At 38.1% G+C, this 134,985-nt stretch overlaps 4 protein-coding genes across 5 annotated transcripts; 1 reads left to right on the plus strand and 3 right to left on the minus strand.

The window, feature by feature from the left end:
* Nucleotides 1-16,825: 16,825 nt before the first annotated feature.
* myorg (myogenesis regulating glycosidase (putative)) lies at nt 16,826-29,410 on the minus strand. Its single transcript, XM_057846133.1, has 3 exons — nt 29,181-29,410; nt 22,729-23,089; nt 16,826-19,499 (listed from the first exon to the last, which is right to left on the minus strand). The coding sequence occupies exons 2-3, from the start codon at nt 22,989-22,991 to the stop codon at nt 17,708-17,710; spliced, it is 2,055 nt and encodes a 684-aa protein (XP_057702116.1). The 5' UTR covers nt 22,992-23,089; nt 29,181-29,410; the 3' UTR covers nt 16,826-17,707.
* A 1,817-nt stretch (nt 29,411-31,227) lies between these two features.
* Nucleotides 31,228-42,847, minus strand: zgc:109965 (Nicalin-1-like). Its single transcript, XM_057844919.1, has 16 exons — nt 42,721-42,847; nt 42,359-42,535; nt 41,961-42,151; nt 40,184-40,328; nt 39,997-40,094; nt 39,794-39,871; nt 37,505-37,608; nt 37,343-37,431; nt 37,094-37,233; nt 36,700-36,878; nt 34,384-34,471; nt 33,797-33,835; nt 33,476-33,648; nt 33,343-33,396; nt 33,171-33,249; nt 31,228-32,840 (listed from the first exon to the last, which is right to left on the minus strand). Exons 1-16 carry the CDS (start codon nt 42,821-42,823, stop codon nt 32,784-32,786), a joined length of 1,794 nt encoding a protein of 597 aa, XP_057700902.1. The 5' UTR covers nt 42,824-42,847; the 3' UTR covers nt 31,228-32,783.
* Nucleotides 42,848-47,570: 4,723 nt separating this feature from the next.
* fam219aa (family with sequence similarity 219 member Aa) lies at nt 47,571-65,618 on the minus strand. Of its 2 annotated transcripts, none has more exons than XM_057846965.1 (6): nt 65,379-65,618; nt 56,544-56,640; nt 54,501-54,594; nt 53,425-53,505; nt 50,298-50,373; nt 47,571-49,917 (listed from the first exon to the last, which is right to left on the minus strand). In XM_057846965.1, exons 1-6 carry the CDS (start codon nt 65,436-65,438, stop codon nt 49,759-49,761), a joined length of 567 nt encoding a protein of 188 aa, XP_057702948.1. In that variant the 5' UTR covers nt 65,439-65,618; the 3' UTR covers nt 47,571-49,758. The 2 variants fall into 2 exon arrangements, with proteins under 2 accessions (XP_057702948.1, XP_057702949.1); XM_057846966.1 differs by having other exon boundaries at nt 50,319-50,373; nt 65,379-65,615.
* A 7,808-nt stretch (nt 65,619-73,426) lies between these two features.
* On the plus strand, nt 73,427-110,953 carry LOC130922079 (dynein axonemal intermediate chain 1-like). The gene is made up of 20 exons (XM_057846593.1): nt 73,427-73,532; nt 73,739-73,783; nt 73,885-73,977; nt 74,107-74,187; nt 76,687-76,813; nt 78,972-79,021; nt 79,166-79,318; nt 79,438-79,497; nt 79,572-79,697; nt 81,840-81,924; nt 82,016-82,133; nt 82,228-82,271; nt 82,369-82,616; nt 85,251-85,340; nt 88,800-88,887; nt 91,517-91,596; nt 93,280-93,428; nt 94,824-94,923; nt 105,504-105,689; nt 110,849-110,953. Exons 1-20 carry the CDS (start codon nt 73,497-73,499, stop codon nt 110,951-110,953), a joined length of 2,064 nt encoding a protein of 687 aa, XP_057702576.1. The 5' UTR covers nt 73,427-73,496.
* The last annotated feature ends 24,032 nt before the right edge of the window (nt 110,954-134,985 follow it).

Consider the following 134,985-nt stretch of genomic DNA (forward strand, 5'->3'; position numbering starts at 1 on the left):
ACAACAATGGCGACCTACCAGTTAATTTTACAGATTGTATAAAAACAAAAACATGAAGAGAAATTTCATTATCAAATTGTTTTAACTCATGGTATCGTTTATCCTTTAAGAACTACAAGTCTTTCTATCCGTGGTTCCCTTTGAAGGCAACCTGCTGCTTTTATGCGCAGTACTATGGAATCAGAGTTGTGTCAAAAAAAGATTCAAACAAAACTTCTGGCATCAAATAAAACTTTCTATTGTAACCAGAAAACATTTTTGGCAAAATAATGGAACTCAAGCAAAGTCATCCGAAAAGTCAAATATGCTCCAAGCTTTTGTGATTGTTAATTTTGACACAAACATAACTGGTGGGGGATGTCGCAACCCAATGTGAGTACCGACAGGATGCGAGTCTATTAAATTGTGCTTGCTTGTATCAGATTATGAACACATTTTCAGATAATATAAACCATTGAGTTACATTTCCACATTTCTTACATCTCCTCAGGTATTTAATTATATCTTTTCATGGGACCACACCGAAGATATGACTCTTACACAAGTAAAATTAGTCAGCGTGCAGTTAATATAGCAGCGTATATTTATTGTTCCCTCAAAATAACTCAAAATACAGTCATTATCAGTGGTACTAGAACTATTATCTAGTATAAATAAACATTGTTATATAAAAGAAATATCGCTGAAAAGTTGTAAAAAGGTCGCAAATCAACGTATGCACAGTAAGTTTACGCATGTACTATGCATGCGCCACTCACAGCCTGTCGGTACTCACATTGGGTTGCGACAGGATGCTTTATAGGAAGTGTATCTTCATTGATGTGACCCCAGAAGTTATTACGGTTGTATGGCTTTGTGTGGTGGGAATCGTCCGCCATTACTGTTCAGTACTGTAGCAAACACTGTTAAATGGCTGCACATTATGCTTCACACTACTAGCATTCTATTATAAAATAAAAATCTCAGAGTAATACACTGACAACATTTATCAAATGAAATTAGTCCACTATTGTCCTATGTATATTTCCGCCACAAAGTAGTAGGTTAGTTATAATTTCCAGGCGAATATGAAATCTAATTGACCAATAAAGACACACTTCACATAAAGCCTGCCCACCAGTTATTTTTATGTTAAAATTCGCAATCACAAAAGCTGGGAGCACAAGAGAAAAACAGGCAGTGCTCGATAGGAATCCATTTTGCATGCAAAACGGGGGCGCAAGCAGGAAAATTTGGCATCGAGAGGAAAAATTCTGGGCAGCCAGAACGTAGAAGAGTGAATTATAGATATTGTAAGTGTGTTTTCAGATGACTTTGTTTGCTTGAATTCCATTATTTTTGCGTGGAGTTTTACTTTACTTTTTTTTTTTTTTTTTTTTGTCATAAATTTTTGTTTCCCGAATGCCAGTTCTTTTTTGGGCACAAATCTGTTTCCAAACTGTACTAGATTAAATAAATAATTTAGATATGTGTTCTGCTCTTCATTGCAACACCAAGATCAGTTTTGGATAAAAAATAACTTTCGACAATTTAACACTGTATTGGCCCAAATATAAGACGGCCCTGATTATAAGACGACTCCCTCTTTTTCATGACTCAAGTTTGAAAAAAAGACTTTTTGAACACCAAATTAATTTTTATACAGAAAATAATTACAGTACATCCGAAACAAATGATTATAACAATATATTTGAGAGAAAAAGCATGTTATTTTGCCTCATTCAAATCATAATATCTGAACATTTAAATATGTAAACTAAAGTGCAATCACATTCATAAATGAATGGCTTCTGGTTTTTGAAATGTAAGTAAACCAATCTATTGTAATAAAACAACAAAATTGCAATAACTGCGTTAACCATCAAAGTGAAGTCTAACTGTAACTGTAGTCTTGCAAAAAATACGAATAAGGAAAAACATTGCAATAATGCAAACTGGTTAAACTTGAGAGTAGCTGAGATCTATCATGGCAGAACATCGCTTCAATGATATCTGGCGCCATCTAGCGTCGTGAATGGGGAGAGTAGCTGAGATCGCTCATGACAGAACATCGCTTCAATGATATCTGGCGCCATCTAGCGTCGTGAATGGGTATAATGTCTAGACCGCGAATATAAGACGACCCCCTCTTTTTCAGTCTTATTTCAATGCAACAACAAAAACGTCTTATATTTGGGCCAATACGGTATTTGCCATAATTCGACCAAATAATTTTGACAATTGATGGTAAATGTTACAACCTCCAGCAATGACCTTTGACAAAAACTACAGGAATTCAGATGAGAGCTCTTCCATGATTTTGGCTCTGAAAATGATCGATCACCTCGAGAGTTACAAGCGACTTGAGGTTGTTCTCTTAACTGCCTCACAAATTCCACTCTCACCGAGCAGCTAACATCCATTTTCTTGCACTTTCTTGCATCAATCAATATGTAGTGAGTCCTTCCTTTTTATAGAAAGCATGTAAAAAAATAGTGTCAAATAGCATTTCAGTACCTATTGGCTTGGGACTTTTAAAAATCCATCGCTGATCCTGTAATGAATGTGACCTGCCTAAAGGCTGATTGAACCAAAGCCCAACTATGTAGTCTCACTGCAGCATTTTAGCTTAACTAACTATGGTTTTGTCTCATATTACAAATTGTTGCGCAATATTTGGTATTGTATGTTTGAAACATGTTTACATAAAGCATGGTTATGAGCAGATGTTTGATCATTTCACAAGCCTATAAAAGGGTGATTGGTCTGCCACTGGCTGCTGTAATACTGATTGATGTCAGGCAGGTGGGGGCCACTGTGCTGCCCTCAGACAGACTCTGTTTATTTATACAGTCTGCCGTCTGCCCACCTTACCACCACAGGGCTACATTTACTGAATTTACAGTCGGCAAGCGAGGGGGAAAAAAATATGCTAATAATGTGGCACATCTCAGAGGAGAGGCAAAAGCATCTTTCTATCCAAACTTTCCATGGTCATACCAGTTTTTATCAGGCTGAATCTTTTTCGCATTCAGTACCAATATTGCTCTCTATAGTAACCGTCTATTATTTGCTGCTTTGTCTCCTGGGGGATACACAAATGGAATGCGATAATGAGATGCAGTAATGATTGCCTTTGCATATTTGGTCCTGATTTTCAATTATATATATCTGATATTATTGTTCTGGATACTGTTCCATTAAATTGCACTCCTCTGCACTAACAGAGTGAACATGGAAGAATTACATTGTTGTCAAGCAGGAGCTTTCCAGTGTGGTAATATAGTATTTAAATCCAGTGTTGGCCAACTGCTGATCAGGGTCACAGGTTGCGGAAGGTGCAGAACATATTCAGTAAATGTGCATAAATACAATAAATAACGGGAATGAACTGAAAAGCGTTTTTGTTGTTTTCATTGCTGTTTGCATAATGGAAAACGAACGACTAAAAACAAATCTCACTGTTCATAGTGAAGGAATCTGACATTTTAGCCAGATTGCCAGAATCACACTAGCCGAACCGGCGGAACACCAACAACCCGGCCAAAAGGCCAAACTCCATGCCTTAGTCTTCACCCTTTGTACTGACTCAATTGTAAAAGCTGGAAAAAGGGTTCGAAAGTAGGGCTGTCAAACGATTAAAATTTTTAATCCAGTTAATCACAGTTAAAAAATTAATTTATCATAATTAATCGCAATTCAAACCATCTCTAAAGTATGCCATATTTTTCTGTAAATTATTGTTGGAATGGAAAGATAAGACAAGACGGATATATACATACAACATACTGTACATAAGTACTGTATATGTTTATTATAACAATAAATCCACAAAATGGCATTAACATTATTAACATTCTTTCTGTGGAAGGGATCAACGCATAGAAAGACTTGTAATTCTTAAAAGATTAATGTGAATACAAGTTATAGTAATTTAATATTAAAACCCCTCTGTATGTTTTCGTTTTAATAAAATTTGTAACATTTTCAATCAAAAAATAACTAATAGCTCGCCATCGTAGAAGGTAGTGATTGAAATACACCACAAGGTGTCAAGGGCGAGTTTTAAATTAATTAGAGCTGTAGCCAAGGTTTTCTAGTGCGTTTTGCCCCTCAACTGACGCTGTAGTTTCCGGGTTCATTGTACCTTACGTTCATTTGAGTGTTCACTTCACAACGTACGAGACCCCTGATAGTTTGTATATTGTGACTAGATATTGCCATCTAGTGTATTTTTTTAGCTCAACGAAATGTTTGAATAGAGTTTGACCAAAATCTGAGTATTATTTTGCGTAGCTATTTTGATTGGGAATGCCAGTTCTCTTTGCATTGAGCGCTTTTCTTTTTGTGAACATTTTTTTTTTTTTTGAGAGATATGAATATTATTTTTGTTGTGCTTTCAGTAAATTATACTGTAGCGACTTAACTGTATGCATGATATAATGCATGATGGGAAGTTGGGCAACCATGACTGTCAGTGGTGGCTGCAAATGGTATATCTTCTCTGCGTTGTGTTCAATACAGGGTGTTAAGAAAAATATTATCTCCTGTCATTCTACCCCACATCGCTCGCCACAATAGTCATAATTGTTGTGGAAGAGATGCCAAAGCTTATGCCAATGAATAGCGCGTTCCCAATGATTGCCTGAGTCCACTCCTCTCGCTTGTCTCTGCCTCTTAGCTCTCAATATACATAAAACTGCGCCATTGTAGTCATTGTTAATTACCGCCCGTTAACACGATAAATTTGACAGCCCTATTCGAAACACAAGTTGACAATTTATTGCAAGTAGGCAGCAATCATACAGAACAGAGAGAGAGAGACCCAGGCGAGGAGGATCCAGGGTAACCATATCACAAATCAACAAAAGATTCCTGAGACAAATGACACCACTTAGTTAAACATTCAGTCTTTTAAAGGCTCTGAAGAGGCGGGAGGTGGTCCGAAAGAAGGGTGTGTTTGAGCACTGTTAAGGATTATTGTCTGTTGTGATTGGACAGGAGGATTCGGGCATTGCTGTTGTCAGGGTAACGAGAGTTAAGGGTTTTGCCATCATCAGCGCCACGTGAGTGCTGGGTGTTCACTTCTCGGTCGCGGGTTCCTCCATATCAGATGTTCCTTGTGGCAAGACAAGATGTCCCGCCATTTGTTCTGGACTGCCCAGAAGACCTGATTGCTTGATTTGGTGGTGCAGACGTGGGCTTGTAGAAGTCTTGCCTATCACCTGCTTGTCAGTGGATACCTTGCTCAGTCAGTTGCATGACGAGCACATTGGGCTTTCGTGGTCAAAAGGCGACTTGTATCTGTTCTGCCCTTATCTGCCCGTTGTCTCGGCGCTGCTTCTAATCACTTCAAGTCCAACTGTTCATAGTATCGAATATATCCTGTTTGTTTTTCACAAACTATGACATAAATCCTATTTATTTTATATTACTATTCCGATTGATTATATTAAGTGTGTTAGAGTAATACAAACAGTCAAACAGTAAATACGAGAAAAGATACTATTCCCTTCAAAAGATAAGCACGCACCTTGGCACAACGTCACTTACAGTTACAAATCAAGTCAGAAATCTTGGCGTAATAATTGACTCAGACCTAAAATTTGATAGGCATCTAAAGTCCATCACTAAATCTGCTTATTACCACCTAAAAAAATATAGCCAGAATTAAGCGGCTTCTGACTAAACAACACATAGAAAAACTTTATTTTCAGTAGATTGGACTATTGCAACAGTATATTTACAGGTCTTAATAAAAAAAAAAAAAAACAGTCAGGAAGCTGCAGCTAGTACAGAATGCTGCTGTCAGAGTTGTTTTGAATACAAGGAAAATGGACTTTTGAAATCGTTACATTGGCTTCCACTGAGTAAAACGATAGACTATAAAATACTACTGCTCGTCTACGTAACACTTCATGGCCAAAATACATGCTTGATTTGTTGGATCCCATTTAAGCATCTAGACCCTTCAGGTCATCTGGAACCTGTCTCCTGTATGTTCCAAGAAAAAGAACCAAGTAGGGTGAGGCAGCATTTAGTTACCATGCTCCTGACCTCTGGAACAAGTTACCTGAAGCTCTGAAGTGTGCTCAAACTGTTAGCTCCTTTAAATCAGGACTAAAAACGCTTTTGTTTATCACAGCATATTCATAACTGTGTATATATTTCAGGTTTCAAGCTATTTGGTTTTTATTCATTTTCTGCTATATTTCTATTTCCAATTTCAATTATTATTATTACTGTAATTTTCGGACTGTGAGGTGCACCTGACTATAAGCCACCATTCACCAAATTTGACACGAAAACGGAATTTGTTCATAGATAAGCCGCACTGGACTATAAGCTGAAGCTGTCCTCATAGTATTATGTAATATTTACACCAAAAGATATTGACCGGTAACACTTTATTTGACAGCGGCATCGTACGACTGTCATAAGACCAAATGAACCACCGTGAAGCTTTGAACCAATTGGGTTTATTGCTTAAAGAGCTTCATTTAGTCATCACTGCTCCCTTAGGGGAGACAGTCAGCCTCTGCTGCCACCTGCTGTCAACACTGTCAACATGCCTCCAATCATGCATTGCAACGCTACAGATGTAAATAATAATCAAAATTCATGTTCTGCGCTAATTATTTATTCAGTTACTGTTCCAGTTGTTTGAGTAATTGCTAGTTATGGTATTTGGTAACATTTTATGTGGACAGTGGTGCCATAAGACTGACATGACATTGTCATGAGCATAAATGAATGCTTGTGACAGATGTCAATTAGTGTAATTCGTCAAATTATCTACTCTTGAATGGATGTAAAAGATCAGAGCTGGACATAAATGGAGTTAGTGACATAATTTGCCAGATGACACTTCATGACATCTGTCATAAGCATTTAGTAATGCCAATGATAGTGTCTTATGACGCCGCTGTCAATAAAAAAAAAAAAAAAGTATTACCTATTAACACAAATAAATTAAAAAGTAAGCGGCACTGGAATATAAAGCCACAGGATTCAAAATGAAGGAAAAAAGTAGCGGCTTATAGTCCGAAAATGACGATATATTTTTTTTTTATTCTACAGTATTTGTGATTTAATGTTATTTTTATGTATATTTAATGTGATTTCTACAAATCATTTTATCTCTGCTCGTGGATGTAAAGCACTTTGAATTGCCTTGGGTTGAATTATGCTATAAAAATAAATTTGCCTAGCCTTGCCTCTTCTTCAAATGTGATATCACTGCTGATGTATCGCTGGATTTTTTTTTTTTTTCTACATTTTTTCTTTTTTATTCTCAGACTGAGACATTAAATAAATAAATAAATAAAGACAATAAATATCATCTAATCATAAAAGTACAAAGAATATAAAAGCCTAAAATGTACAATATATTGTGTACTTGTACTTGTGATAATAAAAAAATATATATATTACGCTTCACCCAATAGCATTTGAAACATGTCCCAGAGGCCTTATTTAGGATTCAGTTATTTCAGTAATTATGTTTTAACCCCTTCAGACCTGAGCATGCTGCTGTAGGACATGACACGTTCGCGTCTTTAAATCAATAAATACCCAGAATTTAGTTTCTATTGCCACTTCTGGGAGATGATTGGATGAAAGTTTACCCATCGAAATCAAATAATGAGATTTAGTACGTCCTCTTTGCTATTTTTGGCTCTTTGAAAATAGCTGAGACCAAATGCAAATTCAAAAAGGCAAACGTAAGTGCTCATTTCTCATCAAAAACAATGTAACACAAAAAATAACCAATAAAAAGATTAAGTATCCCTGACCCAAAAATTGCACTTTGTTCTGGTATTTGAGTAGAGTAAAAATCGAAGATTGAAGATTTTTTTTTTTTTTTTGCCCAGCAGAAAAAATGCGGGTCTGAAGGGGTTAAGGAAATTATTTTTTCAGTCATCGACAAACGTGACATTTTAAAAACTGCCTTCAATTATATTTGATGTAAGTGGAAAGAAACTACACAAGCAAAGGGTGAATATTTCTACTCCACACCAAAAATTCCAATGTAGTTGAGAGTCAAACAATACCTTCATTCTCTGCTATTGTGTCATCCTGTCTGCTTAATACAATCGCAAATTTAAATTCTAAGTAGAGCAGTTTTACATTTACTATATGTAGTGGAAAAAAAAAAAAACACCATTAAACATTCTGAATAGTTAAGTCCATTAAGTTCTGTTCCAATTTCTAAAGCTTTGAAGCGGTCAGTTGTTGGATAGGGGCTGCCTTACAGAGCATGCAGTCTGTTCCACTGAGCACACACAGTAGCTTGGGGATCAGCCCGTGTCCCTGACAGGAATGTGTCACTGTGTGTTGGCATGTCCACTGAACAGAGCCGCGGGCCTCAGATCACTGGCATTGGCCCGCCTACGGGTTATTCTTTATGGCCGTGTCGGTGAGTGGCTGGCTCTCTGCTGTGCAGCCCTCCAGATGGATGCTGGGACAGCCTAGACCACAGGGCTGAAAATCCCATCAAGCACCAGTTCCAGGCTCTTGCACTGAGAAGATGAAGCACACCGGCATGCCAGGGGACACAGGCCAAACCTTTCTGCACCTCCATCACCAACCTCAACCTCAATCCTCTTCTCTCAGTACCCTTTTTTCCCCGTCTCTCTCTTGACTCTTTCCCCTTTTCTTACTTCTACTAGAAAAGACAGCAAGCTCAACCAGCCAGAATATGGAGTGTGGCCTTTGGGGTCTGTGGTCCTCGCTTGTTAAATAAAGGAGCAGACTGCCTGATTGATTGACCCTCACTAGTCCATCCACCTCACATGTTCCCCCTTTGCTTTATGCCTTTTTATTTCGCCTTTGTTGACCAGACCTGCGTTAGCTTCTCTTAAATGCAGTGTTTGATGGATGACACCAATTTTCCTTCGAAACCCAGATGAGCAACCCAGGCACCCTTGCCCTGCCTTGTTTTCTCCTCAGGTAACCCCTGCAACTATGAAGGAACAAGAGTTAGCGAAAATGGTATCAATCAAACGTGCCACGGCGTAATGTTTCCCCTATGTCTTGACTTTTTGGTCAACCTTTTGACTCTACAAAAACAATGTGAAAGTGTCTTGCTCATTCCTTATTTTAGTCTTTTTCACCATTTCCATTTTCAAGTCGAATTAACTGGTTCCACCCATTTGAACCTAATTTTTTACTTCAATTTCGCAATAGTTTATAAGGGCTGGTGTCAGGTTCACACCATTACTATCAATCAGATTTCTCTTACTTTACTGGACTGATCATCTAACAGTCATATAGAGCACCAATTGAAAAGCTCTATGTCAAGATTTAAACACAAACTAGTTTTGTGCTCACTATCTGACATCAACATTTGCCTGAGACTAGATCTCACCAAGACTAAAATAAGACTAGGACTTCTGGGCATAGAGACTAAGACTACACACACATCTAAACATTGGCGGAGTTTGACTTTTTGGCCAGGGGGGGCACAACAAGTTGATGACCCCAAAACGCAGTGTCAGCAATAAAATTAACTTACAAGAATATTTATAATAATAAGTTGAAAATGAGCGTTTTTTTTTTTGTCGTTTCCCATCATTCTTGAGGGGAATTCTAAATCAGGCTGCTTAGGCAATACATTTCGCCAAGATCGTCGTCCAATGAATATGGTACGCCCGCCGGTGTCGTGACAATGTAGTTACCCTATAGTCAAAAATTGTATCCCCAGGGCTGAGCCATATGGAGGTATATTTGTGTCTTCATTATTCCATCAAAAAAATGTGCTTGAATGCAAAATTTTATTTTTGCATTCAAGCACGAACTCAAAAAAATGCATTTGAAAGTCAATTTTTTTTTATTGAAGCAACTTTTTAGATTGCAGCAATGTTTTGCGTTTGGGCCACATTTTGGCTAGGACATTTGTGTCTTTATTATTCAATCCAAAAATGAGTTGCTTCAAAAAAAAAAAAAAATTCAATCATAGAAAAAAGTTTTTGAATGCGAAAAAAATATTTGAGTCTCAAATATTTGAATATATATTTTCAAAGAAAGGTAAAAATTTGAAAAATAAAATTGCCCTCCCGAATTTTTTTTTTTTAAATATAGAAAGCGAATGACCGTCTAAGGTGCTAGTCACATGATCTGTTAGAAAAATTATTTTGACCCATTATGAAAATATCTTCTTTGTTCTTTTCATTCATTTTTGTTGTTTCCTTTAATGCTTTACAACTTATATATATATATATGTGTGTGTGTGTGTGTGTGTGTGTGTGTGTGTGTGTGTGTGTGTGTGTGTGTGTGTGTGTGTGTGTGTGTGTGTGTGTGTGTGTATAGGAAAGTCAATTATATGCAATGACACTTTTCGGCCATTAGGGGGGGCCTGGCCCCCCTGCCCTCCCCTAAAACTCCGCTTGTGCATCTAAATCAAAAACTAGGACAAGGTTCACCAGATATGGAGCATTTTCTCTTTAATTCCTTAATACATTTGACATTTCAAAGCAAAGCACAACAAGCAAAAATCTAAAGTCATTTTTTTTCAATGAAAGAAAACTTCTTGTTTGAATTTAAAATATTTCATTGTTATACTGAAAGTAGGGTGACCATATTTTGATTTCTAAACAAAAAGGGGACACTCGGCCCAGCCTCGAGATACTTGAATTTTACTCGAAGTTCACTCAAAGGTGCCGATATCACTTTAATACATTTAAAGTGTTCCTCCTCCGTCTGGATAGAAAAATTCATTTTCATAAAAAAAAAAAAAAAAAATTCCATTTCCACTTAGGTTGTGGACAGGTGTCTTTTATACCGATAATGAGTTAAAACAGGTGCCATTAATACAGGTAACGAGTGGAAGAAGTTAGACCTTCAATCACTTAGCTTATAGTCTTATAGACACCCCCACCCCCATTCTCCTCTTTCACTGGCCAATTGGCCCCCACATGGTGTAAACCGGAAATACATCTCGCTGACGATAGCACCAGCATATTAGTAACTAGTTTAGATGTTCAATGTATTTCTTGTTGTTGTTTGTGTATGTGTTTCTTTTCTTTCTTCTCTTGTATTTCTTTTCTTCTGCCCCCCATAATCCCTTCCTGTTCGCTGCTTTGTCATAATAAAAAGGTATTTTGAAGGATCACAATGGGAGTATGTCAGACTCTCCATGTGAAACATTAAAACTGTTCAGATTCCGGGCACTTAGACTTCCATTCTCTGTGTCAAACAGCTGAACAAGACAGGTTAAAAAAAAAAAAAAAAAAAAAAAAAAAAAAAAAAAAAGAAGTTAGACCTCTTTGACAGCAAGAAATCTTTCTTGTTTGTAGGTGACCAAATACTTATTTTCCACTCTAAGTTGGAAATAAATTCTTTAAAAATCAAACAATGTGATTTTCTGTTTTTTCTTTCCACATTCTGTCTCTCATGGTTGAAGTTTACCCATGTTTACAATTACAGGCCTCTCTAATCTTTCAAGTAGGAGAACTTGCACATTGGTGGTTGACTAATTACTTATTTGGCCCACTGTATACATATTGATCGTTTAAAAAAAAAAAAAAAAAAAAAAAACATGTCACAGGCAGTACAGTACCTTAGCATTCCGTGCAAAGTGTCAGTCAATTTCAACACACGCTAATTGGTCCTGTGAAAATGAATGAAAACCTGACATTTTCATGGATTTATAAAACCCGTCCAGACGCCACAGACAGGATGTGAAAAGTGGACGTGTCCGGGCAAAAGAGGACGTTTGGTCACCCTAATTTAAAGCATATGCATAATCGTGTGTACAAAATTTGCTGTATTGCCTTTCCTTGGAAATCAAAATATGAAGTAAAAAAGACCGTGGCATTTTGTGACCTATCAATAGGGATGGGGTCTCATAATAATGCTGAACTAAAAATCATAGCACGGCGCTAGGTGCAAATATTACTGGGGTGTTGTTGCATAACAAGGTGTTTGTTGTTCCCTAACAAATGTTTACTAATTTTATCCAAATAATAAAGTTGAAGGAAAGCAGATTATTGCTGGTCTTGACCGGTCTCGGCAGAAAATCCGGCTCGCCGACAAGTCCAAGGCTGACATGAGACCAAGTAAAACAACAAGACCGCTCTTGATTTTTACAAAACGGGCTTTGAGATTCAAACAAAGACCAGTCTTCCTGTGACAAAACATTTTAGACAACAAGTTTAAATTGCTTGTCATCACCCAAGCATTGCCATTCAGTGATAATGAAAAGGAAGAGACTATTTGAATGCACTTCAGAGACAGTGGCTCAAGTGTTGCTCTTTCTTTCGCAGATGGACGCACAGGTGGGATCACAGGTGGGGAAAGAAGGGGGTAGAGCACTGCCAGTTTTGTTTGCTCGTACATTACTAGTGTGATGTTAGTGCAGCGTGTCCTCAAAACATCTGGACCATCCTCCACAGGCACGTCTATGAGAGAGCTCATGAATGAAGCTACACTGCACCCTCCTGGATGTTTATAGCACAGCAGAACAAAACAACTTAAACAGTAAATACACTTAAATTTACAGTCACTCTTTGTAAAAGTATAGACCCAACTTAAAACTTATTTTATTGTCCAACTCAGAAATACTGTACATCTATGGTGATTCCCAGACTTCAAAATTGTTTTTAGAAATTTCCTAATAGCCACAAATTGTGTCTCCACACTCAGCTACAATGATTGCAGAAAGCAAACCAAACAAAATATTATTGATTCTTGCTAGGCACAGACAGCTAATCAATGGATGCATATCCTCCCAACACAGGCTTCACAATGAGATCAATTTAAAAAAAGATTTTAAAAAAAGAAAGTCACCTGAAATGATTCTGAAGCATATCTCCATGTTGTGTAATGGTGGGGGCAAACGCTGTGAGAAATGTAATGTTTGTTATTAGCGTTTGAAACCAAGAGTCATTTCTGTAATTTTCTTAAATCTCAGTATCCAGCCATACTCTTTTACTCTTTGGCCTCACACCATGAACCGCCAGATGATTTATTGATCTGAACCGTCTCCAAAGAACCTGCATAATTGTTTCATCGCATCACCATTATCACCACATGATGAGTCGGGTGTCAGAAAGTTTGAAAAGTCCCTCAAGGGCAAATCTTCCAATACTATATTGAAAGGCACATGATTTTTCATACATTGCAGATCTATAAATGCTGCAGTTTTTTTATTGGTTCATTTTTCACATTGCCTTATGACTGACCTCAATTTGGTTCTTTCACCTTTATTTTTCTTCAACTTGTATCTCAGATTTAAAATGCCAACCATATTGCATTTGAAGAAACTTTTAAAATAAACTTTGCGAGACAAACTACAGTTAAAACTTTATTTGCATTCACACAGAATATGAACAAATACCATCAACTCAGCATCAGTTGCTCAAAGACCTTATTCTTGACGTGATAAAATTGCAATGAGCAAAGAAACTTTCAGTCTGAAATAGTTCTTGTCATAAGGCAAGAGTGCCTGTGACAGAAATAGCAAATGAGTGAGAACTTCTATATATAGGCAGCACTGTTAGGATGAAACTATGTCAGAGGTACACACAGAGGTTAATGTGTAAGCTACATGTCAAAGTCCACCGTTTGCATTAGTAGAAGGCAGACAGTTTCAAAAAAAAAAAAAAAAAAAAAAAAAAAAAGACATAGGGGAAAACATATCCATTTATGGAGGTAGCCTGGTCCAACTTCACTTTAGGAAAAATAATTCCTATTAAGAAAGTAAAACATAAAAATGAAACATGATTTCATGCAGTACACATCATAATAAATATATAAATTATATAAAATAAAAGTTAAAAAGGGATGACGTGCCAGGCTTTGTGTAGCCTTGGAAAATATTAGCTCTCAAGAGTTTCTGTAGCAGTTAAGGCCAAGCTGTCTGTGCTAGCAAATAAGCCAAGACAGTAAAATTAGAGCAATACATCAATCCATTCATTATCTGTACCACTTCTCCCCCCAAGGGTCGTGAGGTTGCCAGAGCCTATCCCATCTGATTCTGGGCAAGTGGCAGGGTACACACTGAACCGGTTACCAGTCAATCGCACTGCAAATATACACAAACAGCCCCGATTGAACCCTTGATCCCTACACTGTGAGGCAGATGCGCTACTAATGTCTGTCACTGTGTCGACTAGAGATATACAACTTGAGAAAAACAGATTATATTGAAGGATCCCCAGTGCATAATTCACAAAGACAAATAGAACCACTCCTAATTAGGTCATGATAGTTCTGTTTTAAAAGCAAACACAAAAAAAGTTCCATTTTCAGTCACAAAATGCACATTTAAAATGTTATGAGTCACTGCAAACTGAGCCTGAGAGAGGATTTACCTGAGAAAGAGTACCAAATGTTGCGCACAATTGTAACTAAAAAAAAAAAATGTGAGCCTTCAAAAGTTACCGTATGTCTATGTTCAACAACGCAAAATCGAAGCACACTGCATTACAACAAACTTCTTAAAACAAAAGGTGCAATTACATTTGCAGTTAAAATTGTTCAATTTTTAAATTATATGTTAAAATGTATAAAGCTTACAGAGGGTGCATCCTTTTTGACCGTTGACGTTTAAATTATAAAAACATTTAACCCCCATGGTTGCTAACCGTCTTATGCTATTGTTTAGCCACAACTGGATTCTTTTCCTTATTACTATTCGTCCTTCACACGAAACAAATGTTGTTTAATCCATCTGTAGGTGACTGGGAGATTAATTTTTGATTCATTGATGATTTTACGACACTGTTCGGGTGTGCGTTGGTCCTCATGGGAAACGCTGTCTTCCTTAAGACAAACCACTACCGCTTTTGGCCACCGGCGTCGCTAAAACCAACCAAAACTGAGAAGCTTGTTGCTTTAATTAATCAGTACTAAATATTAAAGGTGTGAAAAATTTCCGATTCTTAATTCGTGATTCGGCCGTGGAAAATTCGAGAACGATTCACAAACATCCAAATTCTGATTATTGAAATATGCCAAGTAAAGCGGAACTAAAACACAGTCAGCGCGGTCTTCTGGACATAATGAAGAACGGACCGAGCATAAACATTATGCTCAACTCACGGTTCTGGCTCAATTCATGCCGCCAGATAAAAAAACAATAATACCTGACTGTGGCCGACAGCCGCAGCAAACTACGCCCACATAATGCTATGGTAGATATCACATGTAGAAAGAACTCGATAGGCAGTCAATAATCGATTTATAATCGAATCGAATCGGAGCCTCGGAATCGTAATCGAATCGTTAGGTGCCCAAAGAGTCCCAGCTCTACTCGGCGTTGTTAGCACATGTATAGAAAACTAGATGCGAAATGACAGACTCACCGGCTTTAGTAAACAGCCGCCATTTTAAAGCAGTAGACTTCTCTGGAAGGCTGTTGTAGCGAACATTCCAAGCAAACCTAATTAAATTTTTATCTAAAATACTTCTAAAGTGGCAAAATCTTGACTTGAATCTACAGTGGGGCAAATAAATATTTAGTCAACCACTAATAGTGCAAGTTCTCCCACTTGAAAATATTAGAAAGGCCTGTAATTGTCAACATGGGTAAACCTCAACCATGAGAGACAGAATGTGGAAAAACACCCAGAAAATCACATTGTTTGATTTTTAAAGAATTTAATTGCAAATCATGGTGGAAAATAAGTATTTGGTCAATACCAAAAGTTCATCCCAATACTTTGTTATGTGCCCTTTGTTGGCAATAACAGAGGCCAAACGTTTTCTGTAACTCTTCTCAAGCTTTTCACACACTGTTGCTGGTATTTTGGCCCATTCCTCCATGCAGATCTCCTCTAGAGCAGGGATGTTTTGGGACTGTCGTTGGGCAACACGGACTTTCAACTCCCTCCACAGATTTTCTATGGGGTTGAGATCTGGAGATCTGGAGACTGGCTAGGCCACTCCAGGACCTTGAAATGCTTCTGACGAAGCCACTCCTTTGTTGCCCTCGATGTGTGTTTGGGATCATTGTCATGCTGAAAGGCCCAGCCACGTCGCATCTTCAATGCCCTTGCTGACGGAAGGAGATTTTCACTCAAAATCTCTCGATACATGGCCCCATTCATTCTTTCCTTTACACAGATCAGTCGTCCTGGTACCTTTGCAGAAAAACAGCCCCAAAGCATGATGTTTCCACCTTCATGCTTCACAGTGGGTATGGTGCAATTCAATATTCTTTTTCCTCCAAACACGAGAACCTGTGTTTCTACCAAAAAGTTCTATTTTGGTTTCATCTAACCATAACACATTCTCCCAGTCCTCTTCTGGATCATCCAAATGCTCTCTAGCCAACCACAGACGGGCCTGGACGTGTAATGGCTTCAGCAGGGGGACACGTCTGGCACTGCGGGATTTGAGTCCCTGGCGGCGCATTGTGTTACTGATAGTAGCCTTTGTTACTGTGGTCCCAGCTCTCTGTAGGTCATTCACTAGGTCCCCCCGTGTGGTTCTGGGATTTTTGCTCACCGTTCTTGTTATCATTTTGACGCCACGGGGTGAGGAGGGAGTTCAAAGTATGTGTTGCCCAACGACAGCCCCAAAACATCACTGCTCTAGAGGAGATCTGCATGGAGGAATGGGCCAAAATACCAGCAACAGTGTGTGAAAAGCTTGTGAAGAGTTACAGAAAACGTTTGGCCTCCGTTATTGCCAACAAAGGGTACATGACAAAGTATTGAGATGAACTTTTGGTATTGACAAAATACTTATTTTACGCCATGATTTGCAAATAAATTCTTTAAAAAAAATCAAACAATGTGATTTTCTGTTTTTTTTTGTTGTTTTTTTTTTCCACGTTCTGTATCTCATGGTTGAGGTTTATCCATGTTGACAATTACAGGCCTCTCTAATATTTTCAAGTGGGAAAACTTGCACAATTGGTAGTTGACTAAATATTTTTTTGCCCCACTGTATCTTTAAATGATGAAACAGTTTAAAACTTTCATATGTCGAAAGTAGACGGAAGGGAAATTATGGAATAACGGGAACAATTATAACAACTTTAACAGTTGATTCACAACATTAATTGAATGTAGTTCAAAGCTGCTGATACAGAATGGGGACTTGAGTATTTTATTTACCGTTTTGAACGGTTAACTTGATACTGAAATAGTCGTTTATTTAAGCCTGAGAGGATTTTTGTACATTTTTTTTTTTTTTACTAATGTACAAAACATTAAAAGCAGCTAATAGCTGGGGGGGGGGGCGCAACAATAATCGATTTATAATCAAATCGTAGCCACTGAATCGTAATCGAATCGTTAGGTGCCCCAAGATTCCCACCTCTACTAAGTATATAAATGGAGTTTGTTCTTGTTACATGTTACATAGCACACTACTGCAAGTTTACAAACTACAAGGATCGGGGGTTTAAATTTTTCAAATGCAAGTGGATATCCGGTAGTCGACTATGAAAAGCAAAATATGTTCCAGAAACCTTATCTAATCCATGCACATAATGGCACTCTATCTTATTTTCAAGTTCATCACTGCAGTTTTGCCTCTCATTCACATTCAGTATGCTTTCTTTTGAAAATATACTGTATTGGCATGCACTACGATGAATAGTTATCTTCCTATCTTTCACTCAAAGTGGCTGAAAAAGGCTCTTGGGTGTAAATTTAATGAAATTTTAATTCAGATTTGTTACACCACAAGTCTGAAGACTTGAAACTTTGACGATCCCAAAAAATGTCAGAATTTCTTTCATTAAGTTGTTAACTTGCCAAGCGTTGACTTCTTTTTACACCCAAACAAAGTAAGCAATTTCATCCAGATCTACAGGATAATCTGTGAGGTGCAGTGGCTCTTTGATATCAAACCTCTCCCCTTTATAGCTTTTCCAGCGACCAGCTGGGAGGTAAATATCCCGCTCTTGCTTTCCGGGCTCTAAAACAGGAGCTACCATGAGATCGTCTCCTATCAGGAACTGAGAGTCTATTTTATAGGCAGTCTCGTCACCTGTGGCAATCCACCATAAGGGTCGTATAATTGGGTCTCCGGTGTCCAGCACCTCACCAGCAAGCTCCAAGACACGTGGCGCCACGATACTCTGATGTAGAGCCGTGTATTTGCGAGCAATCTCCACAACTTCGTTGTCATAGGTCCATGGCGGGATAGAAAACTGCATGGAGGGCATGAACGCAGACAGCTCGAGCCAGCGGATGTAGAGTTCTCGGTCTGGTAATGCCTGATTTCCATCAGTGCGGTTCAGATAGGCATTTCCTCCAATCATGTCAGGTAGAATGAACTGATAACCCAGAATGCTGATGGTAAGCACAGTGGGGATAAGGGATTTGAGTCCCAACTCATAGCCCCACACAGAGTCCCTATCGATAGGCCTGAAGAAGCATGATATGTTCTGAGATTGATAACCGCTACGTAGCTCTGCTCTGTCATTGTAGGGAATGGCCATCTCTGTGTAGCGTCTTGTGAAAAAACTTGGATCTCGAATGGGTGTTCTGGTGCTAAATTTCCAAGGTAAGTAGTTGGTCTCGCCGGCATCAAACTTGAAAGAAGACACGCCATATCTGGAGCGAAGGGAACGGAGCTGGGAAGCATACCAATCACGAGCGTCTGGGTTTGTGAAGTCCACAATTCCACCAATGCCATTCCACCAGCGGACTAAAGCTGGCAGCTGTCCTGTAGGCTCCCGGACAAACAGGCCCCTCTCAACACAAGTATGGAAGTTCTCCGAGTTGTAGTTCACAAAAGGGTGAATCCAGAGGGACACGAGAAATCCATCTGACTTGAGCTTTTGAAACATGGCTGAGGCGTTGGGGAATTTCATTGGGTCAAATTCAAATTCTCCATAGCGGGGTGTGTAACGGTCATCTAGCTCCAGGTGGCTGCAGTTAAAGTTATACTTCCGAATGTTAGCAGCATATGTCAGAAGTTTTTCTTGATCAATGTCTGTCTTATGATGTGCCCAGGTGGACCAGATTGGGTGCTGAAACATGGCTTTGGCAGGAACTTTGTTTGGTTTGTTAAAGTATCGACGGACCATATACTTGTGGATAGATGTCACATCCGAGCCAACACATACTCTGTAGCTAAGTTCAGCACATGGAGCCTCTCCTGGGTTTGGCTTGAAGGGACTGTCGTTGTACCTTGCTTGGAAGTACATGGTCTTTTCCGTGTCATTCCAACCCAAGTGGAAGGGTACAGAATTATTAATTTTGATTGCCGTGGCATTAGAAGAAAGCCAATAGCTCTCCAAGATTCCTCCAAACTCGTTCCGATTGGAGTAGATGTCACTTGTTACGAAGGGTTTGGGAGACTGTTGTCCAGAGATGGAAATAGGCCAATGCTGAATCGCTGACACCGCACCACCGTACCAGTGGGCAAACTTGTAAGTCATTGCGTGTGCGACAGAAATGTCGGGAACCAGCTCCTCCCAACGCACACGGTAGCACTGCACTGTGTCTTTGGGACGTACTGTCTCAATGAAAAAGTTAAGGCTTCTATCAGTAGTGCGTGAACAGCTGAGAAGCTCTCCTTCTTTGGTGCAAGAGTCCAAATCCAATGTCCCTGACCTGCCAACATGTAAACATATTTGAGGGTTATACGAGGCAGTATGTTCTCAAGTTCTTTAACAATGGCACGATGTTCAACACAAGTACAATCAAAGAAATTTGGCAGATGGATGTCACCCCGTGTCAAAAGCATCTGTTAAAATTCTTGACTTCGAACACATCGAACAGCACCACAATTCTCCCCGCGCCCGGTAGCGAAAGTGATTGGCTACAGTAAAAAAACAAAACAACACCTGCCAAATCAATCATATTCGTCATACATGAAGGCTGCTGTAGCGAGAGTTAGCTTTTAACATCATTGCTGTCAGAAGCACAATGGAAAAGCAAAAGAAAAAAATATATATTTTGACAACCACCCTGCCCTGAGCGGTGCAAAATGGCAAGCCCTTGTCTAAAAAAGTGAAGCAGGATGAACTGGCGAAATCATCCGATTGATCAGAACACATCTCTTGACAGAAATGACGGCGTGGTTTCAAAGGGAAAAAAAAAAAACATGGCCACAACATGACGAGGAGAAAACTTGAAAAATATGTGGAAAAAAAAGGCGTGAAAGTCAACAAAGATCCCGAAGAAGGTCGCCCACCACGCTTCCCCCAGCGAAATGTGACATATTCAAGTAGTATTAATAATTGTTAGGGATGTACCGATCACATATTTTTTTGCACCCGAGTCGCCTGATTTTGAGAATCTGCCGATACAAAGTCCCGATCCAATACCAAAAAAAAAAAAAAAAAAAAAAAAATTGCTTCTTGTGCTACGTTGTTGGTGCCAAGGTTTGTTAAATCGACACATAAGAAACCTCAAAATGTGGGCTTCCCCATTATTTTTTTTTACGTATGCTTGATGGATTTATCAAGCAGTATGGCCCTGCAATGCTCGGGTGAAAAAGTGAAAATTGGCATTTTCTATGCTATTTGTTTTTAGTTTTGAAATAACTTTCCAGACTAAATGGAGGCCTACAGAGATCAAACCCATCTAAGAACACTCCCAGACACATAAAGAAGAACTGTGTAAAATTTTGTCAAAATCTGCCGGGCTGTTTCGGCGTCCATACAACACAAACACAGTCGCCTCAATTAAGATTAAGATATTAAGCCACCGAGACATTACAATCTTAAGAGATGTATCTTTTGCCAAAAAGATGGCGGTGCCGCCTCCACAATGAAGTCGCATTTTCTATGCTAATATTTGGAGCTTCAAATTAATTTTCTGCACTAAATGGAAGCCTGCAGAGATCAAACCATGTAAGAACACTCCCAGACACATCAAGTACAACTCTGTAAAATTTTGTCCAAAATCCACCCAGCCGTTTTGGTGTCCATAGGGAACGAACACACACACAAAGTTACATTTACGTATATATGGTATAAGTATAGATTAGTCAACTGTTGCCTTTAAAGACCTTTGCGATCTTTTGATGATTTAGGGTTATAGAAATTAACTTGACAATTTCAATTACCAGGAAAACATGCTAATGTAAAAATATGACACATACCTACTGTGGGGCAAATAGGTATTTAGTAAACCAATTGTGCAAGTTCTCCTACTGGAAAATATTAGAGGCCTGTAATTGTCAACATGGGTAAACCTCAACGATGAGAGACAGAATGTGGAGAAGAAAAAAAAAAAAAAAAAAACACCTCACATTGTTTTGATTTTTAAAGTATTTATTTCCAAATTAGAGTGGAAAATAAGTATTTGGTCACCTACAAAAAACCAAGATTTCTGGCTGTCAAAGAGGTCTAACTTCTTCTAACGAGGCTCCACTCGTTACCTGTATTAATGGCACCTGTTTTCACAAATTATCGCTATAAAAGACACCTGTCCACAACATCAATCAGTCACACTCCAGACTCCACTATGGCCAAGACCAAAGAGCTGTCGAAGGACACCAGGGACAAAATTGTAGACCTGCACCAGGCTGGGAAGACTGAATCTGCAATAGGTAAAACGCTTGAGGTAAAGAAATTGACTGTGGGAGCAATTATTAGAAAATTGAAGACATACAAGACCACTGATAATCTCCCTCGATCTTGGGCTCCATATAAGATCTCAACCCGTGGAGTCAAAATGATAACAAGAACGGTAAGCAAAAATCCCAGAACCACACAGGGGGACCTAGTGAATGACCTACAGAGAGCTGGCACCACAGTAACAAAGGCTACTATCAGTAACACAATGTGCCGCCAGGGACTCAAATCCTGTACTGCCAGACGTGTCCCCCTGCTGAGGAACGTACACGTCCAGGCCCGACTGTGGTTCGCTTGAGAGCATTTGGAGAGCCAGAAGAGGACTGGGATAATGTGTTATGGTCAGATGAAACCAAAATAGAACTTTTTGGTAGAAACACAAGTTCTCTTGTTTGGAGGAGAAAGAATACTGAATTGCATCCGAAGAACACCATACCCACTGTGAAGCATGGGGGTGGAAACATCATGCTTTGGGGCTGTTTTTCTGCAAAGGGACCAGGACGACTGATTTGTGTAAAGGACAGAATGAATGGGGCCATGTATCGAGAGATTTTGAGTGAAAATCTCCTTCCATCAGCAAGGGAATTGAAGATGAGACGTGGCTGGGTCTTTCAGCATGACAATGATCCCAAACACACAGCCAGGGCAACAAAGGAGTGGCTTCATAAGAAGCATTTCAAGGTCCTGGAGTGGCCTAGCCAGTCTCCAGATCTCAACCCCATAGAATATCTGTGGAGGGAGTTGAAAGTCCGTGTTGACCAACAACAGCCCCAAAACATCACTGCTCTAGAGGAGATCTGCATGGAGGAATGGGCCAAAATACCAGCAACAGTGAGTGAAAAGCTTGTGAAGAGTAACAGGAAACGTTTGGCCTCCGTTATTGCCAACAAAGGGTACATAACAAAGTATTGAGATGAACTTTTGGTATTTGCAAATAAACTCCTTTAAAATCAAACAATGTGATTTTCTGGGGGTTTTTCCACATTCTGTCTCTCATGGTTGAGGTTTACCCATGTTGAGAATTACAGGCCTCTCTAATATTTTCAAGTAGGAGAATTTGCACAATTGGTGGTTTACTAAATACTTATTTGCCCCACTGTAGGTATATTTCATATTTTTACATTAGCATGTTTTCCTGGTAATTGAAATTGTCAAGTTAATTTCTATAAGCCTAAATCATCAAAAGTGGGATAACTTGCACAATTAATGGTTGACTAAACATTATTTGCCCCACTGTAAGTTGACCAAAAGCTACTCACCTAAAATCCATTCTGAAAACAATGGCTCCTCCCTGGTTGCGAATGATATAGCCATCTTTATTTAGATCCAGCAGCTGAGTTTTCAGCAGCTCAGCTTTTCGGAGCGAGGCTATGTAATAAGACCATGCAGATACTGCTGCAATCACCAGTACCAGGCCAAGTACTCCTGCTCCTACTAACGGTCTGGTGTCCTTGCTGTGCTTCTGCTTGGGGATAACATCTGTTATTGTGCCACCGGCTCCCCCGGGTACAACCTGGTACATGACTTGTGCTGTTCACTGGACAAATCCCTGGCTTAGCACTCAATAGATCATGGAATTGTCCTCAAGGAATCCTCTCTGTTGCTCTCCGGTCCAGTTGTCTGTCATTAAAGAGAGATTTGTTGTGAGCTCTACAGTTATTGTGACACTTACAGAATGATTTTTATGATTTAAAAAAACCATTCATTTGTACTGCACATCACTTTTCAAATACAGACATTAAATAAATATGGACACATTCATTTTTGCAACATGTTTCTCCATATATGCACAGTACCATATTTGTCACTGTACTGATAAATCAAATGATTCCACAGCAGTCCCTTCTTAAATGAATAAGGTAGAGTTTCCCTGCTGAATGTTAAACATACTAGTTGAACTTCAGTCTTTTTTTTTTATGTGAGAAAGTTGAGGGGGAAAAGGCGGATTTTGGCCCTAAGAGCTGTGCCAGTCGAAGGGTGCAGTGGCAAGCATACTAAACCTTTTGTTTGCTTCATCAAGCAAAACAAAGCCAAGCTGGAGTAAACTGACTGCTTTTGGCGAGTTTAAAAACTTGGAAAATACAAAATAATAGACACATCTGCATTTTCAGAGCACAGTTAGAGGCCATTAACTGGGGATTATGAAACTCATCAGATTAAAGGTAAACCAGTGCTGTCTAATTCTCCAAACTATTAATTACCAATAGAACTGACTGATTCTGTGTTCAACCAACCTCAGTATGGATTTCCCCCCAAGCAACACAAGTGATAAGATAAAGCTAGCATTAATTAACTTAGCAGTGAAAGCTGGCTCCTCTCCAGGTGCCCTTTTAAGGCACGAAAAAGTGAAGGGTGTAAGGTATAAAATACCACAAATTGTGTGGTTTTGGTCATTTTTGTTTAGCTCAGTGCCCAATTACAGTTACAGCTCGTACCAGATTTCTGAGAAATAGCTGATATCAGTCATATACGTATACATGTACTGAACACCTACACAACTTGCATGTAAATGTACACAAAATGCAAGTAAACACCACACAAGTTACAAGATAGAGCAGTGATAATGAAGAAAAAAAATAATTAGATAATAAAATAACAATTATGATAACACGTCATTTAGATAGCATAGACATATTTGTTAACATTGTGCAGATCCAGTATTTCAGTCATATCATGTTACTTATGTCAGACATATACAGTATATCCCAATAGCGTTACCTTGAAAGTATTGTAGTTACGCTACTGATGACCTTATTTTAAAGCAATCCAGTTACTGTACTGAATGCCTGATTTAAAAGTGATTAAATTAGATGCTTTATCAGTTACACTCGGCACAAGACAAGAACCCCATTTCACATAAAACTGATAGCCTGTTTTGCCAATACTTTAATGGAAGCTCATTTTAACATAAATCCTGACTAAGAAAGACTTGTTTTACCTCACTTACTGTAAACATTTTTTTTTATTATTATTATTATTTAAACCAAACTAAACACTCAGGTTACATGTTTAATAACTGTAAATTGCCAGGCATACAAGTCACAAAGTCCTTATAGTGAATATAGATGTGGAGATGGTTCAGTTACAGTATGTTCTTGGACTGCTTTGCACAAGGTGTCTTGAATCTGCAGGTATGTAACTGAAACAAGTAATTATGTCTAATTCTAATAATAATAATTGTATTATTATTATTATTATTATTATTAAAGATGTCCCATCCAATCACGTCATTTTCAAAGTATCGGAATCGGCAAAAAAATATCGGACATGCCTTTTTTTAATATATATATTTTTTAAATTTAAATCGTTTTCTAATTGTATTTAACGTTACAGACAAAATGTCTTACACTCATCCAGAGTAGTTTTGGCTTAAAGTAGGGCTATCAAATTTATTGCGATTACGGCAGTAATTAATTTTTTTTTAATTAATCACGTTAAATAATTAACGCCTGCGCTGCACGACCCACCCACGCATTGTCATGTTCAATCTATAAAGACACCGTTTTACCTTTAGATAGCGCTGAAAGGCAGCGTACAATGAGTAGAGAGAATTTTGACAGCCTTTGGAGCCATTTTTTATGAGGCTAAAGCCTTACAATACCTCTCTCAGCAATTAAAAATAACGTGAGAGGCAATGTGGGGAAGAAAGGTAGTAGTTGATCATTTTCTTAACACTCTATGTTCTTTCCCAACGCAGAGAAGATATATCAATTGGTGCCCCTACGCACAGTCATGGTTGCACGTCCCATCATGCATTTGGGCAGAAGTTAAATGGCTGCAGTATCATTTACTGAAAGCTCAACAAATACACTAGCTGGCAATATTTAGTCACAATATACAAAGTCACATTTATCCTTTAAGAATTACAAGTCTTTCTATCCGTGGATCCCCCTCACAGAAAGAAATAATGTAAATGCCATCTTGAGGATTTATTGTCATAATAAACAAATACAGTACTTATGTACTGTATGTTGAATGTATATATTCGTCCGAGTTTTATTCATTTTTTTTCTTAATGCATTGCCAAAATGTATATGATCAGGAAAAATTATCAGGAATGATTGGAAATGAATCGGGAGCAAAAAAAAAAAAAAGCAATCAGATCGGGAAATATCGGGATCGGCAGATACTCAAACTAAAACGATCGGGATCGGATCGGGAGCAAAAAAACATGATCGGAACAACCCTAATTATTATTATTAGGGCTGCAGCTATCGATTATTTAGGTAATCGATTAATCTATTGATCAGTCAGTCCAAATAATCGAGTTATCGGATTGCAAACATTTAATGCCTTGGAGAAATTTTAGGAGAAGTAAAACGTACGAAACAAGTATTTATGCTTGCATTAATTTTGGCTTGCTTAGATTGCGCTTTCAAAAGAGCATTAATTGCGACTACAAAATAAAATTCCTTGAGTGTTTCTTCAAACTATGCAGGATTGCACTTCATTTCACCAGAGTAATAAATGCACTTAAAAATAAATTAAAATACTGTACTTGAGTTTAGCCTCAAACGGTATGAAAAAAAAAAAAAAAAAACAAGGATCTGAGTACAACAAAAGAACTTGCGTAGCACAAGTCTAGCTTAAATGCTATAAAATTCTAACTTTTTTTTTTCCAAAGCTCTTAACAAATCGTTCAAACACACATTCTCACAAAAGGCTGCTAAATAAACTAAATTACAAATTCATTAAAAATAAATAAATAAATAAAAATTTTAAAAAGTAATAATTATAAACATATTAGCTTAAACAAAAACCTACAACTTTTGGTCGGTCTTAACAGGGGGCAGCTGGATTAATCAATGTTAGACGAGTTATGTCATATTGACTATTGCCCCTAAAGGGCAGTGTATCTACCCAAATCAATAAAGTAAATGCAACACTTTCAAAACAAATCATTACAACACCACTCTAATTAACGAATCTTCAAAGCAGCAAAATTTTGTTTGAAGATTTTTTTCTAATTGAATTACTCGAGTTAGTCGATTAATCATTGCAGCACTAATTAATTATTACTATAGTTGTTGTTAAAATGATTAGGTTTTTATAAGAGCGTTACTGTATTGGCCCGAATATAAGACGCTGTTTTTTGCATTAAAATGAGACTGAAAAAGTGGGGGTCGTCTTATATTCGCGGTCTAGACGTTATACCCATTCACGACGCTAGATGGCGCCAGATATCATTAAAGCGATGTTCTGTCATGACAGATCTCAGCTACTCTCAAGTTTAACCAGTTTACATTATTTCATTGCAAAGTTTTTTCTTATTCAGATTTGTTTCAAGACTCCAGTTACAGTAAGACTTCACTTTGATGGTTAATGCAATTATTGCAATTTTGTTGTTTTATCACAATAGATTGATTTATTTACATTTCAAAAACCAGAAGCCATTCATTTATGAATGTGATTGCACTTTAGTTTACATATTTAAATGTTCAGATATTAAGATTTGAATGAGGTAAAATAACATGCTTTTTTCTCTCAAATATATTGTTATAATCATTTGTTTCAGATGTACTGTAAATATTTCCTGTATAAAAATTAATTTGGTGTTCAAAAAGTCTTTTTTCAAACTTGAGTCTTCAAAAAGAGGGGGTCGTCTTATAATCAGGGCCGTCTTATGTTGGGGCCAATACAGTATTTTTGTTTTTCTAATAATTGCTTGGACCACAAAAAAGCAATGCCTAATTTTCATTAGTTACTTTTTAACATTGGTAGCTTTGTGAGTTTCAAGTTATTTTGCGTTTCCAGTCATAATTGTGTTATTAGTCAACAGATTGTTCCAACAGTATTTTCCAAGTGTACATGTGCATGTGTAACATGGTATTCTAAAAATGTTTTGATAAGAAATAGCATGAAAAGCTGTTACAGTGCATGAATGCTGTAGTGTGCAAAATCACATAGCCAATTATGTGTATTATGTGGAAATATTCTAAGCATTTTCGCTGTCACGTAAATCCAGTCGTTCATTTGGGGGTTTCATTGATCAGTCATTGTGTTTAATGATTTTCTCAATATTGTCTTAAACATTGCTCAGCCAGCAAACTGAAAATAGCTGTCAATCAAAGATTAATTCACTTAAAAGTAGACGTGATGTCAGATTTGGCTTTAGAGAGCCACTGAAACCACTGGCATAAGCGGATTTTAAGGGGGGGGGGCAGAAAAGTGTCATTGGATGTAATTGACTTTCCTATACATATATAAAAGTTGTAAAGCAATAAAACTGCAACAAAAATGAATGAAATGAAAAATATTTTTATAATGGCTCAAAATTATTTTCCGAACAGATCATGTGACTAGCAACTTAGAGGGTCATTTGCTTTGCATATAATAAATTTTAAAAATTAGGGGAGGGCAATTTTATTTTTCAAATGATTTTTTTCTTTGATTGAAAATATTTTTTTGAAGCAACTTTTTTGGGATTAAATGATTTAGACACAAGTGTCCTACTCATAATATGGCCCAAACACAAAAAGGATTGCTTCAATCAATGAAAACTTTTTCAATGAAAAATTAAGTGTTCAAATGCATATTTTTCAATCTCAAGTACTTTTTCGCATTCAAAAACTTTGTCCATGATTGACATTTTCTTGTTTGATTGAAGTAATTTTTTATTTTGAAAATATATTTTTTTGAAGCAACTTAGTTTTTGATTGAATAATAAAGACAAAATTGTTCTAGCCAAAATATGGGCCAAAAAGCTTTCACGTGTTTTTTTTTTTTTTTTTTTTTTTAGTTTCAAATTTATTTTTGCATTCAAACACTTTTTTTTTTTTTTTTTTTTTTGATTAAAGTGACTTTTTGGGGGGTTGAAAATATATTTTTTTATTGAAACAACTTTTTTTTGATTGAATAATAGAGACACAAATCTACCTCCATATAGCTCCGCCCAGCAGATAAAATTTTTGACTGGGGTAACTACATTGGCACGACACCGGCGGGCGTACCCTATTTAATGGATGACGATCTTGGCGAAAAGTATTGCCTAAGCAGCCTGATTTAGAATTCCCCTCAAGAATGACGGGAAACAAAAAATGCTCATTGTCAACTTATTACTATAAATATTCCTGTAAGGTAATTTTATTGCTGACACTGCGTTTCGGGGTCATCAACATGTTGTGCCCCCCACTGCCCCAAAAGTCAAACTCCGCCTATGACCACTGGTCATAAAGCATGACTTTGCATGAGCTGCTATGATTTTGCACAGACAACATTCGAAGTACCCTTCTTGATTTTGCAATTGAATATTATTTCCAAAACTAATGCATCATTGTCATTCGTACTGGTAAGTCAATTACATTGACGAGAAATGTTTGTCCGCCTCTTTGTCTGAGAAAAATCAGGATCGACATTCCCATCGACTGTGACACTAACAACAAACACAAACATGCTGATGGAATCATAACACAAACTTGACCAAAATAACGAGAGGGACACGATAACGCATACGTCATCGGTTATTTTAAAACCGCTTGTAATTAAAACAGGATATACTGTACATATCGAAAAATTCGATACATTGACTAGAGTAGCCTACATGTACGACCTCTCTTAATGCAATTAGTCTCATTTGTGTGTGCGTGTTTTGAGGGCAATGTGCCAAACTTAACGGAGCCGAAATAACACTGAATCTCATGCAAGTAGCCTCCCACAATTCTAGCGCTTAGACAAACATTAAATAAGTCATAATTAAAGATTTTGCTCCTACCGAAACGTGAAGAAACAACCGGGGTCGACTTGCTTTGCCACGCACTCGAAGTCACAGTAAAGAAAACACACACGCATGCACTCCGAGAAAAGTTTCAAGACATGTTGCGAATCCGCCTTGTCTACGCATTGACTCATGGGAGTTGGAGTCCACCACATTTCAAATATTCTTTTTTAAACTAATAGCAATAATAAGACCCTCGTGAGGAATAAGCGGCATGGAAAATGAATGAATGAATGAATTTTGAAAGTAGTCAAATAAAAATAATAATTTAGTTTTAAATACTTTGGATTTTTTAAAGATTAGTAAGAATCCATTGTGAATTTGGAATTGTATATTTTTAAACTTGTATTTATTTATTGGACTATATATGGAGGGAGATTTGTGTTTTTATTATTAAATTTAAAAAAAAAAAAAAGGGTGCTTTAATCAAAATATTTATTTTCAATCAAAGAAAAAGTTATTTCAATCAAAAAAATGTGTTAGAATGCAAAAATAAATTTGAAACTAAAAAAAATGTATTTGGAACCTATTTTTTTTTTTATTGAATTTTTTTTTTTTTAATTTAAGTCAAGTTTTTTTTTTTTTTTTTTTTTATTGAAACAACTTTTTTTGATTGACGTAATGTAGTTTTGCGTTTGGACCACATTTTGGCTAGGGCATTTGTGTCTTTATTATTCAATCAAAAATAAGTTGCTTCAGACAAAAAATATATATTTTTTCAAAAGAAAAATCACTTCAATCAAAAATTTTAAAAAATCAATCGTAGAAAAAAGTTTTTGAATGTGAATAATTATTTGAGACTCAGAAATTCGCATTTGAACACTTCATTTTTCATTGAAACTGTTTTCTTCTTTTGAAGCAATCTTTTTTGTGTTTTGAGCCATATTATGGGTTGGACATTTGTGTCTAAATCAATCAATCCTGATAAAAGTTGGTTCAATCAATACAAAAAAAAAAACTATTTTTAATCAAAGAAAAAATTCACTTGCAAAAATATATATTTTTTTAATATTTGTTATTTCAAATATGTATTTTTTTATTGAAGTGTCACTTTTTTGAAAAGCAAAAAGTTTTAAACTTTTTTTTTTTTTTTTAAGTGGAAAAAGTTTTGGACGCACTTTATTTTAAGTGGAAAAAGTTTTGAAGGCTCTTTTTTCGATTGAGTCATCTTGACACAAAGATCCACCTTCAACGCTACTTCCGACATGTTTGAGTGGCAGGTGCTACGCCAATGGCATAAAAGTATGAAGCAAGAATAATGACCACCACGGCTCCGTCCAGCCACCGGACTCTGCTCGAGTCCAAGATTAAAATAGGGCACCAGCACGGGGGTGCGACATCAGGATCTCACCGGAGTGACCAATTGCGAATTTCTATGTCTCAAATAATTTTTCACATTCAAAAACTTTTTTTCTACGATTTTTTTTAAATTTATTTTTGATTGAAGTGATTTTTCTTTTGAAAAAATATATATTTTAGTTTGAAGCAACTTATTTTTTTGATTGAATAATAAAGACACAAATGTCCTAGCCAAAATGTGGTCCATATGCAAAACTACATTACGTCAATCAAAAAAGTTGTTTCAATTTAAAAAAAAAAAAAAAAACTTGACTTAAATAAAAAAAAAAGATTCAATCAAAAAAAATAGGTTCCAAATACATTTTTTTGAGTTTCAAATTTATTTTTGCATTCAAACACGTTTTTTTTTTTTTTTTTTTTTTTTACTTGAAGTGACTTTTTCTTTGATTGAAAATAAATATTTTGATTGAGCCAACTTTTTTTTTCAGTGAAGCATTTTTTTTTTTTTTTTTTTGATTGAATAATAAAGACACAAATCTACCTCCATAACTATACAGGTGTATCTTATGTTGTGTCCAGTGAGTGGAGCATCGTTTATTGGATTTGTGAATGTCAAGTATTAGGACACGGTGCTAGTCACATGCTCTGTTCGAAAAATAATTTTGACCCATTGTAAAAAAAAAAAATTTTTTTTTAATATATATATATATATATATACTTTTGTAGAATACATTTTGTCCCGCAAAGTCTTAATTTTAAATTAATATCTTGGAAAGTTCACTACATGCGATTATATTTTTACCACCAGCCTCCCCATAATCTCCGCATATGGTAGAGTAGCCAAAAAAATGTACTCAAGTAAGAGTAGCGTTACTTCAAAATAATATTACTCAAGTAAAAGTAAAAGTAGTCATCCAAAAAAATTACTCAAGTACAAGTAAAAAAGTATTTAGTGAAAAGAATACTCAAGTAATGAGTAACATTGTGAATAACTGCTTACATTTTTGATAGTTTTTATTTTATTTTATTTTTTTTTTTACAATGGCATATTTTTTTTCTCTACACTAAGTTACAGTATACAGTATGTTTATGAATTGCTGTTATAATGATACTGTACAATAACCCATTACACAACCACATTAAGCCAAAGAAATACAAAAAAAGAAGGGGGGGTCAATGGATTTCGCCGAGAGAAAAAAAAAAAAAAAAAAGACAGAAATAAAGCATTATTCGTCCAAAGAGCATGAGTGTCTTCTGGTGGAGAAAATAGTTCTTAGTTTGAATAGTGAATAGTTCCTTTATAATTACTTTTATGAAATTAAAAGGATCATATCTCAGTTTTTCTGTGGTCATTTGGCACCAAACAAAAACTGGGAGAGAGGTTAAAATCTGCGGTTTCGAGTCATGTTGAGGGGAGCACTCTATGTCAAATACTTCATTTTTTACGGTGCTTTAAAAACGGCACGTGATTCAACAGGATGGCGTGATCATAGAATGATAACACTTGCGTCGGATTGGCATTATGAAGTCATGTGATTATTGTTGCGAGGTCTCATTGGTGAAATTACTAGAGTTACTGTTGGCATTGCTGGCAAAAAAAAAAAAAAAAAAAACATAAATCTAATATTTAGAATAAAGCAGGAAAATGTAACATCTTACTACCCACCTCTGCTCAAGATATGTGTTCTATTTTTTTTAGCCTTCATTCATATTTTTTATTCTTTGCTACACATATAGCTATTAACCCTCCATTTAAATATAAATGGCTTTAACACTCATACCCAGGGGTCACAACCATGGTCTACTAACTACCACTAAACACACACATAAAACTGCTCATGGTTGTTTAAATGTCTTCTATTAACTACATCAAACATGATTAGGTCTGCTGCATCTGCACAAGGGGGAAATGGCTTTTGGAAGCTTCCCAACACCTGTGGTCACCTTTATTTTCTCTCAGCATGCATCTGTCCCTTGCACATCTCCCCAAAGGGGTTTAACGTCTGCACAACTCCTTATGAGCTATCTGTGACATAAACTCTTTCCTCAACTCTCTAGAATGTCCATGTGTGGTTTGTCACACTTCATAAGCATCATTTCAATTAAGCATATATTTATATATGGGATAAATTGAAATATAATGCTTGCCTTCAATTAGTGTTTCATTCTTTCATTGAGTAAATAAAAAGTACATGTGGCAGTAAAAGGATAAACAGAAAGTGTGGGTGTTATTTTTCTCCTTGATGATGATGGAAACATCTCAGCAAAGTCAAAATTGTCCTTCAAATATTCCGGACCGTTTTAGTGGTGCTTTGGTTTTACTGCCGCCTTTAGTTTAGTGTAGACATAGTCAAAGTTCTGCAAGAGAGAAGAGAAAGAGGAATACAAAGCTACACAAATATCCTTTCAATACCTATATGGTTAGGCAAACCTGGACATAACAATGGAGCTCCATCAAAAATTCACTTTCTACAAAGACATTAATGTCCACATTTTATTGGAATTGTCAAACAGCCAAGTACTCAGCACTAAATTTACTGTAAGTACTGCAGATAATAGCAAAGGCACAATACTTTATGAGCTCTTGTTACCTACCTGAACAGATTGTGCTGTACCTGATGTTGTCTTAGACTGTATGTTTACATAAAACACATATGGCTCTGAAATTAAAATATGGCCATAGCCTACCTGTATAGCAAAGTAAACAATGCCCAAATATGCCATGATGCAGCCACCCAGGAAGAGATCAAAAGCAGCAGGTTTCACCCTATAAGAAACAAATATCCAGTTTGTTGCCTGTTTTTGCCTTTGTATTTATGAAAAAAGTAGGAATATATACAGTATGTATGTACGCGTGTACCTGTACATCACTATTTGCTGTCTCATTTGATCAAAAAATGTAATATCAGGGTCCCTGTGTGGAAAAAGTTGGACTTTTTCAGTGAAATGACAGATTAGAACCGGACAGAGATCGCTTTTACATGAAATATTACCTTCTGTCCTGTCTGAAAATGTGCCTGTGCACTTGCTGTAAGTTTTGTTTGAACTCATGCTCCAGCGAGTTAATGAGCAAGATGTGAGCAGGCTCTTTATCCATCAGCTGTGTGGCACGAGGAACTGACGTTAGGAAGGACATAAGACTGGATATTCGACTGTCATGGAAGTCCTGCAGTCAAACAATTAAAATGCTGTAATACACAGTGTGCAGCAACAGAGCACAGAAAAGTTGTCCATATTATCTCCAAATGTATGTAATGTTGGCTTTTCAACTCTAGAGGGCATCAGATCATTCATATTGTCAATGAGATGCTCACCAACCGGCCTTTGAAAAGCTGAACATCCTTTGGTGAACCCTATAAATAAGACAATAAAAACACATTTAGACTGTGTATCGATCCAGCTTCAGGTCCCTGTAACCGTATGAACAATCTTTGTACACACAAGAAAGACAATTAATATTTATCCACAACTGCCACTTTTGGCCTATTTCTAAGTAATTAAACACTTGTGTACTGTGTAACTGTGCTGTGCTACTAGCATTACTAAGCCCAAATAGTAAGCATTTGTCTCGAACTAGTATAGAATCCCCAGCATGATGACTAATAGCACCAAAATTCTCTCTAGTAGTTCTCCGGTACTGCTCTACTGAGAGAATGTTAAGCAAGTCTGCAAAAGTCCTACAGTATTTTCAGTTGTCTATTTATACACCTTTGCAGAGATGCCTTCCATGAGTCAAAGGCAGTTGTGGATTTTTTTCCCCCCAAGTTAATACACCGTTGCACTACAAGTGCACAGAATTGCTAGTTAGGACGAAGCGTATACTAATACAGAAAAACGATATCAGATAAGTTCTCAATTGGTTACCCATATTTTAAGCCTAAACACTGATAGTTTTCCTCACCTTGTCAGATAACTGGTACATGTACCGTGCCAGAGCCTCTGCTATGATGATCCCATTCCGCTTCATTTTCCGGAAGTCAACTTGGGAACTGTTAAGACACATTTGCATAATCAAGAATATAGGATACTACATGCTACTCTTCTAATAATATTTCACAGGCAAGCCAGAACATAACATTGTTGAATTTTGCCAAGAGGTGGGGTACAAACCAGAATGGTCATCAGCCAAAAACACGGCATATTTACACAACGAAGCATTCACATTCATATGCACACCAATGAAAAATATATAATATTAAAATCCCATAAAGTACGGTCTGAGCTCTTATTTAACACAGAGCTGTGAGGCCATTGTGTTGCCGCAAAAATTAATCCTCACTGAAACAAACTCATTTCAAAATTAATTTGTTAACATCTCAACTAAGATATTTATTCGCAATGATTCAAGATTCTGCACCAACTGCAATGATGCGTTTTTGTATTAATGTCTCAACATGGCCGTTTTAATATTTTACTGTAGTGTGAAAAAGTATCTGGACCTTTTGGAATTTATCACATTTCTGCATAAAATCACCATCAAATTTGATCTGATCTTTGTCAAACTCAAACAGATGAAAAAACAGTGTCTGGTTTAACTAAAACCACCCAAACATTTATAAGTTTTCACATTTATTGAGGATTGTATGCAAACAACGACAGTAGGGGGGAAAATAAGTCAGTGAACTATCACATTTAATATTTTGTGCCCCCCCCCCCCTCCCCTTTGGCAGCAATAACCTCAACCAGATGCTTTCTGTAGCTGTAGATCAGTCTGCCACATCGATCAGGACTAATCTTAGCCCATTCATCTCAACAAAACTGCTGTAGTTCAGTCAGATTCCTGGGATGTCTGGCATGAATCACTGCCTTTAGGTCATGCCACAGCATCTCAATGGGGTTCAAATCTGGACTTTGACTTGGCCACTCCAGAACATGTTAGTTATTCTTCTGAAACCATTCTGGAGTTGATTTACCTCTGTGTTTTGGATCATTGTCTTGTTGCAAAACATAAACATACATAAACAACATAAACTTTTAAATTCATTCTTCCATTAATGATTACAGGCCCTGAGGCAGCAAAACAGCCCCAAATCATGATGCTCCCTCCACCATGTTTCACGGTGGGGATGAAGTGTTGGTGTTGGTGAGCTTTTCCATTTTTCCTCCACACATGACTTTGTGTGTTTACTCCCAAACAATTCAACTTTAGATTCATCAGTCCACAAAATATTTTGCCAAACTTCTGTGGAGAGTCCAAGTGCCTTTTTTTGGACATTAAATGAGCAACAATGTTTTTTTAGACTGCAGTGGCTTCCTCTGTGGAGTCCTCCCATGAAGACCATTCTTAGCCATAGTTTTACATATAGTTGATGTGTGCACAGAGATATTGGACTGATTTCTGTAAGTCTTTAGCAGACACTCTAGGGTTCTTTTTTTTTTTACCTCTCTGAGTATTCTGCGCTGAACTCTTGGCGTCATCTTTGGTAGACGTCCACTCCTTGGGAGAGAAGCAACAGTGCCAAACTCTCTCCATTGGTAGACAACTTCTCTGACTGTCGATTGATGAACATCCAGACTTTTAGAAAGGGTTTTGTATCCTTTCCCAGCTTTATACAAATCAACAACCCTCGATCGCAGGTCTTCAGACAGCTCTTTTGACCGAGCCATGATGCACATCAGACAATGCTTCTCATCAAGACAATTCTTACCAGGTGTGTGTTTTATAGTGGGCAGGGCAGCTTGAAACCACTCATCAGTGATTGGGCACACACATGACTTAAATTGTTTGGAAAAAAATCTGTTTCAATTGCTCTTTAAGTCTTCTTAGGCAGAGGGTTAACTTAGGTATTTTTCCCCCTTCTGTCATTGTTTGCATGCTATCCTCATTAAAATATGAAAACCTATAAATGTTTGGGTGGTTTCAGTTAAAGCAGACACTTTTTTCATCCGTGTGATTTTGACAAAGCTCAGCTCACATTTGATGGTGATTTTATGCAGAAATGTGAGAAATTCCAAAAGGTTCAGATACTTTTTCATACCACTGTATCAAGCTATTCCCCCTAGGGAGCTCTCTGCTCTTCTCTGATTTGTCTTTCACAACTTAAATGTTACAACTTTATCTTCAATATAGCTGATATTTGATTTGACAGGTTATTTTAGATCAGATTTTTCAACTACTAGATAACAAACATAAATCTCCCAATTATTGACATTGCATTGTCTCACTACACACACTCATTTGCTCAAAATGATCACAAATAGAACTGAAAAAACCAACACAGTGTCGAGGATGGAGCCCCGCAGCTCGGATTTAGGGTCTTCCAGGTGAGACAGAGTGAATCCTGGTATCCTGCGAAGGCTGTAGCGCTCGTGCTCCCAAGAAACGGTGGACCCCACGAGGTTGATTTTTTTATGGACCACTTCTGTCTTCATCCACGGGAATCTGGAGGAAACCACCTGGGCAAAAGTGAGACATTTTATGAGGTCCAACACACTTTTACATGGTTTTCGTTGGCAGATCCAACTTACTACTTAAAATCAGTGTAGCTTATAGGGGATTTGAAAGATATGGTGTCCCTGCACTTTAGCCATAGATACTGTACATTTTTAAATAGCAATGCATATTATTGTAAATGTTTATTTGAAATGTAATATGTACTGTAGTTATTTACCTTGTCCAAATGTTGAATGAATGCATACATGGGAGTGTCCGATTTGGGTGGACGGGACACGTGCATGTACAGCTCATCACCATTGGCCAGTGTATCCAGACATAACACAAATGCCACATTATCATGAAGCAGGCTTGATTCTGGTAAAAATGATTTATTTTAATCATGCCAACATGAGACTATGTCATTACACTGGAGACAAAAGTCATCACGGACACACAAGAGGGTTCAAAGTTCATTAGAACTCACCAGCATGGTCCAAGTTCTCTTCAATCCACTTCTTGGTGCCTTGGAAGTTGTACTTTCCTCCTCCAGTGAGGGAGAACATTAAATGATAGCTAAATGGTCCAACATAAAGAAAGCAATCAGACTTTCTGTCAAAGAACTATAGAGTTTTGAACTGTGACCAACCGTGGCCTAGTTCTTGGGCTACTATAAAGAATCTGGAAGAGACGTGCCAATTCAAGCAAGATGACAACGCCGCTTCCATTAGAGTCGGCTCCATAGGACAACCACTGCGTAATACAAACACACAGAATCTATGAACACAGTGACTTTGCATTTCATTGTTAATCCATGTATAATTGTCACATAATATACTGTACGTTGTCACTGTCCTTTCTTGCTGAATTTTCTTCCACATTTACCTCTGTATATACTACACAGTGAAATATTGGTTACAAAATGTCTAATCGTTCTCACTCAACTTCTAATAATCTCTTAATATTTTATTTGAGTTAAAACAGCTGAAAATGCTATTAAAATTCCCGCTGCTGTTCATCTGTACGGTACTTGTGTACTGTATATAAAGACTTCATTTTCCATTCATATGTACTTATATTTATTTTATCACATGTAAGTTGCCACACATACTGATTATTCTGGTCATTGTCAATTCCTGATGGTTTAAAAATATAAACTGATGATTTTTTCATCTCATTATCATAAAGTATAGGCCATGATGATATATTGGTGGCTGCATTTTAATATGAGGTACCATAAAGTGTATTTGTTTAAATAAATAAATTATCAAAGACTAAATATTTGTCTTTGTGCCTCAAAATTAATTGCCGTATTTTTCGGACTGTATGTCGGGTTATTTTTTTTTTCATAGTTTAAATTATTAACACATTATTATTTCATTTTTACATGTTATGTTCACAGTAAACCGCAAGAGCGTGCTCAAGGCCTGTGCTTCAACATTGGCGGTAACTTATAAAAACAAATGTAAACAACTGAAAAGGGCTGAAAAGAAAATCATATTCTGCATATTGCAAACTACAAGTAGTGAAATATGCAGCCGAAAACATTAATCAAACACCAAAAGAAAGTTTGGAGTTATCGGGAAACTTCTAAGAGACTAGTGAAATGCAGATATTACTCTTATTGAAATAAGGAGTCTAAATAACTATTGATAGATATGTTATGTTAACATGTTAGCTGCTCAGCCTTCGCCGCGTACAGACGCACTCTGAAGCTGACTGTGTTATTCTACAGTTTTGATATATGTTCCATGCCTGAATGTGCATCTTTAGTTGTATGGGGGACGGGAAACTGATAAGCGTATGCTTCATCTTGTCCGCCTTTCTCATATTCTTCGGTTTCTCCGGGCAAATCATATCACATTTTGTAAATGTCAATGATTGTCAATGATACTGATGATGACGACAATAAAATTCCATTAAAAAAACACAAAAAAAACACACCAGGCACGTTCTCAGTTCGCTGTTTATGTGTAATGTAACGTTAGCATACCATACACTTATGCAGCCTGTTGTTCTCTATACTATTTTTGTTTTAATTGCCTTTCAGAATGACGTGTGTTGTAAGTGTTGGATTTTCTCAAATAAATTTCCCCAAAAATGCGACTTATACCCTGGTACAACTTATACTATGCTTTTTCTCCCTCTTCTTTGCGCATTTTTTGCAGTAGGGCCGATAACCAAAAGTGGTATTTGCCATGTGGCAAAATGGATTTTGGCATGTGGCATTTTTTTGCAATGTGGCAAAATGGATTTTGCCTTTGATTTTTGCCATGTAGCAACATTGATTTTGCCATATGTTTTTTTGTTGTTGTTGTTGTTTTGTTTTTTGTTTTTTTGCAATGTGCAAAATGTATTTTTATATGTGGCATATTTTTTGGTATGTGGCAAAATGGATTTTGGTTTCTGGCATTTTTGGGGGGTAGAAAATCAAAGCCACACGTTTTTCTGCTATTTAATATGAATGGAAAATTTGGACGTGCATAGCCGTCAATGGCATGGACGTGCATGGCCTGCAAAACTGCAATATATCCCAAAAACATGCCACATACCAAAAAAAAAAAAAAGAAAAGAAAAAATGCCACATGGCAAAAAAACGCTACATGGCAAAATCAATTTTGCCACATGGCAAAAAAACAATGCCACATGGCAAAATTCCTTTTGCCACATGGCAAACACCAATTTTCATTCTTGCTGTCTCTCATTTTTTGGCTTGTGCGACTTATAGTGCGAAAAATACGGTATCGCTGAAATGATACTGGTGATGATACATTTGCTGTAATGCAATAATGTTTGATATTACTAACAGGTGGGAGACATGTAAAGCTGGTTACAAACTGGTTGGTTGGAAGCTTGTGTGTGTAAAATAGCTCGTTTTTTTTTTTTTTTTGTTCTTTTGTTTTGTCTTTTTTGTTCATATTTACTACGAATAACTCACTGGTGCCAGTCCATGTGAATCATAGTGGGCAGTGATCACAATAGTGGGTATGTCCTCACCGGCTCCAGGAAGTACACCCTCAAATACACAATTCCAGTATATGCTGTTACATACAGTACAATGCAGGAGAAAGGGGAACATCTCGAAGTAATCAGGGCTGAAGAATTTGTGGAGGGGGAAAAAAAAAAAAAAACAATACTTACTTCCAATGTAACCAGTGTGGTGTCTGTAATGGCCTTGATGGGGGAATTGTTACTCACTAAGATCTGAAAGGCTGTCGCTGTTACCATACTTCGAAAGACTGTCATAGATAAAAACATAGCAATTTTAAAGGTATCTTATTTTAACAGAATTGGGTTTATGTTGTGTATGTTATTCAGCATTTTTCACCTCGGACGAATATAGACGAGGTCCTAGCAGAAGCAGCCTTCTTCACCTCTTCATACATGTAGAGCAGCTGTTCATCCTCAGGGGCCACATACACTGGCACGAGAGTCTCCTTCATCAAGGCTTGTCTCTCGCTCATCATGAAGGACTGGATGACAAAAAATAAATACCTTACAGTTTCCCGTACATGTTTCAAGAGTAGAATAAATAGAAATAAACTGTTTCTGCAAAATTGCAACATAAAATCTGAAATGCAACCTAACTTCTGCAGGTGAATTTAATTTGATCTTCTGTAAAATTTTGAATGTGCATGCACAGTCCTGTTGTTTTCGAGCAATCAAGGTGTTTTCCAAGAACGAGCTGAATGACAAAATTCAAAACAAGTGTTTTTCATGTGCAAAAATGTCTGATAATTTCTGTGGCTTTTCAAGTCTCTGTTTCAATCCTTTTGCAAATTGCTGACAACCTGCTCTAAGCTCAGTGGCTAAAGTCGCTTTAGAAGACTCGCTGTTAGTCAAATGTTAGGTTCTGGTTTGGTCTTGTGATGTCAAAATGAGAACTGCATATACAGTATAGTTGTTATACATGAATCGGGCAATTCATGAAAGGGCAGGGGTAAAGGTGGGCCAGAACGGTCAGGAACGCAGTTCCGGTATATGATTCAGGGCCAGAACGCAGTTCCAGTAAAGATTCAGGGTGTAATGCTGTTCCGGTATAAGATTGAGGGCCGGAATTCTGTTCCGGTACACGGTGCTTTGATTCCGAAGAGATGACGAAAACTGTCAAAAAGCTATATATTTAAAAAAAAAAATGCTAAGCTGCCACACATGCATTTCATCTCCAATAAGAAAACAATCTACCAACATCAGATTTACATGCACAAATGTTAACAACAAGCATTATAAAGTGCTTGTGTAGCTTAATCTGTTTCCACCAATATTTATTATTTATTTTATTCCACGGGCGGCATGGATATTTCCCCAGCTGCTGCAGTTATCTGAGTCTGACTATGATGAGTTACGTCAATGTACGAATGCACGCAGCAAAGCAAAACGTCTGGACTCATTTATCCGTTCAATTGGCTGACATACTGACATGTGATCAGCAGAGATAGTTAGCTCTTCACTCTGCATAATATAAGTCATTTGTACTTATTTTTCTGAATGTATGTTACATAGGCTATATATTTGTTATTAAAAATCAAAAAGTAAATGTTTACATTAACTTCAATTTTAATATACATCCTATGTTCTTAAGTAGTTAAAATTGAGATTTGGCATTTAGTATGTGAGGAAATGTGGGAAAATAAAAATTAGGAGTTGGAGGTTGGGGTTATTGCTCTTTTTGTTAACTTTTATTTTGCAAATCATTGAAAAAATAGAATTTTAAATGAAAATCATTTTTTTGTATGCGTTATAGAAATGTTTATAGAAGTTTTCTTTCTATTTCAGTAGTTCAAGAGGTTTGACCCCCCCCCCCCCAAACACACACACAAAATAAATAAATAAATAAAATCTCTGGCTCCGTGGCGACCTTCTCGTTGGGGAGTTCCGGTAAGAAATTCTAGCCACTTTCACCCCTGTGAAAGGGTATCAAATTTTGCCATTGGTTGAAGCTCAAACTTTTAACTGTACAGAGAAGCATATGCAAACAATTATTTAAAGAAGTTCTAATTCAATTCACATGTCAAGGTTATGATGCATTTTAGGTTCATCTAAGAATCCTACCCAAATTCATATAACTCATTTTTGTGAGTACTGTATCAAGGTAAAAATGCTACCTGTATTTCTTCAGGTAAAATACTTGACATATTTTTGGGCAACAGAATCAGAATGGCGGCAGCGTTTTGTCTCTGAGCCTCAGTGTATGATTTGGTGGTGAAGTCCACCACCCTCATGATGACACAGCGGCGGGTCAGCGCTGGTTCATCAGCGGACCGGGCCTCTGCCACAATGATGGCACCTCGGCAACCTAAACACCCAGGAAAATGACTATAATCAATCATTGACTATCAGCACTCATTGACTATACAGTATATCCTTCCCTGTCCAGCCGCTTTCTGCAAATGCTCAAACCATTGAATTGTGCCTTTTCATGAGCATCTGAATGCATTGCAATAACCGGTGATGGCACAGATGTATAGGTTCAGGGAAAAGTCAAGTGATGCTATAAACTTACCATGTATCTTTTTTTCCAGGTTGTACTGTTGCATCCTGTAGGCAGTGAACTCGTACGAAGATGCAGCAGAGAGAATAGCGCAATGCAAAGAGTTGACACAGAGCAGCAGCACTATGACAGCAAGGTGCAAGTCTTGCAGGTGCATGATGACATGTATTACCCAGTCTTCTTTGTGGTCTACATAAGACAACCGACAGTAAGCTTCATACAAGTCCAGGCTACACATACTGAGAAACATACTAAAAAAAAACATTTTCATGACCATCTAGGATTAAATGACAAAATATCTTTGGGTAAAAGCTACATACTAAAGAGCACATTGTTCTACTTTAAAGATGTAAAATCTCACTTAAGTCTCTCACCTGTATAATGGAATTCTTGAGGTCTTCCAAGACAATGGCACTGTACTGCTAAATACAAACTCTCTTCAGACTCCAGGCGTCGAGGTAAGTCACCATTCACCATCTGCTCCCAAGGGATCAGCTCCTGGCTAATCACAAAAAACCCAACCCCCCAACATGGACACACACAACAGTATTTTGTTACTTAAATATCTATCTCACCTCAACATGGGATGGCCAACCCCTTTTGGTTAATTTATTTATGTATTTATTTTATTTTTTTAAATATATGCGGAAAACTTGCAAAATATCAAGCGTGCTTGTTTCTTAAAGCAACTTTTTGTAACTTGTCATTTTTGGTCAATTTTAGTGACCAGGGTGGACAGAAGCGGTGGTGTTTTGCCTTAAGGAAGACTGCGTTTCCCATGAGGACCAGCACACGCCTGCACAGTGTCGTAAAGCCATCAATCAATCTAAAAACACAGTCGCCTGCAGATGGATTAAACAACATTTCTATTTCCACCGGCTGTGTGAAGGATGAATAGTAATAAGGTAATGAATCCAGTTGTGGCTAAACAATAGCATATGATGGTTAGCAACCATGTGGCTTAGTGTGGCTAAACCCCCCACCCCACCCGAACTCGTCAGGGGGGATGCGTCAAGCCAGTGAGTGAAAACCGGGCAATTGTTTATTCTGTATATCCTGGTAGCTTCCCTTTTTTTCCCCTCCCTAGACAAAACTTTTTGTCTCTTTCGTTGCTCTGCAGAATTCACGCAAAAGTGTTTGCATCGACTTTCATCTCTATAATGAATGGGGAAAGGGGAACTGACGTATGCTGTAAAGCAGTCAGCACATTTGTAGTTTTTTTCATGTTGCAGGATTCCTGCCACCCTCCTCAAAGTTAATTAGTGCCGGTGAAAGCGATACAGACCCCTCAACATATAAAAGAGGTGTCATTCAACTAGTTGTCAGTCGACATCCATCCATCCATCCATCCATCCATCCATCCATCCATCCATTATCTTCCGCTTAGTCAGGGGTCGGGTCGCGGGGGCAGCAGCTTTAGCAGGGAAGCCCAGACTTCCCTCTCCCCAGCCACTTCAGCCAGCTCCTCCGGCGGGATTCCAAGGCGTTCCCAGGCCAGCCGAGCGACATAGTCTCTCCAGCGTGTCCTGGGTCGACCCCGGGGCCTCCCGCCGGTGGGACATGCCCGGAACACCTCTCCAGGGAGGCGTCCAGGAGGCATTCGAACCAGATGCCCGAGCCACCTCAACTGGCTCCTCTCAATGCGGAGGAGTAGCGGCTCGACACCAAGCCCCTCCCGGATGACCGAGCTTCTCACCCTATCTCTAAGGGAGCCCGGACACCCTGCGGAGGAAACTAATTTTGGCCGCTTGTATCCGGGATCTTGCTCTTTCGGTCATGACCCACAGCTCGTGACCATAGGTGAGAGTAGGAACGTAGATCGACCGATAAATCGAGAGCTTCGCCTTTTGGCTCAGCTCCTTCTTCACCACAACGGACCGGTGCAGAGTCCGCATCACTGCAGACGCTGCACCGATCCGCCTGTCAATCTCCCGCTCCCTCCTACCCTCACTCGTGAACAAGACCCCAAGATACTTAAACTCCTCCACTTGGGGCAGGATCTCCTCCCCGACCCGGAGAGGGCATGCCACCCGTTTCCGGCTGAGGACCATGGTCTCGGATTTGGAGGTGCTGATCTTCATCCCAACCGCTTCACACTCGGCTGCGAACCGCCCCAATGAGAGTTGGAGGTCACGGCTTGATGAAGCCAACAGCACCACATCATCTGCAAAAAGCAGAGATGAAATGCTGAGGCCACCAAACCGGACACCCTCAGCGCTTCGGCTGCGCCTAGAAATTCTGTTCATAAAAATTATGAACAGAATTGGTGACAAAGGGCTGTCAGTCGACATATTATCAAAAATGTTATGAAAATATTTTCTAAAGGTTGAATTTACCTAGGGTTGCTTTAAACCATGAGATAATGAGAAAATAAGTTCATTGAAAAGCAATCAAAATTCTCTAACACCTCATTTTTGAGAAATTAAACATTCTATGGGATGTGTATTTTTGTATATACAGTATTTATATATTGTATAATATTAGTCCCACCACCACATCTTATCTAACGATCTGATCAAATTCCAAGAAAATTTCAAAATAAGAGAATTAAATTACTGTAGGCAAACTAAAGGACAAAGGCTGAGAAAAAATAAAATGCAGGATATGATTGCTCTTTTTTACATAAAATTGAATCAAATCATAAAGCAAAAAAAAAAAAAAAAAACTAGCAGAAGCAGAAGAATTGCTTTTTCGTTCGAATCAAACCTTTGTTTTCAAAAACAACTAAAGAAATATTTTTGAAAACTTCCAGAATAAATGCCTGGACTTTATGAGCAAGTTTAAATTGCAATATTTGAAAGTTACAAATTATATTAACATACAAAATAAATACAAACTTGTTAATAATCTCTTATCTAGGAATGCAAAAATAAAAATTTGTCTTAAGACCACTCAACATTGTTCTCTCGAAATGAAGAAATTAAATATAACTGAAAAAAGGTCAAAGACGACTGCTTTTATCCACAAACACAGCCAAACTCAACAAAGAATGAAAGCTCCTTCGGGCTAATTTAAGACCACATAAATAAAATAAAAATGAAAATTCGGAGAAAAGGGGTAAACCTCGCTTCACTACATTTCTCACAATTTAATTAACGTTAACAGTAGTAAACACATACAGGACGACACGTCTCTCTAAGCAGCTTCCAACTCAAATTTTGTAGGTTAGCAAATTTACGCAGTTTAATGTTATGCTAACTCTGATGCAGGTCGGACTTTCAGTACCAAAATTGGTGGTGTGTTCTCCACCTCCAAAACATTTAAGTGTATTTATATTACTTACAGAGGCTGATGCTGCTGATGCTGCTTGCCATAAAAAAAACTTCTAATATCCCTCTTCTTCAAAGGGGATGTAGGAGGCAGGCATGTTGTATTTCTGTCAAGGCTGTGAGTGTGTGTATGTGTTCAAGTCACCAGCCAATCAAACGTGCGTTTGAGGAAAACTTAAAATGGAATAGTACATTCAGCAAGTGAAAAGGTGTAAATTTAAGTCTGAACATAATGAAAATAATTCACTTAATAATGTTAGGATCAATTCTATCCTTACAACATATGGGAAGACAATCTAAATGACCTATATAACTGAAGTCATTATATAATGCAAATAAGGTTGCTTAAACTGGAAGTCCCGGGGTTTTTTGGGCTATAAAGAAAGACCAGAAAGGCGTCAAATGACCCCGATACCAAACTGAGTAGTTGGCTTTGTCAAACATTAGACCACTCAAACAAGCAATCCAGCAGACAACCCCCCAACAGACTCTTGTAGGGTCGCAGCCTAGGTGCGAAGCGGGGGGTTTCACTCTGGATAACTGCAATTATTATCTTGAATATTTGCAAATCCAGGGCTCCCTTGGCTTTGTCAAACACGGAGGAACACGGAGATGGCCAGTCGCCGTGTTCTACAATATGATTGACATGTCAGCACTGAACGCATATGTGGTGTATCAGGCATGCACCGGAAGGCAAGAGAGACGGTTGGACTTCTTGGTGGGTCCTGTAAAGGAATTGGCTCACTCTCATGTGGGTGCAAAGAAGGTGCAGGGAAAAATTTCCTTCGGCAACAACCTCCAACGCCTAGCCCCGGGAAAAGGGCAAAGTGTCATATGTCACCACATAAAAATGTTTTGTTTTTTTATGACACCGTCCCTTGCACTGTAGGCAAACTGCAGCTTTTGGAATATGTAAAGAGTTTGTCCGCCCGATTGCCTGCCTGAGCGGTCCACTGTCCGACAAAGCCAAGGCAACCCCACCCTGCAAACACTCAAGAAGCTAATTGGAGCAATCCAACCCTGTTGTTTTGCGAGTGTGAATGGGAATGACTAATGAGGACCTCAATGCTCACAAAAAATATGCTGATTAGGGTCAGATTACCTTTACCTGGATACAAAAGGGATTAGTATCAACTGATCCACCCTTGGTAGTTCTAGTCTAAGGTTGGTGGGGACAATTTGAGCATCCTGAAACCTTGGTAGTGTTATGTCCCTATGCAAAACTACACCCTTGGTGCTACAGAATACCTCTATGCCTGTTACTGGTTTATCAATCGTATAATTATGGTAGCTGGGAGGTATAGCGCTGAATAATGTACCAAAAGGTAACTGGCTTATGATGGTAAAGTATTCATAGCATCATCGCTTGTTGAATCACACTTGTTTCGCACCTGAATGTCTACCTTACTCTTGCAATGACAGTGAATAAGTAAATGAGTTCTGTGACATTTTTAGGGTTCATTATCATCCAGATTAAATTCATGGGGCTTATTTAAAGTTCAGCCTTCACCCAGATCCATTATTTACACAGATTAATAGAAATGTTTTTAACACTTTGGAGGAACAGCTCCTTATAATGGAGTGGACAAAACTGCCTTAGTGTGGAGCTTAATTTTTATTTTTTACTGTGTCATTAATAATAATAATAATACATTTTATTTTAAGGCGCCTTTCTGGCACTCAAGGTCGCCGTACAATCATTTAAAACATTTAAACATATTAAAAGTGAGAAAATGAAAGTATAGAACGTTTAAGGAAATTTAAAATACTAAAAGAGATATAAGGGCAGTTAAAAAGACCAGAACTTATTGATTATTGTGGATAGGCTAGTCTAAACTGGTGAGTTTTGATTGAAAAAGGGGGAAGGAATCTGTGTTCCTGAGGTCGGGTGCGAATAAATGCCAAAGCCGGGGAGCCAAGCAAACAACTGCGTCATTAACGACAAACAAAACATGTTTCAGATAGCCATTATTTATTTTTGGGACTTTTTGCACTATACACAGAACTTGAACACTGGTAATTCTAAATGGAACCATTTTACAGTCGTCGTAAGTGTCTGACAAATAAAACATTCATTGAATGAAAAGATATATTACACATAGCTGGAAAATAATTTAAAAGGTACAACTGCAAATAAATATTGTTAATGTATTACAGACAAAATATGGCAAATATGACAAGTCGAAAATGGCGTTACTTCTAAGAGAACTGACACACATTTAGTATATTCAGTCTGAATGTTTTCTGTAGACAAACTTGTAGCAATGAAACAAGACTTTTTACTTCATGCCAACATTTCAAATGGCAGCTTAATTGTGTGGTTTTACTTAAATTGGGAAGACTCATTCCTTAATGGGAGTATGATCACTAAAGGATTTGATTCTATTCACTCATTGCACTAAATACAATCTGTCCCTTTTAAGAGAAACATTACCTAATATGCAGTATACTGTACTGTACTGGAAATGCAAAAATAACACAAATGACATAGCTATACTACATGTCCCAAAGTAATTACAAAAAATGTAAACATGAGCCCCCAAATTTTATGAAACAATAAAACAAGGTGTCCCGCATGTACTGTGCTAACTCAAAATTGAAAAAGTCATCAAAATATTCAGAATGTTATGCAATTTCCATCTGTATTAAGTGCACTGATACACTTAAGTTGTATTTAAGTCATTTAGCATGGCTTAGCTTGTGATGTTACATTTATCTTATATTAGCCGAGTTTGCACGCAGTAAGTGGAACAAAATTACAGTTTGGGGGGAAATTTAGCCATGGTCTTTCACAGTCACTTTTATCAGAAGAAATTCACAAACTAGTGCTAGCAACCAGGAAATGTCTCAAGTGTAGTAAACACAAAAAGACCATGAGAGAAAAGGCCATTGGCAGTGACAATACAAAGCTGTGGCAGGTTTTATGGATATTGTCCAAAAATATATACTATTCAGGTTGGATATGTACAAAACAACAACAAAATTTAACTTAACTGTAACTGATGAACTTAATGTATTTTACACTGAAACAGGAAAGCTGAAATAAAGAATAAATAAAAATGCTTCCACTGCACTCACATTTTTAAATTATATGTCAAAATTCACAGCAGGTACAACAAATTGCACATATAACATTTTCCAAAAACGGCAGGTTCTCATGAGAAATAAGTAGGATTTGGTACAAAAAGTAATCTTTTCAAATTATTATTCAAAATAACCTCAGTTTTGTGGGGTCTGTCGCATGCACACATAGCTCACACATGCATGCAATATTGCTAATATTTATGAGATTATATTATACCATTTTGTACCATTTCCAGCTAAATTCTCATTACAAGATGTTCCCTTCGTATTTCTTCATGGGTAGACATTCGCTAACAATCTGCTCTGAATACATTTCTTAGAAGCTTCTCAAAAAGAAAGCAAAACTAAACAAAAAAGACAGTGAATGGTGTCTGACAGCAACATTAAGAGGTCAATGAGAGTGAGCCATCATCTGCTCTAGTTGGCCATTTGACAGTTTCAGCAGGCAACATAATAAACTAAGTTTTAACTTTTTTCCTGCAATGATAAAACCAAAATTACATTAGAAAATTAAGAGTAACTGTACAGTATATTATAGTGAGAAGCAAGATGGTTGAGGGCTACTTCTCTCAGTATATACTCACACATACACATCAATTTTTATGTTGGACACACATGAAGACAAAGCAGAATGGTGATGATCTGCACAAATTCCAGTCTTTGACCAATAATAGAAGGAATAAATCAGTGGATTCCTTATCTCCAGAAGAGAAGCTTAGTCTGATCTTATGTCCAATGTTGTTTCTAATCATTCCTTAATTGATCATGTAAGCAAAAAAATAAAAATAAAAAAATTACTGTACCGGTGAAGCAAAGATGTTTTCCTTCAAGCTGATGTCTGTGCCATCATTGCAGTTCTAGTTGACCATACAATGCAGAGGGTGCACACATCCAACCATAGGAGGAACGTGCACATGATTCATTAGTGTTACCTACCTCTGTCACTGACTCTCTGACAAATACAGACCCCTTTGTCTTCTCTAAAGGTGTGCAAACTATTCAATCCATTCTCTTTGTGGCCTCTGTATTTTTTTTTCTTTTTTAAAGAGGAGGGCAGTGCTACTGGATGTGACACGCCGTGGAGGGAGCAGCTTGGCAGCACATGCAGGTGGGGTTAACCGCTTTGGGGGGGATCAGATCCAGGTCTTCATCATCTGGAATCTCATCCAGTCGGTAGCCATCCTTTAGGAGCTGGATGTTGAGGTCCTGGTTGATTTGCTGTAGCAAAAAATAGTAGGACTTGAATCATGACCTTAGATTTTTTTTTTTAAAATAGGGGAACGTACACATTTATCAAAGATTTAAAGACAATTTTGGTGTATTTCCATAGAAATGTACAATACAATGGGAAGTTTAGACAGTAAGTGTGTTAAGAGGAATTGATGACTAGAAATGAAAAGCAGTAGACAAACACAATGTATCCCACCACCCCAGCCCCACCCACAGCCGATTGGGGAATAACTAAGGTCAGTGTCATTCTGGTCAAGGACTAAAGAGATGATGGGATTTTGATGACTAGGTGGTGATGCTTGTTCACCAAATGATACGGCTAACAGTGTGACACTACGTGAACTTAAATATAATGTTTGTATAGATACCTGGTCCCTCAGACATCTCACCTCGGCTGAGGAGTATCCTGATGACGAGTACCTGGACATGTCGAAGTCATCATCACTGCGAACCATAGACAGACAGAACTTAGAAAATACTGTTTTTTAGTCTTATCCACTGTGAAATTCATATGTTTCATGATTCTATCAAGTATTGGCATAGTAAATACTGTATTGCATACGGTGTATCGATTAGCAAATTAACAACTATTTTGAGAACCGATTAATATTTGGATCTTGTTCACCTTAAACTTCTTGAAATTATGACATATATATATAACTTCTCAGCTGTAAATAATAACATTATGTTTTGCTAAGTCAAAGTAGGACATGGACAAAAATCTGCTTTTACTTTGGAAAACAACAATTCACATTTTTGCCAATTTTCAGACATCTTACTGTCTGAGCTAGCTTCTTAATAAGGTTGCAACAATTAATCGATTACTAATACTGCTGTAGACAGTTAAGTCAGGAAGATGTAATAAAATATTTTTGAAGGACTAGTCATCCATTTTGTCTTCATTGCTATGTACAACATGCCGAAACTACTTTCAAGGTAAATTGCGAAGGTACTATAATTGAAAGAAATGGCATTTATCCGATTAATCGTTTAATTATTCGATTATGAAAATAATCATTAGTTGCAGCCCTAATACAGTGTATGTTGACCAAAACAGCACGCGTATAACACTGAATGATCATGTATTCAGATCAAATGTTTTTAATAGGAAAAAATAATTTTAAAGATTTTTACTTTGTTAACTAGCAAAATTATTTGTCAATTCAAATTGTGCAAGAAAGAAAATTCAAACAGCAGTCAAAATAAAACAAATGTTTATGAATTCAATTCTGAGTTTACAGCATTTTTTTTCCCGATGAAAAACGGCTGTGATGTTATAACTTTAACAGCTAGAATTTTACCGAAAGTTAACAGCTATGCTTTTATTAACTGAAACCAGAATAGGTGAAAATGAAAAATTTATGAAACCACAAAAAGTTTTGGAAAAGTTCAGTGCCCTTTGAAATTACCGAAACAAAAGTGAACCACCAAACACAGAATCATTTTTTTAAAATTTATTTACAGCTTTGTCACACATGAATTTACACATAAACTATTGTATGTATAAAGCAATGTCACGAAAATACTATATTTGTCACTATTTTGATTTTTAGCAACAGATTTGGCAGTAGTCTACAGGGTTAGGGTTAGTTAGAGTTATGCTTCTGCGGCAGACATACGCCGTCAAGGCAGACCCGATTTCCGACCCTCTGCCATAGCCTGACGTGCACCTCCACAATATCCTGACTAGGCGTCACGTCAACGCGTGGTGACGTGACGCAAATGGACTGTGATTGGTCCACTCATACTGTCGTTTCCTGTTCAGAGCCAGATCACCGCCATTTTCAAACATTATTGCACTACGCTAAAAAACGGACCGTGCTACAAGCAAAAATGGACCAAGCAGACGAGAGTATCATCAAAGAGGTCCGCAAGTACGACAACCTATACAACTTCTCGTCCAGACAATATTAAGATTGCCAAATGGCAAGAGATTTGTGGAAGGAGATTGCTGAAAATACGGGGCTGGAGGTCAACGAATGCATAAAAAAATGGAAGAACCTACGAGACAAGTATGTGTGTGTTCGGAAGCGAATGGCCACACGAAGCCAGGCGGCCAAAAAGTGCCAGATTTTTATCACCTTATGTCATATTTTAGGTTGGTGCACTTTATTATTTATTGTGTACATATGTTTGCTGTGGGTCTGTGACTTATTTTCATTTTACACTTCAAGTATATGAGGAATAAAGCACAGGTTTGGTGTCAAAAGAGTTGTTTAGATGTTTAATTTTCAACAACAGACAGTTCACACACTTGATACATCATCACTGATTGAGAGTGCCTCAGTGCTTTTATAATAACATGCTTATCATAAAGGCTTCCAACGCAGTTTGGGAAGTTCCATAGCCGCCAGAAATCTGCTATGGCTTCCCACAGGCTGGTTTTAGGACACGGCAAAGAAATCGGACAAAACGCTGGACAACGCAGCTTGCTGGCTTCCACCCGATGCTAGAATTCGTAATGTGACTGCCAGTCTCAGTCCGGCATCAACAGTCTGACAGACCACCTCTGCAACCTTCCTCTGCGTCGCCTGCGCCTGAAAACTTGTATGATCATTATTTGTTGTTCAATGTTGATGAACTGAAGATCCACATTCAAGCGTTCCATTTCCGTTGCCTTTGTTGTCTAACCGGAAGAAAACTCAAGGAATTCGACAAGTCCCCCAAAACCGCACAAATACAACGCAACAGCCCTCTAGTGGCTTGGCGGTGAATTACAGAACAACATGCTCCCTTGCTGCAGAACTATCGAATGCTCATTGACGCAATAGGGTCTACATCGTCGCTATGCCGTCACCGCAACACAGAATCATAACTTATGCTTAACACAGCTAAACATTTTATCAAAGCTGTGTTAGAAGGTACATTAAAATTAATCTCCATTATTTGTGCTACATTTATTTTACCTTGTCTTCAATCTTCTGGATGTCTTCATGTTGCAAAATTGAAGATATGCAACAGTCACATTACAACGATTACACATCACCATAATTTTTTTGCATTTGTATTCTCTTTCGAAGTTGACCTCCTACCACTCTGTCGATCCAGTATGCCCGTTTACACATACTCCTTCCCTTGCGTATACGTAAAGTAAGCCTTCCAGTTTAATACAGAACACCTTTTTGACACTATCCTTTCTGACAGACTTTTATACAATCTTCTGTCAGGCTTGAGCATAGGGAGAGGTCATACAGTGGGGGACACATCTTTGTCCAACACAACCCACTCCAGAAAGTCGTCTATCTCTCACTGAGCTGCTTTTCTCTCTCCAAATCATCACCCCACCATCCTCAAATCCCACACCCTTGGAGAGGCTTTGCCCCATTTTTGGATCCCTACTGTTCAAACTCTCTCAAGTGGATTCATGGATTAATGTAACACGGTGAGACCAACAACACAACAAATCCATCATTTCCTCACTTAAGTCAGGCATTTTCTTACCGACGGGTTTTGTATTTTGAAGTGTATTTTAGAAGGTTAAGAATTTGTGCATACCTGTCGGTGTCCAGTGCTACAAGGGGCTTCTCATCTGGGCTCTGGTCTAAAGAGGAATAGCCTTTGTTTGGCACAACCAACCTGCACACAACCAAAGAGGACAGTATGTTTCCTAATTAGAAGCCTTTTAAAATCTTGTTTCTTATGTGTAGTTCTTCTGTGTCAGTGGCATTTACTGTCTAATCCAAGCTGTGGGTATAAATATACAGTGCCATGAAAAAATATTTCTCAAAATCATATTTTTTTACATGGTTTTCCCACTTTAATGTTAAAGATTGTAAAATATAAAGTATTCAAAGCTCCCCTGCACTGAATTCATCTAACCAGTTAAACAAGAAAAACAACATTTGAATTAACTAACATAATTTTTCATTTGATTGTATCTGAATAATCCCATATTGGGTGTACATATTATAGTTTTGTATTCCATGCTACTTGAGGCTTTGACAAAAATAAAAGCGAGCTGCTCACGTCGAGAAAAATGCCATGAACAAACACTTTGTTTAAATAAACACTTTGCCGTTATGAATACAATATGCATGCCATACATAAGAGGTAGGCCACTTAAGATTTCATAGCAAGGATAGTCTGAATGCAAACACATGACTGTATATTGTATTCACAAACAGATGGTCACAAAAGGTGCGAAACAATGTACATTTCCTGTATCTGGACATTCAATAAATTCCCAAAAGAAGAAAAAAACGGGGCTAAATCTCTAACCCCAAAACTGCAGGAGTCTCAGATTATCAGTCAGCCTCAGAGCATGTGGCATCAAGCCACTCGGTAGCCTTTCATATATTTCTACTAATCCAGCAAGGAGTGGGATTACACAGAGCCAGTTGTCGATACTGTGGGTTACACCAGCATTATGTCTGCGCTTGGCATTTACGCACACAGAATACAAACCCACATCTTTGTTAATACAATCTCTATGTAGCATTACAAAGTCGGAAGACATCCCTTCCCAGGCTAGATGCAAATCTATTATGTGCTTGTGAATTTAATTCATATGTAGGTGCTCTATTCTGTATTCAATGGAGACCTCAACACCGCTACAGAAAGGAACTTGTTACCTTGTCCTAGCATTCTTCTTAGGTTGTTGATTGACAGGACTACCCACAGTGCCATTCTTCACAGATCCCTTCCTGGCAAGATCCCGCTGTTTCTCTGGGCAACCACAGGATGTGAGGTCATCAGTAAACATTATATTGCAACACGACTGATTGTGATGAATGGGTTCATATTATCCAGCACAAAGATGTTTTTCTTTTCACAGGTTTCAGACCTTTTTTAACTCGTTAACCTGCTTACTGGTCAAACCTTTACACCATAATGATTTCAAATGATGAGTTGTACTTTATAGGTAAGGGGTGCTCACGATTTTTTGCTCCAATATCTACTTTTCAAGAAAACGACCTTGTGTAATATATTTATTCATTTATTTATTTATTCATTTTAAGGGGGGTGGCTAGATGGCTACTATAAGCTGCTACTTTTTTCCCCTCATTTTGAATCCTTTGGCTTATTTGTTGATTTATTTGTGCTAATAGGTAACACTTTGACAGCGGCGTCATAAGACTGACATAAAACCGTTATACTGTAAGTATGACATGACATTATCATGGGCATTAAGGAATGGTTACGACAGATGTCATTAAGTGTCATCTTGCAAATTATGTCACGAACTCCATTTACGTCCAGCTCGGATCTTTTACATCCATTCAAAAGGGAGATCATTTGCCGGATGACACAAAATGACGTCTGTCATAAGCATACATTAATGCTAATGGCAGTGTCATGTACTAATTATGACGGTCTTATGACAGTCTGATGGTGCCATTGTCAAATAAAAGTACCAAATTCCATAACTAGCTACTAATGAAACAGCTAGAACAGTAACTGAAGAAATAATTAGCACAGGACATGAATTTTGATTTTGTTATTTAGATCTGTAGCGGTTTGATGCATGCCAGGAGGCATGTTGGATGACAACAGTGTTGACAGTAGGTGGCAGCAGAGGTTGACTGTCTCCCCCAAGGGAACAGTTATGGCCAAATGAAGCTTCTTGAAGCAATGAAGCTTTGCAGCCAATTGGTTTAAAGCTTCATGGTGGTTCAGTTGGTCTTATGATAGTCTTATGATGCTGCTGTCAAATAAAGTGTTACCGGTTGATATCTTATGGGATATTTACGCCAAAATAAAGTGAGGACAGCTCCAGTTTATAGTCCAGTGTGGCTTATCTCTGGAGAAATGTTGTTTTCGTGTCAAATTTGGTGGGTGGCGGCATAGATAGTCAGGTGCGCCTTATAGTGCGAAAATTACGGTAACCAAGCCACTTTTTTTGGCCCCAAAAAATGGCCCCCAAAAAAATACTTTTTAAAAAAAATTTTAATGTCGCCATCTAACCACACTAGTGATGCGATCGAGTGGTAAATCATGATTTACGTAATAAGTAGGGCTGTCAAATGATTAAATTTTTAATCGAGTTAATTACAGCTAAAAAATTAATTAATCGTAATTAATCACAATTCAAACCATCTGTAAAATATTCCATATTTTTTCTGTAAATTATTGTTGGAATGGAAAGATAAGACACAAGACGGATATATACATTCAACATACGTCACATAAGTACTGTATTTGTTAATTATAACAATAAATCAAAAAGATGGCATTAACATTATTAACATTCTCTTAAAGCGATCCATGGATAGAAAGAGTTGTAGTTCTTAAAAGATAAATGTTAGTACAAGTTAAAGAAATTATCTTAAAACCCCTCTTAATGTTTTCGTTTTATTAAAATTTGTAAAATTTTCAGTCAAAAAAATAAACTAGTCGCTCGCCATTTTTGATGTCAATAATTACACTATGCTCACTCATGGTACTAACCCATAAAATCAGTTGGACCCAAGCACCAGCAGAGGGCGCCACACACCAAAAAACAAGTAACAAGCAGACATTACACTGTACTGTCATTTTAATCTGTTTGAGCGGGACATGTGCATTAATTGCGTCAAATATTTTAAAGTTATTACTTTAAAAAATTAATTACCTCCCGTTAACGCGATAATTTTGAAAGCCCTAGTAATAAACACCCCTGGTGTAGGTGACGATACCTATTTGGACTTGCAGTGGGGAGGGCTTGTAGTTTATAGCCACAGTCTCTCCTTTGGTATCGGGGTCAGCTTCTGAGTTGGAGGAGGCTGCTGGATCCTAGAAAAATGATGGCAAAGTAAGGCATTTTGGTCAATTGTACTAGCACCCACATTTTAATTTATTCTGATGCTCTCTTAAATGAACAAACTTTGCCAGAAAGACAAAAAGCCTGCAAAAACAACTCCCTTTAGATGTGATTCATGTCTAACACGCCAGCACTAATTGCCTGCGGAAAACTATAGCCACGTGGTGTGCAGCGTCAATAGGTTCGAGTGTTCTGCATATACGCTCCTGGCTCTAGTTCATTCCGCGCGAGCGCTGATGGCATAGAAAGAAGGCCGTGGGAGAACAGAGGGGGCTCCTGTTCAAGCTTGGGCGTCAACAGATTGAGAGAGGGGAGCGGGGTCAAGCTAGGCCTGCCCTGCTAATAGTGTTACACATTATATTCATTCTAAGGCCCTACACTTGCAAACAGGAGCGACGCCACAGGGCACATGGGTGGAGACTGCCAGGCAGTTGGCAAGCAAATGCCTAACATTTACAATGGTGATTGATGAATGCTTCAAAGAATGAAAAGTTGCAAATTCAATCTGCTCTGGAATAAAACTACCGGTATGTTCTAGTGTTGTATCGGTCGTGAACGATTCGTTCTTTTTGAACGAATTGTTTGGGTGAACGAGACCGAACTAATCATCTTCTGCACTGATTCGTTCTATGAAGTTGGGGCTTGCCTTGTTATCTGCGTGGGAGGGCGTTGAGCAAGCGGCATCGTCTACTGACATAGCACACGACCAATCAGACGCCAGCCTCATCGCGGGCAGGGGAGGGAGTGGAAACAGAATCAGGGCGTCTGTCACTCACTTCCACGTGTGGCCAATAAGCAGCCAGCGTGCAGGCAGGGGGCAAGACTGAGTTATGTCACTTCCCGTTCACTGACTCTCCGTCCTACCGAGAATGCTTAGATGATTCGTTCTGCTAGACGGCTACGCTAATTTATAGTGCACCTACACCGGCAGTCACGCAGCAGCGCTGCGGCAGTGAACAAGCTAAGGACTGAAAGGAAAGGGCTTTATCACATATTCTTTCATGTTGAGCCTATCATATGCTACCCAAATGCACAAAAATCACCACATAAATACAGTGAGCAAAGTTTACTGTGCTTTTATCAACAGACTCGAGACTACATATGACGACATTGTATCCACTTTACAGTACGTCAAAACTTTCACCAGTAGCTACAAGGCGATAAGGCTGAGCTATGGATACGTCGCGGGGGCGGGCGAGAAAGCTGTCAAGAGACTAGCTGGACTTCATGGCAGCGAAATTTATCTAATCTGTGCCCATGGAAAATGATTATTTAGTATGATCACCATAATATTGATTTGCTATGAAACGGTAGTTTCATGCCATATTTTTCCGAGTTTTTTTTTTTTTCCGTGTCACAGCTTGTCGGGTTGGGGCGCAAATTAATTAACGTGGAGTCCATCAGTCCATCCTGCGCGACTAAAGCGTCCAAAAATTAAACGCGGGGACGTAGGATGTATATATACATGTATGTCTCCATTTTCTTAACATACCAATGAGAGTGGAATGGTTACATTGTAAAGAGCAAACGATTCTCTTTTCGTCAGCATTTGGCGATCTGAGATCGGGAGGGGATGACTGCGTGGAGTTGATGGGATTATTTATATATTAATACCAGTGCAAAAATGACATTTCAACACGATTTTTGGGTAATATTTTTTCGAGTGTTGTTTTATTTATTTATTTTCGTGTCAGAGAAGCCAAATAATAATAATAATAATACATTTTATTTATAACGCTGATTTAATATTTATTAATATACATAATAAATTGATTATTTATTAATATTTTTTATATTTTCTTATTTGTGTGCAATAAATCTCACTCAACCGGAAAAAATAGCCGAAGACAGTTTATTTAAATTCCACATTTATTTGTTCTTCAGCCGAAATGATTTGGTGGTATATCAAATGGCTTTCACGAGCAGCCCGCTCATGTAAACACGCATTTAAACTACGAATACGGAAGGGAGCGTACACGTAATTTAGCGTGATTAAAAAAGTTTGTGCTTAAAAAAAGGGGAAATGTTTAACCGTTTCCTATATCAAAGTGAAGCAAGCACAAGCCATGGCTTTGATCCCATAGAAATATGATAGACGCGGAAATTCTCATTGCTGCAGCGGCTGGGCTGCAGAGACGAGGCAGTGAAAAAAAAAGAAAGAAAAACACAGTCTGTCACTCACTTCTGAATCTACGAAAAGAGCGGCCAATGAAAAGCCTGTGTACTGTGCAAGACGGGGAGGGACCAAGCCTTCCTGTTTAGTTATATATGCTTAGCGGTCTTTTGGTGATTCGTTTGGCTACGTCACTTCCCGTTCACTGACCGAACGATTCATTTGGGCGGTTGTGGGTGGGGGGGATGAGGAGGGCGAACGATTCGTTGAACGATTTGTTTGAACGAATCTTTTTACTGAACGAACCGGAATTGATTCGTTTTCTCAGGTGAACGACTTTTCCCGTCACTAGTATGTTCTTACTGTGAGAATTAAATTAATTAGAACAGCACAAAAGTCATGGACATTGTAGTCATTGTACATTGTCATCATAACATAAAAAAATCCAACTGAGAAACCTGGAATAGTAAATAAAGTTTACATCATTGTCCAACCCTCTAACATTTAAAGGCAGGCTCATCAAACAAAACCATATATAATCCATGTAATGTAATTATGACAGTTGTGTCATGTTAGCTTCATATTTCAACCCTGTCTGCATGAAATAATTAGCTTCATATTTTAACCCTGTCTGCATGAAATAATTTCCACATGAACAATAAATGACTATTTTTACAAGTGATTAATTAATAACTTCAAGTTTCTTTGGATTGCTACACCTATTTGTACTTGCATCAAATGTCTGCAGAATACGGTTTTGAAAAACTGAAAAAAACAATACTGCTATGAAAGATTATGTGCATTGCCCTATAAAACTATATTTAAGATATGACATTCTGTACCAGCCATTTCTTTATTTAGATGGGATGAAAATATACTATGGCCTACTGCCATTTGTTTTTTAATATTGTATTTTACCATACAGGCTGTTATTGTCACACCCACTTTGACGCAGAATTGACACAATTTCCCAATGTATCCGTTTCATTATCCTGAGCCTCCTTTATTGCCTTCTCTGATGATGCCAGCGCCACGAGGCTGCTGACGCAGCATGTCGTCTACAGAGCTAGAAGCCGGATTACACATCGTGCCTTCATGGCTTCCCAAAGGCCAATAGCAGTGAGGCCTGACTAATCAGGTGTCCATGAATGAAAATAGCAACTGTTCTACATTAACCATGACAATCTACACCAGAATCTGTCAGAATGGGATCTGAACTCCAGTGAAGTGGTTCGTCCCAAAGTGCTTGCTAAAAGACGCGGTCCACTTTTTAAGACTCAAAATCTCAATCACATACTTTATGTATTGCAGTAACAGCGATGTACACTAAGGACATACCCAGTGTGTGGGGGAAGGGGCGAGGGGGCAGGTGTCATGTTAATTAATTCGGAATGGCAATGAAGTGGTTAGCATTACAAAGACCTTGCCATATGGGCCACGAACACAAAGAATGTAGAAATGTAAAGTGAGTGACCGCACTAATAAGACGACAAAAACACTGAAGTTTGAAATGTATGCAGCTAATGCTTTTGTATGAGATTGCTACAATCTTTATGAATGCCGTGCTGCGAAGAGAAAAAAAGTAGGAATCGACACATCCCCGAGAGATTTTCTCTTTTTTTATTATTAAATTATTATTATTACTATCTATGGATGCCTAAGAATGCCGCACAGGAATATTTTTGTCTCAGGCTACGCTCACACCACAGGCCAATTCCGATTTTTTTTTTTTTTTAAAAACCCAGATTCTGACATTTTCATGCAGTAAACAGTCCAATTCCGATGCTTTCAAATAGGGCTGCAGCTATCGAATATTTTAGTAGTCGATTAATCGATGGACTAGTTAGTTCGAATAATCGAGTAATCGGATGAGGAACATGAAAATTTAAAATACCTGAGCTGAGCCACAAACGGTAGAAAAAAGTTTTTTTTTTAATGAGTATATATGTACAACAAAAGAATAATTGGCTAACTTACATAGAAAAAGTCCGCTAGCTTAAATGCTATAAAATGCTAAAGTTTTTTTTTCTTTACAATGCTGTTACAATGTTAACAAATAGTTCAGACACATATTCCCACAAAAAAAAACCAGCTAAATATACCTATAAACTAAATTAAGAATGCATTAAAAACATTAGCTCAAACAAAAACTTAGCTTACGTTGGTCTTAACAGGGAGCACTTGGATTCAGCCATGTGAAAAGAGGCAGACCAGAGGGCAGTATATAAACCCTCATCAATAAAACTAAATGCAAACACTTTCAAAATAAACGATTACAACACCACTAATTAAACGAATACTCGAAGCAACAAAATTTAATTCGAATATTTTTTTATAATTGAATACTCGAGTTAATAGATTAATCGTTGCAGCACTACTTTCAAATCTGTCCTGGGCCTTTGCATATATGGAACACTATAATTCCGATATGTATCCCAGGCCTTAGCACTATTAAAGCTCATCCACACAGATCCGAACTATACGTAATCAACAAGTAAAATACGTCACCACTGTTTGAGAAAACAAACAAGCAAGCAATGGCAGATACAGGTGTCAAAAATATATTTTGCTTCTTGATACTGCACGTGAAGCTCTCAGGCTTAAATAATGTTGGCTGCGATAGCATATAATCGTCAAAAATTGCAACAGAGGCGTGACGGCTGAGACCTCCCTAAGGGTCCATCTTTACAAACTGTAAACACTGCGGCACGTGACATGTCAAACATGTAAAAATTTGCAGGCGCATGACGTCAAGCCTTCCCTTCATCATGAAAATCACATGTTTGTGCAATACAAACAACAGAAAAATAATTAAATTAAATTGACATAAAAATATAATTGGAACGTAGCCTAAATAAAGCTCCCTAAAAACAATAAATGGATGAGTTGTTCAGCTAATATCAAATGTGAGGTTTCAATAAAACCTCCACAATGAGCACATAACAAACCACGAACAGTCAGGGGTTTACTGCGTATTAAAAAAATAAATAAATACACATTTGCATCACAGGTCTGAAGGATATTGGAAAAAACTGACATTGCGACTTTTTGGGGGTTTGCGATACATATACAGTAAATTGCGATATTAAAATTAGAAGAATTTTCATTATATGACTTGAATAGATCTGTTTGGAAAGACTTTGGTTGACTCACCATGACCACATTGTATTCATATTAATGCTGCAACAATTAATGGATTAATTCGAGTAATTCCATTAGGGAAAAAAAAAAGCTTTGAATCAAATTTTGCTGCTTAGAGTATTCGTTTAATCAGAGTGGCATTGTAATGGTTAATTTTAAAGTGTTTGCATGTAGTTTTATTGATTTGGGCGAACACACTGCCCTCTAGTGGCAACAGTGAGCATGGCATAACTCATTTACTGTGGCTGAATCCAGCTGCTCCCTGTTAAGACCAACTTTAAGTTGTAAGTTGAGCTAATATGTTTTGATAAGCATTCGTAATTCAGTTTAGATGTACTGTATATTTAGCAGTTTTTTGGTGGGAATACTTGTTTGAACGATTTGTTAAGAGCATTGTAAAAACATATTAGCATTTTATAGCATTTAAGCTAGCAGACTTTTGTGATGCAAGGATGCAAGTTAGCCAATTGTTCTTTTGTTATACTCCGATCCTCATTTTTCTATTATTTTTTTTTAAATATATGTTTTTTTTTACCGTTTGAGGTCAAGCTCAGGTATTTTAATTTATTTTTAAATGAAAGTGCAGTTCTGAAAAGTTTGAAGAAACACTCGGGAATTCTATTTTGTATTCACGCTTTAAATGTTCCTAATCAGATTCCTCGATTATTCAAACTAATTCGTTGATAGATTAATCGACTACTAAAATAATTGATAGCTGCAGCCCTAATTCATATAATAACGTTAATACCAGGCTAAAGGGTATATAATGGTTAACATTTCTGTATATAAAAGACCATGTCTCTTCATACACACACAAAAAAAAAAAAATAAAACAATTGCACATCCACCGATGAGACTATTATGCATGCGCACATTGCGATGGCGATAGTCAAACGATATATCAATATATTGTGCAGTAGGGGTGTGACAAAATATCGAAATGGTGATATATCGTGATACTTTGTATCCCAAAAGGTTATCAATACGCTCCTGCCAAGTATCGAGATATCGTTTTAAAAAGCTGTCAATGTCTAAAAAAATAAAACGGAACAAACAAGTTGCTACCAAAATTTTCCACCATAATAGCGTCTCAGTTAAGACTAAGGCTGCATTGATGGTGCTTGACGCCCAATCAATTTAGACTAGGAACGTTCGTTCATTCGAAACCAGAGCATTCACAGTCACTCTGTGATTTTTAGGGCATTTACAGGTCACTTGCTGTTCATTTTACGGCATTTACAGGTCATTTCCTGTTGAGTTTGAGTCACTGCCTATTCATTTGGGCGATTCCCAGGTCACTTCCTGTTCTGTAACTCAAAATAAACAGGAAGTAATCCATAAAATACCCCAAAATCAACAGGAAGTAACTGAAAATAAACAGGTAAATGACCTTAAATGGCCCAAAATTACCCCATTACCTGGCATTGGCTGCCACTGACAGCCATAGATGTTCAATCCGTTTGAAGTAGGAGGGATGGCAGCGGATGAACGAATGTTCATTCGCTACCACCCTCCCAGTTCAACTGGATTGGACGTCTACTAGTGATAAACTCACTCCAATTCACAGCAGAAGCTTGTTTTTCTTTTTATTAGTTGTTTGTAGAATATCCTAGAATGATTTCCTGACCAACGTATCGATAATCGTTGTATCGCCATTAGAGGCGTGCGAAATTTCTGATTTTGAGATTATTCGCGATTCGGCCATGGAAGATTCGAGAAGGATTCACAAAAATCCAAATTCCGATTATTGAATTATACCAGGTAAAGCGGACCTAAAACACAGTCAGCGCAGTCTTTGGGACGCAATGAGGAACGGACCGGGAGTAAATATCTTGTTCGACTCATGCCGCTAGATAAAAAAAATAATAATACCTGACTGCGGCGGACAGCTGCTTCAAACAACGCCCAGTTGCTAGTTGCTACAAACATACGGCCACATATGGCTATAGTAGATATCAAATATATGTAGAACTACAGACGACGGCGCCGGTAGAACATGTAAAAAGAACTAGATGCAATGACAGACTTGTCGTTTAGTAGTTGCCAGGTTGTTAACAGCCGCCATCTTAAAGCAGTAGACTTCTCTAGAAGGCTCTGTTGTAGCGAGCCTAATTAGTTTTTTTATCTAAAATACTCCTAAATCGGCAACATCTTAACTTGAATCCATCTTTAAATGATGAAACAGTTTTAAAACTTTGACATGTCGAAAGTAGACAGAAGGGAAATTATGGAATAACGGGAGAATTTTAACAACTTTAACGGTTGATTCACATCATTAAATTAATTGAATGTAGTTTAAAGCTGCTGATACAGAATGGGACTTGAGTATTTTATTTACTGTTTTAAACTGTTAACATGATACTGAAATATTAGTTTGGTTTAGCCTGAGAGGATTTTTGAACAATTTTGAAATGAATGTACAAAACATTGAAAGCGCGGGGGGGGGGGGGGGGGGTTTAACATCAATAATCGATTTATAATCGAATCTGAGCCTCTGAATTGTAATCGAATCGTTAGGTGCCAAAAGATTCCCATCTCTAATCGCCATATCGTCAGATCATCGTTATCTTGAGCTTTGTATTGCAAATCGTATTGTATCGTGAGGTACCAAGAGGTTCACACTCCTATTGTGCAGGCCTAGTCATCATCAAGATTTGACCGAGGGTTGTACAGGAAATGACTATTAAATGCAGAGCTCTACACCAGTGACTCCAGACCAGTGCGTCAAGAGATGTCATCGGGTGTGACATGGGAAGTTTTGCTTCATTAATTGGTCCTGAATTAAATTTCCTCTGAATAAATATCATTTTTCATTAATATGGCAGGCAGAACAATTCCACTAGATGAGAGAAGGCAGTGGTACTGACCAGTGTATCCACCATTTTGAGGAGATTTATCTCTTGCGAAATAGCTTTGGCTCAGTAAATGTTGGGAAATGCTGTCCTACAGAATAACTGCTCAGAGTCTTGTGACTTCCTGATGCCAATTCTAATTTGGCATGTAACATTTTTATTTTTTTAATGGAAGCGTTCACAGCGTAGCAGCCAGCCAGTAGAACAGAGAACAGAGGTCATTTTCATTATGTGAGGTTGCACCCAAATAACACGTCACAAAATGTGAAAGTGGAGCACAAGTTGCGTTAAATGTCCACACTGGTTTACTAGCGTTGTTTTTAAAGGGCGTGATTTATTCCACTTTTAACCAGGAGCTAGGATAATGCGTTGTTTACTAGCTCGTTCTCACCCAGGAGGGGCGAGACTTGGCAGAGATGCTCTTATTCGTTTATCAATCTGACGTTATCGTTTCTCCCATCCCGAGTAGGACCAAAGATAAACGCGAATGCTCACGATCAAGAGGCAGGCTAGCTGCAATATAAGGCAAAAGACAGCAGCTAGATAACAGCGTTTCCAATCGTAGTCAATGGGCCGATTAGCATAAATACGTGTGCTTGCTTACCAAAGGTTGCGTCTCTCCGTTGACTGGAGGCACTTGGAATCTGTCGATTTCTTCCATCATTTTTGACTAAGCGTTGTCGAAACGGTTTGGTAGTGACGAAAAATTACGGTTTATGTCTAAGTGTCCCGATTAGAGATGTTCCGTTCCAGCATTATAGCAGTTCTTTTTCCTCCATCCCATCAGAGGTGACTCGACAGCAAAACAGCAGCACCGCCTAACTTCCGGGTTTATTAAATATTCATGAGGATCTCATCCTATCAGGGGGAGCATCATTCTCAAGTGTTCAGTGAAGCAAAAGCGTGTCTCTTATGTTTACATATTTAATTGGCACAAATGAATTCTGGGCTTTTTTTCCCACCTTACAAAAGGTTAATTATGTGTGGCGGAAAACACTCAGGTGACTTGAAGTTCCGCTCTGAGACCCCAAATTTGGTCAGATTTAAAAATTGTCCTATATGCATGTGTGATACATCATTTGAAAGCTTAAATCTCAATTTTCTGGGGGAAGAAAATTTTTGAACAGGAGGGCATTTAAAAAAAAAACAAAAAAAAAAACATATATATTTGGGTGACCAAACGTCCTCTTTTGCCCGGACAAGTCCTACTTTCACATAGTATCCTCGTCGTCCGGGCGGGTTTTATAAATTCATAAAAATGTCCGGTTTTCATGATTTTTCACGGGACCAATTTGAAGAGAATCCCTCCGGCCGATAGGTGGCAGCAGTTGACATGGGTCCTACTAGAAGGGAGGGAGGGAGTAGTACTTCTTGTTTTTGTTGGCAGTTTACCCCTATCATGAGGCATTACCGCCATCTACTGGATTGACGATTTGTTAAGTTTTTTACGATAAATACGTACATAATGGTAACTGTGGACTTCTGTCGTAGCTTTGACCGTAAAATCCCGTTTGGTGTCGCATCGTTACGCTGCCGATGATTGTAAACTTTTATAGCAAAGTTTGACTTTTGCCTCAGCCTACTATCGGTAAGCTAAACCACGCTAGGCATTATGGGCAACATAGTTTTGAACTGCAACGTTTGGAAACATGCTGTTTGAATAGTTTGTCAGTTTTTTTCGGTTATTGTTTGTTTGCAATCTAGAACATTGAATGAGAATATCAATTGAAAGGGAATAACAATTTGTCAAGGACAATTGTCGCTATAGTAATTTATAAAAATGTTTAGTTGGCACATAGCCTACTGTGTGTATGTGTATATACTGGACTACATTTCCATGGGTCTGCATTATATACATACATACATACATACATACATACATATATATATACATACATATATATGTATGTATATATATATGTATATACATACATACATACATACATATATATATATATATATATATATACATACATACATACATACATACATACATATATACATATATACATACATACAGTATATATATACATATATACATACATACATACATACATACATACATACATATATACATATACATATACATATATATATATATATTCCCATGGGCTCACCACCTGTGGGAGGGGCCAAAGGGGTCGGGTGCGTAGGGAGTTGGGCGGCAGCCAAAGGCGGGGGCCTTGGCGGTCCGACCCCCAGCTGCTGAAGCTAACTCTTGGGACATGGAATGTCACCTCTCTGGCAGGGAAGGAGCCTGAGCTGGTGTGTGAGGCAGAGAAGTTCCGACTAGATATAGTCGGACTCTCCTCCACACACAGCTTGGGTTCTGGTACCAATCCTCTCGAGAGGGGTTGGACTCTCTTCCACTCTGGAGTTGCCCATGGTGAGAGGCGCCGGGCAGGTGTGGGCATACTTATTGCCCCCCGGCTTGGCGCCTGTACTTTGGGGTTTACCCCGGTAGACGAGAGGGTAGCCTCCCTCCGCCTTCGGGTGGGGGGACGGGTTCTAACTGTTGTTTGCGCTTATGCACCGAACAGCAGTTCAGAATACCCACCCTTTTTGGAGTCCTTGGAGGGTGTGCTAGAGAGCGCCCCCTCTTGGGACTCCCTCGTTCTACTGGGGGACTTCAACGCTCACGTGGGCAATGACAGTGAGACCTGGAGGGGCGTGATTGGGAGGAACGGCCCCCCCGATCAGAACCCGAGTGGTGTTCTGTTATTGGACTTCTGTGCTCGTCACGGTTTGTCTATAACGAACACCATGTTCAAACATAGGGGTGTCCATATGTGCACTTGGCACCAGGACACCCTAGGCCGCAGTTCGATGATCGACTTCGTAATCGTGTCATCGGACTTGCGGCCGCATGTTTTGGACACTCGGGTGAAGAGAGGGGCGGAGCTGTCAACTGATCACCACCTGGTGGTGTGTTGGCTCCGATGGCAGGGGAAGATGCTTGCCAGACCTGGCAGGCCCAAACGTATTGTGAGGGTCTGCTGGGAACGTCTGGCAGAATCCCCTGTCAGAAAGAGTTTCAACACCCACCTCCGGCAGAACTTCTCCCTTGTCCCGGGGGAGGTGGGGGACACTGAGTCCGAGTGGGCCATGTTCCGCACCTCCATTGTTGAGGCGGCCGATCAGAGCTGTGGCCGTAAGGTGGTTGGTGCCTGTCGTGGCGGCAATCCCCGAACCCGCTGGTGGACACCAGCGGTAAGGGATGCCGTCAAGCTAAAGAAGGAGGCCTATCGGGCCTTTTTGGCCTGTGGGACTCCGGAGGCAGCTGACAGGTACCGGCTGGCCAAGCGGACTGCGGCCTCGGCAGTCGCCGAGGCAAAAACTCGGACATGGGAGGAGTTTGGTGAGGCCATGGAAAACGACTTCCGGACAGCTTCGAGGAAATTCTGGTCCACCATCCGGCGTCTGAGGAGAGGAAAGCAGTGCACTATTAACACTGTGTATAGTGAAGATGGTGTACTGCTGACCTCGACTTGGGACGTCGTGAGTCGGTGGGGAGAATACTTCGAAGCCCTCCTCAATTCCACCGACACGCCTTCCTTTGAGGAAGCAGAGTCTGGGGACTCTGAGGTGGGCTCTTCGATCTCTGGGGTTGAAGTCACTGAGGCGGTTGGCAAGCTCCTCGGTGGCAAGGCCCCGGGGGTGGATGAGATCCGCCTGGAGTTCCTAAAGGCTCTGGATGTTGTAGGGCTGTCATGGCTGACACGCCTCTACAACATCGCGTGGACATCGGGGACAGTGCCTCTGGATTGGCAGACCGGGGTGGTGGTCCCCCTTTTTAAAAAGGGGGACCGGAGGGTGTGTTCCAATTATAGAGGAATCACACTCCTCAGCCTCCCCGGTAAAGTCTATTCAGGGGTGCTGGAGAGGAGGGTCCGTCGGGAAGTCGAATCTCGGATTCAGGAGGAGCAGTGTGGTTTTCGTCCCGGCCGTGGAACAGTTGACCAGCTCTACACCCTCGGCAGGGTCCTCGAGGGTGCATGGCAGTTCGCCCAACCAGTCTACATGTGTTTTGTGGATTTGGAGAAGGCGTTCGACCGTGTGCCTAGGGGAATCCTGTGGAGGGAGCTCCGGGAGTACGGGGTACCGAGCCCCTTGGTAAGGGCTGTTCGGTCCCTGTACGACCGGTGTCAGAGTCTGGTCCGCATTGCCGGCAGTAAGTCGAATTCACTCCCAGTGAGGGATGGACTCCGCCAAGGCTGCCCTTTGTCACCGATTTTGTTCATAATTTTTATGGACAGAATTTCTAGGCGCAGCCGAAGCGTTGAGGGGGTCCGGTTTGGTGACCTCAGCATTGAATCTCTGCTTTTTGCAGATGATTTAGTGCTGTTGGCTTCATCAAGCCGTGACCTCCAACTCTCACTGGAGCGGTTCGCAGCTGAGTGTGAAGCGGTTGGGATGAAGATCAGCACCTCCAAATCTGAGACCATGGTCCTCAGTCGGAAAAGGGTGGAGTGCCCTCTCCGGGTCGGGGATGAGATCCTGCCCCAAGTGGAGGAGTTCAAGTATCTTGGGGTCTTGTTCACGAGTGACGGTAGGAGGGAGCGGGAGATCGACAGGCGAATCGGTGCGGCGTCTGCAGTAATGCGGACTCTGCACTGGTCCGTAGTGGTGAAGAAGGAGCTGAGCCGAAAGGCAAAGCTCTCGATTTACCAGTCGATCTACGTTCCTACTCTCACCTATGGTCACGAGCTTTGGGTCGTGACCGAAAGAACAAGATCCCGGATACAAGCGGCCGAAATGAGTTTCCTCCGCAGGGTGTCCGGGCTCTCCCTTAGAGATAGGGTGAGAAGCTCGGTCATCCGGGAGGGACTCGGCGTCGAGCCGCTACCCCTCCGCGTAGAGAGGAGCCAGCTGAGGTGGCTCGGGCATCTGGTTCGGATGCCTCCCGGACGCCTCCCTGGAGAGGTGTTCCGGGCATGTCCCACCGGCGGGAGGCCCCGGGGACGACCCAGGACACGCTGGAGAGACTATGTCTCTCGGCTGGCCTGGGAACGCCTTGGGATCCCGCCGGAGGAGCTGGTTGAAGTGGCTGGGGAGAGGGAAGTCTGGGCTTCCCTGTTAAAGCTGCTGCCCCCGCGACCCGACCCCGGAACAAGCGGAAGATAATGGATGGATGGATGGATATATATATATATATGTATGTATATGTATATGTATATGTATATGTATATGTATATGTATATATATATATATATATATATATATATATATATATATATATATATATGTATATGTATATATATACAGTGCTGCTCGAAAGTTTGTGAACCCCACAGCGATGGTCAGATTTTTTGTAAAAAAAACTAAAATAACCTTATTAAATGTTAAGTTATACCCAAATCCACAATACTGACATTCCAAATAATGGACTGAAACAAAAGAAATAGTTATATTGTCATTCTTTATTTAACAAAAGTGGTTGATTTAAGAAAAACTCAGATATCATGTGTGCAAAAGTATGTGAACCCCTTCAGTTAATAGGATATTGTGCCTCCTTTTGCAGAGATTACCTCAACCAAACGGTTTCTGTAGTGACTAATCAGCCTCTCACATCTACTTTGGGGGATTTTTGCCCATTCTTCCTTGCAGAACGCAGTCAGTTGAGAGAGGTTTGATGGGCGTCTGGCATGAACTGCTCGCTTCAGGTCCCGCCACAGCATTTCAATGGGATTTAGGTCAGGGCTTTGACTGGGCCAGTCCAGAACACGAATCTTCTTCTTTTTCAGCCATTCCTTGGTTGTATTGCTGGAATGCTTTGGATCATTATCATGTTGCATGATCCACCTTCTGCCAAGCTTTAACTTCAAAACAGATGGCGTCAGGTTATGTTCTAGGATTTGACAATATTCCTCAGAATTCATGATTCCCTGGACTATGTGGAGTTGTCCAGGTCCTGAGGATGAAAAGCAAGCCCAGATCTTGACATTCCCTCCTCCATGCTTCACTGTTGGGAGAAGGTTCTTTTGGTGGTATGCAGTGTTGACTTTTCGCCAGACATGGCGGTTTTGGTTGTGACCAAACAGTTCAATTTTGCACCTACATCAGTTGATGAAAACTCTTTTTAATTTAGTCTCGACAACACAACTGTTAAAAAAACAAAAAAAAAACTACTGAATTGATTGATTAGGAAATCAGGTTGAAATAATAGAAAATTCCAAAATGTTGAGGGGGTTCACAAACTTTTGAGCAGCACTGTATATATATATATATATATATATATATATATATATATATATATATATATATATATATATATATATATATATATATATATATATATTGAGAGCACTCGAGAGCATAATTAAAAACGCCATGATTTTAATGAGATATTATCACGTACTTACCTCCTTTCGATCCAAAAACTCCATGTAGCATGTATAACCGAGTGTCAAGACACACCTGTGAATGGCCGCAGCTGGATTTTGGGGGGATTTTATGGGTGAAACATGGTAATATAACAAGGGCCGCGATGTAGAAATCGCAGACATCAAGGAGTGGTCGAGATTTTCATTTTCATAGATTTACCCTTTAAATACTTTTTTTAATTTTTTCTTTGTTTGGATCGATTATTTATCATCTAAAATATTGGGGAAAATGCGACGGTAATGGAAAACTACAATTAAGCGATAGTTATGAAGTAGACATCTGTGACTTTTTTACAGATGTAAATTTTTTCATTGTGACATCATTTGTTTAAAAGTTTAAAATATGCCAGTGAATAATTTTTTTAAGTCGTTTTTCTTTTTTATATATAAACTAAATATTAGACATCAGTTCATTATTCTAAGCTAAAAATGACAGACATTTCGAATAATAAATACGATTACTTACCTTCTTTATACAGTATGGCTAGGTTGAAACAAAAGCGGTTGCACGACATCTGTAAACGGGGGTTTCAGGGTAAAATGGACAAATTAAAAATAGTTTGGGACTTAATGCGCCATGACTCTGCTATGGCAGCTTATAGACATATTGTTCGATCAAACACAACTGTTCTTTTGGCTTAAAATACAGCAGTTTATTTTAAAGAGGAGTACAAGAGCAGAAAATGCTTTTTCAGCCTTGTCTGTGTTTTCCGCCATATACACTGTACATATACTGTATATTTTCACAATAGATAGATTTATATCCATATTAGCCAGGGGTGTGAAATGTACGACTCAGGGTTTGGAAACGGCCAATCTAGCCCGTGGGGTTGGTCTGGGCACGGGCCAGAGGTAGGTAGAGTAGCCAAAAATTTTACTCCAGTAAGAGTAGTATTACTTCAAAATAATACTACTCAATTAAAAGTAAAAGCAGGCATCCAAAAAATGTACTCAAGTATAAGTTAAAAAGTATTTGGTGAAAAGACTACTCAATTAACGAGTAACATTGTGTGTAACTGCTTACATTTTGTTTATTTATTTTTATTTTTTTATGGTAATTTTTCTCAACGCAAACTTATCTATATTAACTGTTGTCATAATGATACCGAACAATAACACATTACATAACCAGATTTAGTCAAAGCATTGACTTCATAATGATACTGACGGGTCAGATTCTACCTTCACTGCGCCACGCCTTCAAGTAGGAGGCCATCCCACAATCCACTTCAGTTATTCGCAGTCAGTCGCAGCAACACATGAGGCGATCCTACGCCGGATGTAGGTTGAAAAAGTACAAAAGCTGTACCGCATGCAAACACAAAGGATTGTCTCAGGAGTGATTTGTTTGAGGATTCAAGGAAATCGCTATATTTTTCGTTTTTTCACAAGAATGTTCAACGTAAAAAGCTCTTTGTTGTAAGGCTGCTGCCACATTGTCTAACAGACTAGCATCATTCTTTGACATATTTACGTAAAATAAATGCTAACTGCCCAGTTTTTTGCTCTTTTAAAAAAAATTCGAGACTGTTTTACCTTCGTATCTTTAAAGAATTTGGGGATTTAAGCATTTATTCACAGGAATTTGTTAACGGAAAAGCTCTGTTTACATAAGGCGGCTGCCTCATTGACTTACAGACTAGCATCGTTCTTCGGTATATGTACGTAAAATAAATGCTAACTGCATTGTTTTTTGTTTGTTTTTTTGCTTTTAACTAAGAATCGAGACTATTTTACGTCCATATCTCTAAAGAATTCAGGGATTTAAGCATCTAATCACAATAATTTTAACTGGAAAAGCACTGTTAACATATGGCAGCAGCTACATTGAAATGATGTTAAAAATGGGAAAATGTTTCGACAGGCTGAATGAAACAATTCTGTATGACTATGACCCATGAAAATTACAATAATGCAGTGAAAAAGCAAAACTTTTGACATGTATATTTTTTTCCCAACATTTGGGAAAAAAATCATAAATATGTATCAAAACTAATGCAGTTGCATGGAAAACATAAGATTAGAACGTGTCAGATTAGTTAGTTACATATGTCAGTGTGTAAACTGTTCAGCATTGCATTTTACAAAAGATTTATACTTAATATAAATTTGTAGGAATACTTTCAGATACAGCATTTTTTAAAAAAAGTGTACTGGTATCCACTGGTGGCAGTAATTCTAACCAAGAGTTGTTTGCATGCTGCCTGATGGAGCATCGAAGAAGCTCTATTGGGACTGGTGGTTGTCTAGGCAACCGTTATACAACAGGCAAGCCAACACTGTTTTTACATGTGGGACCTTTCCTTTGAAGTTTCATTCAAAAGTTGACTCTTTTGGAGATGCCAGCCAATAATGTTGCAGCACCTGGGAAAAAGGTAAATAGATCCAAATAGCTAATCTGGAATAAAGTTAATGAGCAAAAGGTTGCCTGTAAATGTACTGTATTGCTAAGGCTCAGCGAATGAGCTTCCTATGTAATATTGTTTGTGAATATACTGAAAGTTTTTGTTTGTATATAGCATATATGTAACATCTGAAATTCTGTTGTTGGTTTTTTTTCACTTTACACATAACTAATCAGAAGGTGCCTGGTGCAAAGTCACAAAAGAATATCAATAAGAGAAAAGTGAGTAACATTTACACGAATAATATGTTTCTTACATCAATTATTTTGGTTAAGGAATATTTTAAAAGAAAAAATATTGTGGAACTTATTCAATTTTGCAGGATGAGGATGATGACTACGCGGATTATGGCTGGGAAGAAAGGGCTCATGGCAAACTTGTTAAACCTGCTGATCAGCTGGACCTCACTGATGCTGTGAGAGAATTGACAAAAATAAAATTAGTCATCATTTTATCGTTAGTTAAGCCAATGCATTGCTCAGTAATGTTTTTGTCTGTGCAGTGATATAACATGATCTCTTCATGTTTTGTTTTAATATAATAGGAGCTAAAAGAGGAAGTCACAAGGATTCTGACTGCAAAAAATCCCCACGCCCCACAAAATATTGTCCGATACAGCTTCAGGGTAAGATAAATACAGTGGAATTAAAAAGTATCTGAAGCTTTTGGAATTTATCACAATTCTGCATAAAATCACCATCAAATGTGATCTGATCTTTATTAAAATCACACAGATGAAAAAACAGTGTCTGCTTTAACTAAAACCACCTAAACATTTATAGGTTTTCATATTTTTATGAGGATATACTGCAAACAATGACAGAAGGGGGAAAAATAAGTAAGTGAACTATCACATTTAATATTTTGTGTCCCCCCCCCTCCCCTTTGCAGCAATAACTTCAACCAGATGCTTCCTGTAGCTGCAGATCAGTTTGGCACATCGATCAGGACTAATCATGGCCCATTCTTCTCTACAAAACTGCTGTAGTTCAGTCAGATTCCTGGGATGTCTGGCATCAGTCTCTGTCTTAACGTCATGCCATAGCATGTCATTGTGAATGAAGTCTGGATTTTGACTTGGCCACTCCAGAACGTGTATTTTGCTCCTCTCAAACTATTCTGAAGTTGATTTACTTGTGTTTTGGATCATTGTCTTGCTGCAGCAACCATCCTCTTTTTAGCTTCAACTGTCAGACAGACGGCCTCAGGTTTTCCTGCAAAACATCCTGATAAACTTTTGAATTCATTCTTCCATTAATGATTGCAAGTTGTCCAGGCCATGAGGTAGCAAAACAACCCGAAATAATGATGCTCCCTCCACCATACTTCGCGGTGGGGATGAGGTGTTGATGTTGGTGAGCTGTTCCATTTTCCTCCACACATGACGTTGTGTGTTACTCCCAAACAATTCAAGTTTGGTTTCATCAGTCCACAAAATATTTTTCCAAAGCTTATGTAAGTCTTTAGCAGACACTCTAGGGTTCTTTTTTACCTCTCTGAGTATTCTGCGCTGAACTCTTGTCATCATCGTTGGTGGACAGTCACTCATTGGGAGAAAAGCAACAGTGCCAAACTCTCTCCATTTGTAGACAACTTCTCTGACCGTCTTTCCCAGCTTTATACAAATCAACAATCCTTGATCGCAGGTCTTCAAACAGCTCTTTTGACTGAGCCATGATGCACATCAGACAGTGCTTCTCATCAAGACAATTCTTACCAGGTGTGTGTTTTATAGTCGGCAGGGCAGCTTTACACCACTCATCAGAGATTGGGCACGCACCTGACTTAAATTGTTTGGAAAAAATAGGTTTCGATTGTTGTTTAAGTCTCCTTAAGCAGAGGGTTCACTTACTTATTTGTCCCCCTTCTGTCATTGTTTGCATGCTATCCTCGTTAAAATATAAAAACTTATGAATGTTTGGGTGGTTTTAGTTAAAGCAGACACTGTTTTTTCATCTGTGTGATTTTTGACAAAGCTCAGATCACATTTGATGGTGGTTTTATGCAGAAATGTGAGAAATTCCAAAAGGTTCAGATACTTTTTCATACCACTGTATAAAGATATTCCCTCTAAGGAGCTCTCTGCTCTTCTCTGATTTGTCTGTCAGAACTGAAATGTTACAACTTTACCTTCAATATAGATGAAATTTAATCTGACAGGTTATTTTAAATCAGATTTTTCTGAATCTGAAACTGCTCTGCTTCTACTAATGTCCTCTGCTACTAGATAACAAACATAAATCTCCCAATTCTTGTCATCTAATTATTGACATTGCATTGTCTCACTACACACACTCATTTGCTCAAAATGATCACAAATAGAACTGAAAAAACCAACACAGTGTCGAGCCCAGCAGCTCGGATTTTGGGTCTTATATGAAAACCTATAAATGTTTGGGTGGTTTTAGTTAAAACAGACTCTGTTTTTTCATCTGTGTGATTTTTACAAAGATCAGAAAACATAAAGGTTCAGATACTTTTTCATACCCCTGTAGAACATACATGTATATTAATCCTATCTATTAACCAATGCACTGTAGCAATTCCTCTTTTACGTCCATCAAGATACTTTTTTTTTTTTTTTTTTAATGAGAAATCAGGTAATGTTAATATATATTTTTTTTCCTCAAAGCAATACATTTACCTTTACTGGAATCTGAATATCTTGATTTTCAATGTAATAAAGCAAAAACAATAAAATATGAGTAAGAAAACTAGGTGAAGAATAAAATTTGAAATTTTTTTGCAATAAGACAGAGGGCATATTTGCATTGCATCTAATTTTTATAATGTACTGTCAATCATAGCTCATGATATCATATAATATTATTAGAATAATCTTGATTGGCAAAGACACACAATGAATTTGTCACTGGTACTTAGAACCACTGAAGTATAACAAACAAGCAATTAAAAGACAAAATAACTATAACAAATGTATACAGTATATAATAAAATGAAAATAAATTATTGGGGGGAAATATTTAAGACCTAACTAAGTACAGAAAGCCAATAATATATTTCAAACATACGTATCAATATAATGAAAATCAGATTAAATTGTTGAAGCCCAAAAAAGGACCTTGAATCAGATTCACTATTCTTGTTGCTCCGTGTTTTCCAGGAAGGTGCTTTCAAGCTGACGAGTGGTGTTGATCAGTTGGCAGTCCATTTTGTCTTAGATGGTTGTCTCATACATCAGGACTCTGACGAGGCTCGCAGGCTGGCAGCCAGTGAAGAACTCACTGAAGGTGCTTATTGACACGTGCAACATTTCGTATTACCTAAATTAAAAACTTGTCAATACTCCCCATTTGTGAATTATTGCAACAGCTGGCAGTGATCTTTGTGTACTTGTAGTGTAATTCATATTTTGTGCCACTAAGTGTCACTGTCAACAAAGAGATAGATAGATAGATAGATAGATAGATAGATAGATAGATAGATAGATAGATAGATAGATAGATAGATAGATAGATAGATAGATAGATAGATAGATAGATAGATAGATAGATAGATAGATAGATAGATAGATAGATAGATAGATAGATAGACAGAGACAGAGAGAGACAGAGAGAGAGAGACCGACAGACAGACATTAATAAGCAAACAACAAATGAGCAGTGTTGTCACGGATTACTTTAAAAAGTAATTTAATTACTGATTACTGATTACACTTCAAAAAAGTAATCTAGTTACTTTACTGATTACTTTATTATCAAAGTAACTAAGTTACTTTAAAAGTAACTTATTAGTTACTTTTTACCTATTTTTCTCCTTTTGCTGCCTCAACATAAAAATAACAAAAAATGTAATCGCATGTAATTGAGTTTTTCACATAAGGCTTAATCTTGGAGTTAGCTGGGGTTTAATAAGTCGACCACCATTGACTCGCCCTAGTTTAGCCATTCCAGAACCCTAAAACTAACAAATAACTGACAAACTGCACAAAATTAGTTTAAATCAACTCCAACGACTAATTAAACCCCGGCTAACTCCAAGATTAAGCCTAATGTAAAAAATTCTGAACTTCCCCTTTGAAATAAAGACCTAGCCGTTAAAATGTTGTCTATAAAAGTTGTAAACCAATAAAACAAACAACAAAAAATAATGAAATGAACAAAAATCCCACAACGTAAAGTTTTCATAATGGGTCAAAATCATTTTTCGAACAGATCATGTGACTAGCACCTTGGAGACTATCCTTTGCTTAGCCAAAACTACACCAGAGGAGGCAAGATGGATATTTAGAATTTCTTTAAACCTAAGCTTTCAAATGCTACCAACAACAACTTGAACAGTTGATTGAACTCGAACAGTGTCAAGATGTGTATATATATATATATATATATATATATATATATATATATATATATATATATATATATATATATATATATATATATATATATATATATATTTATATACAGTATTGGCCAAAAGTTTGGAGACACCTCAAAGGTGGATACTTTGAAGAATATAGAAGACAAAACCTGTTTTCAGTAATTTCCCTTTTTTTTTCCATTCCACATGTTCATTCATAGTTTTGATGTCTTCAGTGAGAATTTGCAATAGTAGTGAAAATATTAAAAAATGCAAAAATGATGGTGTCCAAACTTTTGACTTTTGTTACAGTCTTCAACATGCTTTTCCTCCAGTCCCACAAATGTAAAACACTGCCTATGACAAACTCTACAAACTACAAACTATAAAATGTACATAATTACACATATTATAAAGGCTGGTTACAAACTGTAGAAGTGCTGGCTGTCTCGTACCTGTCGGCTTTGTTTCGAGGTTTTTCGCGTTGTGCTGTAATTCCAAGTGCTTCCTTGTTGAATTAGATGTCGAGTTTTTATCGTACGACAGTCTTTCTGTGCAGAGTTTGCAACGCACGGAGATATTTTTGTCATCTTTACTGGACGGATATGTGAAGTAATTGCTGTATCTCCAGTGAGCAAATGCAGCCGTTTGTTGTATATCTCCGGCTCCTTTACTGTTAGCATCCGGATAGGTAGCCAACTAGCTATGCTATGTTGTTGACCGCCGTGGCAGAGGGCGCGCACGCACACAGCATGGTAATACAGGTGACCCATTTTTTTCCCAATGAGAAAACGTGAGATTTGATGTCACTCCCAAACTCAAGAGCAGTATTTTCTATTCAAATGCTCTTCGTACATGACTACAGTAGCCTTCATTCTACATACAGTATGAGGCAACAACAAAATAGTAACACACAGGCACCGAGGAAACTAACTTTTATCAGATTGCTGGCTTGGAAAAATGAACGCGTTAGATTGCACGTTACTGAAAGAAAGTAATCAGATTACAGTAACGCATTACTGACAACACTGCAAATGAGTATGCTTTTCATGAAATCATCTGGTCTTTCTTTGTGCTCAGAGACAGCAACACTTGACAATGAAGCAGAGTCTGACGAGGACAAATCAGAAATATTGGTAAATTGTGCTCTTCTTTCAATAAACACACATTTTTGTTGAGGAATAACCATTCCGTTCAAATAATTGGAGGAACCATCAACCAGTGATTGTTTGCTGGGTCGACAGTGTGAGCTAGAAGACCCATGTTTGTTTTCTATATAGGATGCATCTGGCGACGGAGGGGAGGAGGAGGATGTTGGCGAAGATGACAGACCAGACAGTGTTGCCTCAAAAACAAACACTCAAGAGCCTAAATGCACAAACCAGTTCAATTTCATCGAGAGAGCCTCCCAAACACTCAATAATGCACTTCGGGTAGGAAAAAATATGTCAATAAAATACCTAATTATATCGCTACCTTTCACATAAAGTGCGTAGAATAAAACATTGTATATATTAATAACAATTATACTTAAGATTATGTTTTTATGCAGGACAGAAGCTGCCAGACGGTACCTCCACCACGCTGCAACTATTCGGCCACCGCTAGTCAGGTAGTGCAGTCTTTACTGCGACAGCAGATGAAAATGCTTACAGATGTTCACAAAGCCTCTTTTTGTCTCTTCAGTGGGAGATATATGATGCGTACACTGAGGAGTTGCAAAAACAAGAAATAAAAAAGGAGAAGCAGAGAGCCTTCCATCCAAAGAAGGATGGTGACAAAAACAGAAAGAAGATACTAAATGAAACTCCGGTACCTAACCTTGCTTACTTGCATGTCCATGGTCATCTTGTACTATACGCATTCACTATTTGCGTCCTTCTTTTATACTATATTGAAGTTTTTTAACAATTGTTCATACACGTATATATGTCACTCAAACATTTAATAGAAAGGTTCTCTTTGCTCACAGTGCAACAGAAAATGCCCATTTTCTTTATCAGCCAGGTACATTGACAGTTTTTCTCAATTGCTTCGGTACGTTTCTCAGATCAGAATTGAAATTCTCAAAACACAAGTACCAAAACAACATAGATTGCCTGCAAAAGCCAGTTTTTTTGTGCAAAATTCTTAGTCTATCGCTCAAAATTAAATTTCTGTGTCAATGAACATGTCAGTGCTGTCAGAATGACAAGTCCTTGTTTCATTGTGTACAGAAAAGACAGTCAAATTGCTTAGTCACACTTTCAATTGAACAGTCACTGCGGTGGAATGATGGTTTAGGAAATTTTAATGAACATTGCAAATTACATCTTTGTGTGTGGGAGACTGCAAAAAACTGGACAAGATTCAGTCATAGACTCCACCATCAGTTGACAAGACAACTCCCACAGGCTTTGCGCCACGCCTTCCCGTAGGGGGCCGACCCATAGAGCGTTGAGGTGGCTTTCACTATTCACTGTGATAAACTCAAACGCACGCTGCGTTCTAACGCAGGATTTAGGTGGAAAAAGGACAGAGGTTTTACTGCATACAAGCAGGCAGGAGTATCTCAAGAGTTATTTGGTCGAGGATTCAAATGAATTATTATATTTTTCGCACCACCAGGCACTTTTAAACATTATGAATACAATGAAATGAATGGGAAGAGCTTAACCTAACTTTAGCTTGAAATATTTACATAAAATAAATGATAACTGCCCGTTTTTTGTATTTTAACCTAGAGTTTAGACTGTTTTACGTTCATATCTACAGAAATTCAGTGATTTAAGCTTTTATTTGCAAGAATTTTCAACTTAAAAAGCTCCTTGTTCCATGACGGCCGCCAGATTGGATTAAACAATACCGCAACTTTGGCTTGAAATATATAAGTAACATGAATTATAACTGCCCAGGTTTTTGCTTTTAACTAATAGTCTAGCCTGTTTTACGTTCATATCTATAGAAATCCCGCAATTTGAGCATTTATTTGTAAGAATTTTCAACTTAAAAAGCTCTATTTTCTGTGACGGCCGCCATGTTGGATTAAACAATACCTCAACTTTGGCTTGAATTATTTACCGTATTGGCCCGAATATAAGACGGCCCTGATTATAAGACGACACCTTCTTTTTCAAGACTTAAATTTTAAAAGAAGACTTTTTGAATACCAAATTCATTTTTATACAGAAAATAATTAAAGTGTAGTATAGGAATGTGGAGTATGGTGGGAGGAACTCCATTACCATTCTGGTTTTGGTTGCAAAACCCTTCCCTGATTATGTTGGAGTGGTGTAGATTCAAATGGTCCAAACTATCACAAATTTTGGTCTGATCAATCTGATCCCTCTTATGTTCAGGAATGAGGTCCTTTTAGCTTGTGTCTAAAAAATTGACAAGACATTCTATGTTGTAAGGCCCCATGATGGAAATATGAGTGAACACAGCATTTTCTGCGATGGCAGCACCCATGGTTATGTTCCCTCTCCTTTGGCCTGGCACATGGATCGTAGCTCTGTGGCTGAAAATTCACCTGGTAGCAATTTACCACTTCGAGACAGATTTACAAAATAAAAAATGAAAATGCTAAGAAATAAGCACACACATTGCCATATTCTGACAACTTGTTCATCCATTTTGCCAGTAAAGATGTATGCAATGAACTAATGACTAAATGTTGTGGGTGGTGGGACTATTCAATAGAGACCCATGATAATCAATTTTTACTAACATGATGGATACAGCTGATAATGTTGGAAACAGCAGAGAATTATCTAAATCATTTGCATGGACGTACGAAAACATTTGCAACTTATTCAACGAAATGAGAAATTGCTTTTTCATGTGCATTAGTGAGACAATATTGTGAGGCTTGAACAAGTATTTTTTGAGAATTTCAAGTCTGACCAGAGAAACCTACTAAATCAGTTGCTGAAGAACTGTAATTGCCAGTCAATTTTAGTTTTATCTCTGCAGAATGATGACGTCACCAAAATTGCCACTGCAGTCACACTCTTGGAAAGAATGGTCAATCAGAATACATGTAATGACATAGCTCAAGGTATGTTTCTATATTATGTTGGTTTGTATCCAACAAATGAGATTCTTGATTTAAATCTGTCATTCTGCTCCTATCTTGTATGCTCTTTCAGATTTCAAATATTTTGAAGATGCGGCAGATGAATTTCGGGAGCACGAGGGTACTCTACTTCCCTTGTGGAAGTTCCAGTATGACAAGGCCAAAATGATGTGTGTCACAGCACTCTGCTGGTAGGTTTGTTCACCAACATATCAAGTTAAAAATGATAAATGTGAGTCAAGTCATTCATAAAAGAATGAATATTGATTGCATCGTATTTCACAGGAATGAGAAATACCCTGACCTTTTTGGTGTAGGGTTGGGCTCTTGTAAGTCAATGACGTGAATAAATACATTTTTTGGATTTTCTAAGAAGCATACGTGTTTATTCATGCACAAGAATGCCTCCGTGCTGTTTATCGGCAGATGATTTCAGCAAGCAGGGTCGTGGGATGCTTCTCTTCTACACGTTGAAGAACTCTACCTACCCTGAGTATATCTTCCCGACGAGTTCTGGAGTCCTGAGCCTTGACATTCATAAGCAACATTCCTACCTGGTGGCGGTCGGTTTCTATGATGGCTGTGTTTGTGTATACAACTTCAAAAAGAAAGGATTGGTCCCTGAATACAAGAGCAATGCCAAAACTGGCAAGCACACAGACCCAGTCTGGCAAGTGAGTTATTCTAGTCTATAAGTTAACAGAACACTTTAAAGCAGACATGTCTGAAGTCCGGCCCGGGGGCCAAATGCGGCCCGTGGACAAATTTCATCCGGCCCTCAGCATCTGTCATAAAATCAATAACGTCTGGCCCACACACAGACTTATGATATTGGTCAGCAGTACTGCCACCAGCATATGAAGTATCTTACACACTAAATACTGCTCCTCATTTACCCACGAAAAGGCAGCAGCACTCTAAGCAACATTACCCCGTGTGGCCTTTACTCCCAATTTTCTAAAATGGCGACAATCATAAAAAAAAAAAACGTTGACTGCGACGGCCGATGCTTTAAATATAGGTGGAAATTGGACCGTTTCTTCACTAAAATACGCAACAACTGTCTGCCTCATTTGCAAAAAGACAGTTGCTGTTTTTAAAAAGTTCAATGTGATGCAATATTACCAAACAAGACACGCTGACATGTACGACAAGATTACAGGGAAGATCCGTAGCGAGAAATTGAAGCAACTTGAAGCTAGTTTAATTTCACAGCAGCAGTATTTCGCAAGAGCCCGAGAGTCGAAAGAGAACGCCACAAAGGAAAGTTGCGAGATTGTTGAAATTATTCATTAAAAAAAATAATAAAGCAAATGTGACACACAGAATTGATTGCTAAGATTTGCTTAAATACTGTATTTAAGCAAATTATATTTTTTTAATGAAAAATTTCAACAATCTCGCAACTAACCTTTGTGGCGGGCACTGTATATTGTTCGACATGAAGGACGTCAGCCAAGGTCGGCCCCCCAAATTTTTACCACACCAAATCTGGCTCCCTTTGCAAAAAGTTTGGACACCCCTGCTTTAAAGTGTTCGTCTCTCAGTATGAAAATTTGTTTCATCTACGTACTGCTGTATATTGTAATAAGTATTATATGGAATATGATATTTTATTGATAAGCAGTATGGATGATTGATTGTTATATTCCTGATACAGTGGGCCAAATAAGTATTTAGTCAACCACCAATTGTGCAAGTTCTCCTACTTGAAAAGATTAGAGAGGCCTGTAATTGTCAACATGGGTAAACCTCAACCATGAAAGACAGAATGTGGGGAAAAAAAACTGAAAATCGCATTGTTTGATTTTTAAATAATTTATTTCCAAAATAGAATGGAAGATAAGTATTTGGTCACCTACAAACAAGCAAGATTTCTGGCTGTCAAAGAGGTCTAACTTTTTCTAACGAGATCTAACGATAATCCACTCGTTATCTTTATTAATGGCACCTGTTTTAACTCATTATCGGTATATAAGACACCTGTCCACAATCTCAATCAGTCACACTCCAAACTCCACTATGGCCAAGACCAAAGAGCTGTCGAAGGACACCAGAGACAAAATTGTAGACCTGCACCAGGCTGGGAAGACTGAATCTGCAATAGGTAACATGCTTGGTGCAAAGAAATCAACTGTGGGAGCAATTATTAGAAAATGGAAGACATACAAGGTCACTGATAATCTCCCTCGGTCTGGGGCTCCATGCAAGATCTCACCCCGTGGCGTCAAAATGATCACAAGAACGGTGAGCAAAAATCCCAGAACCACATGGGGGGACCTAGTGAATGACCTACAGAGAGCTGGGACCACAGTAACAAAGGCTACTATCAGTAACACAATGCGGCGCCAGGGACTCAAATCCTGCACTGCCAGACGTGTCCCCCTGCTGAAGAAAGTACACGTCCAGGCCCGTCTGCAGTTCGCTGGAGAGCATTTGGATGATTCAGAAGAAGACTGGGAGAATGTGTTATGGTCAGATGAAAACAAAATAGAACTTTTTGGTATAAACACCAGTTCTCGTGTTTGGAGGAGAAAGAATACTGAATTCCATCCGAGAACACCATACCCACAGTGAAGCATGGGGGTTGGAAACATCATGCTTTGGGGCTGTTTTTCTGCAAAGGGACCAGGATCTGTGTAAAGTAAAGAATGAATGGGGCCATGTATCGAGATATTTTGAGTGAAAATCTTCAATTAGCAAGGGCATTAAAGATGAGACGTGGCTGGGTCTTTCAGCATGACAATGATCCCAAACACACAGCCAGGGCAACAAAGGAGTGGCTTCGTTAGAAGCATTTCAAGGTCCTGGAGTGGTCTAGCCAGTCTCCAGATCTCAACCCCATAAAAATCTGTGGAGGGAGTTGAAAGTCCGTGTTGCCCAACGACAGCCCCAAAACATCACTGCTCTAGAGGAGATCTGCATGGAGGAATGGGCCAAAATACCAGCAACAGTGAGTGAAAAGCTTGTGAAGAGTTACAGAAAATGTTTTGCCTCCGTTATTGTCACCAAAGGGTACATAACAAAGTATTAAGATGAACTTTTGGTGTTGACCAAATACTTATTTTCCACCATGATTTGCAAATAAATTATTTAAAAATCAAACAATGTGATTTTTTTCCCCCACATTCTGTCTCTCATGGTTCAGGTTTACCCATGTTGACAATTACAGGCCTCTCTAATCTTTTCAAGCAGGAGAACTTGCAGAATTGGTGGTTGACTAAATACGTATTTGCCCCACTGTACATATTGTATAAACAAGTCATATCTTTTTGTTTGTTTTGTTTTCTTGTTTGTTGTTAAATCAGGTGCGATGGCAGAATGATGATATGGACAATAACCACTATTTCTGTTCCGTGTCCTCTGATGGCCGTGTTGTGTCTTGGACACTCATTAAGGTTTGTTTTGTGCACAGTAGCTAAAATATTATGTATATCGAGTGCAATCTGAGATTTCTTGTTATTCACGGGCTCATTAAGTTTCCATATACTGAAATGAAATCACTTTTCTTTAATTAAAATAATGTATGACTCAACTTAAAGGGAACCACGGATAGAAAGACTTGTAGTTCTTAAAAGATAAACATTATTATGAGGTAAAATAATTTGTTATTAAAACCCCTCTTGATGTTTTCGTTTTTATTCAATTTGCAAAATTAGTTTAACTAGTAGGTCGCCATTGATGTTGACGTCACAGGGCGGTGACGTCACATGGTTATGCTGCCGGGCTTCCAGAATATGACTCTAGCGACATAAACATGTAGTCTGTTCAACCCTTTAATTTGAACCAGAGAGGAACATTAATGAGCATGGCAGCACTGTCGATATTTCACAAATTGAGCAGCAAAAGCAAAATGACCAGGAAAGATGGGATGAGACGAGATGAGGGTAGGACAAAACCGGTGTTCTGCCAAAATGTGCTGACCGGCCTAAAAGAAGCAACTAATGTGGTCAACAGATCAACAATCTGCTTTTAAGATACCACAAGAAAACACAATGCTTAAAAGTATGAGAGGGAAACACATGCAAAAAGTATTTCGATGCAATGAAAAGGTAATAACAGACTCAACAAAAACACAGATAGTAAGTACTCTCCACTTTTAAGCGATGTACGCTGGACGTCTCACCGCATAGAAGGAATTGCAGAACACCGGTAGTGTTCGTGTAGTGACAGTGACAAACTACGTCATCACGGCGAGCGTTCATTGCGCGATAAAACATAGCGCCTCCGTAGGTCAAAACTTATTGAATTTTATAGATTATTGGCAATGTTTTATGTGTGGGCATGTCAGGTAAATAAACCACCTACTATTGCCTGGGATAAAAGAAAAGTTTTGACGAATTTTTAAGTGTAGGCAAAATGAACTCAATACAACTATGATCGGGGATTGCCACGAGTTTGCTTCTGCTGTTTATTCCACAACACGATCGGGGTTTTGCCTCGAGTTACCTTTCAGCTAGCGTCGCTACCTTCTGCTGTTCATTCCACAACAGTTGGCAGCTCTGCTTTGACAAAGTCATCAGTCGTCTATCCAAAAATCACACTTACTTTTTTGCAAATCCTTGATCATAAGCAGACCAGTTGAGGAAGCAGGCATCTTCGAAGTGTTTGTAGCAGAGAACACTACTCGATGATGGCGTGAAATTCATTCGTATCGTGCGAACGAAAGATGTCCATTTACGTGCCCTGCTATCCTTTGGCCACTCATACAACTTTTCTTTAAATTGAAAACAATACATCGCCACACACCGCTGTGGCATCTTACCGAGAAGCAATGCAACAATACTGTTCTATGGCGGACTTCCCTCACAGTTCTCGGTGTGACGTAATTTCCGAAGATTTCCGAAGATTGTAGAAGAAAAGCATTTTCGTTGTCAAGGGCGTTGCTATGGATTAAACAAAGAATCTGGATGGGTTGCGTTAAAAAAAATAACGAAAATATGCTTATAATTGCTTAGCCATTGATATTATTCAAAAACATGGTTGGCCAACCTTACTTCACATTTGGTCTTTAAAGTGATCCTCTAACTTAAATACATGTAGGCTCTAATAAACCACAATTGTACTCTTGTACAAAACCACTCTTGTACTAAAATATGTTGTTAGAAACACATAAAATGTTAAATCAATGGCAATATTTTATAATATTTAGTCCATATTTTGACCGTTAGTTGGCGCCATGGTTTGCGGGCTCGCAGTGATGACGTCATTGGTATCTTTCGTGTTCAACAATTGCTTATTGCTGCCTAAACTCGCGAAGTAAAATGCCACGATGTGCTGCTTTTGGATGCAATTTCCAGTCAAATGGAAACAAGGGGAATGAAGTGAGTGGTCAAGGGGGAATTATTATTTTGAGTGAATAAATGTGCATAAGTGGAAGCTTCTCCCCCTTTTTGGTCCCTGTATGCACGTATCCTACCCACCACGCGTTACAACTAGCGCCCGAACATTTTTCCTGGATCCTCAGTCAAGTAAGGGATCCATCTATTTTCTGGATCCGACGGTCCCACCGCATCTGCAATATTGGTTTCGGATCTGTCCATTTTTTTTATTCGTCGGTCCCACAGCGGCTTTTCGGACCAGTCTATTTTTTGGAATCGACGGCCTAATCGTGGCTGCAACATTGCCATGGGATCGGTCTAATTCCTGGATCTTCGAGTGAGTAAAAAACGCGGATTTGGATTACTATTGCCATCTTTTATGTTGACTATTCTTCGTGGGAGTTTTCCCAAAATCATACTAAATAATTAAAGCACTATGGCACGCTACAGTGACGACAGTGACTCTGACGTGGACCTTACAACATTGTTGGTAGTTCGTCAGGGAACGTATGTTTGCGTACTGCTGAGCTCCCGAGTGATGAGTGGTCAAGGTGGAAATATTATTTTTTGTGAATAAATGTGCATAAATGGAAGCTTCTCCCCTTTTTGGTACTTTTATACACGTATCCTAGCTACCACGCGTTACAATGTACAAGACATGGATTACACAAGGTGTGCTCTTTGGCCTGTACTGTATGTATAGCACATGACAGCTCTGGATGCTAACAATTTACATAATTATATTGGTATAAGTTTTAAAACGTAATATGCTTACCTTGAATATCTGCTAATAAAACCGGACAGCATACACTCTCGTTCCCAACCGGAGTTCCCAACTGGAATCTCTCGCATCACCAGTTTTGCCCAACTTTTGTCTTATCAGGTATTTGCTGCACGCATTTTTCCCTGAAGCTCGTCTTGTGAACGACCGACAGTGCTGTCCTGCTCTTCACTTTTCAGATCTGGTTCAAATAGGAAGGGTAGAACTGACGACATGTTGGGAAAGCTAAGAGTGACACGCTGGAATTTCGTCAACGGGACCAGTGACGTCATGCACTGCGACGTAACAAGAATGGCGACCTATCACTTAAAATAATTTTACAAACTTTATTAAAACAAAAACATTAAGAGGGGTTTTAATATCAAACTATTATAACACATACTAACAACTATCTTTTAAGAATTACTTGTCTTAAAAATAGAGGATCCCTTTAAAGCTCTGGCCTTCCACTGTCAGTGTCGTCTACTTGCCTGCATGAGTTTTCTCCCAGTAATCCGGTTTCTTCTGTTTTTGAAAAAGTCCTCACTTGTCAGGGTACACCTGTGTGCTGTTTGAAATTGTCTATCATAATGTGACTTCAGTTTGAAATCCCTCACTCCTTTTCAAAACATTAATTACTCATTGAAATTGAATGAGGCAACAGTAAAGTAGTTCATAACACGACAGGGTCTCTTTTCATTTTTATGACGAGTGATTTAATAAATTTGCAAAGCACTGTATGAAAGTGATATCACAATGTATTTGCATGGCTGCAGAATGAGCTGGTCTCCGCTGATGCTATCAGGCTAACAATGGATGATACTGTGTCTGACGGCCCAGACGGTATTCTGGAGCGCAACACTGGTGAGATATTTTACTTGCGTGTATGAACGCTTGTGTTCAAAATGATTTAACCCCCACTGCAGTATAGTCTTGGGTGTTGCGTATGACATTAATTTTTTATCTTTTTCCTAATCAGATCCATGGGCGGAGTTTGACTTTTGGGGCAGGGGGGCAAAACATATTGATGACCCCGAAACGCAGTGTCAGCCATAAAATTAACTTACAAAAATATTTATAATAAGAAGTTGAAAATGAGTGTTTTTTTGTTTGCCATCATTCTTGAAGGGAATTCCAAATCAGGCTGCTTAGGCTAGTGTTTTTCAACTTTTTTTGACTCAAGGCACGTTTTTACATTGAAAAAAAATCTCGCGGCACACCACAAACCAAAAATGTTCCAAAATTATTTTCTGTACAGTTTATTTAATTATAAAATAATTTCTCAGTATGTATACTTACTCAGTGTGAAACTTGATCCTGTTTAGAGGAACACAAAGTTGAGATCCTTATTCTTCAACAGCTCTCAGTCTTTATCTGTTTTTATGTTTTGTTTTGTTTTGTTTTGTTTTGTTTTGTTTTGTTTTGTTTTGTTTTGTTTTGTTTTGTTTTGTTTTGTTTTGTTTTGTTTTGTTTTGTTTTGTTTTATAGCAGTTAGGCTTGAAAAAGCTCAGAATTACCAGACAGGGGGACTTGAGCAAAGTCTTTTACCACATCAGGGCCGAGCATCTCGCAGACAATGGCTTTGCAGGCAGGTAGTATTAATGTCTCTGTCACGGTGTGGGACTTTTTGAATTTAGCAACAAGGTAACTGGCTTTGAGGGCTTTCTCATTTACCTTCGTAGTTTTTATCAAAAAAGTTGCCTGTTTCTCTGTGCTTTCACAAAGGCGAACAAAATAGTCCATCGAGTAGTTTTGGAGTGACGGGTGTTTCGTTTAGAGATGACGTTTAGGACAGCTGCTCATGTCGCGTTCAAGAACTGCTCGGATTTCTAGCTTTCAGCCATTTTGCTGTCATGAACAACGTGTTGGAATAAAACACAAGGGGAGGATTGACAGTCGTCACATGTGGATGAAATAAAAAGGACACTTTCAAGTATATCGACACATGACGAGTCTAACCAAATATTGTGCAGTAGACATGCTGGGGTCCACATTGTCGTGGACAACAAGGTCGTTGATGGCTAGAAATCCGAGCAGTTTTTGAACGCGACACGAGCAATACCACGCTCATCTGCACACGACCGAGAACTTTCTACCTACTCCTTCCTACCTTCCTACTGCAACTCTGCCCGACGACGTAAAACAATTTTTAAATAGCCCCGAATGGGGAAATAGAAAGGAGAGGAGTCGGTGATGACTTTCCCACTTTATTGTGGCCACAATGGAAAATAATAAACAAAAAAACAGCGGCATCCGCAACATGCGACCACTAACTTCGTTCACATGCGGTTCTCCCTCCCTCCTTGCTTGCTTCCCGCTACGTCACCACTCTGCAGGCTAATGGCCCCTTCAAGGACCTGCACACAGTTACGGGCATTACAATATATATATATATATATATATATATATATATATATATATATATATATATATATATATATAAATGCGACATTAGATAATTTCTCGCGGCACACTGGTTGAAAAATACTATCTTAGGCTATACTTTTGGCCAAGATCGTCATCTATTGAATATGGTACGCTCGCATGTGTCGTGCCAATGTAGTTACCCCTGTCAAAAATTGTATCCCCTGGCTGGAGCCACTGCGCTGCACTGATTTGCCTGATTTCTGTGTTTTCTACGTGTTATCTAAGAGGTTTTAAAACATGGCCCAGCCATCAAAAAAAAAAAAAATCCTGTCATATATACTGTAACGTAACATACGTACTGAATGTAAAAAAGGCAATGTTTCACTGTTGTACTCGTAGGATGACCTATAACTGTTATTACTGTAATTCAAGTCCTGTATGGAGTTTCTCCAGTTTAATAAACGTCAATGTCCAATATATATATCTGTGGTTCTTTTCTGGCTTCAATTAATTGTTTAAGTCAACATAACTCATAACTAATGTGTGTGTGTGCGCTCCCGCGGCTAGGGGACACAATTTTTGCCGGCGGTAACTTCATTGGTAAGACACTGGTGGTGGCTCAGTTGTACAATTAGCGTCTTTAGTGGGGCACATTGAAACTCGCCTTGCCTTTTCAGTCCTTGGGTGGTTTTGGCTAAGCAAAGCAAATGACTGTCTAAGGTGCTAGTCACATGATCTGTTCGGAAAATAATTTTGACCCATTATAAAAATATCTTTTTTTTTGTTCATTTAATTCACTTTTGTTGATTATTTTATTGCTATACAACTTTTCTAGACAATATTTTACCGGAAAATTCTTAATTTTAAAATCATATTGCATGCGATGACACTTTTCGGCCACCAGGGGGCCTCCCCCCATCCCCCCCCGGAAAATCCGCATTTGATCAGATCTAATGAAAACATGAAACATTCACAATTGCATTTGACTGTATTCCACATGGGTCTTTATTTATATACTGTATGGCAGTGAGGGATGAATAATTTTCAACACAACTGTATATGTAGAGCAACAACTTCTGTCATTGCAGACTGCTCATTGAAGTGCCTAAATACCTCTTTTCTACAGTTGGAGGTAGATCCTTTGACTTTCACAAACAGACCGATTCTCTCTTCATTGTTGGCACTGAGGAAGGTAAAATACACAAGGTATGTTGAAATATATTCCACCATCCAAGATTTAAACTGTCAGTGCCTTGAAATACAGCAGCTGTGCCCACGATCCATAAAGCTGATTTAGTCTGCGAGGAGGCATTTTCTCTGTAGATCCAATCTGAGCTACCGGTATATAGGAAAAATCCAAAATATTTCAGTGCCACATATGATTTCATTAGTCTTTTACAAGTTTGCTTTGATTTTTGTCAACAGTAACAACAGTACACTAATAATATTTTATACAAAATGATGCCGGTTTTTAGAGGGATCCACGGATAGAAAGACTTGTAGTTCTTAAATGAGATAAAATAATTTGTTATTGAAACCTCTCCTGATGTTTTCGGTTTTATACAATTTGTAAAATTTGTTTAACTACCGTATTTTTCAGACTATAGCTAGTAGGTCGCCATTGTTGTTGACGTCGCAGAGCGGTGAGGTCACATGGTTACGCTGCCGTGCTTCCAGAGTATGACTGTAGTGACATAAATATGTCATCTGTTCAACCCTTTAAATTTAAACCCGAGAGGAACATTAATGAGCATGACAGCACTGTCGATATTTCACAAAAAGAGCAGCAAAAGTACAATGAACAGGAAAGACGGGATGAGACGTGACTAGAGTAGGGGAAAAAATTGTGTTTCTGCCAAAGAAATGAAAAAGACTTAAACGTAATCATATTAAATATGGGTAGTTTAAAAATGCTACGGGACTAATGTGGTCAACAGATCAACAATCTGCTTTAAAGCAAGCATGAGAAAACTTTATGCTTAAAAGTATGAAAGAGAAACACACGCAAAAGGTATTTTGAGGCAATAAAAAAGGAATAAAAGACCCAATAAAAACACAAATAATAAGTTCTCGCTGCTTTTAACCGATGAGCGCATGTGTTGGACGTCTCGCCACGTAGAAGGAATTACAGTAACCCGGTAGTATTCGTCGAGTGACAGTGACAATCTGCGTCTTCACCCCGAGCGTCCATAAAACATGCCGCCCTCCATAGGTCAAAACATGTACTAAATACTATAGATTTTTAAATGAATGGCAATATTTTGTGTGTTTCTAACATGTGTTTATAACATACTTTAATAAAAGACAACAATTTTGGCTTATTAGAGCCTGCATGTCCAAGGTTCCCTTTAAAGGAGTGCAACTTGAGGAATTGAAGGTTACGGATGTTCACTGTTGGTTTCTCAGCTTTTCGTTTCCTTACATTGCGCCATATTCTCTGAATCTTTAAATAATTTTCTGGGCTATGGATGATGAAATCCCCCAATGCTTTGTGATTGTACCTTAAAAAACGTACTTGAACTATTTTCTCACAGTTTTTCACACAGTGTTGAACCTTTGCCCACACTTTCATGTGAGCACATGATCCTTTTGAATTATATTTGTGTCATCTTTTTATACAATATCATTACCTTACTGTTTTCCAATTAATCTGTTCATCTGTGGCATATTTTTCAGCATTCCGTAACTTCACTTTTTTTTTTGTTGTTGCTCTGTCCCAGCTATTTTGGAATTTTTTTCAGTATCAAATTCAAAATGAGAGAATTTTATTATGTTTTATTATATTCTATGCTGTTTCTTTCTTTCTCAATCGACTTTAAATGTTTAGACAACCTAAAAAGTGTTTACCATCACCTTTGGTTTCTAATGCATTGTTATATCATTCCCTAGTGTTCGAAGAATTATTCAAGCCAGTTCCTGGAGACATATGCTGCTCACAACATGGCAGTGGATTCGGTAAAGTGGAATCCTTACCACCCAAAGGTTTTCATCTCTTGCAGCTCGGACTGGACCATCAAAATTTGGGACCATATGATCAAGTAAGAGAAATGATGAATGAAAACTGAAAATTCTGCACATAATTGGGTTTTGTTTTTTTATATAGGCAGTGTAGCTAACAACATCCAAATTTAATAACTGAAAAGGCTTGCGTGCAAAGCAGAGTTCGTGATGTTATTAAACCTACAGTCATAAGCGGATTTTAAGGGGGTGCTAGGCCCCCCGGTGGCCGTAAAGTGTCATTTCATGTAACTGACTTTCCTATATATATATATATATAAAAGTTGTAAAGCAATAAAACTGCAACAAAAATGAATGAAATGAACAAAAAAATATATTTTTATGATTGGTCAAAATGATTTTTCGAACAGATCGTGTGACTAGCAACTTAGATGGTCATTTGCTTTTCATATAATTTTCAAAAAAATAAAAAATAAAGTAGGGGATGGCAATTTTATTTTTCAAATGATTTTTTTTCTTTGATTGAAAATATTTATTTTGATTGAAGCAACTTTTTGGGGGGATTGAATGATTTTGACACAAATGTCCTACCCATAATATGGCCCAAACACAAAAAGGATTGCTTCAATCAAAGAAAACTTTTTCAATGAAAAATTAAGTGTTCAAATGCAAATTTTTCCATTTCAAATATTTTTTCCGCATTCAAAAACTTTTTCTATGATTGAAAATTTTCTTTTTTTGATTGAAATGATTTTTCTTTCTGAAAATATATTTTTTTGAAGCAACGTATTTTTTAATAATCATAAAGACAACAATGTCCTAGCCAAAATGTGGCCCAAACACAAATCAACACTACTTCAATCAAAAAAGTTGCTTCACTCAAAAAAAAAAAAAAAGTTGAGTTTTTCGAGTTTCAAATTTATTTTTGCATTCAAACACTTTTTTTGATTGAAGCGACTTTTTTTTTGGTTGAAAATATATATTGATTGTAGCAACTTTCTTTTTTTATTCAAGCAACTTTTTTTTTTTGATTGAATAATAAAGACACAAATCTACCTCCATATGGTTCTGCCCAGGGAATACAATTTTTGACTGGAGTAACTACATTGGCACGACACCAGCGGGTGTACCATATTCAATGGATGACGATCTTGGCGAAAAGTATTGCCAAAGCAAAAATTTAGAATTCCCCTCAGGAATGATGGGAAACAAAAAGCGCCTATTGTCAACTTATTATTATAAATATTCTTGTAAGTTAATTTTATTGCTGGCACTGCGTTTCGGGGTCATCAACATGTTGTGCCCCCCCTGCCCCAAAAGTCAAACTCCGCCTATGCCTACAGTAAATAGAAATTGCCTTTACAAATTCCTCCAGTGATTGATAAAGTATTCTGATACAAAAGTCATCTTCTGCTCAATGTTGCTTCAGCAAATTAAATAAGGAAAAGACCTGTTATCTGACATGTTTTTTCTAGTACTCCCATGCTGACGTTTGAGCTCAATGCTCCAGTTGGCGATGTGGCCTGGGCACCATACTGCTCCACTGTCTTTGCTGCTGTCACCTCAGAAGGAATGGTAAGTACCATAACCATTTGTTATGAAAATGACAATAAATTATTTACTGGTTATTTTATCTTAACCCTTGAACACCTGGGCCTATTTTGTCTGAATTTGTAAGCATTTGATGCTGCCTTTATATTTCAAAGAAAAATAGTCCACAATGGCCTGGTTGGTCCCTTTTTCAGGACATCATACAGTATATAAATATAATTAACATTTTGGACCCAAAAAGACAAAAAAAAAAATAAATAAAATAAATAAATCCCAATTTTTATGTCAAAATTTGTAATATTGATGTCCCATTGACAACCAAACATGCTCTATGAAACGTTTTGAAGCTTGATAATAATTATTCAACTTGTTAGGATAAACATTCAACAGAGAAAAATGAGAATGAATAGTTTTATATTTGATAATTCAACAAAAAAGCAGGTATGATCATCAGAGTTTTTGTTCTTTCTACATACTATGGTAAAAACAGGTTATACATACAACATATAGTAGACCAACAGTGTAAAGTAGTGAATACATATATCAAATCATATATCATCTATGAAGTGGGTTCGGAGGATATCTCTTTGTGAAGTTAGGTATTGCACCCATCACCTTATCAAAAGTATACATACAATCAAACTTCTCGAACACACACATCTATATACAAATTGAAAAGATTGATCGTGAAAAGTATCAAATACAACATTGAAAAAAGGCATTTCAAAAATATTGTCAATAAACTAGTTCAGTTCAATTTTTTTCAGGCATGCCACTCTGTTTATCCTTGAACAGGACACAGACTACGTCACACAGACCAGTCTTCCGCCGTTTGCGCACTGATGTCACTTCTCAATCGCCGACTCATCCGAAGAAAACAACAACAAATCTGGCCCATCCTCTTCCTCGAGTTGATGAAATAATGCATTAGCTTGGGCTAAATTTAGTTTTCGATTTACTCCACACATTTCAAAGTCACTCGCTCAATCCAACGCCTCGCTCAGCAATTTATTAAAAAAATTCCCAATGCGTTTTTCGTGACCTCACAATGGCTCCTGGGATATGCAGTTTTTTGTGATGCTTTCGGTTTTGAAAAAGGGGAAGAATTGATGGAAATATGGACATAAACACATAGGCCATGCAGCATTTTAATGTTTATTTTAGGGCTGTCAAATTTAGCGCGTTAACGGGCGGTAATTAATTTTTTTTAATTAATCATGTTAAAATATTTAACGCATTTAACGCATGCGCGGAACGACCCACTCATTCATTGCCGCAAACAGACTACAGTGGCGTCGTTTTGTGTATATTGAGAGCTAAGACGCAGAGACAAGCGAGTGGAGTGGACACAGGCATTCATTGGGGCCACGCTATTTATTGGCATAAGCTTTGGCATCGCTTCCATAACAATTATAAGTATTGTGGCGAGCGACGTGGGGAAGAATGGCAGCCTGTATTGAACACAACGCAGAGAAAATATACCATTTGCAGCCACCACTGACAGTCACGGTTGCCCAACTTCCCATCATGCATTTGGGTGGAACAGTTAAGTCGCTACAGTATCATTTACTGAAAGCACAACAAAAATAATGTTCACAAAAAGAGAAGCGCTCAATGCAAAGAGAACTGGCATTCCCAATCAAAATAGCTATGCAAAATAATACAGACTTTGGTCAAACTCTATTTAAACATTTCGTTTAGCTCAACAAGTACACTAAATGGCAATATTTAGTCACAATATACAAACTATCAGAGGTCTCGTACGTTGTGAAGTCAACACTCAAATGAACATAAGGTACAATGAAACCGGAAACTACGGCGTCAGTCAAGGGGCAAAACGCACTAGAAAAACTTGGCTAAATCTCTAATTCATTTAAAACTCCTTGTTGTGTATTTCAATCACTAGCTTCCACAATGGCGAGCTAATAGTTTTTTTTTTTTTTAATTGAAAATTTTACAAATTCTATTAAAACAAAAGCATACAGAGGGGTTTTAAGATAAAACTACTATAACTTGTAATCACATTTATCTTTTAAGAATTACAAGTCTTTCTTTCCATGGATCCCTTTCAAAGGAAGAATGTTAATAATGTTAATGCCATTTTGTGGATTTATTGTTATAATAAACAAATACAGTACTTATGTACAGTAATGTTGAATGTATATATTCGTCTTGTCTTATTGTCTTATTCCAACAATAATTTACAGAAAAATATGGCATATTTTAGAGATGGTTTGAATTGCGATTAATTACTGTTAATTTTTAAGCTGTGATTAACTCGATTAAAAATTGTAATCGTTTGACAGCCCTAGTTTATTTATGAGGGCAATAAAACTATAAAACTCAAATGACAATATCTCCGATTTTAGTTGGTCGACTGACTTCAAGTAAAACGTGGACCTCAACTTCTGCACTTTCAAATGAGACTTACCAGCAGCATGTGGGTGACGTAGTAAATATAGCGTGACGAGGCTTCAGCGATGATATGAGTCGCCGCCGACTCGTCCAGTGTTAAAGGGTTAAATCACTCGAAATTGGAGTGTATATAATGCAATAAATGTTTTTTTTAATGATAGGTACTTCACTAAACAATTTAAAAGTTAGGATTTTACATTTAATGAAGGATAGTTTGCCAACTACACTTTTGTATACTTTGTATAAGGTACAGAGGATAAGAAACTTTCAAACAATCTCTAACCATCTATTTTCTGTCACTGTATGTTGACGTCTGTGATAACTCGAGATTACAGTGTAAATTGATCTACCTTGTGTCACTATTATTACAAAAATGTACATTTTTGCTTAAGAAAATACTGTTGTTTTATAAAGTATTTTTTACTTTAGGTGGGCAAAGAGGTAATTTGACATACCATTGCTTGCTTTTCCATTCATTCATGAGCACAATCTACCATTTTTATAGTTACTTTTTCATCAGATTAAATGCTAAATGGAGAGTACATCTAAAAATTCTACCATACCCAAAGTGCTTTACATTGACTCATATTCATCCATTCACACGCACACCCACATTCATACACCAATGGTGTTGCTGCCATGCAAGGCACTGTCAACACACTGGAGACAAATTAGGTTCCAGTGTCTTGCCCAAGAACACTGTGACAGTGGCCAGTCATAGCCAGAAATTGAGCCAGTGACCTTTCAGTTTCAGGACGACTCGCGCTACCAACTGCGCCATATCTAAAAATAATATAGTGCGGAAAATATTCATTCACGGCAACAGATTCCTTTTTCCTTGTAATATTATCAAATGACATAATGATCTGAGTACAGCCATTCTGTTCTCCAAATACCAGTGGATTTTTTTATTTTTTTTTTTTCAAGAAAGCATATCTTCCCATTAATAGATGAGTTTTTTAATAATATTGATAGATAGGCCATAAATGGGTGTTATTCTGAAAAATATGACTGTATATAGTGAAAGCACAATGAAACAACAATTTTTCTACATACAGAGTAGTGCTTACAAAGCTGCCAAGGTTCAGTTATCCTAATATGGATCAGCACCAAAGTGTACTCCTTCAAGCATACACACCGTAAGCATATGCCAGAATGCTGTCACTAAGGTGCATTATTCACTGAGACATTTTCCAAATGATGCAAATGTTTGGTGCAAATGATTCCAAATTACCCAATCTTAATGAGAATTGAAATAGTTCTGGGGTTCCTCATTTTTAATTTTGTTTTTTCTAATTTGAAGTGTTTTTCAAATTTAGAGTTACAGCATACAGTATTATATCACCTGATTCATACTTGACATTTTTCATTTTCTGTGACATCAATTTGACTCATTTGAACTGATGCTGTCTGTGATGTGTTAGAAGATCAAGTCCGGTGGCCTGAGACTTGAGAATGCGCTCTCTGCAAACACATAACTCTAGGTTTCATTTCTTGTGGAAGAATTCAACACATAACGTCTCAGTTTCATTCCTGGAATTGTCATGTCAAAATGAAATGTCGGTTGATCTACACGAGATTATCCTGAAAGTCAATTTTTGCTTTGTCATATTTGTTTTGTTTGCATGAATATTCTTTATTAATGTGAGCAGGCAAAACATTAAAAGTTACTCGTGTCACAGTGCAGATCTACGCCCCTGTAAAAAATAGCCACAACCACATTGGTCTAAAATACATAATCCTCAGGGCAAAACGAAACTACACACAACTACAAATCTAATTTGTGTAAGTCTATCGGCTATTTCGACATCCTGCAAATACAACACAAAAACCTTTTGTATCATACTTAAATGCAAATTGCAAAGACTCTGGGTGTATATTGATCATGAAAGTTTAATAAATAAAGTACATTGGAAATCTAATGCAATCACTTATCACTGACATTTGGTAAACAACTGTTAGAAGACACAGTGATAGAAATGTAGAAAAACTTAAAAGTACTACACGGCCAAAGGAAACAGGCTGCAGAAAGTGATGCAGATAAGTAATTACAAGTGATGACTGTGATGCTTTGTGTACAGCCAGTTCTCACAGTTAGTACAGACATTAGTGACCCAGGCAAAGTCATGCATTTGCTGGCTTGAAGGAGTGGGCTGCAAAGAGTTCACAATTTATGTGTTGCTATTCGGCTCAGTTATATTTGAGCTGTGTTGCTACCAAAATGTCCAGTTCATTTAAATTCACGTTACATTTTATATTTGGTTTATTTGGATTGTAAGAGCTGCATCAGCTATACAGTAAACTGTAAAGAATGTGACAACATAGCAGTCTGTCGGAATGAATGTAACAAGGCAGAGGAAGAATGTGACACAGTAAAGAGGGTGCAGTGGAATACACAGGGTCTTCTGCAGGGTTCAACAAGCCAAATTTAAGTTTCAAAGTCTTTTTTAAGACCATAATGAATAAAATTTAAAAGACCTGTTTCTAGTGCTGTCAAATGTATCGCGCTAATGGGTGATAATTTATTTTTGTAATTAGTCACGTTAAAATATTTGACGCATTTAACTAGGGCTGTCAAAATTATCACGTTAAAATATTTGACGCAATTAACGCACATGTCCCGCTCAGACAGTATTTTGCCTTTTGGTAAGTTTTACAGCAAGGCTTTTTGTGCTGTCTAACAGCGAACTCTTGTGGTCGCTTTGCGACATGGTTTATTTTTTTCTTGCCAGTTCAATATGGCTGCACGACGTCTCGGGCTGACGCCTGCGTTGTAATGTTGTGCTTATATGATCCTTGGACAAGATTTGTCCGTAAGTATGGTTGTTGTAAAGAATGTACATATTATGTTAGTAAGCGAAATGTTCTATTTTTGTATGAGACGCTTTTTGTTTATGTTTAGTGAACCTGTATAGCGTGCTAAGCTAACGTTGTTGCTAATGCAATGCTTGTGTACTTTTATTTTGTTGTAGTTTTACGACGGTCTATAGAGGACAATGGTTTGAGGCTATTTTATTAATAAATCAGATGAAAAAGGAAGAAGTCTGATTATTAAGGTGTCATTCACTAGCTGTCTAGCTTTGGAAAAAGTAGACGCTTCGGAGTGAGGACAGCATAGAGATTTAAATGACAGTAGAGTGAAATGCCCACTACAGTCCTTATGTACCGTATGTTGAATGTATATATCCATCTTGTGTCTTATCTTTCCATTCCAACAATTTATTTTACAGAATATATATATAATTTACAGAAAAATATGGCATATTTTATAGATGGTTTGAATTGCGATTAATTGCGATTAATTACGATTAATTAATTTTTAAGCTGTAATTAACTCGATTAAAAATTTTAATCGTTTGACAGCCCTACATTTAACGCATGCACGGAATGACCTGTTCATGCATTGCCTCAAACAGATTACAATGATGCCGTTTTTTGCAACTTGAGAGCTAAGAGGCTGAGAAAGGCGAGTGGACACAGGCGTTCATTGGACCGCGCCATTTATTAGCATAAGCTTTGGCAACTCCTTCACAACAAACATAAGTATAATTTAGTGAAAGCACAACAAAAATAGCATTCCTATCTCTCAAAAAAAAATAATGTTCACAAAAAGAAAAGCGTTCAATGCAAAGAGAACTGGCATTCCCAATCAAAATAGCTATGCAAAATACACATAAAACTTACTCAGACTTTGGTCAAGCTCTATTCAAACATTTTGTTTAGCTCAACAAATACACTGGTTGGCAATATTTAGTCACAATATAAAAACTATCAGAGGTCTCGTATGTTGTGAAGCCAGCACTCAAATGACGTGGATGGACCAGTAAACAGGGAACTACGGCGTCAGTCGAGGGACAAAACAGATTCATTGGCTTGATTTCTAAGTAATTCAAAACTCGCCATTGACACCTTGTAGTGTATTTCAACCACTACCTTATGTAGTTAAAGACACTGTGGAAGAACGGCAGGGACGTCAACAATGGCGAGCTACTAGTTTATTTTTTGATGGAAAATGTTACGAATTTTATTAAAATGAAAACATTAAGAGGGGTTTTAATTTAAAATTTCTATAACTTGTACTAACATTTGTCTTTTAAGAACTATAAGTCTTCTATCCGTGGATCCCTTTAACAGAAAGAAAGTCAATAATGTTAATGCCGTCTTGTGGATTTATTGTTATAATAAACAAATACAGTACTTATGTACAGTATGTTGAATGTATATATCCGTCTTGTGTCTTTTTTTTCCATTCCAACAGTAATTTACAGAAAAATATGGCATATTTTAGAAATGGTTTGAATTGCAATTAATTACGATTGATAAATTTTAAGCTGTGATTAACTTGATTAAAAATGTTAATCGTTCGACAGCCCTACCTTTTTCACATCCATACCGGCAAAAAAGCGTATTTAACGGATTTAAAGGAAAATTGGGGGTCTGGAATAACTTGCAAAGTACCGTATTGACCCGAATATAAGACGGGGTTTTTTTTGCATTGAAATAACACTGAAAAAGTGGGGGTCGTCTTATATTTGCGGTCTAGACATTATACCCATTCACGACACTAGATGGCGGCAGATATCATTGAAACGATGTTCTGTCATGACAAATCTCAGCTACTCTCAAGTTTAACCAGTCTGCATTATTTTATTGCAATGTTTTTCCTTATTCAGATTTGTTTCAAGACTACAGTTAGAGTTAGACTTCACTTTGATGGTTAATGCAGTTATTGCACTTTCGTTGTTTTATCACAGTAGATTGGTGCCATTCATTAAGAATGTGATTGCACTTTAGTTTACATATTTAAATGTTCCGATATTATGATTTGAATGAGGCAAAATAACATTTTGTTTGTTTGGTTGTTTTTTTTTCTCTCAAATACTGTATGTTGTTATAATCATTTGTTTCAGATGTACTGTAATTATTTTCTGTATAAAACATAATTTGGTGTTCAGAAAGTCTTCCTTCAAACTTGAATCTTGAAAAAGAGGGGATCATCTTATAATCAGGGCCATCTTATATTTGGGCCAATACGGTACATGTAGTCCCGGGTTACGAACGAGTTCCATTTCTACGCTGGCGACGTAACCCAAATTTCCACGTAGATCGGAATTAACTGTTTACAAATTCCCAAATTACTATCTAAAAAGTCCAAAATCATTGTATTTTGTCTAGCTTGGTGCTTGGTGGAGGATACACTGCCCTCTGGTGGCATTGTTGGGTCTGGCTGGACTGTCTTCATTTATGCTTCCGTACAGGAGCACTCAGACATCTCACATGGATAAAGGGTAGTTGCGGACAAGACCTTGGCCCAGTTAAATCGAAGTCGCGTCAGTCGAGTACGTCGTAACCCGGGAACTGATTTATTCCCACCTCTTTCACACTGTGATACAAATTAGCACAAAGTACTACTACTACTACTACTACTAGTATACAGTGCCTTGCAAAGGTATTCGGCCCCCTTGAATCTTGCAACCTTTCGCCACATTTCAGGCTTCAGACATAAAGATATGAAATTTAATTTTTTTGTCAAGAATCAACAACAAGTGGGACACAATCGTGAAGTGGAACAACATTTATTGGATAATTTAAACTTTTTTAACAAATAAAAAACTGAAAAGTGGGGCGTGCAATATTATTCGGCCCCTTTACTTTCAGAGCAGCAAACTCACTCCAGAAGTTCAGTGAGGATCTCTGAATGATCCACTGTTGTCCTAAATGACCGATGATGATAAATAAAATCCAAATGTGTGTAATCAAGTCTCCGTATAAATGCACCTGCTCTGTGATAGTCTCAGGGTTCTGTTTAAAGTGCAGAGAGCATTATGAAAACCAAGGAACACACCAGGCAGGTCCGAGATACTGTTGTGGAGAAGTTTAAAGCCGGATTTGGATACAAAAAGATTTCCCAAGCTTTAAACATCTCAAGGAGCACTGTGCAAGCCATCATATTGAAATGGAAGGAGCATCAGACCACTGCAACTCTACCAAGACCCGGCCGTCCTTCCAAACTTTCTTCTCAAACAAGGAGAAAACTGATCAGAGATGCAGCCAAGAGGCCCATGATCACTCTGGATGAACTGCAGAGATCTACAGCTGAGGTGGGAGAGTCTGTCCATAGGACAACAATCAGTCGTACACTGCACAAATCTGGCCTTTATGGAAGAGTGGCAAGAAGAAAGCCATTTCTCAAAGATATCCATAAAAAGTCTCGTTTAAAGTTTGCCACAAGCCACCTGGGAGACACACCAAACATGTGGAAGAAGGTGCTCTGGTCAGATGAAACCAAAATTGAACTTTTTGGCCACAATGCAAAACGATATGTTTGCCGTAAAAGCAACACAGCTCATCACCCTGAACACACCATCCCCACTGTCAAACGTGGTGATGGCAGCATCATGGTTTGGGCCTGCTTTTCTTCAGCAGGGACAGGGAAGATGGTTAAAATTGACGGGAAGATGGATGCAGCCAAATACAGGAACATTCTGGAAGAAAACCTGTTGGTATCTGCACAAGACCTGAGACTGGGACGGAGATTTATCTTCCAACAGGACAATGATCCAAAACATAAAGCCAAATCTACAATGGAATGGTTAAAAAATAAACGTATCCAGGTGTTAGAATGGCCAAGTCAAAGTCCAGACCTGAATCCAATCGAGAATCTGTGGAAAGAGCCGAAGACTGCTGTTCACAAACACTCTCCATCCAACCTCACTGAGCTCGAGCTGTTTTACAAGGAAGAATGGGCAAGAATGTCAGTCTCTCGATGTGCAAAACTGATAGAAACATACCCCAAGCGACTTGCAGCTGTAATTGGAGCAAAAGGTGGCGCTACAAAGTATTAACGCAAGGGGGCCGAATAATATTGCACGCCCCACTTTTCAGTTTTTTATTTGTTAAAAAAGTTTAAATTATCCAATAAATTTTGTTCCACTTCACGATTGTGTCCCACTTGTTGTTGATTCTTGACAAAAAAATTTAAATTTTATATCTTTATGTTTGAAGCCTGAAATGTGGCGAAAGGTTGCAAGGTTCCAGGGGGCCGAATACTTTTGCAAGGCACTGTACTAGTAGTAAAGTAGTGTCTATAGATTTATAAGGTCTTTCAAAATTGTATTTAAGACCTTTTATGAGATTTTAGGAGAATTTCAGACATTTTAAGGCCTTAAATTCAAATGATTGGATTTAAGACTTTTGGGGACTTTTTAAGACGCCGCGGATACCCTGACATTCAGCATTTGATGCTCTTTTTGTCTTGGAGGGAACCTTCAAACTAAATGTATCATTACGAATAATTCCTTTTTGTATTCATTAGATGTGTTTTTGTTGCAGATTTTCAATTGCTTCTTACTGGATTGGCAAGTGCACTGAATGCTTATTTGTCGGTCGGTTGTTTGTTCTTTTGTTTGTTTGCTTGATTGGTTGGTTTTTCAACTCTTTAAAGCAACACTAGATAACCTTTAGAAAATATTTTCATAACATTTGTGATAATATGTTGAAGACAACTAGTTGAATGACACCTCTTTTATATCTTGAGGGGGTCCGTATCTCTTTCACCGGCACTAATTAACTTTGAGGAGGGTTGCTGGAACCCTGCCACACACAAAAAAAAAACCTACAAATGTGCTGACTGCGTTACGGCATTCGTCACTTCCCCCTTTCCCTATTTATTATAAAGACTTAGTCAATGCGAACGCTTTCGCGTGAATGCTGCAAAGATGGCAGAGCAACAAAAGAGACAAAAAGTTTTGTCTGAGTAGTGAAAAAAAGAGGAGAGGCTACCAGGATATACAAAATAAACATTGGCCCAGCTGGCGTGAACCCCCCCCTCCCCGAACCGAATTCATCAGCGCTGACGGGTTCGGGTGGGGTGGGGGTGTTAGCCACACTAAGCCACACGGTTTCTAACCGTCATATGCTATCATTTAGCCACAACTACATTTATTACCTTTTTACTATTCGTCCTTCACACAGTCGCTTGAAACAGAAATGTTGTTTAATCTATCTGCAGGCGACCGAGAGATTGATTTTTGATTCATTGATGATTTTACTACCCTGTTTGGGTGTCGGCTGGTCCTCACGTGAAACGCAGTCTTCCGTAAGGCAAAACACTGCCGCTTTTGTTCTAGAATCGACCAAACTGAACAGTTACAAACTATTGCTTCAAGTTTTCCAATCATCTTTTTCAGGTTCATGTTTTTGACCTGAGCATCAACAAGTATCAGGCTATCTGCCAGCAACAAGTGGTTTCAAAATCTAAATGCAAACTGACTCACATTGAGTTCAATCCTGTCCATCCCATCATCATCGTGGGGAATGACAGGGGCTCTGTTTTCAGCCTGAAACTGTCTCCTAACCTGCGCAAGAAACCAAAGGTAAGAAACCTTATCAAGAATTATCAGCCATGTGCCATGCTTTGCATTTTACTTAACAGCTGCTCCTCTACTCATGATGAGCATCACCAATTGATTGTATCCCTGTCTTCTTTTTGTCATTCAGGCCAGTCAACAATTAGCAGTGTGTACCCTGAGAGCTCCAATTAGATTAGCTTGTCATTAGATATCACCAGAGCCAGCGGCAAAAAAGATTAGAACAGTTTTCGGCGACTTATTGGTTTTAATATGATTTAAGGCTTCCCATTGGTTACAACTTTAAACGTACAGTGGTACATCTACTTACGAAATTAACTGGTTATGGAAGTAGTTTCGTAAACTGAAAATTCCATGAATCAAGACACAATTTCCACAAAAATGCCATAGTCCGTTCCAAGCCCCCAAAAATTCAGACACAAATCTTTCATAAGCATAAAAATGCATTAAAACATGTTGGAAATACATGTTACAATTAGATTCATAAAACGAGAGTTGGGCATAATGTAAAAACAAAGAATAAAGAATAAAAGTTAATAGACTCACGTAAAGCTGTCGTAACACCTCATGGCCCGAGGGGGCGAATGAAGAGGACGCTAGGATACATACATACACATACAGTAGAGGTCCCTTTTAGCCAAGTGGATGCCAGTAAGATGCTATGCAATAGCCAATGGAAGAGCAGCTACAAGAATGTTACGTTTGTAAACTCAGGCAGCTGCGAGCAGCAGGCCATACCGTATTTTTGCCTTTCGTATCCTGAAATTTGAATGAGGCAATATTTTCCCGTTGAAGCGCATCACAACCTGGAAATTCCATATGACGTCCGTAAGTAGACAATTTACAAACAGCATGTCAAATGTTTTAGGTAACCATTGATTGGTATCAGTTTTTATGCAATTATTTTCTGAAACTCTCAGATTAGGTCCAGATTATAATTTGCACATTTTAACTCAATGAAATCCAAAGTAGACATGGTCACTTATAAAAACAGAGGAAAGCCATTTCTAAATTAAGATCACAAGTAAATCAAATTCAATGTGTTGCTGTTATTAGCCACTAAATCCATAGTGCAGGTGTAATTTGCAGCTATGCTTGCAGTCAAGGGTGTAGGTTTGGTCCCAACATTGGTAGGGGCGATATGGCATAACCTACATGTACACTTTTTGTTAGGGACAGGACATTCTTAATGTTCAACTTCCAGGAAAAATGTCCTGATTTTATGAGCAAATTTAAATTGGATCATTCGAATATAAATTATATTAACATACACAATAAATACAAGCTTGTTAATCATCTCTTAATCATCCAGGAATGCAAAAAAATAAACATTTGTCTTTAGACCACTCAACATTGTCTAGATAAAAAAATTCAATATAACGGAAAAATCTTCTTTGTCAGGGAATAACAAAAAAATAATAATAATAATAATGGAGCCATCCCTTAGGTAAAACACTACTGCATGTGTCCACAAGCACAACCAAACGCAACAAAAAATGAAAGCTCCTGTGGGCTGCTTTAAGACCACATAAATAAAATAAAAAGTAAAATTAGGAAGAAGGGCGTAAAACTCGGTTCACTACATTTCTCACAGTTTTATTAACGTTAACAGAAGAAAACACATATAGGAGGACACTTCTCTCTAAGCAGCTACCTACTTGAGTTTTGCAGGTTAGCAAGCACGGTTTAATGTTATGCTAACTCTGATGCAGGTCGGACTTTCAGTAGTAAAATTAGTGGTGTATTTCCCACCTTCACAACATTGACGTCTTTTTACATTTCTAACAGTGGCTGCTGCTGGCTGGGGAAAAAACTTATAATATCCTTAATATCTAATGTGTGTGTGTGGGTGGGGGTCAAGTCATCAGCCAATCAAATGTGCGTTTAGGAAGGAAAAAATGGCACATTCAGCAAGTGAAAAGAGGTACATATATGTCTGAACATAATGAAAATATTTCACTTTATTAATGGTGGGGTCAATTACAACAATTAAAACATATGGGAAGACAATCGAAATGACCTATATAACTGAGGTCATTATATAGCGCAAATAAGGTTGCTTAAAAGTCGTTGGGGCAATTTGAGCATCCTGAAAAGTCCTATCCATGCCATCCCTATGCAAAACTACGCCCTTGCTTGCAGTTTTCTTTCTTGATGCTAGAAGGGAGAGGCCGTTCAATTACAATGATAGTAATTTAGAAACCATTTCATAAAGCACAGTGGAACAAACACATAAACTGATCCATTATTTTATACACTATAATTATACAAGCGTGTGCATGTATACACACAAATTCACAGGCCCAATGGCACATCATTTGCAATTTTAGACTGTAGTCCTTGGGAGTACATTTGGGACATAATTGCAAAGTTCAGCACTGCTGACAGTGCTCTTAGACCTCAGAGTAGCAAATAGCCATCAGAATCAACCAGCCATTGAAAATATTATCAACGATATGTTAATAACATTTGAGAGGCCCTCAAAAATTTGCATCATGATAAACATCATATAAGCAGTGTAAATACATGCTGCACAGAAACCAATTTCAGGGTGTCATAGAAAATTCCCAATACAGACAGTATGTAAATCAGACCGCGTTTCTTGTGTTTTACAAGAATAGGCAATGACTGAAAATGTCAATTTAATGAAGTCAGCAAAGTGTCTTTAATAATCTAATTATCTGTTGTATTGATCTGAGCTAGAGGGCTAACTGTCCCTGCACTTGATGTTGTAAACAATATTACGCTCTTAAAATAGGAGTGTTCAGGCTGTATGTTGAGAAGGGTGTTTGTTAGGAATATTAATATTAATAATAAAGCAACAATAGATATTAGCCAACTATTGAAACACATTTACAGCACGAGTATGTTCAAGACTGTGTTGATGGATCCAACCAGTGACGTGAATTCAGGGGAGGCAGGTCCTCACCCGTCAGTAAAGGAAAAAATTGAAATGTAATACATGGTACATTTTAATTTTTACGGAGCCCCTAAAGGGACATTGACAGAAATAAAATAAATGTACACAATCTGGTGTGCACCAGATAGTGTGTCTCTGTTGCTTTATGTACAGTACACGCCAAAAGTTTGGAAACACCTTCTCATTCGTGTGTTTTTGGGGTTTTTTATATTTTCATGACTATTTGCATTGTAAATTCTAACTGAAGGTAATAAAACTAAGAATGAACACGTGTGGGAATATGTACTTAGCAAAAAAAGGTGAAATAACTAAAAACATACGGCTGAAAACACTCAGGTGACTTGAAGTTCCGCTCTGAGACCCCCAATTTGGCCAAATTTCAAAACTGTCCAATATGCATGTGTAATACATCATTAGAAAGCTTAAAATCTCAATTTTGTGGGGGAAGAAAAATTTTGGACAGGCTGGCATTTTTTTTTTAAAAATGTCTTTTAAACAGCGAAAACCTATCTGGAGGTGAGAGCACACGAGAGCAGAATTACAGACGCCATGACTTTAACGAGATATTATCGCGTACTTACCTCGTTTCGATCCAAAAACTCCATGTCACATGTATCACCGAGTGTCAAGACACAGCTGTGAATGGCCGCAGCTGGATTTTGGGGGGATTTTATGGGTGAAACATGGTAATATAACAAGGGTCGCGATGCAGAAATCGCAGACATTGAGGAGCGGTCGAGATTTTCTTTTTCATATATTTACCCTTTTAAGCGGCATGGAAGATGAATGAATGAATGAATGTTTTTTTTGTCTTTGTGTGGATCGGGTTATATCATGTAACATATTGGGGAAAATGCGAACGTAACAAAAAAAAAATACAATTTAGCAATAGTTGTGAGGTAGATATCCGTGACTTTTTACAGACGCCATTTTTTTCAGTGTTACGTCATTTGTTGAAAAGTTTCAAATATGCGAGTGAATAATTTTTTTAAGTTTTTTTTTTTTTTTTTCACAAAAACAATAGACATCAATTAATGATTCTAAGCAAAAAATGACAGCCATTTTAAATAATATATATAATTACTTACTTTGTTTTATTGGCTGGGTTGAAACAAAAACGGTTGCGCGATGTCTGTAAATGGGGGTTTCCAGGGTAAAACGGGCAAATTAAAAATAGTTCGGGGGCTTAATGCTCCATGAATCTGCTATGGCAGCATATAGACATATTGTTCTATCAAACACAACAGTTGTTCTGCTTAAAATACAGCGATTATTGTTGAAAACTTTACCCAATTTCTTTTGAAGAGGGGTGCAAGAGCAGAAACTGCTTTTTCAGTCTTGTCTGTGTTTTCCGCCATGTAAGATAGACTTCACTATCAGTTGAAGGTGCTCGGGGCCGATCCATAGGGGGCCTATTTTCAAAAACCTAAAATTCAAATATTTTCAAAACCAAAGCCTAAAACTAAAACGGGCACCTCCCTTAGGCATATACAAGTCTCCATGAATAGCGACATCAAAAAATTCAATGTTGTTCCCTAATAAAATCCTGATTAATTATTTTTGATACAAGCATAACAAAACTTGGCTATAAAAAAATGGCTATACAATTCTCAGATTTTACACTAGATGCACAAACATCTCCAAATTCATAGATAATCACCCATATTTTCAGGATCAATAGCAATATTTAACGTATCTTATAAATTTTTGCCCAAAATAGCAGCTTTTATTTTTACTTAGTGGAGGTTTTCAACACTTAATAAATCACTCCTTTTTCACATTACAAACTTAATACTTGAGGAAAGCATGCAGAGCAATCTTAATTTTACTCAACAAAAGCAAATTTGGCATTTTTCTATGTACGAGCACAACTTATTTAGGTTGAATTCTGATGTCACTAATGCCTCAGCACGTCTTGCCAGCTATCTGTCTCTCGTCGTTTTCAGACTGAAATGTTACAAAAAATCAAACACGTAAAGGGCGATTTTTTTTTTTTTTTTTTTTAGTTAGCTTGGGGGGGGTGGGGGGTGCAATGAATAACCAGTGATGTGTAGCCTGTTTTTCAGAAATGTATTGAAACCACATCAATTGATTGTTTTGTAATAGTAATTCTTCCTTTTTTTTTTTTTTAAATGTTGTTTTAAATACATTAAATGCTTAAGTCGTCACATCTGCTTGTGTTTTGACCCAACAACGAGCATGTTAATAAATCGTGCATGTGTGTGCGTGGTGTGTCTTTGTGCAGGGCAAGAAAGGTCACGAGGTGCCTGAAGGTCCTGAGGTGGAAGTGGCTAAAATGGAGAAGCTTCTCAGTCTACTGAGGTTCTCAGACCAAAGCAGTCTGAATTAGACATCACGAACCACGTTTTTTTTTTTTTTTTTTTTTTTTTTTTTTTTTTTTTTGAGATTCTGTCATCGTTTTTCAGCGAGAGCAATAATAACACTCTTCACTTCTGCGCTTGATGTCAATTTATTTTCCAAGCAAATGTTTATCCTTGAAATTAGGGAGGTTTTGATTAGTGTTGACAAATTGTAAATGCGCATTTGTGTTTATTCAATACGCTTCACAGTTGTTGTAGTTTAATTTTGTCATGTCCACTTTGTGCCTGCCTTATTCTGCTGTTTTGAACCCCCCTTGCTGGCGCTCAGGTGTACTTATGTTTGACAATCACAGCCCTTTCTGCTGACGTAATTATATGACAACGCAAGCTCATTGGGACTAGAGCTAAATGGACGAGCTAACATCTGTAGCCAATGTACCATAGAAGTTCTTGGCATCTCACCACGTTGTTTGTGCCTTATACAAGCATCGTTTGTTTTTGGCTGCCTGCTTAATTTTCGTCTTAGTCTTTTGGATAATAATACTAATAATACTTATTTGTCTTTGTCTTATTTTAGTCATCTCAAAATGTGTTTGTCTCGTTTTTGTTGACGAAAAGTCAAGACTAATTTCGTCTAGTTTTAGTCGACGTTTACTTAAAAATTTTTTGTAAAATTAGATTTTTTTACTCCAAATATAAATAAATAAAGGTTTTCAACTATTTCGAATGAGCATTGACAGATGAGTACATATTGTAGCATCTACAAGGACAACGGCAACTTGGTGATTATACACACTCAGCAGGAAAAACATTACTTAATTTTTAATTAATTAAAGCCACCTGGACGCCACAAGCTATATGTAAAAAAAAAAAAAAAAAAAAAAGTTGAGTACGGGAGGACGGGGTACCGAGCCCCTTTGTAAGGGCTGTTCGGTCCCTGTACGACCGGTGTCAGAGTCTGGTCCGCATTGCCGGCAGTAAGTCGAATTCGTTCCCAGTGAGGATTGGACTCCGCCAAGGCTGCCCTTTGTCACAGATTCTGTTCATAATTTTTATGAACAGAATTTCAAGGCGCAGCCGAAGCATTGAGGGTGTCCGGTTTGGTGGCCTCAGCATTGCATCTCTGCTTTTTGCAGATGAAGTGGTGCTGTTGGCTTCATCAAGCTGTGACCTCCAACTCTCACTGGGGCGGTTCGCAGCCGAGTGTGAAGCGGTTGGGATGAAGATCAGCACCTCCAAATCCGAGACCATGGTCCTCAGCCGGAAAAGGGTGGCATGCTCTCTCCGGGTCGGGGATGAGATCCTGCCCCAAGTGGAGGAGTTCAAGTATCTTGGGGTCTTGTTCACGAGTGAGGGTGGGATGGAGCGGGAGATTGACAGGCGGATCGGTGCAGCGTCTGCAGTGATGCGGACTCTGCACCGGTCCGTTGTGGCGAAGAAGGAGCTGAGCCAAAAGGCGAAGCTCTCGATTTACCAGTCGATCTACGTTCCTACCCTTACCTATGGTCACGAGCTGTGGGTCGTGACCGAAAGAACAAGATCCCGGATACAAGCGGCCGAAATGAGTTTCCTCCGCAGGGTGTCCGGGCTCTCCCTTAGAGATAGGGTGAGAAGCTCGGTCATCCGGGAGGGGCTTGGTGTCGAGCCGCTACTCCTCCGCGTTGAGAGGAGCCAGTTGAGGTGGCTCGGGCATCTGGTTCGGCTGCCTCCTGGACGCCTCCCTGGAGAGGTGTTCCGGGCATGTCCCACCGGCGGGAGGCCCCGGGGTCGACCCAGGACACGCTGGAGAGACTATGTCGCTCGGCTGGCCTGGGAACGCCTTGGAATCCCGCCGGAGGAGCTGGCTGAAGTGGCTGGGGAGAGGGAAGTCTGGGCTTCCATGCTAAAGCTGCTGCCCCCGCGACCCGACCCCGGACTAAGCGGAAGATAATGGATGGATGGATGGATGAAAAAAAAAAGTTGTCCGAGAGTTTAGAGGATGCTTGCCGTTAGCATTAGCCTAATGCTAACGTGAATGCTCTGCTAACACTACGGGTTTCATTTAGTGGGTGATGATCACTCAGCACAGACGTTTAAAGTGCCTGTGACACAAAAAAGCATGTTTATTTCATAATACACGCGGTATTTTATGCTTTTGAATGAAATGGACAACTTAGATGTGTGAAGAAGCGATCGATATATTTATTCAATTTTTTGAATCCCGTGCTACGAAAATGACAGACTTCTGGCTTCGGTCTTGCATAGAGGAAGAGGGCGCTGTGACGTGTACAGGAGAAGGAGTCCTCTTCACTATACAGCCGTACTGTTGTATGAGAAGGACTAAGGATTCAGCTGATTTTGCGGATTAATTTGTTTATTCTTCACATCATGCCAGCCAAACGGTTGCAGAAAAATCTTACTGTACGAGGGAGAGGCGTGTGAGCCTTTTTGGGGTTTCAAAAGGTTCCCATTTACCAGTGGATATTGGCCAAAACAAGCCCAACTACTGTGGTTCCATGGGACTTACGAGGAAGTGAGTAAACTTCGTTTTTGTGTATGTCAAATACTGGGATCATTTTAATATGTAGGTGGCTTGCATTTTGTGGCTGACATGCTCCTTGTCCCCTTGGCCGACGACCGGGCGGCTTGTCGCACTTCCCCCCGCCGGGAGAGCACTATACTCGGCTTATTGCCCTCTTCGTGTGCCTGGTGTTCTGTCAAATTTTCCAACAGATCAGAAACTGCAACTTTGTGTTAAAAATAGCCGCAAATACAGCGATTACAAAGTAAATACTACAAACTTTCTTTAGATAAAGGATGACTTACATTTGATCATGGATGGGCATGTAAAAAGATGTCCTCATACACATATTGTCATGCTAGCTGCATAACAACTGCAGCCGCCCTCTCGCTGTTTACGACTTCGCCGTGTAGTAAAGCATTATTTTGCCATATTCGTGTTAACCATTTGGCAGCTACACTCTCCTCCGACGTCGGCCGGTTTGTCCGGCGGCCATTGTCTAGCTGCTTCTCCGCAAACGAGCCCTCTGCCCTCAGCAGGGGAACGACGAGCTCTAAATTGTTCGCCGCTGGACGGGTTCCCGATCGGCGAAGACAATCGACAACCCAGTCATCATGTGAAATGATCCGGGCTAGTTATGTGTGATTTTCCGCTTCGAAGACTTTGAAACATCACTCGGTTCAGGTTAGCATGTCAGCTAGTTGTCACGCCTTTTGGTTTGTTTACATTCTCTGAAGCCGGGGAAGGGAAGTGACATAAGCCCGACTTAGGTGGCATAAAATATCATTCGGGAGGTGCGACAGTAAAGGTGAAGTCGACAGTTTTGACCATTATGGAGTAATTTTGCCATGTCGTCCTGAATAAATGCATTTTTATTATTTCATATTCCATTTCGCACAAGACTGTTATTTGTCATGACCATGCCATTTGTATAGCTATCGGGGGAAAATACTTGGATAAAAAGAATATCCTGTAAAAATATTGGAGTAGAGCGACTGAAAAAATTACATTTTGCGGCTCTCTTCGTCGCGTTTTCCTCGTTCTGAATAATTCCCCCTCAATGGGCTGCACACTAAATCAGATGAAATCGTTACTCCACTGACGTCATCCACCTGTTGGGGACGCTAGAGCACTATAATGGTAGGCGTGGCTAACCGGCAGATTAAAAGACTAATTTCTCGTCATCTGCGCTCTGATAAACTGTTGTATATAGTCGAATCGTCTCAAAATATGATTCTAATTCACAAAATAATGATATTTAAGACTTTTTTTCTCCTGTCGTACACTCTTTAAAGGCTAAAGCAACATTGCATATTCTCTCTGGCCAAGAAAACAAATCTTACCTTGTGTGCAAGCCTGCGTGATGACGACACACTGGTGAGCTGGGCAGGGAGGTGGAATGCAGCAAGACAATCAGACACTGCTACAATTCAGGCTAACTACACATTAAATGTCACACATTGTGAACATGTGATGGAAACTATTGCGCATTTTTGTCTCGTTCTCGTCAGACGAAATGGTCATTCGTATCGTTATGTTTTAGTCTCCCAAAACCCGTTTTTAGCTCATTATCGTTTCATCATCGTCATGAAAAAATGTGTTGGTTGCCGAAAAATATTTTTGTTATCGTCATCGTTGACGAAAACAACACCAGTTTGTAAGTTTTATTCTTCCTTTCTTTTATATTCATGAGTGTTGTGTAGTATATTGGAGATGTATATGTTTCGTTTTGTTTGCATTTGTATTTGCATTTTCATTGCTTGCAACCTGTACTACCAGTTGCTATTCAAATTGACACGTGTTGCATACTTTGTTTTATTTGTGACTTTATTTCATATTATTGACACAATGTTTTGTTGTTTTTAGTTTTACAAAAAATGTCAGTACTCTTCTCAAAAGAAATATGACCACAGTAAAACCAATTCAACTTTACTCCAGTGTCTGACTTCTCTTTAAAGCCTGATTTGTTCGCAGTCTGTCGATTAGTGTACCCACACACACATTGAGGACAGAAAAAGTGACTTATTGGTAATTTCCACTTGCACTTGATCCAAAAAAATGATGTTTGCACTATTTTGATTTCAACAATAAACATAGTGGTGCAGTATAAGCACTTTTTCCATAATTTCAGTTGCATCTTTTTCTTATTTTTCACAAAATGTTTATTTGTGAAGCATTTTTGAGTGGCATATAAAGCGCGTTTAGCATTATATTATATTATATTATATTATATTATATTATATTATATTATATTATATTATATTATATTATATTATATTATATTATGTATATATATATAATATATATATATATATATATATATATATTATATTAGCATTTAGCATTAGCATCCAGTGGGGCATAACAATAAAATTAGCCTTGATATGTTAAGTCCACGAATGTGTATACAATATCGGTGTATTGGATATTGGTTAAAAAGTCATTATCGGACAACTCTAATTGATACAAAATGATTAATTAGGTTGAAGCACAAATATGGTTACAGTATTAAGCTAGATGTATATATTTATTGGTGATACTGTATTTACCCATTTCTCTATGAACTAGACAGAAGCCTCCTAATGACCTAACAACAAACAAACAGCCTCAGTAATTCATTTTGTATGTCATGTACTGTGTGCATATTAAACTATTTCCTCAATCCATAATGTAAATGGTCCAGCAAGTCCACAGTTTGTCATTCTCCATGAACTTGAGTGTAAAACCATAGACTTCATAATGATATTGATTCGACCTTCAGTGCGCCACGCCTTCAAGTAGGGGGCCATCCCACAATCCGCTTCAGTTATTGTGGTCGGTCGCAACGACACATGCAGAGATACAACGCCAGATTTATGTTGAAAAAGTACGACTGCTGTACCGTATACAAACAGACAAACATTGTCTCAGGAGTGATTTGTTCGAGGATTCAAGATAATTATTATATTTTTCGTACCATGCATGCATTTTGAAATGTTGTGAAAAGTATCAATGGGAGAAATTAGCCGATACAGCAATGGCATCATACTTCGCAATATTTACGTGAAATAAATGCGACCTGCATGTTTTTTATTTTTTTATTTATTTTTTTTGCTTTTAACCAATAATCGAGACTCTTTTACATGCATATGTATAAAGAATTCAGAGATTTAAGCATTTATTCTCCAAAATTTTCTACGGAAAAAGCTCTTTGTTTACATATGGCGGCTGCTAATTTCCATACTGACTAGCCTTGAAGTTTGCAATATTTACGTAAAATAAATGCACGTTTTTTTTTTTTTTTTTTTTTTTTTTTTTGCTTTTAACTAAGAATCGAGACTGTTTTAAATCCATAGCTATAAAGAATTTAGCGATTTAAGCATTTTTTCACAAGAATTTTCAGCGGAATAGCTGTTTACATATTGCGGCTGCCACATTGACTAACAGACTAGCATCGTTCTTTGACATATTTACATTAAAAAATGCTAACTGCACTTTTTTTTTTTTTTTTTTTTTTTTTTTGCTTTCAACCAAGAATCAAAACTGTTTTGCGTCCATATCTATAAAGAATTCAGGGATTTAAGCATTTATTCACAAGAATTTTCAACGAAAAAAGCACTGTCTGTGATTCCACTTAGTCAGCTTTGACAACCACGCCAACAATGGAGGCCCCCTATTAATCGGCCCTGTGTCCCGTCAATGTCATTATGAAGTCTATGGTAAAACACAAATATAGTCATCCACATTTCCGTTTATTCTTTCTTACTTCTTGTCCTCATTAGGGTCGAGGATGAGCTGGCTTTCCCTGATGAGTTCAGAAAAAAATGGCAGGCCAATTCCAGTTCATCGACAGGGCATTTTTCAGTCATAGTAACATGCTAAATATTGGGATTTTCTAGAAAAGTGACCAAGTTGGATAGGATAAGAAACAACATCGTAAGAGAGGCAGCTAGGTTTAGCTATTTGGGGGATGAAGTTAGAGAGAGCCAACTTTGTTGGTTTGGACACTTCCAGAGGAGAGATAATAAGTAGATTTGTAAAAGGGTGATAAGCTGCTGGGCAAGAAATTAAGAAGAGAACAGAAGATAAGATTGATAGATGTAGTGTTGTGCTGTGTGTTGTGAATTTAGCTAAGGTCTGGGCTAAACTGAAAACAGTGGGTGAACTTGTCAAATAAATCACTCATTTTGAATTCTGAAATGCATTTATTGATATACTGCACTCCTTATTCTAAACAGGCAACATGAGGACTGTGGTGCACTTCTGCAGTGATTCACCGAGGCAATTCCAGATGCATTATACAAGTTGATTAAGATGTTGAATGTGGTGGAGCATTCTTCTAAGTGACCGGCAAAACAAATTAGCCTGATAGATGGAACATCTTCAGACCACAACCTGACAAATGATGTTAATTGACTTGCATGTGCAGTCCAGGGCTGCATTCCAGAGATGAACCAAAAATTTTGAATTCTATGTACATCACAGGGAGAGCTTTGCTTTGACTCATGATTCTGCTAGTTGGCTGTAATGCTCCTCTTCAGTCAAGTACCACTTAATGCCCCTTTGACATTCAGCACTCTGTCCATTACTTTGCTCCTGAGGTTTTGTTAGGTAATTCTGATCAGAAGCAAAAAGCATGTTAAATGTTTTGGTTAAGTGAAAAAAAAAAAAATAGTGAGGAGTCAAATAATCAGCCATTGATTGATTGAGTCACAAAATGAGCATTTGCCCGTATGATTTTCAAAAACCGTTGAAAACATAAATACCATAATTGTCCGACTATAAGCCGCTAATTTTTTCCCCCTCATTTTGAATCCTGCGGCTTATAGTCCGGTGCGGCTTATTTGTTGATTGATCTGGGTTCATAGGTAACACATGATTATGACATGACATTATCATTGGCATTAATGAATGCTTATGACAGATGTCATTGAGTGTCATCCGGCAAATTATGTAACTAATTCCATTTATGTCCAGCTCGAATCGTTGACATCCATTCAAAAGTGAGATAATTTGCCGGATAGAACAAAATGACTGCTGTCATAGGGTTTATTAATGTTTAATTTAATTTATGTTCATGGTAGTGTCATGTCATAAGTATGATGGTCTCGTGACACTCGTATAACGTCACTGTCAAGTGTTATCAAATACCATAGCCAACAATTAATGAAACAACTAGACCAGTAACTGAAGAAGTAATTAGCACAGAACACATATTTTGATTTATTTTTACATCTGTAGCGCTGCAATGCATGCTAGGAGGCATGTCGGATGACAACAGCGTTGACAGCAGGTGGCAGCAGAGGTTGACTGTCTCCCCCAAGAGAGCAGTGATTGCCAAATGAAGCTTTTTGAAGCAATGAAGCTTTACAGCCAATAGCGTACCGCACACTACACTTCGGCTCATTAATATTCATGACGTGAGCAACTGTTGCTAAGGGAGGACACGCTCGCGTTTGTCCCTCATGCTAGATGCATGTAAATAGTGTACGAACGAGAAGTTTACTGAGCTAAACCTACCAATTCTGTCTGAAAATTATGTCCCTGGTGTCAAATTCATTGGTAAAGATGTGGAAGAACATTCAAATGTTGTTAAAGAGATGGCTTGAGTGTTGAGGGCTGAAAAAGAGCCGACCTGATCCACACTTTTTTTCTCATGCCAGTGACAATAACGTTCTCCTGTTTCAACAAGCTATCCTTTACCACCATATGCCCTGTCTTTCTTATATATGATATCCTCTGGTTGTCTTATGTCTCTGACCGTTCTTGGGGGTAATTTATATTGTTAATTTTGTGTAGCGAACGCAAATGCTACACAGTGACAGCCAACGAACACTTTTCATTTTTTCATTAATAACAAATCTTAATTCTATTAATTTATTTTGATTTCCCCCTTACTAAAGTTGTTTCTTTACAACAAAAAAGGTAACAACGATGGCAGTCAGATGCCACTTTAATTTTTTTCAGGTCATTCATTGTCAGACAGAAGCAGCACAGCAAAACGCCACGCTAAAAAAATAAGTTAAAATATCAAGATGGCTTACATCTTCGTCCTCTGAAGGACCATGGACCCCAACAAAATGTTTACTGCATATAAATATGTGAATGGCTTCACCTTGCTGGCGTTAAATTGGTCTTTTGGATGTCCACACAAGTTGATCCATTCTTCACATTTTTTCTTCCGAGTTTTTTGTTTCGTGAAACGTATGAAGAAAACATCCTTCATATGTCGTAATGTCTAGAGTCGTTTCTACAAGTTCCATAGCAGCAGTGTTTGATCGGCATGTTTATTTTTGAAAGATTACCAGAGAAAACTTCCGCTTTACGATGGCGACGACACGGTCTAAAAATAGCATTCGTCCGGTACACTCGCTATTGGTTCAAAGCTTGAAAGTCTTGAAAGTCTTTTGATGCCGATGTCAAATAGTGTTACCGGTTAATATCTTGGACAGCTGCAGCTTATCCTCTGGTGCATCCTATCTATGAACAAATGCCGTTTTTGTGTCAGATTTGGTGGGTGGCGGCTTAGAGTCAGGTGCGCCTTATAGTCCGGAAATTACAGTAATCGTATATTAGTACTACTATGTCAATTTATTCAGATCAGAGTCAGTGGGACATCATGCATTGTAGAAGCAGATGACAGCGTAAGTACATCCTAATAGTGTTAGTTTCCTTTCAGAATCCAAATTTTAAAATCAGTTTTGGCTGTCACTAAATACTCGTATAATGTGGATCAAGTAAATTGATTCCTATTGAAATGTAGCAACCAGAAAATGTATTTTTAAAAAATGCTCTTGTATTAAGTGAAAATTTAATGATTTACTTTTCAAAGGAGTCGTACACATTCACATATTTTTATTACACTATATTGAAGAGGGAGCTAATATTGCCTCTTGGATCATTATGTAACAGGCCATTTAAGGATCTCTGGCGCACAGATTGCTGGGATTTATGAGTGACAATGGCACACAGACAGGTTTGTTCCCTGTTGTCAGCAATATGCTGTGATGAAATGACAGACTATATTTAGAAGCCCCCACACAAGTCATTTTCCTCAGTTTGTGCGCATTCAACCGATCATAGCTATTTCCATTTAAAGCGTCTGTGTGAATTTACATCCCTAATTATTGCTTTTTGTGTGTCCCAGTACTTCATTTCTCTATGCTACATTTGGCTCCGCCCGCTGCAGTCAGGAAGTCAGGAGGTACTTCTCATTTAGAGGTCTGCTTTCTCCTTCACTGGGAGTCAGCACCATCAGTCTGTCTGGGCTGGAAGGGACCCGGCAAGCTCGATAAAGGACAAAACAAAGGAGAAGGAGGAAGATAGCGGCAAACGTGTTACACACAATGGCCACCAATGCTGCTGTGGACAGCACTGGTACATTCTCTTCAGATTCCATAGTAGTGATTCAGTGTCTGTTTGAACTTTCGGTAGGATCCATAATGTCTTCAGTCCTCAAAGAGCAGCCAAGTGTAAGTGCTGGCTATTCACAGGGTCAATTATCTATTGATCAGATAATAAAATGGATCAGGAATTTTTTGTCAATTTGGGCTCACATCACATCATCAGAACTTCATGTACATGTCTCCAGATGAGGAAAATGTGATTGACTCCAACGAAGCACCGACAAAACACTACGATGGATAATTGTGTCTGGAAGAGGGGAAAAAATGGGAATTAGAATACAGGCTGGTTTACGGACAACCCCCTATTCCAATGAATTTAGGATATTGTGTAAAACATTAAAACAGAATGCAATTAAAAAGCAAATAATTTTCAACCTTTTTCTGTTGAAAACACTAATAATAAAACATTTTAAATTATATATGTTTTTGTGGGTTTTTTGTTGTTGTTGCAAGCAAACATTCACGAATTTTTAGTTTCATGCCTTTTGCATGTTTCAAAAAGGTGCATGCTGTTGTGTGTTTAAGGGCGCTGGAAGTCACTCACAGCAGGGGGTGCTGAGGATCTTGTTTTCCATCCAAAAACAGTTGATTCAGTCCAAATTTGTCATGCTCGCCCGTTTTCTCCATACTATCGTAAATGGTGTTACACTTGTATAATGCCTATCCACCTTTTAAGGCCCTCAAAGCACTTTACGCTGTCTCCTCAACTACCTACTGGTGACACAGCACCAGGAGCAACGTGGGGTTCAGTATCTTGCTCAAGGATGCTTAGACGAGTTTATTAGGGGGGAGAATCAAACCCTCAACCGCTGGGTTGGGAAATGACTACACTACCACTGAGCCACATCATCCCCATAGGTGTGCACAATGGCAGTACACACGCATGCTAGTTTACGTAATACTAATAGGCTACTATGAAGACAGCGTTCTATATCACCAACAGTGTGTGAGTTTTTATACTGGAAATAAAAGCGCTCGTGCATTATGACACAAATCAGTGCAGCTAGATGGCGCAGTGACACACGAACACGGCACGAACGTTTGAAAACTAAAAGATCCAAAAAGCCTGAGTTTAACACCCCTTTTCATATGACACTAAAATAATTTACACACAAATATCCAACAGTGCTCTCCACAGCGGCAGCTCAACAGCAACAACAAACAATAATAAGGCTGCAATCCAAGCATGTCTTACCTATTTGAAGACACCAAAGGTAGATAGAACTATCATCATAATCATCTTTATTTTAGAATTCAAACTGAATTTTAGAAAATTTCCGTTTTTGTATAGGAAAAAAAAAACGATAATTTGTTTTTGCGCCATGTTAACGCCTCCTCTGTCAACAGTTAACGTTTCAAATAACATTTTCAATGACATTTCCAATCGCCCAGGGGTCCCAAAACTACGGCCCGCCTCCACATTTGGTCCGGCCCCTTGAACAATACCAGAGAGCATTTTGAATTTTTTTTTTTTTTCTCAATAGCGTTATTTATTTTCTGGCCTTTTTCTGTGACGAACTCAGAGAGGGTTATTTGGTTATTATCTATTTGACTAATAGTGTTATTATTATTTATTATTATTATATTACAGTATTGTCACACTTGGACGGAATGGAGAGGACTCACGTGCAGAATACAGTCTTTTATTGAACACAAATAATCAGAGGCAGTAACAAACTGAGGGCGCTCCAGAAGGAGGAAATGACGAGAACGTAGAATATCTTGGGCTATGAATGCAGGCTGTAGTGACGACGAAGGACGAAGACACTTTGGCACGAGACTAGGGAGTGACAAACAATTTAAGCACATGAGGAATGGGGCACAAGTGGGAACAATAGGTAATCATAATCAGTGACAGGTGAGACGGCAGGAAGGGTGAGTGGTGGAAACAGGAGGGTGAGGCTTCAAAATAAAGCAGGAATAGAATATACTAAGACATGACAACCCTCACCCAGGCGTGACAAGTATTATTTTTATTTTATTTACTTTTGTTCCATGAAGAATCCAGAAAGGGTTATTTGATTGTGGCTTTCTGAAAAACATTAAGTTTTGACATTTAGGCACTCCTACAATCGTCACACTTTTTCTGTTACAAACTGACCCCGGCTCCTCATCAGAAAAGGGAAAAGTTATGTGGCCCTCACAGGAAAAAGTTTGGGGACCCCTGCAATAGCCCATATTCAACATGAATCGGTAGCAAGCAAGGTGTCAGGTGGTGAATAGGGTTGGGCATTGAGCATTGATGGGATCCGGGACTAACACTCTGATGCTCCCGGAACCGTTCGAATTTTGAAATGACCGGTCAGCTCAGTGTAACATTTGCAACACAGCTATACCATGCAAAGGTGGATGCACGACCAATATGATTAAACATCTCCGGCTTCATGGAATACAAGTGCCGAATGCCAAGTGCATACCTGAGTGCCGCGTATTTGACACGCTGCAAGAGTCAGAACCAGGTAAGTAAAACAATAAATTACGTCTGTCTTCTGCTGCCCCCGCGACCCGACCCAGGATTAAGCGGTAGATGATGGATAAAGTAGTACGAGAATAAGTCGTATTATTACATTGGGCTAATATAAGCAGCTACGTACTTTACGCAACTCGTTGCCGCCTCCGTTAAAATCAACAGTATTAAAAGCATCTTTTGTTTTAGAATCTGTTGTGTTGCTTGTTTAGAAAGAAGTAGCCATATGAAGCATTCGAATATTTTTTTAATGAACTTGTAGCAGTGAGCACATGCAGACATCACATAGCATCCTAACCAGACTCTCTCATCTCTTCTTCTACGCATTATACGTACACACTCGTACAGCGCCACTCACTGTCCTAACTGGTATTTTCACAACATAAACATTGCATGTGTCTGTAAACACAACAGAATCGGTTTTGAAAATAAGGAAACCTTATTATTTTGCCTCATCTACATCAAATTATAATCAGTAGAAGAATTTATACTAATGCTTCGTCATGGCTCCCAGCTAAGGTATATGTATGGCAAAAGAATATGTGGAAATGTTTTCTCTGTCAGCTTTTGAAAAATAAACATCTTTGTGAAATTGCACTCCATGTGGAAAGAAACTTCATCATATTCATATCATATATATATATTTAATCCCCAGAATTAAATACTCCATAATTTCAATATGTTTTATTTTATATATTTTTAACAAAATCTATAAAAAAAATAATCTACCTATACCCTTTTTTTTCTCACTCTCAGCTCCCCACTTCCCACACCACTGTGTGTGTGGCATCGTCTTTCCTCTTAACAACACCCAATAAGCACTTGGTATCTGAGGACATGACTGTTGAAGCTTTGTGAGTACAATTCATTATCATTCATACTTAGTGTACAACTTAGTTTCCCATGAGTCCAGGACTGTTGTCGTGTTTTTCCCTTCATGACGTGCCACGCATTTTCAATAGGAGACAGATCTGGACTACTGGTAGGCCAGTCTAGTAATTGCACTTTTTTTTTTTCTGCAAAGAAGCCACGTTGCTGTAACACGTGTTGAATGTGTGGATTGGTAGTCCTGCCGAAAGCAGCTGTAATGTCCCTGAAAAAGATATTGTTTGGTTTAAAACGATTTGCACTGGATGTTTTTTTTTTCTTTTATGTTTTACACAATATCTCAGGATCATTGAAAATGAGGGTTTGTAGAAACACACATCTGTAACTATTTAAGGACACTGATGCCACGTAAATTAAGGCACATGATTTTAATTAACAAAATTTAATAAAACAGAAAAGCTTCATCACCTGATAGTGTAATTTTTTAGGGCCTTTTGAAATGCTGGATATGTCATGCAAAGTCACTAGCAACATGAACCTTTGCTTATTACTAAATTATGACATACTACATCGGAAGCAGAATAGCAAAAGCATCATTAAACCTTTCAGAGACAGTGGTCACTACAGTGGATGTTATTTCAAAAGTTATCATTATCTTAACTCATTCACTGACAGCCCAGGCCACAGAATATGAGTTGTTGTAGTATTTGTATATTGAAAAAACCTATAGACAGCCAAAGAATTAAGATATGTGAGGTCACAAGAGATTCATAAAACAAAAAAAAAAGGAAACATTTCATCGCAAAATAAAAATGAACCACAATTATTTAAATTGATGTCTTTATTCTTTTTATTGCTGGTTGTTTTAATTCATTTTCTGAAGTATTAATTTTTTATTTTATTTTATTTTATTTGAAATTATTCAGATTTTCTCATTACTCATTTTTTTCTAATTCTGTTTTAATCATGACTATCCCGCCCCCTCCAAAAAAAGGATATTAGACTTCACCATCAGTTCACAAGACAGCTCCTGCAAACATTGCGCCACGCCTTCCCATTGGGGGCTGACCAGGGGTGAAAGTGTGGCAGAATGGTCAGGAACGCAGTTCCGGTATAAGATTCAGGGCCAAAACGCAGTTCCGGTATAAGATTCAGAGCCGGAATGCTGTTCAGGTAGACGGTGCTTTGATTCTGAAAATATGACGGCAACTGCCAAAACACTATGTAAAAAAACCGAAAAAAATGCTAAGATGCCACACATGCATTTCATCTCCAAGAAGAAAACAATCTACCAACATCAGATTTACATACACAGGTGTTAACAACAAGCGTAATTAAGTGCTTGTGTAGCGTAATCCGTTTACACCAATATTTATTATTAATCTTATTCCACGGATGGCATGGAGGTTTCCCCAGCTGCTGCAGTTATCTGAGTCTGACAATGATGAGTCACGTGAATGTGCGAATGCACGCAGCAAAGCAAAATGCCTGGACTCATTTATCTGTTCAATTGGCTGACATACCGACATGATCAGCAGAGATAGTTAGCTCTGATTGGTTCAAATGTGCATGTTTTCTGGAACAGCAAAAAAAAGATAGAAGGTTGTTGAATTGATGCGACAGAAAAGGGCAATGCAAAATAAAAGGGATCAAATCTTTGAGAGCAACGAAAGAGTTGAGGAGGCTTATTTATCAAAATTAGTTTTATTTGCTCTGATGGGGAGGTTCAGAACATCTTAGCTGTCAATGTGCACTTTGGACTTATATTTGTTCGTTTATGTTAGGCTACTTATTCATTTCCTTATGATTTAAAACAGTCAATGTTTGCGCGATCTTCAAAATATATTCCATTTCACTCTGCATGATATAAGTCATGTGTACCTTTTTTTCTGAATGTATGTTACTTATATCTTTAGTAAAAGAAAAAACCAAAAAGTAAATGTTTACATCACTTTACATTACTTCAATTTTAATATATATCCATCCTATGTTCTTAAGTAGTTAAAATTGAGATTTGGTATTTAGTATGTGAGGAAATGAGGGAAAATAAAAATTAGGAGATGGAGGTTCGGGTTATTGCTGTTTTTGTTTACTTTTATTTTGCAAATCATTGACAAAATACAATTCTGAATGAAAATCAGTTTTGTATGTGTTATAGAAATAACTGTGCTAAAACAGTTTTCTTTGCATTTCAGTATTTTAAGAGGTTTGACCTGCCCCCCCAAAAATGAAAATAAATAAATAAACAAATTAGGGCTGTCAAAATTATCGCGTTAACGGGTGTTAAATATTTTTTTTTAATTAATCACGTTAAAATATTTGACGCAATTAACGCATGCACTAGCTCGCACATTGCCTTAAACAGATTACAATGAGGCAGTTTATGGACGTGGAGTGAAGAGAATGCCACCGGCCGCTTGGGGCAGCGCCATTCCATACTAATGTTATTTCCTCTAAACGTGGGCGAATTAGTAGTTGTGAGATGTTTATGCTGTATGCACAATGCAATGCAAATTGCTATTTGTACTCCACACATATTTCGGTAAGTTTTCTTTCTTTTAGTGGCAATTATGTGTCTCTTGTTGTATTTTGGGTAAGATATGTACAGATATATATTTTTTATAAAGGCGAGTGGACACTGGCGTTCTTTGGACCGCGCCGTTTATTGGCATAAGCTTCTCCTTCACAACAAAAGTATCTTTTATGGAAAGCACAACAAAATTTATGTAAAATGAATGATAACTGCCTGTTTTTTTTTTTTTTTTTTTTTTTGCTTTTAACTAAGAATCTAGACTTTTCTATGTTCATTACTATATAAATTCTGGGATGTATGCATTTATTTATACAAATTTTCAACTTAAAAGCTCTTTGTTTTGTGATGGTCGCCGTGTTTTATCCATACACAGTAGAGTAACTTTACATTCAAAAGAAAAGGTAATTTTCGGCAAACTGCCTGCTTTTTTGGGCAAGAAGTAGTAATTTAGACATGACCATACAAAAAAAAACTCCACCTTTTGCGTTTTTTATTTTATGTAACATTTCAATCTAAAAATGACAAGGGCCAGATAGCCGGCAAGACGTGCTGATGCATTAGTGACATCAGAATTCAACCTAAATAAGTTGTGCTTGTACATAGAAAAATGCAAATCTTGCTTTTGTGGAGTAAAATTAAGATGACTCTGCATGCTTTCCTCAAGTATTAAGTTTCTGATGTGAAAGTTGGGTGATTTATTAGGTGTTGAAACCCTCCACTAAATTAAAAAAAAAAAAAAAAAAAAAAGTTGCTATTTTGGGCAAGAACTTTTATGATATGTTAAATATTGCTACTGTTCCTAAAAATATAGGTGATTATCTCTGCATTTGGTGATTTTTGTGCATCTAGGATAAAATTTGAGAATTTTACAGCCATTTTAACTTTCGTTATACTTGCATAAAAAAATAATTACCGTACCGTTTTTAGCACTGAAATAAGACTGAAAAAGTGGGGGTCATCTTATATTCACCGTCTAGACGTTATACCCATTCACGACGCTAGATGGCGCCAGATATTATTGAAGCAATCTTCTGTCATGAAAGATCTCAGCTACTCTCAAGTTTAACCAGTTTGCATTATTTTATTGCAATGTTTTTCCTTATTCAGATTTGTTTCAAGACTACAGTTACAGTTAGACTTCACTTTGATGGTTAATGCAGTTATTGCAATTTTGTTGTTCTACCACAATAGATTGGTTTATTTACATTTCAAAAACCAGAAGCCATTCATTTACGAATGTGATTGCACTTTAGTTTACATATTCAAATGTTCAGATATCAATATTTGAATGAGGCAAAATAACATGCTTTTTCTCTCAAATATATTGTTATAATCATATGTTTCAGATGTACTGTAATTATTTTCTGTATAAAAATTAATTTGGTGTTCAAAAAGTCTTTTTTCAAACTTGAGTCTTTAAAAAGAGGGGGTCGTCTTATAATCAGGGCCGTCTTATATTCGGCCAGTACGGTAATCGGGATTTTATTAGGGAACGACTTTGAATTTTTTTATGTCGCTGCTCGTGGAGACTCATATATGCCCAAGGGAGGTGCCTGTTTTGGTTTTAGGTCGCTAGTGGCTTTGGTTTTGAAAATATTTGAATTTTAAGTTTTTAAATATAGGACCCATATGGATCGGTCCCATCAACTGATAGTGAAGTCTATGAATGGGTCATTGAATTTTTTTTTTTTTTTTAATTGCCCATCGCCAATACTATACTACAATACTACAATTTTATCTCAAATGGGGGCCGCAAAATATTGTCCTTTGGGCCACAATTGCCCCCCCGGGCCACAAGCTTTAGGCCCCCTGTCCTATGCAAATATAATAAAGTCATTTAAGGAGAAAAATCATAGATCGTGCATGCATATATTCATATTCTGCAAAGTCTGTATGAATTGGTGTGTTTTGAATGAACCAAAATTAATTTGCAGTGTCCATACTGCTGAAAAATAGTCTGTTTTCTTTGTGATTGCACACCATATCCTCTGCATCTTTTGCCGGGCGTATTAACCAGACACAAACAAAGTCAAATTGTATTTCTAATTATAGAAACTGCAACAGCTGCGTAAATTTCTCTGGGTAGGTTCTACCACATGTCGCTTTGATTCAAGTCCATGTTTATCATTACCGGCGTGATGTTTTGTAGGGAGGCTATCACTTTATTTAGCAGTACTTCAATTCAACCCCTTCAGGGACAGTAGTCACAACAGTTTGCATCTAAGGGATTATTTCTGATTATGCCTACGTAGTTGTAAAAAACATTTTAGAAAAGAATCCTGAATTAGTTTATCATTATTCAAGATTGAAAAGGTTCGTTTTTTTTATTGACTCCAACTACGGTAAATTGTACAACTTTTGTACATTCAGACTTTTTCCATATACATAATTAATTAACAAGTCATTAAATTAAACGAGGAAATTAAAGAAAACTTCCAGGAAAAATGTCAAAATGTTAAAAGTGAACTTAATTATTCGATTGGGAACTTTATCCCAAACCTAAAGGCAATATATTTTTATGGCTTGGCAGCAGAGCAATTATTAAAGCAAGCCAACAACTATGGCTCATAATAATAAATAATTCTTACTATTTAAAGTTTAAAAAGCATGTATCAACAGTTTATGGGCACACAACTAAAATTGTCTAGTAGGAAAGTGATAAAGTTGACTCTCAATTTATCAGGGTTACTCTGTATAAGCAAACATTATGTACATTCTATTCCAATGAAAAGCATCAAAGCTGTTGTTACAAAATAAAAATGATCATGCATTTTCCCCCTTCTGTTATCATAAAACGTAATTGTATTGATGTGACGTAATAGTTGCTTACTTACCCAGTTGCTTACGTTTTACCGTCCACTCCGTTCACATGAATCGAAGTGCTCTTCACTATCCTTTCAGGCGCTTTCCACTTCTGTCAGTTGCCCTCCCCCCTCTCCATCTGTTCATCAAACACAATCAAAGATGAGGCAGCACTGCTTGAGGAGTTCTGTGATAGCAGAGACAACAGAGCATGAGAGAGAGAGCCAGAGTGAGCTAGCAAATGGGAGGTGGATGCAGGGCTGAGTTAGAGTTAGTGGGTGTCAGCAGTGATATCAAGCGCAAAAGAGAGGGGAACAGTTTGGATGCAATTACATCAGGATCCTGCTGCAGCACAGGGGGTGTTGTTATGGCGAACAAGCACATCGCAGTGCAGAGGGCTGACAAAACAACTTCAGCACAGTTAGAGCATGTCTTCAGACAAACTGATTACACAAGAATCCATGTCACAATCTCTTCTCTTCAAAAACAAGGAGCTGAGACTCTAACCAAGGAAATCTCTTTTGTTATTAGCTGGCCACCTACCTGTAAGTAACAATCCATCCATTTTCTATAGATTTTCATGCTGTTCAGGAGTTTGGGACCTAACCCAATCGACTTTCAGAAAGCAAAGGCAGCCAAAATCATGGGAGGATCACCAGTCAATCACAGGGCACATACAGGGACAGACAACCATTCACGCTCATTCATTATGTCACTGAAGAGGAACTGAACCCACGCTGCCAGACATGTCCTACAACATGAGCGCAGCCTGACTCATGCATTCCTAATTATTGATCTCTCTGTAGCAGTTGACTAATCTGACACACCAGATCAGATGGATGGCTTCTAAAAACAGACAGAAATGGTCTCTCTTGTGCCAGTACACTACCGCTGCAGATTTTTTTTGCTTGCACATAGTAACTTGGCTTACCATGATCAGATAATAGACTTTTTTTTCCTATTGATTGCACTTTGGGTGAAGAAACCAATTTGAATGCATCACAAAAAAAAACATCCAAACATTCTGTGTGGCATTTATCCTGACCGTAGGTGGATAGAGTAGCCAAAAATGGTGGTCTCCAAACTATTCCACATAGGGCCGGGTGGGTGCAGGATTTCACTCCAACAAAAGACCACACCTTTTCACCAATCTGGTGTTTTCTAAGTGTAATTAGTTGATTGCAGTCAGGTGCTGCTTGTTTTAGTACAAACCACATTGGTTAAAAGGTCTGTGCTTGATCGGTATGAACAAAAACCAGGACCCACAGCGGCCCTGGAGGACTGGTTTGGAGACCCCTGTTCTAAATCATACTACTCAAGTAAAAGTAGCCATCCAAAAACTACTCAAGTACAAGTAAAAAAAAGTATTAATTGTCAAGAATACTCAAGTAATGAGTAACATTGTAACTGCTAACAATGTTGATTTCTTTTTTAAATCTTCTTTTTTTAAAATGGCATATCTTTTTCTCAGCACAACTTCATCGACTGTTATTATTACGCTGTATTATAAACTATTAAATTACCATATTAGGCCAAAGAAAGACACCAAAATCATGGAATTCAAACAAGAAAAATGAAACATCACCCATCCAAAGTGCATGAGTGCCCTCTAGTGAAGAAAAAAAAATAAAACATTGTTAACTCTATAATGGAGTCATGTGGTTATTGTTTCGGCGTTTCATTTGTGAAACTGAGACGGCCACTGCCGACATCTCTGGCATTGATAAAGTCAATATGTTGAATAAACACAAAAAATGTAATGACTCTAGTGTAGCCCAAAGTAGTGGAGTAAGAGTAGGGTTTCTTCACAAATCTGCTCAAGTAAAAAGTATTGTGTGGTAAAACTACTCTAAGAAGTACATTTTTCTCAAAAAGATACTCAAGTAAATGTAACTGAGTAAATGTAACGTGTTACTACCCACCTCAGATCCTGACTAAGGTCACAGGTGTGCTGGAGCCTATGACTTTAGTGAGAGGAGGAGTCCAACAAACACAACCAACAGTAAATTGCAGTTTCTAGATAACGTGTTCATTCTGGAGGTAGGATGCTGGGATATTTTAGGTCACTTTCCTGCTGAATAACATTTTTTAACACAAATTGATGCTGGGTAGTTGCCATTATTCATAGTTTGTTAGTATAAATTAGGGCTGTCAAACGATTAAGAATTTTATTCGAGTTAATTACAGCTTAAAAATAAATTAATCGTAATTAATCGCAATTCAAACCATCTATAAAATATGCCATATTTTTCTGTAAATTATTGTTGGAATGGAAAGATAAGACACAAGATGGATATATACATTCAACATACAGTACATAAGTACTGTATTTGTTTATTATAACAATAAATCAACAAGATGGCATTAACATTATTAACATTCTGTTAAAGCAATCCATGCATAGAAAGACTTGTAGTTCTTAAAAGATAAATGTTAGTACAAGTTATAGAAATTTTATATTAAAACCCCTCTTAATGTTTTCGTTTTAATAAAATTTGTAAAATGTTCAATCAAAAAATAAACTAGTAGCCCGCCATTGTTGTCAATAATTACACAATGTTCATGGGTGCTGAAGCCCATAAAATCAGTCCCACCCAAGCGCCAGCAAAGGGCGACAAAACTCCTAAAAAAAAACACAAGTAACAAGTGCACATTGCACTGCTGCTGTCATTTCAAACTGTTTGAGCAGGACATGTGCGTTACAGTGGGGAGAACAAGTATTTGATACACTGCCAAAGGGATTGGCAGTGTATCAAAGGGATTGGCAGTGTATCAAATACTTGTGCTCCCCACTGTAATTGCGTCAAATATTTTAACGTGAATAATTTAAAAAATTAATTTCCGCCCGTTAACGCGATAATTTTGACAGCCCTAGTATTAACGCAATTTGAATGTTTAAAAACAGCAACTTTTCATGTTGCTACTTCTCCAATTCTGATTGTGCTCAACAATGAAAAAGACCAATTTCAGCAGGCAGTGTAAAAAAATTTTTAACGTGTAGCTGTAAAATGAACATGATGATGATGATGATGATGATGTAGGGCAGAAAAGTTTAAAAAAATAAACAGCTTTTATATTTTTTAGCCTCACTTTACTCTGTTGTAATGCCTACACTTTGATGCTGTAGTCCACTGCCCTCTGCTGGTAAATTGCATTACTCTCATAACCTTTAGAGCGGGTCGGGAACCTATGTCTCGCAAGCCGTAACTGGCTCTTTTGATGAGCCCATCTGGCTCTCTGCCAATGGAGGATGCTGGTCTTTCAATGAGGGGAAGCTCAAAGTGTGTCCACCTGTGAGAGCTTTATGAAGATGGAGAGGCTCAACGGCACCTGCTGCTACATCAAAGCAAGTGTCGCTGGGATGATTATTAAAGTGATCCTCTAACTTAAATACATGTAGGCTCTAATAAACCACAATTGTTCTTTTGTTCTAAAATATGTTGTTAGAAACACATAAAATGTTAAATCATTGGCAATATTTTATAATATTTAGTCCATATTTTGACCGTTAGTTGGCGCCATGGTTTGCGGGCTCGCAGTGATGACGTAATTGGGATTTTTCCAAATGTGCAGCGTGTTCAACAATTGCTTATTGCTGCCTAAACTCACGAAGTAAAATGCCACGATGTGCTGCTTTTGGATGCAATGTCCAGTCAAATGGAAACAAGGGGAATGAAGTGAGTGGTCAAGGGGGAATTATTATTTTTAGTGAATAAATGTGCATAAGCGGAAGCTTCTCCCCCTTTTTGGTCCCTGTATGCACGTATCCTACCCACCACGCGTTACAACTGGCGCCCGAACATTTTTCCTGGATCCTCAGTCAAGTAAGGGATCCGTCTATTTTCTGGATCCGACGGTCCTACCGCGTCTGCAATATTGGTTTCGGATCTGTCCATTTTTTTGATTCGTCGGTCCCACAGCGGCTTTTCGGATCAGTCTATTTTGTGGAATCGACGGCCTGATCGCGGCTGCGACATTGCCATGGGATCGGTCTAATTCCTGGATCTTCGAGTGAGTAAAAAACGCGGATTTGGATTATCTTTTATGTTTATGTTATCTTTTATGTTGACTATTCTTCGTGGGAGTTTTCCCCAAATCATACTAAATAATTAAAGCACTATGGCACGCTACAGTGACGACAGTGAATCTGACATGGACCTTACAACTATCGCCACGTTTCCATGCTGACTTTTATTCATACCGATTCAAATAATTCCGAATGGAAATTTCAGATCAGCTGTTTACATGTCACTTCATCTATTCCGATCCAGCGTTTACGTGTCTGCCTTTATTCCGAAAGGACGTTTGACAACTGCCGTCTGACATGCGCAGATTAATCAAAACAAAGCGTCACGGTGCAAAACATGGAGATCGATCGTCAGATCAGCTGCTGTTTTAACTTTTCGAGTGGAAACAAAACTTCAGAATGACACGCCGTTCATTTAAAAAGTTGTGTGGGCTGGTGGAGGGATTCATGGATATAAACTTTCCGCCAGACTCCAATTAGGTACGCTGTGCGTGTGCTTGGAAGCCATGTTGCAAGTGACGTTACTTACGTCACCAAGTGACGTCACCACGTCAGTACGGAGCATGTGCAGAAAGAACGCAACCAGACACCATTCCGCTTCCCTGTTTACATGATATAATTTTACTTCTAATCGGTTTGGGAAAAGGAATATTCCACCCCTGTGAAACGGAATGAAATTCCATTCGGTTTGGGCCTGTTCATTCCGAATGAGGTGTTTATATGGAACACATTTATTCGGTTTGAACATCTAAACCGATTGCAATTGGAATATTTGGCTCCATGTAAACGTGGCTAATGTTGGAGTTCGTCAGGGAACGCTTGTTTGCGTACTGCTGAGCTCCCGAGTGAAGAGTGGTCAAGGTGAAAATATTATGTTTTGTGAAAAATGTGCATAAGTGGAAGCTTCTCCCCTTTTTGGTACTTTTATACACGTATCCTAGCTACCACGCATTACAATGTACAAGACATGGATTACACAAGGTGTGCTCTCTGGCCTGTACTGTATGTAAAGCACACTCGGGATGCTAACAATCAATTATAATTTATTAATTTATAAATATATTTAATTACAATTATATTGGGATAAGTTTGAAAACGCAATATGCTTACCTTGAATATCTGCTAATAAAACCGGAGTTCCCAAAACTCTCTCGCTCTGGTGAGACTCACTTGCCGCAGTGCATCACCAGTTTTGCCCAACTTTTGTCTTATCAGGTATTTGCTGCACGTATTTTTCCCTGAAGCTTGTCTTGTGAACGACCGACAGTGCTGTCCTGCTCTTCACTTTTCAGATCTGGTTCAAATAGGAAGGGTACAACTGACGACATGTTGGGAAAGCTAACGAGTGAAACACTGGAATTTCGGCAACGGGACCGGTGACGTCGCGCACTGCGACGTAACAAGAATGGCGACCTATTACTTAAAATAATTTTACAAACTTTATTAAAACAAAAACATTAAGAGGGGTTTTAATATCAAATTATTATAACTCATATTAACATTTATCTTTTAAGAATTA

The sequence above is a fragment of the Corythoichthys intestinalis genome, chromosome 9, assembly GCF_030265065.1.
Source record: "Corythoichthys intestinalis isolate RoL2023-P3 chromosome 9, ASM3026506v1, whole genome shotgun sequence".
Classification (NCBI taxonomy): Eukaryota; Metazoa; Chordata; class Actinopteri; order Syngnathiformes; family Syngnathidae; genus Corythoichthys; species Corythoichthys intestinalis.

Excerpts from the sequence above, each read along its gene's own strand:
- zgc:109965 (XM_057844919.1), bottom strand. The coding sequence starts at position 42,823 with ATGGTGAATGGTGACTTACCTCGACGCCTGGAGTCTGAAGAGAGTTTG. Across the intron at positions 37,432-37,504 it reads AGCCCAAGAACTAGGCCACG|CTATCATTTAATGTTCTCCC; the intron begins GTTGGTCACAGT and ends TGGACCATTTAG. Across the intron at positions 33,836-34,383 it reads TGTACCAGTTATCTGACAAG|GGTTCACCAAAGGATGTTCA; the intron begins GTGAGGAAAACT and ends TCTTATTTATAG.
- myorg (XM_057846133.1), bottom strand. The coding sequence starts at position 22,991 with ATGTACCAGGTTGTACCCGGGGGAGCCGGTGGCACAATAACAGATGTT. Across the intron at positions 19,500-22,728 it reads GTTTTCAGAATGGATTTTAG|GTCAGGGACATTGGATTTGG; the intron begins GTGAGTAGCTTT and ends ACATGTTGGCAG.
- LOC130922079 (XM_057846593.1), top strand. The coding sequence starts at position 73,497 with ATGCCAGCCAATAATGTTGCAGCACCTGGGAAAAAG. Across the intron at positions 82,134-82,227 it reads TGTGTCACAGCACTCTGCTG|GAATGAGAAATACCCTGACC; the intron begins GTAGGTTTGTTC and ends CGTATTTCACAG. Across the intron at positions 85,341-88,799 it reads TGTCTTGGACACTCATTAAG|AATGAGCTGGTCTCCGCTGA; the intron begins GTTTGTTTTGTG and ends GCATGGCTGCAG.
- fam219aa (XM_057846965.1), bottom strand. The coding sequence starts at position 65,438 with ATGATGGAAGAAATCGACAGATTCCAAGTGCCTCCAGTCAACGGAGAG. Across the intron at positions 53,506-54,500 it reads AAGAAGAATGCTAGGACAAG|GTTGGTTGTGCCAAACAAAG; the intron begins GTAACAAGTTCC and ends GGTTGTGTGCAG. Across the intron at positions 49,918-50,297 it reads TGAGATGTCTGAGGGACCAG|CAAATCAACCAGGACCTCAA; the intron begins GTATCTATACAA and ends TTTTTGCTACAG.